Source organism: Eptesicus fuscus, chromosome 15 (assembly GCF_027574615.1).
Source record: "Eptesicus fuscus isolate TK198812 chromosome 15, DD_ASM_mEF_20220401, whole genome shotgun sequence".
NCBI classification, from domain to species: domain Eukaryota; kingdom Metazoa; phylum Chordata; class Mammalia; order Chiroptera; family Vespertilionidae; genus Eptesicus; species Eptesicus fuscus.
The window spans coordinates 69,666,975-69,808,498 of record NC_072487.1 but is presented as its reverse complement, the minus strand read 5'-3'; the positions used below and the strand labels follow the sequence as shown (position 1 = coordinate 69,808,498).

Here is a 141,524-nt window from a genome sequence, read left to right as displayed (position 1 = left end):
TTAATTTGCTTGCAAAAGAAGTAATTTCTGCACTTAGGGTTTACTGTTTGTTATATACATATATTTCTCAATTTCAAATATCATTGACATTATTAATTCCAATTTTCATATTCCCTAAACAATATGCCTTAATCATATTGTTTTTTTTTCATTTATTATTTCAAGAGTTTGAGACTGTTAATGTTCTTCAGTACTATATTTCTTTTTGTTTTACCTTTTCTTTATGTTACTTTATATATTTTATTGCTACTTTATTTAACAGAAATATACCTGCCTGCTACATTTTATTTGTTATAGATTTATTACCACTAATCTGTTGCAATAGGCCCTCCTTGACCTGTTTTATGCTTTCTACTTTCACTTCTAGTTTTTCTAATTTTATAATGCATTTTCTGCTTTCACCTTTAATTCTAGTGTGTGTTTTTTATAGAGCACTTACTGCTTTCTTTTGTTGGCATTTACCTGATATGATTTTACCTATTTATTTTACTTCTATCTTTTTCATGCCCTTTTAAAAATAGCTATATTTCTTTCAGATAGCATGTAGTTTTTTTATACTTAAAAACTCAAGAGTTTGAGTGTCTGTTTTTAATATATATGGAACTTACCCCTATTTATATTTATTATAATACCTAATGTGTTTTTTTACTTCTTTCATCTTAATTATAACTCTTTTCCCCTAAATATTAATGTAACTGAAAAGATATTGATTCCTTCTCATATGAATGGCAACTGGGATGAATAGAGTATTTTTGGGTTACGTATTTTGTCTCTCAGTACTTACTCTATACTAGTGGATGTTCTGTAGTCTTACGCTGTTCATGTTGCAGAAGGTAATTCAGAGGCCACATGATATTTTACTTTTGTGACTGATTCCCCCACCCCCCTGAATGCCTGTATCATTATTTTTCACCCTTGACGTTCAAGGGTTATTCCAGCCAATATCTATGTTTTGGTGTCTTTTAATTAGTTTGCTAGATACATAATATGTACTTTCAGTCTATAGATTTAGCTCTTAGTAATAGGAAACTTTTTGTCCCATATGTTCCACTGGTTTCATCTCTTTTTGGAATGGCAATTATCCATCTATCCCTATGGTTTGTTTTCCATAATTTTCTTTTCTTTTGATTATTTTAGCCTCCTTATTTCCTCTGAGTTTTGTAAGTGCTTTTCAAGTTTATCCTTTGCCTCACTCTGTTTTCTGCATTGACAGTTCTGCTATTTATTGCTTCTGATGCTGGTTTTAATTCTGCACTGGCATTATTTGATTCTTTGCAGTCTTTTAATTCCTTGAGCTTTCTTTTCATTTTACTCTGTTTTAAGAAAATGTATTTTATTGATTTTTAGAAAGAGAGGAAAGGAGAGGGGGGAGAGAGAGAGAAACATTGATGTGAGAGGGAAACATCCCTCTGCTGCCTCCTGCAGATGGAGTTCGCAACCAAGGCATGTGCCCTGACCGAGAATTGAACCAGCAACCTTCTGGTGCATGGGGCAGTGCCCAACCAATTGAGCCACACTGTCCAGGGCGAGTTCACTCTGTTCTTGTTGTCTTGAATTTTGTTGAGCGTGCAAAAGAGAGTGTGTCTAAAATTTATTTCAGCTTCCTAGAGTAAAAACTAGGGTTTCTTTTGTTCCTTTGAATCTTGAGTGCAATGCTTATCTCCTTTTTTAGTAACACATTTTTATTTCATTTGCCCTCCCCCTTTTCCTTCATTTATTACATTTATTTATTTTTAAATATATATGTTTATTCATTTCGAGAGGAAGGGAGAAAGGGAGAGAGATAGAAACATCAGTGATGAGAGAGAATCATTGATCGGTTGCCTCCTGCACACCCCACACTGGGGACTGAGCCTGCAACCCGGGCATGTGCCCTGACCGGGAATCGAACCGTGACTCCTGATTCGTAGGTCGATGCTCAACCACTGAGCTACACCGGCTGGGCTTTTTATTCATTCTAAATGAGGAAAGGTATGTTTTGATATGGTATATACTCTAAAATGATATTGGTAGCTGCTTCCTCAGACCTTGAGTTGAAAGGGGAGGGCGAGAGGTTAGAAGCTTGTATGACAGGTGAGCGATGCCGCAGCCCAGGGTTGAGGGGTGGGGCTGGGGCTGTAGGTTATCTCAGTCCCGGTTCCATCATCTGGTTTAGGGAAGCTGCCCTGGGAAGTGCTGGGCGCCTCTGCCCAGATTCTTCCCCGAGGCGGTCAGGGATGAGTGGGAAAGGCCTACCTGGGAGATGCTTAGCTGCCATGGGATTTCTCTGTAGAAATTCCACAGATGGGGCTCCCTGCCACCCTCCCTCCTCGGCCATGTTTGGTTGGCCTCTTACTGATTCTGTGTCAGAATCTCAAGGAGGGTGACTTCGAGATGGTCCATCGTGATATCCTGGGATTTGTCCCCACCTCCCAACATCTAGCAGAAGTTCCTCGGCGGGTGGTGACTTGGATATGAAATCCTCTCCTAGATTCCAGGATCTCAGAGGTTTTTAATGGCGCTCACTCCTGCCCCTCTTGAAACATAGAACATTTCCAGCTCCCAGAATGTTCCCTCGCATCCTTGGTCCGTTGCCGCCCCCTCCCCCAGGAGCAGCGTCTTTTCGGATTGCCTGCGTGTTAGACTAGTTTCCTTGGTCTAGAACTTTATATACATAGTGCCTCCTATTTTTATGTTCCTGTCGTCTGTCTCTGGAGGAGGGCGTGGGGAGGAGATGAGGAGGTGTTGGTGGTCCCCGTGCCCTCTGCCTCACAGGACTCCCCTCTTCCTCCCTTCCGCAGGTCGGGGGTTCAGTTACCACTGCCTTTGTTTTTTTTATTCTCTCCTGATAGTGTGATAAAGGAGCCCCATGAAAAAGCCCCCATGTTTAAAACTCATTGTTATGCGTGTATTAAAAATTTGAAATATAGAGAACGAGAGGAAGAGAAATCCATCATTGTTATTTCACTGCATAATCATGATTAGCATTGCTCTGTGTTAACTGTGTCTCTTTTCTGTGTCCCTTTTCCTTTGTGTAATTTAACTGTCATCGTAGGGCATACAGCTGTATATCCTGCCTTTTCACTAACATTGAAATGTCATTATTTTTCTAGCCCGCTCTGTGAATGTCACGATGGTTATTTTTTACTGGTTCCATAGTAGCAGTGGTAGGGGTTGTCATTGGTGCCTCCCGCTGTGCTAAGTCTCACGAACGCATTGGACCCTCCCCACATACGTGTGAGGTATACCAGTAAACTGAGGCACGGAGCGGAACAGTGACTGGAGAGGTGAGGCAGCAGGGAAGTGGCAGAGCCGAGGCTAGAACCCGGGCCCCTGTCTCCTAGTATCCTCCTCTCCCCCTGTTTCTGGAGGTTCTTTGTTCTGCCTGGGGAGGGGCGCGGGGTGCGGTCCTGCCTTATCTCTAGTCCTTCCTCAGGGTAGCATCACCCCCCTTTTTTCAAGCTTCTGGCTTTCCTTGCATTCTGATTCTGTCATCTTTCCAACATCCCTCATGTCTCCTCACCTCTCTGGGCCTCCGTTTCTTCATCTTTAAAATGGGCAGCTCCTTTCCGCTCCCTCCTGTCTGGGCTGCTGTGGCTTCAGCCCCTCCCTCGTGGACTTGGCCAGCCCCGCGCTTTGCCAGGGACCGGCAGGGAACTTGTGGCGGAGCCAGCATCTGCTTCCCCATCTGGTCCCAACTTTGTCCTTAATTACCCACTGAATTGGCTCTAACAAAACGCTGACAACTTGAATGAGACATTAGCTGATACATCAGCGCTCGTGCCAGAGCCTCGTGGGCTTTTCCAGGACGTGCCGCACCCAGGCCCGTGTACCCTGGCCGGAGTCCCCATCCACGCTGAGTGGCAGGCCCAGCCAAGGTACGGGGTCCTCATGCGCCTCACAAATGCCGCCTCCTAGTAGCTGAACCCCAGGCTTTCTTGGTGTGTTTGGGGCTGGGTCACAAACCTGGAAGCAAGTTTTGTCCCCTCACCCATCCCACCCGTGGTCCCTAACCCTTTGGGTCATTTGTTCAAGTTTATTCTTTAGGCTGTTTTTGTTTTTGTTTCTTCTCCGCATTTCTGACTCGTCTGGAAGCAGCAGGAGTAAGTGTGCTGCGGGATGAGGAGGTGGGGGGATGAGGAGGTGGGGAGCGGGAACTGGCCTGGGATTTCTTGGCCTCCGGTGCCTCCTGCATGCTGTTTGGGGCCTGTGTTTGCATCCACATGAAGGGGTCCAATGAGGTGTAACACGGGCTTTAAGTCTAACGTCCGCGCTTCGAGAAGAGCAGGCAGAGCGTCCGTTTTCTCCTCGTAAGAAGGTAGGTCGAGTTAGAGGCTACCTCGTGGGTGTGAAGAGCGCCGACCTCAGGGCCAGCCAGTGTGGATTCAAGCCTTGCCTCTGTTACTTCCTCCCTGTGTGACCTTGGCCAGGTTTCCCAACCAGTCTGTGTCTCAGTTTCCTCTTCATAAATTAGAGATGAGAGAACCCCAGGAGCTAATGATAAAGATTAAAGGAGGAAATACATGTAGAGCGCCCAGCACATAATCACTCAAATGTTACCTGTTTTTACACGCCCCCCCCCCCCCGCCCCTTTTAAAGCTCATGTGCAGCAGCAGGTTAAGTTAATTATATCAGTTTAGGGCGCATGATCATTTTTGGCTCATTACAGTCCTCCTTTCATTCAGTCATTTCTTTTTATTCTCAGCTTCCCTCTGGCTCAGCTCCTCCTCATCCCCAAGTCATTCATTCTGTGTATTTACCATGCATCTTTTTGTTCATATGTGTTCTTGCAAAATGTGTGCTGTTGTTTTGTGTGTATGTTTAAAAAAATTCACATCGAGGCTATAGTGTCTAGATTCTGTTTCGCACTCTTGTCCTCAGCTCCACGTTCTTGAGATCCATCACGTTATTTCTAGCTGCAGGGTACAACTCCCACATTTCCCACAGCCGCCTCTCAGGGGTAGACAGCCAGGTCGCCTTCATTTCTCCCCACCCCACGTAAGGCTGCAGTGAGCATCCTTATACATGCGCCCCTGTGAACTTCTGTGAGATGTTTTAGCACGTGGACCCGCGGGTGGAATTTAGGGTCAAAGGAAATAGAGAGGAAGGAAGCAGTAGGAGTGGATGTTTTCATCCGAATTGAGTACTAGTAAATCGTAAATAGTCGTTGGCCAATTAAGAAGTTGACTGTCTATTGGGCTTGTCTTGAATCCTAGCCAAGGACCTCTTTTGTTTTTTTTAAATGTTTGACTTGAAATCACATGAATGCATGTTCTTGGAAAACAGATGACACAGAAGTAAGTAGGATAAAGACTAAAAATAGAAAGGGCCCCTTCCCATTGCTCCCCATCTTCCTAAGCCCCGTTTCCAGTGGGTAAGCACTAGTGATAGTGGAATGTTCATGCCAAGTCATTTCTTGCACATTTACAGGCACAAATGCCATCCATTCCTGTTGTTCTATTGCTTAGCTTTTCTCCCTTTATAAGGTCATTCCACGTTAGCCCCTATAGATCTGTGTCAGTTTCTATCCAGGCTCAGTATTTCGTTTTAAGGATCTACCATAGTTGATATAACTAACTAGTCTCCTTCTAATGGGTATTTTCGGTGTTCCCAATTTTCTGGATATTATCACCAGAGAACCAGCCCTTCTCATGGTGGTGACGAATTCCTTCACCTGTTGTACTTCTTTATTTTGGAAAGAGGTTTTTTTACCAGCTATCAAATTCCAGGTTGACAGTTTTTTTTCCCTTCACTCAGATGCCCATCTTTGAGTTTCTCCTTGCCTAGGTTTTTCTGTGAAGGACTTTCCTTTCTCCTGATGGGACTCTTAAACTAGTTTATCCAGTTTTGAGGATTTCCCTCCTTCACATTTGAACGGCTCCTTCCAGAATAAGGAGGGGTCGCTGTTTGAGCTTGGGAGCCAGTCTGAAGTGTGGGATCCTTAGTGAAGGGGTCAGCATTGTTACATTCCATCTAGCACTTTCTGTGTCTCGAGACATACACTGGAAATGACATGAAGAGAAAGGATAACAGAGTATGTCTACACTTCTTACGAAGGAACGCTGACCCCTAAAGCCAGCAACACAGCAGGCCTGGTCATGAGAACTGGGGGGTACAGCTGTGTCGCAGAGGTGGAGCCTTTGGCTTGGAAAAGCTCAGGGACTCACACGGCGTCATATTTCAATTTGTTCATGAGTCGAGACCCTAAAACTTTGTAAAGTTTTTTTTTTTATTCACTACGAGATTTCAAAAATTGTTTTAAGCTGAAGAACCCTTCCATAAATGGAATCTTAACATGGAAGCTCAGTATATTAGATAAAAATGGTTGTTAAAATTGGAGAGGGAGGTCCGCATTCTGACTTCCGTGGGCTCCTTCCTCCATAAAAATGTTAAAAATTATATCTTACGACTGTATTCGTATACAGACGAGTATAATAATGTTATAGGCCAGACATGTTCTCTGAGTTAGAAGTTCAGCCTCTATACTCTGATTTTAAAAGGAAAGAAAGCATTTTTGTGGGCTCAGGTGACGGGGAAGTCGACTGGGGAGACAGGTTCTTACCTGCCTGGCCGCCCCTTGGGTGACTCCTGAAGCAGGTGGGAGGAATGGAACCCAGTTTAAGACCACGGTGCAGACTCGTCACTGGTACCTTATCGGACCCTGCTTATCAGTCTGCTCCACTGAGGAAGAATCGTAAAATAGCACAACCAGGACGGGATGCCAAGTCATTCTTCTCCTCCTCCCCAAACCCAGGCCTTGTTCTTCAGCCTCTTCAGTATCGAATCTGCCAATGATTACCTGTCCAGTTTCTGCTTGATCCCCTCTCAGGACCTTGCTGCTGTGTTTGAGCTTTCTCTGGTCCAGCTCTGTAGGACTTGGCGGTACCCAGCGAGCCCTGTGTCACTTACCATTTGTCCTCTAAGCCAGGTGACTCCTGTAGTGCCCAAAGCCAGGTGCCTGGGTTTGAGGCACAGCAAGGACCCCAGCAAGGACCTCTGCCTCTCTGAGCGTGCCCTCTTGGGAAGGGAGCAGCTTGGGTATGATGGTCCTCTCTCACACATCGCTGTTGTGTGACGCTTAAAGGGAGACCAGGGTTATTCTGGGATGTAGAGAGCTTGTTGGCTCTTGCTTGGAGGTCTGCGTCCCTGTCCCCCTGGGTCCGGGTGGGGCACCATCACAGGTCTTGACAACAAAGCTTGGGGACGAGAAAGGAGAATGGTCAGGTGGCTCGGAATGACCGCTGCACTCCTTGTCCCCCACTCTGCTGCTGATGGACTTTGCCTGAGATTTAGGGAAATGTGGCCATTGCAGAACCTAGTGGGCAGCCATCCAGTGCCCTCCTGGTGCTGTGTCCTGCCCACGCGGGCTGGGGAGCGGGGACCCAGGTGTTGGGGTGCTCTCCTCCCTGGGGCTTGCTGGAATGAGCCGTAGCAGAGTGGGAGTGGTCCTTCCCTTCCCTCTCCTATCCAGCCTCTCCCAGGCCCCTGGTGCTCGGAAGAGGGATGCTCCCATCCCATACCCTGCCTCTCCCCCCACCCCCGTACTCATGGCCCAGCCTACCTTTGTTTCCCCGCTTCCCCATGCCGCCCTGGACTCCGTGGTACTGGATGGCTCTCCTAGACGCAATCAGGATTTCCCACCTGCACACTTGGTGCACGTTGTCCCTGCTGCTGGGGCAGTTGGTGCGATGGCTTCCCAGCCCACCCAAAGAGTGGGGTGCAGGGTGAGCCCCCATCCTGGCCTCTTACCCAGCTTCTAACCCATGCCTGGTGTTTGCTCACCTGGTTCCTGATCTCCACGTTGTAACGCCTGATTCCTGGGCGTCCACTTACCATGCGGCTGGGGTGAACTTGCTGCCGAGTGCCAGCGTCAAGGGCTTAGAAGTTCCTGGAAACAGTGATTCATGCCTGGCTTAATGAGTGCGTCTGCCAGCCAGGTGTGTGCAGGAAAAGCGTGAGCATGCGGGGTGCCGTACCGGACACCTTCATGGCACTGGGGGAATTTTCCTGGCTCCGGGGTCTGTCTCTTTGGGGTTGTTTTGTTTCTCACCGTTATGTTTTTTACTTAAATAACTCATCCAAAGAAATGCCAAGGAAGAAGTCAGTTTCATAGCGTGGTTTGTCTGAAACCACTTCCCTCCCTCCACCCATCTCTCCCTCCCTTCACACCTACTGTGCGCAGGGCCAGCGAGGGAGAGAGAAGCTCAGATGCTGAGTGAATTCCAAGTGAGTGTAGAACTTTCTGCTTTCTCAGGGGTATCTCCTCACAGAATCTTTATACAAAACAAAGTTTGTTTTACTTCATTATGAAAAGTAGCACGTGCTCTTTATAGAAAAAGTTGGAAAACACAGAAAAGTCTGAGGAAGAAAGAAAATCACCTATACCTTTGACGTTTTGATTGTTTTGCTTCTAATTATTATATTTTTAAGCAATAGGTGCAATATACAATTTTTCTCTCTCTTTTTTTTAAAGCGCTCACTGTTCTACAATGAGTGTTTCCCAGTTTTATGGTAAACCCTGTGGTTTGGGCTGTCTGGTGTTCCATGCAGTGGCTGTAGCCTAGTTTACCCAATACTGCCCTGCTTGGGGGAAGTTTGGCTACTTCTGGTTCCTCCTATTACACATCACGCTGTGAAGACGCTCTTGTAAGCGCCCTGGCCGGTGTGGCTCAGTTGGTTGAACATTGTCTCCTGCATTGAAAGGGGGTGGGTTTGATTCCTGGTCAGGGCTCATACCCATGATTTGGGTTCCATCTCTGGCCCAGGTTCGTGCGGGCGGCGATTGATGTTTCTCTCTCACATCGATGTTTCTCTCTCTCTCTCTTCTCTCTCTCCCTCTCTCTCTAAAGTCAAATAAAACAAATAAAAAGAATATCTTGTAAGTGAATTGGTTTTCATATTTTGGATTATTTCCCGGACTTCTCATCTAGAAGGAATGTCAATAATCACCCAGACCAGACCCGCTCTTCTCTCACTTCAGTGCGTGTGCCACCCGGAGGGCTTGTGCACACGGCTCCCTGGGCCTCTTCCCGGAGGTTCTGATTCCGTGGGTGCGGGGAGTGCTTCAGAGTCTGCGCCCTCCCAGGCTCCCAGGTGCTGATGCTGCAGGTCCGGGCACCACCCTTTCAGTGGCATCAGCCAGCCTCTCCTTTGAGGCGGTGCGGATGGGACAGTGGGGGGTAGATAGGTGGCCATGTCCCAGTCCCGGCCAATAGATGGCTCCCACGCTGGGGCACTGACTCCGCGCTGGGGTTCAGGTGGGGCCAGAGGAAGAGCCAGCTCAGGAGAGAAACTGGTGACCACCTGATGAATTGTCTTACGTGGGAGTGAGTGGCAGCCTTTCTGGGACGCAGGGGGTTAGACAGGCGGCTGGCACAGCCTCCCCGGAGCCAAAGGGAACTCAAGAGTAAGTCGTGACTGCTAATTAATTCAATTAAACTCCTTTATCAGCTCCGCTGGTGTCAGTAAATTGTTAAAGTCTATTAAAAAATCAGTGGAACGTGATGAGGGTTGGGGACATCGCACCACCTTCCTAGAGCTCTCCCCCCCCCCCCCCTCCGTGGTGGGTGCACGAAGGGAGGGGTGTCGGAGGCCCCGTCTGCTGCCCCCACCGACCTGCGGCGTGTGCTGAGGCAGAGCCCACCTCCCTTGGGCCTCGGTTTCCCCATCTGGGCAGGCTCTTGAGCACCCACCCCTTCGGCACCAGAGTTGTTAGGATTTCCCAGTCCCTTCTGGTCAGAGGCAGCTGTCGCTGCAGATGCGCTGCCCAGGCCCTGCTCTCCCTTCGCGTCAGGTTCACCTGGTCAGTTTCCAGGGGTGGGTGTAAGGGTACTGACCCAAAGGGGAGGTGCAGGCCCCGGGAGAGGGGAGTGAGCAGGGTGGGCTGCGCCCACCGCCCATGCTGTTCACCGAGTAGCTGTGCCGAGTTAAGGGGGCTGCGCAGCTTCTCATTCAGCACCTCCTCCAAGCTGGGAGTGAGGATGCGAGGGGTGAGGATGCGAGGGGTGAGGATACGAGGGGTGAGGATACCAGGCTCCCAGGGCCAACACAGCGTACCCACGAGTACGTGGTAGAGTTGAAATTTAAATCAAGGTCGCCATACCTCAAAGTCCCCGTGGCTCAATGCTTTCTTCCAAGAATGTATTTTTTTTTAAAAAAAAATTCTTTTTCTTTTTTAAATGGTTGACACTATTACAGATGTCCCTCATCCCCCTGCCCGCCCCTGCCTTTACCTTCCTCCCCCAGCCCCTTCCCCCCATGCCCCCTGCCCTGGCTGTTACCACATTGTTGTCTGTGTCCGTGGACTATGCATGTATGTTCTTTGGCTGATACACCTGCAGATGTACCTAAAGCTGCACCTCCCAGGCGGACCCTACCACGGGTAGCATTGCCGTCACGGCAAAGGAAACCCCGTAAGTGTTCATTTCCTCAGGCCCGCATCCAGGCCGGGGAACCTGAAAGAGGGCTGACATCCCCGTCCTTGGAGGAATGGAAGCACTATTGGCGGATGGCTTAGAGAGGCCTCTCAGAACCAGGCTCCTGCACGGGGGGGCCTGGCGGCTGGTTTCTCCTTTCTGAGCAGTTTGTGCTAAGAGCAGGCCGGGGGTTTGGGAATCGCTCCCTGGTGCTCGGACACAGATTATTCGCTTGTCTTCTGTCAGATCCTATCTTGCTCAGCCAAACAGTAGGCCAGGCAGTGCCGGTGTTGAGGGAGGGTGGCTCCCCCTGGGTTCAGGGGGAGCTCGGTCACTCGCTGATCAGCTGTGGATCTTAAGCAAGCCCATGCCTCTCCCAGTTCTAGAACTGTCCGCAGTATGCTCCATGGGTGGTCCTTAGGGAGAGAAGGAGAAGGGGAGGATGAGTTTAGAGCCAGATTAACCTGTGAATGGAGCACACTCTGCCATTGGACCTTTAAAGGCTCTGAAAAAGGCCTGCAGTAAAGAGAGGGGATTAACTTTGTCTACTCAGCTTCTCCCAACCCAGCCACTCATTCCCCCTCCAAGCACACTTTTTGTTTAGTGACCTGCTGGCTGAGGTGAGTAGACTTAAATACTTAACTATTGCCCTAGGACAGTGGTCGGCAAACTCATGAGTCAACAGAGCCAAATATCAACAGTACAATGATTGACATTTCTTTTGAGAGCCAACTTTTTTAAACTTCTTCTAACGCCACTTCTTCAAAATAGACTCGCCCAGGCCGTGCTATTTTGTGGAAGAGCCACACTCAAGGGGCCAAAGAGCCGCATGTGGCTCGCGAGCCGCAGTTTGCCGACCACGGCCCTAGGAGAGAGCTGCTTTTTTAGGTGGTTCTCTGGTTCTTTTTGTCCTGAGAACACCCATTCAGTAAATTGGGTAAACCAAGCGCTTAAGGTGATGTCTAAATCCCCTAAGCTGAGTTTTCTTAAACGAGAGTCCATGTTTGTTGTAGGACCCAGAGCCCTCCAGTTACCAGGCCCTCCAGGTCTGGAACATACTCTCCTCGGGGTTCCCTCTGTGAGCATGTACCCTTGGAACATGCCGTTGGTGGGGGTCTGGAAGTTGCCTAAACGTGCACTACAAAACCCCAATAATTCGGAGCTGCCGGTGTAAGAATTTGTGAACTGCAGCTGACCTTTTCAAAAGAAGGGTTGCCAAGGAAAATGCTAGTGTAAACAAGATTTCTTCGGGGGAAGAGCTGGAAGGTGTGTAAGGACTCAGTCTATTTTTAAGCCTTCGGAGAGCTCTCCTCGGAATATCAACACTGTGCTAATTATAAAAACACCTTTTCTCTTCAAACGTGTGGTGTAAACAAGACGGGGGGGCCGGGTGGAGGAGGGGAGAGTGTTTGCACAGAGGTTAGGCCAGAGATGAAACTCTGGCCGCATGCGCTGCCTTGGTTGCCTTGTCGGTAAAAATTCAGATTTCCCACTCGTTTTGACAACCTGGACGCCTGGGCCGTGGCGGACACGTGCTCCCGCTGGCAACAGTCCGCAGGAACGGGTGAGATCGCTCTCCTTGTCTTCCCAGCTCTGGACCCCAGCCTGGTTTCCTTGTGGGAGTTACCTGCCCAGCCCCTGACCTGGGCATTCACACCCCTGCCTTTCTGAGAATAATGTCCCCCGTGTTGAAGAGCGCAACATACAATTGCTCATTTCTTCTCCATGAGCCACGGAGGACTGTCTCTGCCTTCTTCAGCAAACCTTTCAAAGATGAACAGTCTCAACAACAGCGAACCAGTATTTATTGAGCACCTACTGTGCACCAGGCTTCTGTGCCAGAAGCTGGAATTGGTGTTGAGAAAAACCGCCTCCCTGCCTTCCCGGAGCTTGCTACCCACCCACCACCATGGCCGTCGTGGAGTGCGTTGGAGGGTGCTTTTCAGCCACCGGCCACCTGGTGCCCAGAGCTTCTGTCCTGCCTGTCCCGTGCCGGACGGGGACTCTGAAACTTCGGGCATGGCCCTTGCTCTTGACCTGTTGTTGTCAGAGAGGCCAGACGAAGGGTGAGGTGGACTCCTGAGAAGTCAGGCCGTTGGCTCCTTTATAGCTTTGGGGATGCTGAGGTGTGGTGGGGGGAGAGAGGGAGCTTGGGGGGTCAGGGACACCTACCTGCTGGAGGAGTTGTGTGACCTGTGGGGTGATGACTATTGAGATAGGCAGAGGGAAAAGGCTCTCATGAGAGGTAGGAAGATGATAATTGGGGGAGGCTTTATAGGCAAATGGTATTTCAGAATGCTTAAACATATCTTCTGAGGGAGGGTGGAAATAGCAGCTGGTCTACTCGAACAGCGGATTTGGGGAGTGGTGGGATGGGAGGGGTGTGGGGGTGAGGAGGAGGACGAGAAAGAGAGAGGTAGGTGGGTAGATGGACAGAGGAGCAGACATAGACTAGGTGCCCTTGTGGAGGACCCTAAAACAAGGTGGGGACTTTTGCTAACCAAGGACATGAGTACGAACAGGCCGTGTGCCACGTGAGGGCACAGTCTGTGTCTGTCTTTCCATCACCGTCCTCGGTTCCCAGCCGAGGTCTGACACAGTAGCTACATATTAAGTCCTTGTTGAGTGAGTGAATGGAGGTACTTAGTTGGTATTTATCACATTTATCTTGAGGGCAATAATATGAGGAGTATTATTATTCCCCTTTACCGATGAAGATGGGCTGTTCGTGTGTGTGTGTGTGTGTGTGTGTGTGTGTGTGTGTGTGTGTGGTGGCAGCGGCGGCTTTGGGAGGGAAGCATGGGGATACCAGAAAGCCTTTTTTTGTGACAGCACCGTGAAATATTGATCAATTTGGTTGCGTTGTATGACCCAGGGACAATTTTACTAGCAGGAAATACGACCATGTTATATGGCTGTAATAAAAAATCCCAGGTGGAGCCAGGCCCAGGAAACCGAGCCGCTGACCACGTGGGCAGGACTGGTCCGTTCCACCTCTTTCTGCTGGAGTTAGTTTGATGTGTATTCCTTCGTGGTTCTAACGAGGAGCTCAGGTGCAGGTAGGATGTAACAGGTCCCAGCCAAAATCTGTAGGAGAAAAGCTTAGTAGTGAATTCAGTTTGTTGCACTCTTGCAGTTAGGAAATGTGGATAGGAAGTGTATAGTACAGTCTGAAAACAGTCCCCTGGGAAAGTTTTTTAAAACTTAATTTATTGATGAGAGAGAGAGAGAGAGAGAGAGAGACAGACAGACAGACAGACATGGATTTGTTGTCCTACTTATTTATGCATTCATTGGTTGATTCTTGTATGTGTCCTGACCGGGGATCAAACCCATAACCTTGGGGTATTGGGACGGTGCTCTAACTAACTGAGCTATTTGGTGATGTGAACTTTGAACTTGGTTAAGGTGATATCTGTCAAGTTCTCTGTAAAGCTACTCTCTTACCCTTCATATTAGTAAGTATTTTGTGGGAGATACTTTGTGACTATGCCGGTACCTTACCTCCTCATACTTTTTGTCCACTCATTTTGCCTGCCACAGTTATTACTGTGGAATCTTCAAATAGGGGTCTCCTATGGCCATCATTCCTTCTACATGTATTAATTCGAATTCTACTGTAGGACGAGTTCTGCTTCCCCTTCCATTTATTTATTTATTCACCTGTTTGTATCGGTGTAGACTCCTGGGTTTAGGTGTAAACTTATATCCGTTTAGACTTCTTTTATGGATTACAGTGCCTTCCTATCATTATTTTGTTGCTTTAGTTACTCCAGATTTGGCCAGTGGCCGCCCCTTCGTGAAGCCTCCTCTGTCCTTTGGACAGGTCTGGCCATCTTGGGTCAATTTCTTACGCTCTCCACGTTATCCCAGGCTCACCTGGTGCTGGCCCTGCCCCGGCTCAGGAACCACCACCCCTCACTCCACGAAGGAGGACAAGTGTTCTTGTCTGTGTCCCTCACTGTGTTGTATCCCTAGCGCCCATGGTAAGGTCACAGCAAGTAATTTCTGGATGAATGGGTGAGTGAAGGAATCCTAGAGAGGGAGCTTGAGTAGGCCAGGTGAGCCCGCTCCTGGTGAGCCTGAATTCTCGAGTTGGAAGGGGAGGGTCTTTTCTCTCTCTCTTTCCCTTGTGCCTTAGGGTAGGGGCTTACCAGTCTCATTTTGTCCCTTTCGGCCTATGCCCAGTGCTGCGGGGTCTGAAAGGCAGCCCAGGGCATCCCCGAGCTTGGAGAGCAGAAAGAGCCAAGAGCATGGAGAGCAGCCCAGAGGAGCAGGCTGGCTGGAGAGCTAGCTGTGGCCGGCAGCGCCCACACCTCCTCACTGATGATGACTCGGTTGAACACCAGCCACAGCGGGCAAGATGCTCCAGGGGTTGATGGCACGGGTCCCGGGGCCCCCCTTTCTGTGTCTGTAGCTGGGGGCTGCCGAGAGCCACCTCCAGCCTCCTGAGATGCGCAGGCCTCCCTTGAATATTTTATGAGTTTTTCTTTATAAAAGATTAAAACTCAGTCACATTAGCTCTGGGAAAGCCTGTGATAATCAGATTTTTATTTATGAGTTGAACTGTGTGTGTGTGTGCGTGCCCCCGAAGAGGAAAACTGGCTGCCAGGCTTTCTTGTCATCCATTCGGGCAGACTTTTGTGCCAGGAGCAAACTTGGCACGTGGTAGCCTTTTCGTCGTCGTCAAGAGAGGCCGGGCTGGCTCCTGGCCACTGTTGCCCGTATCCTCTGAGAATGGCGCTGGCCCCTTCGCAAGGTAGACCGTTCTCCAGGGAGACGTAAGGATTGATGCAGAATTCAGGTTTGCAGAGCCCCTGACGAGGCTGCATTTTGGTCCCGTGAAGCGGGCCAGGCAAGGATGGTTGTCCCGGTTTGCAGACGGGGAAACTGAGACCCACAGAAAGGGAAGCGACTGCCTCTCCACAGTGCTGCGGAGTCTGGAAGTCATGAACATTTTAAAAAAATCACAGTGCCTGGGTGGAGCTGCAGGGGACACCTGAACACTGCTGCCAACCCCTCCTGGCTCTGGGGGCAGGGGGGCAAGGGGGGCAGCAGCCTAGGTTTAATGCATTTGAGGGAGATGTGGGAGGAGCAGAAGGAATAATTGTGGTTGTTTGCAGCAGGCCACGTGGGAGGGAAAGGGCACTGTGAGCTGGCCTGGAACCTGTATTTATTGAGCACTTCCTGTGTGATACTTCCTGGGACAAGGGCAGAGGTTGGACAGCCAGCCTTCTGTGGTCTTTGGTTAGGGGTGCTGGGGGCCTGTTTGCTCAGCCTGGGGGTATATGCCCCAGCTTAGCACTCAGCGTGTCTGCTTCCCTCCAGGGTAAGGTGGTCCAGAGCGGGAAGGGGGGTCGTTCTAGCATTCTGTTCGATCATTTACTCATCCACCCGCGAAGTATTCATTGAGTGCCTTGCGTATGCCAGGCACTGTTCTAGGCACTGCGGGGAGCTAGACAGCAGGACCCCTGCCCTGTGGCGTTCAAGATAATGAAACGGGCGATAAGATACAGGGTGGGGCAAAAGGAGGTTTACAGTTGTTCCTGTGGAAAATAATACAATAGTTAATAAATAATAATAATACAAGAATACACTCTGTTCCCATACTCAGAATTGTAAACGTACTTTTGCCCCGCCCTGTATGTAGGTAAGTGCTCTAATGGTGGCAATCCAGGAGGCACCCTTGTTCGTGCAGTATGTGTATTTCATCCTCAGGACAACTCGGGGAAGGAGGTGCTGTCACCATCTCCATTTAACTGGTGAGGAAATGGAAGCTCAGAAGTTACTCTGCTCATAGGTGGCAGAGCCAGGGTGGAGCCCGTGAGCCTGACTCCACAGCAAGGGTGGGCACTGCCCAGTGTTTAAGTCAGTCCATGGCAGAGCTGGGCCGAAGCCCCCCCTGCACCCCAGCCTCCCCCGTCTTCCTGTGATCTGTCTGAGTGAGTAAGGATGCTGAGGACCTGCGGCCACGGTCCCTTCCCATCTGGACGGGGCAGGTGCCTGGCACCTGGTTGGAGTTGGGGAGCAGGTGGAGCCCTGGCTGGGCATCACTGCCTCTGCAGCTCTGGGTCCAGAATGAAGATTTTCTGCTGGAAGAGCTCCCAGGTACCCCTCGGTCCTCCTCCCTCAGGCCTTTTTACCCCGGGTTTCTGACAGGCCTGGCTCAACTAGTTGCCATGGAGATGCAGAAGTTACCTCCATGGTCTCATTGAGAATTTTGCCTCAAGAGAGGCCAAGAGGCTGTGTGTGTGTGTGTGTGTGTGTGTGTGTGTGTGTGTGTGTGTGTGGTGTGTTTGGGGCAGGGCAGGGGTCTCTGCAGGGTGCAGCTCATTCCAGGGGCAGTTCTCATAGTGCTGGGAGAGCTACTATAAGAAGGTAGTATAGTATATTTTGATTTTTCACTTATTTTCAGAGTCTCAATCTGCTAGCCCAGTGGTCGGCAAACTCATCTGTCAACAGAGCCAAATATCAACAGTACAACGATTGAAATTTCTTTTGAGAGCCAAATTTTTTAAACTTAAAACTTCTTCTAACGCCACTTCTTCAAAATAGACTCGCCCAGGCCGTGGCATTTTGTGGAAGAGCCACACTCAAGGGGCCAAAGAGCCGCATGTGGCTTGCGAGCCGCCGTTTGCTGACCACAGTACTAGCCTGTAAAATGGGGATAAGTGAGCTCACATCATAGGATGGTCATTGGCGGTTCATATGCAATAATGGTCATGACGTGCCAACCACGGCGCCTTGCACATGGGAAGAGCCACACAATGACAGTTTGAAGTGGTCTTAATGGGATTTATGAGCGGAGGTGTCTGCAGGGTGCCACGTGGCTAGCTGTAGCTTTGCCCTGTGTGTGCATCCCACCTGGCTGAGGGCGTGGCCTTGAGCTGGGCAGACTGCTTCTCAGGCGGAAGGCAGTGTGCGGCCGGCGGAGTTGTGGTCATTGTTAGGAGTTGTGTGGTGGGTTTCCCTTGCTAGCATGCACACTCCACGGGGCAGAGACGGTGGCTCTCCCTTGGTGGTCCTGGCTCAGAACCTGGCCATTTTTTAAAGTTGGCCATTTTTAAAAGTTACGTGAACACAAAGCTTCATTTATCATGAAGCGTTAGCATCTGTCAGACCCAGGTTGGAGTCCCGAGTACTGTTTCTTCCACTTGATAGCTGGGTGAGTGTAGGTAAATTACTTCTCTATCTCCTCATCTGTCAAGGGTTATGCTCCTAGATCCCGCACTGAGGCCAGAGATCCAGAGAATGAATGGCTCTTGCCTTCATATACCTCGTGAGGCTGAGGGTATTCCTGTGTCCATCCAGTCCATTAAAGGCTCCTTCCTGGTTATAGCAACTGAGAATCCAATCTCTCTCTCTCTCTCTCTCTCTCTCTCTCTCTCTCTCTCTCTCTCTCTCTCTCTCTCTCTCAATAAATAAAAATTAAAGCAACAAAAAGCCACCTGCTTCTGAAGGAGAAATCCCAGAGGCGCAGGGGTCAGGAGCCACAGAGCTCAGAACTGACAGAGATGGGAATGTGCTGTGACCTCCCCGGAGGAGAAGAGAAGGAAGTGGCGCATGGCTGGAAGGCAGGGTGAGGACAGGACTCTCTGAATTTCACACCATCCTGAAAAGTTTCCCACAAATCCAATCCCTTTCTTGGGCTGCTCCCTGCATAAAAGATTTTTATGACAAAGCCTTTTACAAAGCAAAAAGTGAATCATCTCGTCTGATGTTTCCTTTGTATAAAGCTGGCCTTTCTTATGTTGTGATTTCTTGCCATTTTTTTTTTTTTTTTGGCTTCTATTATTATTTTTATGATCCAATGTAATCCATGTTCCCTATTGAACAGTTAGGAAGTTCAGATGAGCAGAAAAGAAATACAAAAATCCAAACAGCCCCTCACCTTCCCGCCCAGAGGTAATCCCTCTGGGTGTTGATATTTGATGTACACACTCAATAGACGTGTGTCATGTACATAACTCAAAGGCTTACTCATTTGGGAAGTGTTCACTGAGGGTCTGCCACACGCACAGTGCTAGGGAGAAGTCAGGGCCCAACAAATAGGAGGCCGTTTATGCAAACCAAAGGAAGGAGACAAAGGGGAGTGGACCTGGGACTGAGGAAAGGCCTAGCTATGAGGTGACCAGTTGCCATGGGCTCTGAGAGTTTTGACCCGACTCGGGAGTGGTTGGGCATGAAACAGGCTGAATGGGGCAGAGGGAAGGGAAGTTGGCAGCTGCCAGGAGAGCTGACGTACACTTCTCAAAGAAAGTGGCGGTGGTTGGTCTGTGTGCTGGGGAACGAGGGCATGTCTGAGAAGGTGGGCTTTTTTGTTGTTTTTTGCATGTCAGTGTCCAGTTCTAGCACCATTTGTTGAAAAGACTATCCTTTCTCTATTGAATTTTTTCAAAGATCATTTGAAATTATCTGTGTGGGTCTTCTGTGAGCGCTCTGTTTCAGTCCCATTGATTGATTTGTCTCCTCTTTCCCCAACACCACAGTCTTTTAAAAAATATATTTTTACTGATTTCAGAGAGGAACAAAGAGGGAGAGAGAGAGAGAGTCATCAATCGGCTGGCTGCCTCCTGCACACCCCACGCTGGGGTTGGAGTCTACAACCCAGGCATATGCCCTGACCAGGAATTGACCCGTGACCTCCTGGTTCACAGGTCGCCACTCAATCACTGAGCCACCCCGGCTGGGCCCCAACACCACAGTCCTGATTATGGTAGCTTTGTAGTAAATCTCAAAGTTGGCAGGTAGTGTAAGTTTTCTGATTTTGTTCTTCAGTATTGTGCTGGCTACTCTAATCCTTTTGTTTTTTTCATATATACTTTAGCATTAGCTCATTAATATCCAAAAGAACGTGCTGGGGTTTTTATTAGGGTTGTGTTGATTCCATAGATCAGGTTGGCAAGAATTGACATCTTAACAATATTTTGTTTTCCTTCCATGAATATGAGATATCTCTTCATTTATTTAGATCTTTAATTTCTTTCATCAGAGTTTTATAGTTTTCTTCATAGATCCTTCTAAATATGTTGGATTTATCCTCAGTAATTCTTGGTCTTGTTGATGTTAATGTAACTGGTATTGTGTTTTAAATTTCAAATTTCAGTTATTGTTGCTCTATGAAAGCAGTTGACTTTTTTATATTATTGATGTTTTTTAGAGAGAGAGGAAGAGGGAGGGAGAGAGAAAGAGAAACATCAGTTTGAGAGCGAAACATGGATTAGCTCCCACTGTGGGAGCCTGCAACCTGGGCACGTGCCCTGACCAGAATGGAACTGGCACCTTTCAATACAAGGGATGGCGCCCAATCAACTGAGCCACACTGACCAGGGCGACTTTTTTTTTTTTTTTTTAATTAATCTTGTATCTTGCCATCTTCCTATAATTATTATTAGGTCCAGTTTTTTAAAAATTGATTCTTTGGGATTTTGTACATAGACAAACATTATCTGTGAATAAGGGCAATTTTATTTCTTCCTTCCCAATCTACATACCTTTTATTTCCTTGTCTTGTCTTACTGTGTTAGCTAGGATTTCTAGTATGATTGAATAGGAGTGGTGAGGCGGGGACATCCTTGCCTTGTTCCTGATCTTAGGAGACACACATCTGGTTTCTCACCATTAAGTGTGATGGTAGCTGTAGGTTTTTTTTGGTACATATTGCACATGCTCGTTATCAAAGTTGAGAACGTTCCCCTCTATTCTAAGATTTTAAAAAATCATGAATGGGTGTTGGATCTTGTCAAATGCATATCTATTGATATGATAATGTGATTTTTCTTCTTACGAATTGATTTTTAAATGTTGAGCCAGCCTTGCATACCTGGAGTAAGTCACATTCAGTCATGGTGTACACTTCTTTTTATACATTGCTGGATTCAGTTTGCTAATATATTGTTGATGACGTATGCATCAGTGTTCAGGAGCGATACTGGCTTGTGGTTTCCTTTTCTTTTAATGTGCTTATCTGGTTTTGGTATTAGAGTGATGCTGGGCTCATCTAACAAGTTAGGAAGTGTCCCCTCTGCTTCTTTTTCCTGGAAGAAATTATAGCGAATTGGTGTCATTTAAATGCTTGTTAGAATTAAGTGCTGAAGCCATCTGAGCCTGGTGCTTTCTTTTGAAAGGTTATTAATTATTAATTTGGTATATATATATATATATATATATATTTTTTTTTTTTCTTCTTGAATATTGGGAAATACTTTTTCAACCAGTTCTTCTTTTGACGTCACTAAATATATGCATATTTAGATGATTTCTTTCTCCTTGTGTGAATTCTGGTAGATTGTATCTATGAAGGAATTGGCCTGTTCCATCTAAGTTACCAAATTTGTGGACAAAGAGTTGTTCATAATACTCCTTTATTATCCTTTTAATGTCTATGGGATCAGTAGTACGGGCCGTTTTTTCACTTCTGATATTAGTAATTATTTGTGTTTTCTGTCTTTTTTTGTCTTGGTTAGCCTGACTAGAGGTTTATTAAATTTTATTGATCTTTTCAAATAATCAGTCTTTGGTTTCATTAATCTTCTCTACCGATTTCCAGTTTGTAATTTCATTGATTTCTGCTTTAATTTCTATTCTTTCTTTTCTGCTGATTGCTTTAAGTTTATATTGCTCTTCTTTCTCTAGTTTCCTAAGGTGGATGAATAAATTATTGATTTTAGGTCTTTTCTTCTGTGTACTCAATGCTATAAATTCCTTCTAAGCACTGTATTTGCTATTTTTTATAATTGTATTTTTGTTTTCATTTAGTTCGTAATATTTTTAAATTTCTCAGGAGACTTAAGCTTTATTATGTGTTATTTAGAAGTGTGTTGTTTAATCTCCAAATATTTTGGAATTTTCTAGCAACTATTTTGAAGTTTAACCAGTTTTCTGCTATTTATTTCTAGTTGAATCCATGTTATCTAAGAGCATATTTTATGTAGATATCTCTCTCTCTCTCTCTCTCTTTCTTTCTTTCTTTCTTTCTTTCTTTCTTTTTAAAGCTTGTTAAGGTGTGTTATGGCCTAGAATGTGATCTCTCTTGGTGAATATTCCACGTTGAGCTTGAGAAGAATGTGTGTTCTGCTGTTTGATGAAGTAGTTTATGAAGGTCAATTAGATCCAGTTGATTGATGGTGCTGTTCTGTTTAACTATATCCTCACTGATTTTCTGCTTGCTGGATCTGTCAGTTATTGGTAAAGGATATTGATAGTGGGTTTGTCCATTTTTTTCTTGCAGTCCTATCAGTTTTTGCCTCACATATTTTGATGCTTTGTTAGGTGCATGCACAATAAAGATTATTAGTTTTGGAGAATTGATCCCTTTGCCATTCTGTAATGCCCGTCTCTATCCCTGACAATTTATCTTGCTCTGATTTCTGCTTTGTCTGAAATTAATGTAGCTTCTCTAGATTTCTCTTTTTAAAAAAATTTATTACATTTATTGGGGTGTCATTGTTTAATTAGATTGAATCTAATTAGTATTAGCATGGTATATCTTTCTCCATATGTTTACTTTAAATCCAAGTATACATGCCTTTATATTTTAAGTGGAGTTTCAATACAATATATAGTTGGATCTTTTTTTTTTAAATCCACTCTGAAGGTCTCTCTTTTAATTGGTGTATTTAGAACATTCACATTTAACATGATTATTGATATAGTTGTATTAATATCTACCATATTTAGAACTTTTTAACTTGTTGTCCTTGTTCCTGGTTTTTTTTATCTTCCATTTTTTCCCCTTCTTTGGTTTTAATTGATAATTTTATATGATTTTCTTTCCCCCCTTTATAGCATGTCAATTCTTTAAAAGAAATTTTTTGATGCTTGCCCTAGACATAATATTAACTTTTACAATTAACATTCCCAGTGGCTCCCTCCCATTCTTCTAGCATTACTGTCATTCATTTCACTTTTTTATAAGCAATAATCATCTAGTATATTGTTATTATTTTGATCAAACTGTTATGTATTAGGTGAATTAATAGTAAGAAAAGGAAGACATTTCATTTTACTTTTATTTATTGCTTCTCTAACACTATTCCTTTCTTTGTGTATATCGAATTTCTGACCTATCTTATTTTTCTTCTCTCTGAAGAAATTAACTTTCTTGCAAGGCAGGTCTACTGGTGACAGATTCCCTCAATTTTGTCTTAATTTTTTCACTTTTTAAGGATAATTTTACTGGATACAGATTTTTCTAGGTTGGTGGGTTTTTTGTTTCAACACTAAGTATTTCACTCCACTGTCTTGCTTGAATGGTGTTTGGAGAGAAATCTGATACAGTTCTTACCCTTGTTTCTCTATAGGTAAACTGTGTTGTTGGTTTTTTTTCTTCTTCTTCTTCTTCAGGATTTCCTCTTTATCTTTTATTTTTCTGCAGTTCAAATATGATTTGCCTTGGTGTAGATTTTTTTTTTTAACATTTATTCAGCTCTGAGCTTCCTGGATCTGTGGTTTGGTGCTGTCATTAATTTTGGAAAATTTTCAGTCATTATTACTTCAAGTGTTTCTTCTCTTCCCCTTTTCTACTCCTTTTGATAATCCCATTGCATATATGTTACATTTTTTGTAATTGTCCTTCAGTTCTTAGATGTTCAATTGTATTTTTTTACATTTTTTTCTCTTTGTCAGTTTTGGAAATTTCTCTTTGTAGCATTTCCTTTTGATTCTTTGTTAGAGTTTTCACCTCTGCATTCTCTTCTGTTCTTGCATGTTGCCCACCTTTTCCATTAGAACCCTTAGCAAATTAATTATAGTTATTTTAAATCCCTGGATTGATAATTTCTATTTCTGTGTCATATCTGAGTCTGGCTCTGATGCCTGTTGTATCTTTTCAGATACAACAGGTGTTTGTTTTTGTTGTGTGTGTGTGTGTGTGTGTGTGTGTGTGTGTGTTTTAACCTTTGCACCTGCCTTGTGATTTTTTTGTTGAAAGCCAGACATGATATATCTAGTAATAGGAACTGATGTAATCAGCATTTTAGTGTGATGTTGAAAGCTGAGTAAAAGATAAACAGGCCTCTCCTGCGAGGTTTGTGTTTATCTGGCTAGGAGTTAGGCTGTGTTAACAGTTTGCTGTAGTTGTAGGTGAGACTGAAGTTTTCTCTGGTCTTTTTGTTTTTGTCTTCCCTATTATCTTTGGGTTTCCCTAGAGACTCCTTAAGGAGGAGTATGAGCCTCGCAGGCCTTTCAGCTTTAATCCACTGTTATTATTCAGGAGCCCTAATGATGTGTAAGTAAGGTGTGGGAGGAAAAGCATTTTAGAATCTTACCATTAGTTTTCAGTCTTTAGTGGGCCTCTTACCCCTGAGCTGTGACCTTAACAAATGCTTCTCAGATTTTTCTTACCCACCGTAGGTGAGACAGAAAGGCCAGAGGGGACTAGAGTTGGGTATTTCCTCTCTCTCCCCCCCGCCCTCCCCCGTTGCCCCCATCAGTTAGGCCCTGGTAAAACTCACTCTGGTTAGACTCTGGTAAGTCGTTTATTTTGAGGGTAGGCCTTTGTTGGATAGAACAGAACACTCTGGGTATATTTCAGCATTGCTCCCTTTCCCCTCCCCCAGTTGGAACCACAAGGAGATTTCTCTTCCACCTTAACCCTGAGGAACTGGTGAGGCTCTTAGAGGAAAAACTCATGAAAGGGTTGGACCCTTTCCATATGCGAGGCAAATGCAGAGGAACATAGCCTGCTGGGGACTAGCAGTTTTTCTCTCTTAAGGTAGTCCATGCTCAGTTTCCTAATGTTCCTACCAGTTACTGGCTACAGTGGCTGCTTCAGCCATGGTGAGTGTTGACTCTTTTTATTTGCTTGTCTCCAGTGGTTTGCCCTGAGAAAAGTTGATCTGAGAAAAGTTGTTGATTTTCAGTTTGTTCAGCTTTTTTCTTTATTGTGAAGTATGGGAGTGATGATTTCTAAGCCCTTTCCATGTCAAAGAGGGAATCAGAAGTTCAGATCATCTCATTTTTCTGTCCCTTTGGTTATTGCAATTTGGGTAGTTTCTGTTGACCTGTCTTCCAACTCAGTGATTCTTTCTTCAGCTGTGTCTAGTCTGTTGAAGAGCCCATCAAAGGCATTCTTTACTTTTGTTGCTAAGTGTTTGCTATATAGCATTTTCTTTATTTTCTTAGAGTTTTCATCTCTCTGCTTATGATACCCATCTGTTCTTGCGGGTTATGTAATTTTTCCATTAGAGCCCTTCCATTAATATGTGTATGATTAACGTATTAATCCTCTGAGACTGGGTCTCCAGGATGTATTAATCATAGGCATATTAAATTGTATTCCAAAATCTGTGTCACAGCTGAGTCTGGTTCCTATGCTTGCTTTGTCCTTCTAGACTGTTTCCCACCCCTGCTTTTTAGCATGCCTTGGAATTTTTTGTTAAAAGCCAGACCTGATGTGTTTAGTCATAGGAACTGAGATCATGAGGATGTTAGCATGAAGCTTTATGTTTATGTGGCTGTGTTATTGTTATTGGGCTGTTTTTAATGTTTGCTGCAGCTGTTGGTTTCAGAGACTTCAGTTCCCCCTTTTCCTGTTGTCTTTGGGTGTCCCTAAGAACTCCTTCTTAAATAGAATCTGTGTTTTGCAGCTCTCAGTTGTAATTCACTGTTGTTGTTCTCTATTTATTTTTAAAATTTAAATTCTTTATTGTTTAAAGTATTACATAAGTCTCCTTTCCTCCCCATTGACCTCTCCCCGGCCGCCCCCACCCCCAGCACATGCCCTCACCCCCTCACGCCTGTTTGTGTCCATTGGTTATGCTCATATGCATGCATACAAGTCCTTTGGTTGATCTCTTACCCCTCACACCCCCCCTCCCCCTGCTTCCCTCATAGGTTGGACAGTCTGTTCAATGCTTCTATTACTCTGGTTCTATTTTTGTTCATTGGTTTATGTTGTTCATTATATTCCACAAATGAGTGAGATCCTGTGATATTTATCTTTCTCTGACTGGCTTATTTCGCTTAGCATAATGCTCTCCAGTTCCATCCATGCTGTTGCAAATGGTAAGAATTCCCTCTTTTTTTACAGCAGCATAGTATTCCATTGTGTCAGTCTACCACAGTTTTCTAATCCACTCATCTGCTGATGGGCACTTAAGGCTGTTTCCAAATCTTAGCGATGGTGAATTGTGCTGCTGTGAACATAGGGGTGCATATATCCTTTCTGATTGGTGTTTCTAGTTTCTTGGGATATATCCCTAGAAGTGGGATTACTGGATCAAATGGGAGTTCCATTTTTAATTTTTGGGGGAAACGCCATACTGTTCTCCACAGTGGCTGCACCAGTCTGCATTCCCACCAGCAGTGCACGAGGGTTCCTTTTTCTCCGCATCCTCGCCAGCACTTGTCGTTCGTTGATTTGTTGATGATAGCCATTCTGACAGGTGTGAGATGGTACCTCGTTGTTGTTTTGATTTGCATCTCTCGGGTGATTAGTGACTTTGAGCATGTTTTCATATGTCTCTAGTCTTTTTTTTTTAAGTACTGGTAAGATATTAGGGAGAGGAAGTGCTCCGTATCTTATGATTCAACCTCAGGCTTTTTTAGTGGGCCTGAGCACCTGGACTGTTACCTTGATACGTGTTTCCGAGCCTCTTCTTTTTGTCCCTTTCTGTGAGACAGGAAGGCTAGAGGGGCTGGCGTGGTCCAATTGCCCTTCTCCCAGGGCAGACAAGTCTGTGATGAAGCAGCTTCTCCTGAGGACAGGCTGTGTTCTGTTCTCAAAATTTCAAATGGTTACTCTCCGCCCCATCTTTCCCACTGAAGCACGAATCTGTCGAGGCTCCTGGGGTGAAAACCTTCAAGGTGTGGTGGCTCCTGTACGACTGGGTCTCCAGGATGTTTAACTCTCAAGCCAGTCCACACGCAGCTTCTGGCAATTAAGCAATTGCAACTTGAGTGTTCCTCCTGGTCACTAGCTCCACCTTCTGCTCTAGTTCCCAGTATTTGCCTCCCTCTCCAATTTGTCAGAGTGGTGGTTTGCTCTGTGACCCCAATTCTCAAATCAAAGGAAAGTTGTTGATTTTCAGTTTGTCCAGCTTGGTTCTCGTTATGAGGACAGACGTGGTGACTTCCATGGGTTTTCCGTATGAGAGCCGAAACTGTACGTCTTCCCCTGCTGGGTTTCCATGTTCTCTTATTTCATGATCGCGCTGGAGGGCTTGGTGCTCTTAAATTTGCCCAGAGACAGGAACACAGCCAGGGCCTGCGCAGGTCATAATTTCTGCTGTCTTTCCCTTTCTCTCTTAGCTGTGCTTGGCCTGGCCAGACAGATTACAGTAAAGTAGCCATTTTTCACATGTGGCTATTGAGTTCCTGAAATGTGGCTAGTCCAAATGAAGACATATTATAGGTAAAATACACACCCCGGGCTGCTGGGAGGGGAAAGAATGGTGGAAATGAGAAGACTTGTTGGGAGGCTTAGAGGTAGGCCAGGTGAGAGGTGATGCTGGTAGGGTGATGGAGAGATGGGGTGGCGGGGTCAGATGTGGGATGGGTCCCGATGGCGTAGCCAGTGGGACTTACCAGTGGGTTGGATGTGGAGTGTGAGGGAAAGTGGATGGCTCGAGGCTAACTCCAGCTTACATGTATGACATGTTTTTGGAGCGTGGGTGATGGGTTAGCGCCCTTGCCAGATGGGGTGAGACGCGGGAGGAGCAGGGACTGAGGGGTGGGGGTGGGAAATGGGAGCCTTTAGACATGTGAAGTTGACGATGCCTCTGAGATGAGCGGTGGTCAGGGCTGAATATTAAATTGGTAAATCATCAGCATCAGATGGCGTTTAACTCTATGGGGCTTGGCTTAGGACACCCATGAATTGTAGGTACAGAGGAGTCCCAAAGCTGAGCTCCTGGAACTGGAGGAGAAACCAGCCCAGGCCCCGAGGGAATGGTCCGGGAGGTGGGAGGGAAACCAGGAGGTGAGGGTTTCTCACAACCAAGAAAAGAGAGTTTCAGGAAGGAGGGCGAGATCCACCGTGTCAGCCAAAATGGGCACTGAGGAATGTCCTTGGGTTTGGCAGCGGGAGGGTCAGTTCACTGGTGACGACGTGGAGAGTGATTTCATTGGTGTGCTGGGGGCGGGGTTGGCCTTGAATGGAGGAGAATTAAAAGAACGGGAGGGAGGAGGTGGAGCCAGGGAGGAGAGATGTGTGTGGATGAGTTTTGCTCTAAATGGGGGAGAGTTATGGGGAGGGGCACATGGGTCCAGGTGCTGGTATTCTGGCCTGCTCTGTGCTGTGGGAAGGATCTAGTGGAGAAGGGAAACCAATGCTGCAGGAGACAGGAGGGGAAGTTGCCGGAGCAGCGATCTTACTTTGAGGAGAGGGATGGGACCCAGTGCCCAAGTGAGGGATTGGCCTGCGTGGGAGGAGTGCATTGGGGCCAGTGCATCCGGCAGGAAGAGAGACTCCTCAGTACAGAGGGAGTCGCTCGGGGTGGAAAGATGAGTCCTTTTCTTCCGATTGCTTTTATTTTCTCAGGAAAGTGGCTGTCCGCGGAGAGCGGGCTGTGTGAGGTTTGAAGAGGAAGGGGAAAGTCTCAGATACTCGTGCAGGGACGTGAATCCAGGATGCAAGTGGCTGGGCTGTTCTAAGGGCCCGCGCGAGGTTTGTGGTCGTGAACTCAAAGCAGACAGTCCGTGTGGTTGTGTGTGTTTCTCCCAGCACAGGGTGGACTAGGGGTTGACTTGGGGTTTTGCCAGGGAGTAAAATATTACGTCGAGGGGGTTTATCCTGATGGGCCTGGTCTTCGCTGGGGAAGGGTAACAGTGAGGGAGGTGGAGGGGAGATGGGTTGGAGGTCCCCCTGGGGTGCAGTCGGTGGAAGGGTCTAGGGGTCTGAGACGGGTGCTGAGACAGATCGCCGGTGTGGTGGTTTCATGGGCGAGGACAAGGTGTGACTGCGGGAGTGGGTCGGTGAGCCGGTGGAGCGGAGGTGAATGGAAGGCCACTGGGAGAAAGATGAAAGAACCGAGGGGCCAGAGTCCCAGGAGCGGTGCGCGTTGTTGAAACCGCAGAGCGAGGAGAGTGGAGGGAAAGAGCGAGGGAAAGACTGGGGGCCACGCTCTGTAGCATACGTTGCCTGTGGGTGACACCACTCTGAGGCCTGGTGGCCTGGGCCGTGTGCTTCCGCATTGCTGCCATTTCAAAGGAGGCTGGAGGCGAGATGCTCTGGAGGGGCCGAGCAGTGAGGAGGATGCCCGCAGACGGAGCCAGCCCACCCAGCCCGGTCTCGGCCCTGCTCCCAGCGTGGTTCAGTTGGTCAGGTGACGCTTACTCGCCTGGAAAGTGAGGATAAAAACTGCACCAGCCTCATCCATCGACGGCAAGGACTGAAATACGTGGAGCGAGCATCAGCCTGACGCTTGGTGCTTGGTAAGCACCCAGAGGCCGGTAGGTCTTGTCACCAAAGCAGAACCGTCCCCAACGAGGAGGACTTGTTTCCAGAGAGGGATTTGCAGATGTGCTCCCCAAAGTGGGATGGCTGGAACGAGAACGCAGCCTCCCCAGGGCCCTTGGAAGAGGACTCACCCTTTTGGGCACGTGGATTCTGGCCTGTTGGTTAAGCTTCGGTCTTTGGGTGCCATAGGAGGAAACAGGCAATGTTAATAAGCTGGATTCAGCTAATTCCCGAGCTGTGTGTGGCTCCGGCAGGCGTGAGGCGCCAGGGAGACCCTGGGTGTGAGGTGTGCTTGGCCTTGGTCTGAATGTGGGGGGGCTGGGGCCGCTAGGCTGTCCCGTTTGTACAGCCCTTAATGCTTGGTGAGCTCTTTGGCTAGAGCAACTCCATGAAGGAGCTGTGCTGGGGTAAAGAGGAGAACGGGGCTCCGGAAGGTGGTCACGCTCAGGAGCCCCGCCTGGCCCTCCCCAGGTGCAGGCCTGAGCCGCCTGGCACTCGGCGCCTGGTGTTATGAATGGCCACCCTGGGAGGCTTCAGGGGTCAGGAGAGGAGCGGGCGGCCTGGCCGGAGCCCCCGCTTGGTGGGAAGTGCTGCTCCGTGGCCCAGGCCCGGGGTGGGGAGACTCGCCTTGGCCCCCCTGATGTGTCCAGCTGGTGCCCCTCCCTGTGGGAGCAGGTGGACCTTTCCTCCCAGGTGACACCGTGGCCAATCGCAGCAGGTTCACTGAGGGGAGCACCTCACCAAGGTGAAGTGTGGCCTTTTAGGAGCCACAGTGGGAGCCGCCCGGCCAGGGGCAGGTCCAGGAGAGGACGGGCCGATGCCCTCCGGCCAGCTCCCCACAAGGTGCATTGGGATGAGAGTTCCTCACAGGGACATGCGCTCTCTGGCCCTGGAAACACCCAGCGCGGTGCCCTGAGCGTGCCTTTGTCACTTCACCCCAGGGGAGGAGCCCTGTCCCAGGACTGGAGTTGGGAACCTTGAATTTCAGTCTCCCACTTGTCGGCTGCCAGACCTTTGTATACACAAGTTCTTTTTGGGCTTTGGTGTTGTTTCTGAAATAGAGGGAGGCGTGGGCGCCTCTGTGAAGCTCCCTTAACCCCCTTCCTTGTCCCCTGTCCCCAGTCTGCCCTCATTGGTTTCATCCCTAATTGTGGCTGGATATTCCGTTGTCTGGACTGCAAGCTCTTTGAGGATGGGGTGAAGTCCCTCTGGTTCCACGCTGTGTCCCCAGGACCTGGCACATAGTAGCTGCTCAGGTGTTAGCTGCATGGATCATAGCAGCTCTGAGCACTGTCACTCGAGGCTCAGCAGAAGCAGATTGGGGCTGGCCGGTGTTGCTCAGTGGTTGAGCATTGACCTTATGAACCAGGAGGTCACAGTTTGATTCCCGGTCAGGGCACGTTTCCAGGTTTCGGGCTCGATCCCCAGTGGGGGCGTGCAGGAGGCAGCTGATCAATGATTCTCATCATTGATATTTCCATCTCTCTCTCTCTCTGAAAGCAATATACGTGTGTGTGTGTGTGTGTGTGTGTGTGTGTGTGTGTGTGTGTGTGTGTGAATGAAGCAGATTGGGCCTGTTCTTCCTCACACCCCAGGGGAGGGGCTGGTTGGCTTGAAACCGCAGGCTGGAATTCTTTCTCCTCCTCCAGCAGAAGCCTCTCACACAGAACCTGGCACATTGAACGCTCAGTAGAAAAGCTGCTGGTGCTGCTTAGTGGTCAGGGCTGACCAGGCTCCTGAATCTGAGCCTCTGGTAGCTCTGCTCAAAAATAGGAGTAGAAAAAGTTACCTCGTGATGGCGGTGTGTTAAATAAAATAAGTGAAGTGCCTACTACAGTGGCAGTAAAATTCGGTAATTAAAAAAATGTGTAGTAACTATTTGTTGGAAGAGTGAATGGGAATCTTCTAGAACCTTCTAGAATCTGGTTGCTCCTGGATTTATTTTCTTCAGTTTGGTATAAGCAGGAATTGCAAAGAGCTGGGGCCCTTTGGGCAGGAGCAGCATGCAAGGATGAGAATGGGTGCAGAATTTGGAGTCTGGGTGGGAGGTGTCTTAGGCTTGTGACCAAAGTTTCTCTCTGAACCTCACCTATGTTCTGGGAATAATAGAACATGCATCTTTGGGTTGTTTAAAAGGATTAATTGAAATAAGATGTGTATAAATGGGTAGAACAGAACCTGGCATATTGGTATTATTTTTTGTTTTACTTGTTTTCTGAAGAGTCTCAGAAATACCTCTTCCAATATTAAAAAAAAAAAAAATCTCCTCTATTTATTCAGTGATTTTTAAAAAAATTTTTTTAGTGTTTTTCTCTCCTGTTTAGTTATCGAATCCATCTGGCATTTATTTTTATGTATTTTTCCAGGTGTCTCACTCTTATCTATTTATACATTTTATTTATTTGTTTTCGCCACATCTGATTGAATTTAATAAAACTTTACAGAGAGAGTTGAAATCCCCTTCCCCAGTCTCAATTCCCTTCCTCTCCAGAGGTAACAGCAATCTAGAATTTGGTGTTTCTAATTCCCAGACACGTTTCATAATAATTCTTCATATGGAGGAAACCACAACTTTCCCAAAGGGATCTCGCAACTTACATTTTTCCTTTTAAAAACTTACTTTGTCATAATTTTAGGCTTAAAGAAAAGCTGTAAGACTAGTATAGATAATTCCTATATCATTTTCACCCAAATTTCCCAAATGTTAACATTTCTCACATTTGCTCTCCCTCACTGTCTTCCTCTCCTCTCCTCCCCTCCCCTTCTCCCTCTCCCCCCAGCTCTCTCTATAAAATTCTTTTTCTCAAGCATTGAGACAAAATTGTAGGCAAGATACCCTTTCACCCTTAAACACTTCAGGATGTATTTATGAAAAAACAAGGGCGTTTACTTATATAACCACAGTTCAGTGATCGAAATTAGGAAAGTAACACGGATGGAGTACTGTTTGCAAATCTGCAGACCTTATTCCATTTTCGCCATCTGTTCTAATAATTCCTTTATAGGGAAAGAAAAGAACCTGGTTCACAAGCTGTATTCAGTTGTCCCTTTCGTCTCTTTACATCAGTTCTTCAGTCTTTCTTTTGTCTTTTATGACCTTGCCTTTTTTTTCTCTCTCTCTTCAGTATGGGCTGGTTATTTTGTAGAATGTCCTTCAATTTGGGTCTGTCTAATGTTTCCCTATTATTAGATTCCGGTTAAGCAGGGATGCTGCTTACCCAGATGTGATGCTGTGGCCTTCTCCGTGTGTCCTATCAGGAGGCATTATTGTTGCATGAATGCTCTATCCTTTTCCCATAGATTTGAAATGACACATTTGCAATTTTCTAAATTCTCAAAATACATGGTCTGCCTCTTTTAAATTGATCAGTTTACCTAATTCTGTGCCTCCCTTCTTTTTTTTTTTTTCCCAACTGGTTTAATTGCCATACCTTCAGTCTACAGTAGGTTTGGTTCTTGGTGTTGTTATAACTTGTGTTACTCCATGGGAATGGTATTTTTCCTTCCATTCTATTTTTTAATTGATGATTGTTGATGTATAGGAAAGCCACTGACTTGTGGATATTTTTCTGTATCTGGTTACTGAACTCCAATCTAATAGTTTTTCAGTTGATTCTCTTGGATTTTTTAAACTGTAGACAATTACATCTGCAAATAATGGCAGGTTTGTCTTATCCTTTCCAATATTTATATTCTTTTTTTTTTTCCTAGTCCTTTTACATTGGCTAGGATCTCCAGAATAATTTTGAATACTATGGTAGTGATATTGGATTCTTGGTTATTCCTCACTTTTATTGGAGTAACTCTGGGATTATATTAAGTGTTTGAGGGGGTTCTAGAGAGATACTCTTTTTTTTTTTTTGGAAAGATACTCTTTATGTGGAGGCTTTAAAAAATTCCTAGTGAATTATATTGATCTTCTTTTTAAGTCTCAGTCTATCCTAGGTGACCTAGGTTGAAGTTTAGTTTTTTGAGGTGTATTACTTTTGCAATTCAGTGGCATATCTTATTTGCTAACATTTATGTAGGACGTTGGGATCTGTATTTATATAAGATTTATCTATAATTCTCTCCCTTTTATTATTCTTGCCCAGGTTTAATAGGAATATGCTGGCTTTTTGTAGCAGGAATTGGGCTGCTCACCTCCCCTCAACAATTTAGAAACAGATTTTATCTATGAGGTTTTGGTAGAAATTGCCAATAAAATTATTTGAACATTGCCAATAATTTTATAATTCAAATTTCTTCCTCTGATTATTGGTGTATTCAGGCTTTTTATTTCTTCCTGAGTCAGTTTTGGGTAACTTTTATTATCTAGAAACTGATCTATTTTGTATACATTTAAAAAATATAAATATAAAATTTGAAATATGTAGTCTTCTTTTCTTCTTCCCCCATCCTTCCTTCTGATTCTTTAGTTATAGTCACCCTCTCATTTCTCAATATTTTAAATTTTATTTTTTTTGGGGGGGGGGCAGGGAGCTATTTTATTGGTAATTTCAAAGAACTTGATGCCCTTGCTTTTATTATTCAAATTTTTGTTTTCTATTTCTTTAATGTCTGATTAATTTTACTTGTTTTCTGCTTTCTTTTGGTTTATTTTTTCTTCACTTCTTTACATGACTGCTTTGGAAGTATCTCATGATTTTTGCTGTGTATTACTCTCATTGTTTGTGTGCTCTCATTGTCCATTTTAAAAGTCTGCAGTTTATCTTAATTTCTTTTAAAAAACTTCTCTAACCTTTGGGTTACATTTCTACATGCTTAAATTTTTTATGGTTCTCTTTTTTGTTTAATTTTTAGTGTTATTGCTTTGTTGTCACAGAATATGTATGGCCTGTGTCATTTCTAATTTAAAAAAAATATTGAAATTTTCTTGTTGGCTTATCACATGATCAGTTTGTAATTGTTCTTGGGGTTTTTGAAAAAAAAAGTTCATTATTTTATAAGTACATTTAAAATAAAGACTTCACTAGGAGTAGCAGATATAATGTACCCTTTGTCCATCTTTCCTCATTGATAATATCTAACATCATTATAATACCTTCTTTTGTAGCCTTTCTGGGTCTTTTGGTTTAGCTGCTGACCTACCTACACCCTTCTCTTCCTCCTCCCTCGTTTGTGATACCATGTGTTTGTTTGTTTTTTTTACATTTTTTTAATTAAAATTTTTTTCCAATTACAGTTTACATTTAATATTATGTTATATTAGATTCAGGTGTACAGCATAGTGGTTAGACAATCATATACTTTACAGTGTTCCCCCTGATATTTCCAGTACCAAACTGCCACCATACATAGTTATTAGAATATTATTGACTATATTTCCTATGGATACCATGTTTTTAAATGGGGGGATTTATATGGCATTCATCTTTATTGTGATTACTTGTCTAAGTTTCAGTTTCCTTGTGCCATCTTATTTTGTTGTTTTTTGTTTTCCATGATGTTTTCTCTTGCTTATTGTTGGACTGCTAAAGTTTTCTTTAGTTTCCCCTTTTCCTTTTTTCTTCTTACCCCTGCTGCCTTACCTCCCTCCCCCTCCCCCCATTGGTTTGGAATTCATAATCCTATTTCTCATTTCTCATTCATGGTTAGATTTTTAACAAACATTTAAACTTGGACAAGAATAAGTTACCCTCTAATTACCCTTACCCACCCACGCAAATATTTAACTTTTGAATTCACTTAAAATGTTCTTATCCTTCATAATCAGTTCTTGGTTCATATGATATGGAATTTTATTCCCGGCGTTCAAAAAAATCTGCATTATATTTTTGGGAATTATGTAGCAGCTGCTTTGAGGCTATATTTTCAGTCACAGTTTAGAGTTAACGTTGCTGTGTGGGTTTTCTTTCTCTTCCTTTTAAGATTCTGTCAGCTGTCTTCTTTCTCAGATTCATTTTCCTTAATGTTTTTCAGAAAGGGTGCTGGGGTGGCCCCAGAATCTCCATATCTGAAGAGGTCATTATTTTTCCTCATACTTGAGTGCTGGGTTGGTTTGTGATTGAATTCTAGGTTCAAAGTCCTTTTTCTCAGATCCTTGTAGCTACTACTATCATACTCTTGCCTTCTGGCCCTTGATCTTGCAGATAAGTCTGATGCTAGACTAAGTCTTATTTCAGTATTGGTGTGTGGGTTTTTGTTTTGTTTTTACCTCTAAGAATCACTTAGGATTCTTCTTTGTTCTTGGAGTTGGGAAATTTTATCAGGATGTGTATGGGTGTCTGGTTTCATTTCTCTTCCTCAGTTAGCAATGGGGGTTTTTGCTCTGAAAACTCCAGCCTTTATTTCTGTTCCGTGCTCTGGAGAGATGGGTTAATATTGGGTCAATATCGGGACTTCCGGGTAGAGAGACATTGAGGTCCCAGCAACCAGATTGCTTGCTGTGCAAGTGCCGCTGGACAGCTGGTCAACCCTCTCTAAGCCTCACATTTCCCTTCTGGAAAAGGCAGATGAGAACAGCTCCTACCACATAGGGTTGTTGGGAAATGAAATAGGACCCACTAGCAAAGTATTTAGGGTTAGGGTTAGACATGGGCTAAGTCGTCAATAGTGGGAGCTTTCTATAATTCCTTAGAGATTCAGAAATGGAGGAAGGAATGGGTGTTTGAGCTGGACGTTAGGATGGACAAGGTAGGACCTGCTCTGAGCCTTAATCTCCTTTCTCAAAATGATGGAACTTGATAACATTCATTAGTATAGTTTTCCTTTTTTTTTTTTAAATTTCACCCAGAGGAGTGGCTTGATGGGAGATAATTTCTCACTTCTGAATCTTAAGTCTGGACTCTTCTCCCCTAGTCTCCTTTCTCTCCCCCATCCCTTCAGTCTCTTTCTCTCTCTCCACCTCTGTCTCTTCTCTCTCTTTTTCCCCATTGTATTTGGTCCTTCTGGTTAATGTGATTTTGTCAAAGGCAGGATCCAGGGTTCAAACAGAACTTTATTTTGCCGAAGGGAAAGGACTGCAGACTTGTCTACCTGAGCCTGGTTGGACGGAATACATGGAAAGCTAGACATCCTTGTGCATGATCTGCGTCTGCCATGCCCTTTGGTGTCTCCTCTGTATCTGTGGCCACTTCCCTGGGCTGCACACTGACCTCTGCGTCCCCAGGCCTTGCCTCCAGCAGGTGCTCAGGAAATGCTTATGGAGCAGGTGATGAATCAGGGCTCCATGTTTCCTGCAGGGAGAGATGATTGCTTCTCACTCGGCTGGGCAGGTCCCCTTGCACTTGTTGTTTTATAAAAGATTTTATTTGTGTTGAATGACAGTCAGTTCTTTCAGGAAAACTAGAAGAACTGGTTTAGGGCCATTATGAAACTTCATTTTAATAGCAACAAGACAGGGCTCTGGCAACTTCAAAAAGGGCAATCAAGATTTTCTTGTTTGCTCAACAGAAAAAGCGATTTAGGATGGTTACATGGGTTCAAAGTCACTCCAAACTCCATATAATTTTCAACTTCTAATGATTTTTTTTTTTAGGCTCTCGGGTAATTGGTGAAAGTGTAATTTATGTAGAGGGGTGTTCTAGGTTGGTTTCGCTAAGTTGATGACTACCCCAAGAGCATCTTGAAACATCACCAGAAGAAATCCCGCTGGGGAGGAGACAAGGGTGGGGCGTGATTTCCAGCATGTTCTCTCTCCTCTTGGCATGGCTCACCAAGCAAACGTTCTTGAGCCTCTCTTCTGCCTGGCAATGATGAGACGGGAGAGGAAAGCGGGATGTGATCCTTGCCCTGAAATGGCTCCGCGTCTGGTGGAGGAAGCAGGAGGGGAATGAATGATCACGGTAGAGTGGGGTAAGTGCAGACTGCAGACAACCCCGGAGAGCTGGGGGGAGAGGGTGGGATGAGGAAGAGCTAGCGGGGAGGAAAGAGGGAAGGGGGTTCTGGGCAAAGGTTACCACAGATCACAGAGGTTCCAAAACGTGGGATATGCTTAGCAGCTTGAGGATAGTGAGAGGGCAGGGCACAGACCCACACGTGATAGGGATGGGGAGCACCCCTCTTCCGGCTCAGGGAAGCCATTCTTACTCAGCTGCAGCTGATCGTGGCCATGCCAGCACATAGGCACAGTGTGGCCAGATTTGATTTTTTAAAAAGAGAAGCTTTAAATCTGGAGTATTGTGTAAATATTTCTAAATTTCAAGGTAGGGCAACTAATTGTAAAATAATGTGACTCTTACTCCTTCCCTCCCCCAACCATTCCAGGCTACTAGTTTGGAAATCTATTTAGGGGATGGGGACGAAATGAGGATGAAGAGGGCCTCGCTCCCCACCCCCCACCCTCCCAACCTGGCTTGACTGTGTCCCTCCCATTGCCAATGTCAGGAGAGAGAGTTAGTTTGGCCTTGAATTTTCAAATGGAGTCCAGGTAACTCTGGAGAAGATCTTCACTGTGACTTAGGGAGTGGGAGTCCCGAGGGTCTTAGGTTTTTAGATTTTTTCTCCTTGTAACTTTTTTTTTTCTTTTTTTACTAAATCTGGATGGGGAATGTGATGGTGGTGGTTGGGGCTGGTTTGCCTCTTAGAACCTCCAGCCTTCTCCGCTCCTGCCCTGCACAGTTCTGATTCCCTGTGAGATTTCTACCCTTTCCACTCTCCTGGAAGACAGGGTGAGGGCCAGATTCATACACTCTGGGGCCTAAGCTAGCACCATGGCCATGAATGCTCATAAATAAATACTCTATTTAAAATTTTTTTGTTTTTAAAAACATAATGCAGAGATGGTCGATAGACGTGTAATGCACGCCATATATATATATATATATATATATACACACACACATATATATGTGTATATATATAATACACCATATATATTATACACCATATATATAGTATATATATATGTATTTATATGTATTTATATATATATAAATATATATATATACTATATATATAAAAAAAAACTTTAAATTTTCTAGTAGCCACAATGAAAAAGGACAAAGAAATGAGTGAAATGAATGTTAGTAATACATTTAACTTAATTTGACATGTAATCTATATCAAAATTCTTAAGCAGTTAGACGTCTTTTATGTCATATGAAATCTTTGAAATTGGTGTGTGTTTCCCACCGATAGCACATCTCTCTCTGGACTACCACATTTCAAGTGCTCAGTCCCCATGTGGCCACTGGCAGATGTGTTGGGCAGTAATGGCTGTAACAGGTGCACAGGGTGATATCCCACAGATAAAAAAGAGTACGTACAGTATAGCCCCCCTTATCTGCAGGTTTGCTTTCTGTGGTTCCAGTTAATCATGGTCAAACATGGTTCAGAAATATTAAATCGAAACTTCCAGAAATAACCAATTCATAAGTTTTTAATTGTGCACTGTTCTGAGTGCTGTGATGAAATCGCAGGCCATCCCGCTCCGTCCCTCCTGGGATATGAATCATCCCTTTGTCCCGTGTATCCATGCTCTATGTACAATACAGTAAGATATTTCGAGAGAGAGACCACAGTCATATAATCCTAATTACAGCATATTGTTATAACTGTTCTATTTTACTATGACTTATTGTTAATCTCTTACTGTGTCTAATAGAGAAGTTAAACTTTATTATAGGTAGGTCTGTATAGGAAAAACATAGTATATCTCCGGTTCGGTATTACCTGTGGTTTTCCGGCATCCACTGGGGGTCTTCGAATGTATCCCCCGTGGGTGAGTGGGGACTGTGGTATTCAGGCCGGCCGAAAGCCCATTATTGAAAAGGATCATGCTTCTTGACTGCGTGAGCCTTGGCCAGCTCTCCCTTCTCGGGACGGAATTCCGCCGGCGCTGTCACCTGTCCAGCCCCATCTCACACCCTCCCTCCCCCTGCCCCACCAGGCTGACCTTCCCTTCCTTCCTCAGACATGCCACGCACCTGGACTCCAGCCTCTGAGCGCCCATGCGTGCTGTTCCCATGGCCCCCTCCTCCACCCCTTCCCTTTGCCTGGCTTATGCCACGCCATTTCTCAGGTGAAATATTAATTTTTCAGGGAGGTCTTTCCTGATCCCCCTGCTGCCCACTGTAGACTGGGTTACTTTTCTGTTTGATGCTGGTGGGGAGGAGTCCCTCTCTCCTCAGCACCTACCACAATTGCAGTGATGTGGTTATCAGTGAGATAAGCAGCTAGTGGCTGGCGTTTCTCTGTCCCAGGAGAGGGTGTGCTTCAGGAATCCAAGGGCCGTGAATGCTTTGCTTGCTTGTTTTAGCCACAGTGGCTTGTATAGCGGCTGCAGAAAATAGATGATCAATAAAGAGGAGATGAATGAGGCAGGGCTGAGAGTCCATCTTGTAGAGTAACTGGGACCCCGACCCCCGAGGACTCAGACCCCTGACTGTGAGGCCAGAGGGCCAGCCCCCCAGTCCGTGCTGGATCTCCTGCTTTCTCTTCACCAGAGCCGGCCTCTCCCTGTTTCTCTCCTGACTGGCTTTCGGTTGCCTGTAAATTATATTTTTGGTGGCTGTTAATAAAAATATAGGGCTGAGGGAAAGAAAAAAAAAAAAAAGACTTCTCCTAATAGAATTTTATTAAATGGCACTAGTTTAAAAATGTCTCGTAAAAAGTTAATTAATTTGGGATTTGGGGATGAAAGGCGTGATATAAATGTCAGTTATTATTATTACAATTTCAGCCTCACGCTCACGCTCTTGATCCAGCCCCTGATCTGGAGTCCCTGCGACACCCGGGGACTGGCAGCTCTGCTGAAATGCCAGAGGCAAATTTGAGCTTTGGGGCTCCATCAGGGACAGAGGGGGGACTTGGCCAGGGTACGCTGTCCTGCCTTTTCATCCAGGATAATGCAAGACCTTGAGAGCTAGTGCCACCGACTTGGGGCGAAGCTGCTCCGAGCAGGATGGGCTCGGGCCCTCTGGGGGGCTCCCGGCCGAAGCAGTGGGGAACGGGAAGGTCACGTGCCTGCTCCGAGCCCGGTCACGGAATCCGGGGATGGACGCGCTGTCAGGGCGCTGAGAGGTTTAACAGAGGCAGAAACTGAATTTGAAGAGGGGCTGTGGCTTGCCTAACCCAAGGTCACATAGCAGGTTAATTAAATTTATGGAGAAAAAGGCAATGAAAGCCATTAGTGAAGTAGGGGAAACCGTCCAAAAAAAAAAAAAAAAGATTCAGGCAATTTATAGGTGACAAGTCTAGAAACTGGTTTCCAGGGAAAGAGAGTCCTGGGACTTCCTGTGAGTTCACAGAGACAGACAGCCCTTCCGCACCTTCAAGACAGCCCACCTTCATTTCCCTGACTGCAGACCTGACCCGGAGTGTGTTAGTAATTACTTCCGAGAGGCGGGGGGCAAGCTGGGATGTTAGCCATCCCCACAGCCCTTTACGTCTCTCTACCGATGATGGGCCAAGGAGTAAGGGCCTGTGCGTGTCCGGGTCCTCCTTTCATAAGTGGGGTATGAACATACCCCCTGCCGGGGTGTGATGGGGTCCAGGTGGGTGGAAGAGTGCGTGCTTACGTGCCGTGGAAGTGGCAGTGTGCAGGCTGGGGGTCTCGTGCTCTTGGACCGATCCGTACCCACTGAGCTGAAAGAGAGACCAGCATCTGGTTGTCAGGGCAACCTCACCGGACACCTGCTCCCACTACAGGACTCCTGGCCAGGCTGCGTATGTCCAACGATCGGACCCACCTGCTTCTTCCCGGCAGCCCCTTCCTTCTTGGATGGCTCTGGGCAGGCCTGCCTCCTCCTGGCTGTCCGTGGCTCTAGAATCCTGGTTCTGTTCTGAGGATTCATCGATGGTGTCTCTCTCTCCCCTCCCAAGTGGAGGACGCCTGATGTTTCCCACGCCGCGTTTCACTCGTGTAGTGTAGGTAGAGTGCCTGGTTCAGGGGGAGGCGGGGGGGAGGGGGCTTGGGAGGGATTGTACAATGAAGGGAGGGACCAAGCCTAGACCCATTTGTCCTGAAAAGGGATCTTTCCAGGGGCCTGTTGGTTGGGAGCGTCCAGGGAACTTGTGAATCAGATGGAGCTGGATTTGAACCTGGGCTCCTCCCCTCGCACAGACATTTCATCTCAGTAATTGTTTCCTCATCTGGACAGCTGAGATGTGGAATGCCTGCCCCACCGCATTATGGTAAGGATTGAAACAGGTGATGCGTGTGAAATCCTTCATACACCGCTGCACACGTAGCGGATGCTCAGATGGTGCATCTGACACTGAAGGGATTTCCGTGGGACACCGTCTCGACGGTCCCAGGTAGCAGGTTCTTTGAAGTGTCCCTTTAAATCCCCAGAGTCTAGCACTGGGCTTGGCACATGGACTCTGTCGAGAAACTTCCAACTCCCACAGCCACATGCCGCCTCTGAGTACTAAGCGACTGTTGAACTGAGCCGAACTGAATTGGGAGCTCTGGCCTGCGTTCCCAAGCTCAGGGTCAGGCCCTCAGGAGACCCTGTTTGGAGCGAGGCCTGCCTTGCCTCCCTGGCTGCTGTCTGCAGCTGGAACAGCCCTGATGTGGATGGAGGCTTTTGAGCAAGTCCGAGGTCTCCCAGCCATTCAGAATGCGCAAGCAGCCGATAATTCTCTTGACTGGAAAACAAGCGCCGTAGCTCTATTTTTATGTTTCATTATACATCAAACTGTTGTCCTGGCCGGATGGCTCAGTTGGTTGGAGCATCGTCCCGTGCACCCAAAGGTTGCGGGTTCGATTCCCGGTCAGGGCACATACCTAGGTTGTGGGTTCGATCCTAGTCAGGCCACGTATGGAAGGCAACTGATCAATGTTTCTCACATTGATGTCTGCTTCTCTCTCTCTCTCTCTCTCTCGCCCTCTCTCCCTTCCTCTAAAATCAATAACGTATCCTCGGGTGAGGATTTAAAATAAATAAATAAATAAATAAAACTGTTACTCTCTTAGCCCCATGCCCACTCTCCCTCAAGGAACCCACAGCTGCCTCAGACTTTGGAAGGCCTTTTAATGCAGTCCCTATAAGAAATGCCTGAGAGAAGGGTGAGTCCGGGACGTTTTGGGGGTGTCACCGTCTCGTTGCTCTTGACAGAGAGCGTCAGAATGGCAGCCTGTCTCCCCTCGGTCGGGGGCGGGGGGGGGGGCAGAGCTGGCAGATGGCAGGGAAGGCGATGCTATTGGCCGCGCCAGGAACAGAGCAGCCGCCCCCGCCCCGCATCTTTATTGGATTTCAGTGAGTCTTCCTGCCCTGGGTCATCGGCGGCGCAGCCTCATAAATGGCGCGCTGGAATTTCGCTCCCTTTGTGCTGAGGGCCTCGAGCACACTCCATCGCCGTTGTCGACCTTGAGTGGAGAAAATGCAGAAAGGCCGGCGGAACTCCTTTCTCCCAGGCAGCCCTGAGATCTGGAACATGGCAGTGCTGGGGAGAGGCACGAGCTCGTCAGAAGGCAGGTGGGGGAGGGAAGTGGAGAGGCCGCCTTCGCAAGCTCCATGGCCCCTGTGTGGCTGTCTTTGCCTGGAAACCCCGATCCTCGCACTTTGCTGTGGACTGTTTCAGGGCCTTAAAGCGTATTGCAGGCAGCTTTGCGGTGGTCAGATCCGAAGAGGGATCCCAGGAGGCATGTGGCTGTGGGAACTGGAAGGTTCTAGAAGGAACTTGGAGACCCTCTCTTCTGACCCTGAAGCCAAGGTGTTTCAGAACAAAAGTTGCTGGATTAAAAGGACACGCGCCATTTTATCAGGCCCTCGTGGTAGATGCCAGTTAAGTGCTCGCTCTGGGCCCTGCATCCGTCCGCATAATTCTGAGTGCCCGCTGCGTGCCAGCGTGTGCCTCGGAGCCAGCTGTGCTGGGCTGAGCCGGTGGGAGGCCCTGACGCCGTGGCAGTTCCAGGTGCAGAGACTTCAGAGGGCAGTGTCCTCCCACAGGTGAGGTGTGTACACAGGGCCAGATCTTTCTGGTGAAGTTGTCTCTGCACTTTCCCCCCTGCCCCCCAAGAAGGGACACTAAGGGACGTGGGGCAGGTGATCTCTGCCTATTTCTCAGTCGCAGAGAGGCAGAGATTAGGCTTGAGTGCAGGTTCTCCAGTCCCCGGTGCAGATGTGCTTCTGTCACAAGGGACGATGGCGAGGAGGGCCCTGGAGCAGAGCAGGGCCACCGTGGGGACCACGATCGCCTGTGAGATTGCCTGGCTTTGGACTTGTGCATGGGAGCTTCACATTCCCCACATGGAGGTAGCTTTTGGTGACTGCAAATTGCTACCTGTAATTGGGGGGAAAAGGGTATTAGAAAAGGAGCATTTCCCAGGTACGAGGGCTGGGTCTGCAGGATGGAAGCCCCATAGCTCAAGGGGTCAGTGGCTGGGAGGCGAAAGGGTCCTCTGATGTGAAGAGAACATTTCTCTCCCTCGCTGTCCCTGCAGCCCCCTTACACCCCTTTCCTCTCTGAGGTCTGGGGACAGGAATTGTTTGTACAGTCGCTCAAAGGCATTGACTTCCTCATCCCGATTCCTCGGTGTCCCCACCACGAGATCATCCAGCTTGTTGCTCTGTTGTCAAGGTGCTCACTATCTCTCCATTGCCCTCCTGCCCTGGAGGAGAAGGTTCCTCTTCGTCCTGAGCTCAGAGCTGCCTCTCTCTAATGCCTGTCGCCAGGGCTCCCCCTGCACAGGACCAGAGCGAAGGGGCAAGTCTAGCCACGCTCGTAGTCCCCGACTAGGAAAATACTGCCTGCTGAAGTGTAAGTGTGTCACTGCCAATAATAGTGCAAGGGCTCCAATCCGAGGGCCTCTCCAGGATCTTCTCCTGATTAATTAGGTCAGCGTCTCCGAAATCAATTTCCAGTGACATCCCGCCGCCTGGTAGGCCGTCCCCGCCAGCCGGGCGAGGGAGTTGGCGGGGATGCGATTCCCTGGCCTCTGGTGCAGGTCAGGCCTCGTCTCCACCTGGGAAGAAAGTCCCATTACACATCTCTTCTGTGATTATCCTGACTTTTTATTTTATATGCCCTCCCCCTCAAATCTCCCATTAAACCCCTGTAGATCCCACTTCAAACAGGCAATTAGACTAACAACGTAATTATATCCCTCAATGCTAATTGTAACTGGTTTAGGGGAAAAACAAAGAGAAAGAGGCATCGAAAACTCTGGAAACGAAAAGCAGCTATTACAATTTCCAGGTATTTCTTGTCCCCGTGCCTCTCCTGAGAGCCCTGGTTGCCGGTGTCTGGTGTCTGGCCCAGCTCACCCTTAGGACAACCTCGGGCCTGTGTCCACTGTCCTGAGCATGTGCTGTGGCACCCCTGTTCCTGCCCGTCTGTGGTTTTCTGTCCCTCGCTCTCATTTCTCTGACTCTTTCTCAACCACTTTTATCCTCTGAGAAAAGAATGAGCAGGCGAGGAGGTTGAAGGAAACTACATTTCTTCCATCTCTTGTCAATGCTCCATCACCTCCCATGGCCATGGGCTGCTGGCTCATGTGATTCTCCCTCGCGGAGGCTGAGGAAGTCTGGGCAGAGCTGGACCTGGTCCCAGGGTTTGAGCCTGTTGTGTGACAAGGATGCCACAGGAAGACATCTCCTGGTACCCCACCCATCCTGAGCAGCTCTGGTCCCTGCCTTGGGGCTGCCCATGGCCAGGGAGGGTGGCAGGCAGGTAGGTAGTTGAGCAGTGGACCATTGGGAAGAGTCTATATCAGAGGAGACGCAGCTCTGCCCTGGTTGGCAAGGGAGAGATGAGAGGTGGAGTAGGGCAGAGTGGGGATACTGAGAAGTTTCCTGGTGGTAGTGATGTCTAGGATGGGACTTGACGGAAGGAGGGGGAGGAGAGTTAGCCAGGAGCAGGTGCAGGAAGCCTGGTGTGGCCGGAGCATTAGGCGTGAGGATTGTGCTGTGGCCGCTGGGAAGGAATGTGGATGTTACCTTGGCAGGGGAAGGGGACCTCTGTGAAGGTTTTAAACGGGGGAATGACAGGGTCAGACTTTGATCTTAGAAAGACCAGAGAGGCTGCAGGTGGGGGCTGTTGGATTGGAGGACTTTGAACGGAGGCTGGAAGGCCTGATAGGGGGCTTTTGAAGGAAGCAGGGGTGGTTTTTCATGAGTGCTGACGGTCAGCCTCTGGACCTGCCGTGGTGGGGCTGGACTGGCTGTGTGACCCTGAGGGGGTCACTTCTCTGAGCCTCCCTTTCCTTGCCAACTAAAGCGAGGGTAGGCATGTTACCTTTCCATGCTGGGGAGGGGGGCATATCAGAAAGATTCAAGTCTATAAGGTCTGCTCCAGGCCCGACATAGAGTAGACATCAGAGCGGTACTTTTGAATAGGGAGTGTGTACCAGAATGCACTTCCCAAATACACCTGCCTCTCCTCTGTGGACGCCAGCATTTCCAGAGGAGGGGGGCTCAGGGACTCACACTGTGTTGGTGGGCTCCTCTTGGGAACCCTAGCAGGGTCGGTGGCTTTTCAGTGGTGTCTTCTCCCTTCTTTGGTGTCAAGCCCCAAACCTTGGCCTCATGCCTCAGTGCAAGTGCGGCGTTTTCTTTTTCTCAGAAATGGGGTTTCCCAGCCTGACCATGGAATGTGCTGGCGATGGTGCCCTTGGGTAAGTGTCCCTCGGACGTCCGCACCGTCTTTGGGTAAAGGTTCTCAAGTTCCCATGGCACCTGGCGTGGGCCGTGCGGGGCCAGGTATCCTGTCCCTGGATTTGCCATCAGTTATGCAGATGGGACGATTTCATTAAAATTTCCATTAACTGTTTTTTTTTTTTCTTTTTCGTTTTTTTTAAAGCCAGTGAGCAATTTATAGATTCATTAACTTTTTACTACACTTGTGAAGCCAGGAAGAGGGGAATAAAGGAAATGAAATATTTGGTCCGCAACATTTCACTGAAAGATGGTGGCCTTTAAATACGGAGGATGACGAGCTGGGCCATTAGGGCTGATCTGAAGAAGTGTTAGGAAAGTCTGGGATCTTCCAGAAGGATCCAGAACCGGAATATCCTGGCAAAGAACATCATCCTTTCCATCCCCTGCTCTCCCATCCCTGCCCCAGTCATAGCCGATCCATCCTTTTGCTTGGAGCCACTGATTATTCTTTCGCCAGATGGCTGCCATCCTTTGATGACACAACTCCCCTGGGAGCTCACCGCCTCTGGGCAAACTCGGTACCTCTGAGCACACTTCCTTATCGAGTAGTGCAATCTGACTCCTTATAGCGCTCATTTCCTTTCCTTTTGGGGCGGGCGGTTAGGTATGGCATGATAGTTGGTATGGCACATGGGCTTGGGGCCAGACAAGCTTGGGTGCTAATACTAGCCCTGTTCCTTACTAGCTGTGTGATTTTGGGCAAGTAAAGTGGGCCTCACTGAGCCTCAGTTACTTTACCTATAAAATTACAATGTATTAGGAACTCTGGGAAGGCCCAGAGAATTGGCAGCCATGTTCTTCACTGCACAGTTAGTTGGGAGGATAAAATGAGATGGTTTACTAAAGATGCCCAACCGACGTCCACATTCCAGACCGTGCCCTGCGGTTGGACCGCTCCTCTCCGAGCATTCTCACTCGGATCTGTTTCCCCGCAACAGCAAGTCGCTTTGCCTGTCAGGACCTCAGTTTCCCCAGTCGTAAAGTAGATGAGTAATTCATAGTTAATGAGGATGTTGGATGAGTTCAGACACATTGGGTGAGCCGTGTAGAGTCCCCGGCCCATAATAGTATCTCAGTACACTCAAGCAGTCTATAATTATTGTGGTCTGTTGTACTAAAAAGGCAACAGGCTTAAAGATTACCTCCCTCAAGAGCCTCTTAGAAAATCTATAAGTGCTTGAAGGTGGTCTCAAGTTCATCTTGCTCAGCTCCCAGGTGGAGCTTGAATGCCCTGGGTGCTGAACTTCCCAGTGGATGGTGTACCTGGGTCCAGCCACCATGTCTCCTCAAGTGGCTGCCTTCTCGGGGACAGACTGTAAATACAGGTCTTCAACCTGGAGAAGGATGCCATCCAGGAAGTCACCTTATCCCGAAACCTGCCGTTACAGATGTGCAGTGTGTCAACTAGGGTGAGTTTTCCCTCAAAAGTAGTCATGATAGAAAGCTAAGCAGGAAGGAGGGAAAAAAAAGTCATGTACTTTTGAGCCACCCAGGGCAAGTGCTTTTGGGGATACGATATATGTGCATGTATCGTTTGTTTATATGAAGTTATATGTATCTCCAGTTTTGGTTCTGATCTTGTCATTTCACTTTAGCACTTGGGCATTTTTTATTTAGCTCCCCACCATTCGTGAGCATCCATTCTAATGGCTTTCCCAGTCTATATTTGTTTCCCCAGTTTTTATGATAAATAATGCAGTGGACATCTTTGTGCATGAGTCCTTTTTCTTCTTTGAGGCGATATTCATAGACTTTGTTCCTCAAAGTGGATTACTAGGCCAGAGGATATGCGGGTTGGTAAGTCAGTTGTGATAGTGCCAACTTAACATTAGAGAAAGGTGGCAGTGGATGTGACAGCTGAGGGGACACAGTGCTTTGGAGATTCTTGTGGAAGAACTCCGTTTGGGAGAGTTGACAGGGTCGAATGCTGCCCTCTCATCCTCTGTCTTAGCTGGGTTGGTAGTTGCTGACTTGTTTTGTTTGCACTAAACACTTTGGGTCAAGCAATGAGCTGGTGGCTGGGGTATTGACTCTTTTTTAAAAATATATTTTATTGATTTTTTTTACAGAGAGGAAGGGGAGAGGGATAGAGAGTTAGAAACATCGATGAGAGAGAAACATCAATCAGCTGCCTCCTGCACACCCCCCACTGGGGATGTGCCCGCAACCAAGGTACATGCCCTTGACTGGAATCAAACCTGGGACCCTTCAGTCCGCAGGCCGATGCTCTATCCACTGAGCCAAACCGGTTAGGACTGGGGTATTGACTTTTATGTGCCTAAAACACATAGTGCCCATGATCGCAGAGCCTCACACTGGGCCTGACAAGGCAGCAAGAAGGCTAACACTCGTGAAAGGAACTTGAAGGTTGTGTTTGAACACGTGACCTTGAACGTGTTACCTCTACTCTGAGCCTTTATTTTCCCTCTGCACAACAGGCTTTCTGGCTCAAAAGACAAGGAGAAAGTACTGTATTTTGTGCACTCAGGTGTTGTCCATGAAGTCAATCAGGAAGGGAGATTCTGGCGTAGTTTTGAATAGAGTGTTGATGGTTGCCTGGTACAGGGGAGGTCAGTGCTTTGGATAGACTTCTGAGAATGATATAATATCTTCAACTGTCTCTTCTTAACCGTTAAGTCATTTGACTTTCTTCAGTTTTAATTAAATGTGGGCATTTTCCGTATTCTGCTGCTTTGGCCATGAGGTATGCTAGCTGTTGAGGTTGTGGTGAGTTGACGTTTTGAAATGAGTTTTACAGCAATGAAGAAATTACGATGGTAGCAAGGAGGACGGTGGTAGCCATCACTTACGTAGCACTTAGTCTGTGCCAGGCACTCTTCTAAGAGCCTTACAGTTATTAACTCTCTTTATCACTTAATGATTTCATTAAATCAATTCATTTCATGAAAGAGAAGCAAGACGTGGGAGACTGGAGCCAGAAGAGGGAAGGAACTCGGTGTTTGTCTTGGAAGAAGAACTGGGTTTGATTCTCACCCCTGCCAGTACCTAGTGGTTTTGGGCAAAGTCACCGAACCTCCACTCCCTTCTCTCTGAAATGGAAATCACGACTCCCACCTTGTAAAGAATTAAATGCAGTAATGGATGTAAAAATCTCATCAATTACCCTGGCCCGTGTTTCTAAGTGGTCAGAGCATCGGCCTGCACACTGTGAAGAGTTATGAGTTCGATTCCTGGTCAAGGGCACGTACCTGGCTTGTGGCTTCACTCCCCATCCCTAGTTGGGGCACTTGCAGGAGGCAATCAATTGATGTCTTTCTCACATTGATATCTCTCTCTCTCTCTCTCTGTCTCTCTCTCTCTCTCTCTCTCTCTCTCTTTCTGAAAAGCAATGGAAAAATATCCTCAGGTGAGGATTAACAGCAATAAAAAAAGAAAACTCGTCAATCACTAAACAAATCTGGGGCATGGATAGAAGGTGTTATTGCTACCTCGCCCCACACTCAGCTCTGGGAACCTGGGTCATCTTCCCCTTTAAGGATGCTGTGTAGATGCTTTCTATGTGCTGGACCATGTGGTGGGCACTGGGGAATCCAGAGGCATGGCCCCTCCCAGGGAAGATGTATGGTCCAGCTGGGAAGACAGGTCATAAAAAGATGACTGAGTGTACCAGCTGGTTGATCAATACCATTTGAATGGCCCAGGCAATAAGTGCTTTAAGAAAACAGGGGAGGGAGGTCGGCAGTGTGGCTTGGGGGAGGGGGACTGGTGCTTTCAGGGAAGGGGAAGGGCAGAATGTAGTGTGAAACCAAGGCTTCCATCACAGCCAGGACAAAGACGTTTACAGGATGGGACATGAATGCTCTTGTCTTTTATGATGTGGTTCATAAAACAGCGCCATAAAGTTCCCGCGTGAATCTGGAGTAGTAGCCCTGAAGGTGGGAAGCCCTGAGGTGCTAGGGGTGTTCTCCCCTCAGCCAGCCCAGCTGGCATCAGACTTTGGTACCACAGAGCCTCCACTCCTGGTCCTGATGCACACAGCGTTCTAGATCTGCTTAGGAGATGGTTCTAGAGTGGCCATTGATTGCTTGTGTCTTCCGAGGAACAGCTTAGGGACAACCAGCCTTCCACATTGTGAATTTCCCGTCAATAGCAGATCTCAGCCAAGATCCGAAGTAAAAATATGCGGGCAGGCCACCCAAACATCCCATGTGTTGGGAGACTGGGACTGGTTGGCCAGGCTTCTGTTTCTCAGACTTTCAGGGCCCGCTTCGTGGAGCTGTGATTCTACTGGGGAGTGAGGGAGAAGACACAGTTCGAGGGAAGGTAGTCCTTCCCTGTGAGGAGGTTACAGTCCATATGGGGAAACTGGACTCAGGTGGACCCCTTTGGTGACCTGTGCGGGACACAGCCATCAAGTGGTTGCAAATCTCCAGGAGTTTCCTGATCGGAGCTGATCACCGGTGGGTTTGACCTCACTCAGCTCCATCCCTGCTTTCCTTTTCTGTGCTCTGTATGACAGGGAACTGCATTTCCCAGGTACCCTTGCTCTCTGGACTTTGAATAGTTTAGCAAGAAGGATGCCAGCAGGTGGGAAGAAGGGGCAAGCCCAGGGTATTTCTCCCTCCTCATTGTCTGCCTCTCATCGTTTCCTGTGTAGCTCCAGCCCGTCTGTGATCCATTCCCATCGGGAAGCCTTTGCTGAACAGCCCCAACTTCTGGTAACACCACCTCCTCCCTTTCTCTCCCCAGGCCTAGAGGTGGTAGCAGCAGCTTCCTCATATGGGAATCCTTGGTTGCCTTCCTGTCCTCTGTGTGACTTCTCAGCCCATTCATCACCCGTGTGCTCAAATCCCTATATTAAATCCCCTCCCGCCCCCCGGTTTGAAAGACCTAGAGTGGCTTCTATTTTTCTGGTCCAGATCGTGTAGGACATACCACCCAGATCAGGCCCCTTAGGACATTTGGCTGTGCCCACTCTGAGTAATCCCATGGAAGGCATTGTAAGATCGTGGCTGCCCTAATAAATTCAGGCTACCAGATTCTCCCCACCCCCCTGCAAAGAAAACAGAATTGTGAAAGAATTTCAGAATTGTCTGGCTGTCTGGATTTCTCAGCAGGTGCCCATTGGGATGTGTGGAATTACAATCTTTCTTTTCTTCATGGTTCTCTCATTTTGTAGGAAAATGGGTGACTCCTTCCTTTCCAACTGCGAGAAGAACTATTTTGATGTTTAAAAAACTCATGCAGTCATCCTCCCCCCACCCCCCACCCCCATTTGCCTGGGCTGTTGATCTTGTGATATATTTATAGAGATTGTGGTTGGCTGACCAGGAGTTATTTTGCAATAGGAATTTGTAAGATTTCTACTTTGAGCATGTGTGGCAGACTTTTCTTTAAAAAAAAAAAAAGAAAGAAAGAAAAATTCTTTCTTAGAACATTACTGTGTCCTTCTGTAATAATCTGTCTTTCAAACCAAAGTAAGCCTTGTGTTTTACACGTAGTTTTCTTCTGCGTGCATTTCGTTGTCTCTGGTCTTCTCTCTTCTTTGAGATCTCTTTACGCTGAATTTTAAAAGGCCACAGCTCCTCCTTCATGTAGGGATGTTTTTACAAATGAGAATGTAAATCATTAGAAAAACAGTGCTGTGGGGGTCAGGAGCCCTCAGTTTCTCTCTCTATAAAAGGATGGTGTTGGACTAGATTTGAGGGGGCAAGCATGCTACCATCCCCAGCTTTACCATGCTCACTGCAGACATCAATAATCAATCACCGCACTCTTCCCTAGCTGAGCTCTGATGTGGCCTCAGAATCCTTGTCCGCACTTTGTCCCAGGCAGCCACGACTGCTTGATCAGAATTAGCACTGAAAATGAAACCTGTTTGCCATGCTTGGACTGGATGATTTCCTAGACCCCATTCACCACCATGGTTCTCTAAGTATTGGCAGGACAATTCCTTTATGTTTCAAACCAGTTGACCTTTATTAAGCCCCTGCTGTATGCTGTGGAGTCACAGAGGAGCTGTCTATTAAAAGCTGGCCGTGCCCATAGAATTTGCAGTTTGGTTAGGAACAAGGCTGCAGAGAGTGGTGGTGTCCCCAGGTGTGCTCAGGCATGCCCTGGGGCCTCCAGGAGGTTGTCCCTGTGCTCCAGGAAGGCACTTGGGATCCAGCTGGTCAGAGAGGACGGCAGTCTAGTCAGGGGAAGAGCATAAGCAAAGACAGACACAACAGCATCAACAAGTTTCTGAACTTGGGGAGTCCTCAGAGCCCATCCATCTGGTCAACATTCTCCAGTTAATGGCTTAATTTTAATAAATGATATAGCTAAAGTTTAATAAATTTTATATAGCATTTACTATGTGCCAGGCATTATTTTGAGAGCTTTACATCTGTTAACTAATGTAGTCCCAAGTAACTGTGTGAGATGAGTACCATTATTATCCCCACTTGACAGATGAGGAAACTGTCAGAGGGTGAAGTGACTTTACCGAGTGTCACATGTCTCCTGAGTTGTGGAGTCAGGACTTGAGCCCAGGCCACTCTAGGTTCTGTGCTGGGAACTGTGCCAAGTAAGTCTTCCGGGAAGGACCCGAATATCTTGGGGACTTTCTATAGTGTATTAATTTTGGTCACCGCCATCAATGTAATCATGACATCCTTCAGATCTGTGGCTCATGTAGTGCCGTTGGCACTAGCTGAGAATGTTAGAGACTCCCAACCTAATTTATCCACCCAGCTGCTGTTTTCGGAGGGGTTTTTACCCTCTATTTTACATCAGAGGAAACTGAGGCTGAGAGAGGTGATGTGACTGGAGCCAGGTCACCCAGCTCCTAGTGGCCCAGACCACTAGGCCCAGGTCTGCCTGACTCCACGTGTTCCAGTTGGGAGGCCAGCAGCCTCATTGGATGGAAGGGCAGAGGGAAGGTCAAAGGGAGCCTCTGACAGGAGTCAGAGGAGGGGGTCTCAGGGCTGCCCGGACATCCCTGAGGCATCACCGTGGCCATGTCACAGGAGCCCTTGACTTTGCCCCTTGAAGAGGTTTGAGGACCCACGTTTTCTTCTTACTGCCTTACTTAACAATACCTAAGGGGTGATTTTTAAAAACCCTGTCCCCCAATTCTGAGTTCACTAATTTGGATCTTATAAGCCCCCTGTAAACCTATTTATAATAGATTTTTTCCCTCGTGAAGCAAAAAAGTTTTCCTTTTTTTTTTTTCTTTACATCTCCCCTCGCCACCCCCCGCCCCCCCACTTCCTGCTGATCTGAGGCGAATATTTATCACGTATTTAATGAGTAATCTGAGTCCTGGCCTAGTGAGGCTGCACCAGGACATGGTTTATGGCTGATCTGGTTTTAACTCGCTCCAGGCGGTTTTCCCTGGAGTTTTCTGTAAAATCATAAACCTGGAGAGAGAATTTTTGTGGAATTCAGTCACATGACTTTCTCTTTTGTAAATTGAGAGATTAACTGTGTGACTGAAGAACTGAGAAATTTTTCGTTTTGTTTTTTTTTTAAAGAAAACAAACAGCGGCATTTATGCAGAGGAGCGTGTCCACCCTTAAAGACGGGGAATGTCAGTCGCCAAGGTCACCTGCCGGGCCTTTCAGGCAGCCTGGCATAGGGTTTGAGAACATGGACTTGGAATCGAGCATCTGAGCCTCTCCCCAGCTGGTCCCTGCCAGCCTCTAGCTCCTGTCTCCACAGCGGGGCTGGGGACAGTCCCTCCCACTCAGTGTGGTTGATGTGGTGCGTGCAGGGCCCCAGCCCAGGCCTGGCAGACAGGGGGTGCTCAGGTGATGCTGGACGCCCCGGGATTGCTGGTATTACCCCCGTCGGAGGCCTTTTATGCTGGATTGATATAGCCCAAGCTGACACTGGATGTAAAAGCCCTGAAATAAGCATGCAACTGACTAACTCAGTCCTCGTGACAGGCTCTGAGATGGGCACTTAGCATCATTCCCATTTCACAGAGGAGAGGGCTGAGGCAGTGAGAGGTCCCGTTACTCGCTGAAATCCCACCAGCAAGTGTCCAGGCCTGTGCCCCACCGGACTCCCAGGACCACCACCCCTGCGCTTGGTGTCCTCCTGCACGGTTTGGTCTTGCAGCCTGAAGGCTTTTTGACTGCTGGTCCTGGGGAGGGAGAGCCTCAGCTGACCCTGGACTCTGACCCCTAACTAGTCTTATTGCCTCTTCGTCTTGCCCCTTCCAGCAACCCATTTGCGGACAGAATTCTGATTACGTTTCTCCCCTGCCCGAAGCCCTTCCTGGTGGGTGAAGGGTAGAAGAAAATTCCTTGTAGTTTCTCTGCAACTCTTCTATCAATGTAAAATTATCTCAGGATAAGAAGTTCAAAAACACACACAACACGAAACAAAAATACCCCAAACCTTTGCTGAGCCCGGCCACAGGAATAACGTCACAGTTTTTGATGCAAGGGTAGAACGCTGTGATCCAACCCGGCTGGGCGTTTAGAACTTACACACATTAAACAACCAGGAACTATCTCAGAACCTTGGGATCCAGATGTGGACGGTGGGCTCCAGCTGCAGTGGCATCCGGCTTCCGGCATCCGGCAGGCCCCTGGGAATGAGAACAAGGCCCGTGGTCTGGGTGGTGAGTTCCTCACAGCAGCCCAGCGGAGGCTACTGCCCCTCCTCTCCGAGGCCAGGACTCCCTCTCCTTCTAAGGTTTGTGAGTCAGGCCCCAGGCGGGGAGGTGGGTCCATCTTTTACTTCCATCCCTCCCAGGTGCCCAGGTCTGTGCTCGGAGGAGACCAGGCCCTCCACACACCACAGCTGCAGCAGTTTATTGTTTAAACCTGCCATTTATTGAGCAACTACTGTGTGCCAGCTCCATCCTGGGTGCTCTGCACACTCTATCACCGGTGATCTTTGTCATTCCTTATAGCTCTCATTCCTGGAGTTTTCTCTTCTCCACTGCCATCCCTGACCATCATTATCTCTTTCCTGGAAGGTGACAGTGGCCTTCATGTTGGGCTCCCTGCCTCCATACTGCAGCCAGCAGTGGCCTTCAGAGGTACACGTGCCTTCTGGGGTGGCCAATGAGCCTGGGAATAAAGAGAGGCTCCCTGGCCTGGTTTACAGGCGCTCATTAATTACTAGCGGTTGGTGGTGACGACAAAGACAAGGCTGATGGTGATAGTGTCAGTATTAGGGTCCTGCTTCAGTCTGCATGGCTGCCCACCGAGAGAGGAGAAGGACCTGCCTAGACCCGGAAGCTTAAGTGAAATACACAAGGCCTGTTGTGCTGGTTCCATTTCTAGGAAACCTGATTTATTTCTTGACACTTGACCTCAGACAGCAAGGGCTTGGGAAGAGGCAGAAGGGCAGTGTAGCCAAGAGGAATGAAGACGTTGGTCATTTCCCGGGGGTTCTCCCTGTAGTTGGAACCTTGGCCAGTCGATGATGGCATCTCCGGGGCCTCTCTTAGCCTCTGGCCTCTGTCCTGGAGTCGAGCTGGCCTGGCATCTCCGTCCCTAGTGTCAGTGGGCTGGTCCCCTCCTCTGGAGGTGAAGGCCCTCAGAGAAGTCTGCAGCCCTGTGGGGTTCAGTGCCCGAGGCTACCCAGCTGGCAAGGTGGCACCCTTCTCCTTGCTCCCTGGCACCCAGCTGGTGTTAGCTCCATTTGTGTTTAGGTTTTACGTTTCCCTCATTGAGCAAGGCTCCGTGTGCCCTGTTCTAGCATCCATCCCTCGCGAAGCCCTTCCCGAATCTGCAGTTTCACGGGGTCCTGTTGTCAGAGATGCTCATGGCATCCAGACTTTTCAGAGTGCACATCTCAGTGGGAAACTATAAATCGATAGCATGTGCTGTAATGAAGTAATCACTGCCTGTCTCGCTCACGATTCTTGTTGCTGTTGTGTCCCCGGTAACTACCCTGGTGGCCAGCACATTGTAGGCACCTAGTAGTTAGTATCTGGGCGAATGACTCAGGAACCATGTCTGATTCATCTCACTGTCCATCTCCCAAGGCCTTGCTCAGAATCACACATCTATTATGGACTATATCAATATCTATTGAAAAATGGCATCACTGATCTGAGTTCCAGTTTTTTTTTTGTTTTTTTTTTAACTGAGAGCCTTCTCTGGCAGCTTCTACCACCCCTCAAGCTTGGAACCCAGGGCTGGCAGTGTCTCTGAGTAACTGTGTTCTCTTGGGAAAGCAAATATACAAAATTAAAAGCCAACTACCACATGCTAGAAACATATTGCTGAATGTGATCTAAGAAGCAAGGTCTAATTTGGGATTTCATACTATGTTTAGTTTCCTGGGAATAGAATCCTCTTTCTAACTTGCAAAGCTATTGTTCAGGGTTGGCGCAGTCACCCTGAAGAGGTGTTTCAGGAGCACCTGGTGAGTAGGGCGGGCGCTGCTGGTGCTGGATTTGGGGCCCCGCGGTAGATAGGAGAGCAGTTCATCTTCATTGTTTGGGGCCAGGTGTGATTTCTTGGTCCTAGAGAATGAAGGTGTGTAGAACACATGTGAACCCTGGCCGTGACATTGATCCACTATGTGACCTTGGACAAGTCACTTGGCCCCTCTCGGTACTTGATTGGTTCTTGGTCAGAGGGGGATCGTTAAACTGCAGTGTCTCCTTCTTGGGGTTGTCTGTGTAACCATCTAGAAAGTGCTGGCCGTGCTGGTGATTAATATTTTTATGCACCAGAGAGATGCAATTCCATTTTTCTTGGTGCTAAGACACAGGATTTTTGGAATCTTCCTCGACTCTCTCTCATTCGTCACATCCAGTTCATCAGCAAGTCCTGTTGGTTCTACTTTCTACTATATCCAGAACCCAACCCTTCCTCACCCGCTCACTGCCACTCCCCAGGTCCCAGCCATCCTCATTTTTTACCTGGGCTGCTGCAGTAACCTCCTCATCGGCCTCCACCCTTGCCCATAGTCTGTTCTCAACACAGCAGCCGGAATGATCTTTTAAAAACGAAAGTCAAATTGTGTCACTTTGCCAAAACCTTCCAGTGGCTTTGCAGAGTAAACACCCAAGCCCTTCGGTGGCCTACAGGCCCTGGGCTGACCTCCCGTTCCTCTTCTCCTCCCGTCCTCACTCACTCCCGCCCTTGAGTCTCCGCACTGGCCATTCCCTTTCCCAGACACCACATGGCCACCTTCTCCCATTGTCTGTCTACTCTGATCACTTTACTTAAAGCTGCCACCCCCTACTCCTCCCCTCGTTTCCAACCTTCTGATTATTCCCTGTCTTTCTCTGTTTTCCTTTCCGATTACCCCCGTCTTTCTCTGTTTTCCTTCTATACTACTGATTACCTTCTAGCATACATATTTTTTACCAACTTCTTGTACGTAATGTTACTGTCTCCCCCATTAGAATGTAAAGGCCATGGGAGCAGGGATGTATCCCAATGCCTAGAACGATGTCTGGCGCATAGAAGGAGCTCAGTAAGTGCTTGTCGGATGAGCACTGAGTCCCGTGCCTCAGTGGGAGGGAGAGGAAGTTCAAGTGAAATTTGAGGATCCACCGGATGTTGGAAAGGAAAGAGAGAGGTAGATGCGGCTTGCGTTGTCTGGGACACACCCGTCCTCCTGTCCTCTGGCAGGTGCTTCTCACAGGTGTGCCGCCTCCTGCAGGCCTCCAGGTCAAGGGCACTTGGTTTCACTCCTGAGGCTGAGCACCTTCCTTCCTGCAGGGTCCGTTGGACCAGTTGGCCATGTAAAACAGAATGTATCGAACTAGCATGCATATATATGCATGAAGCACACACACGTGCTGTGGAGTACCATGCGTTTGATATTTGTGAGTGTAACATCCACGCAAGTTAGTAAGAAAGGAGGCAAGACTCCAGGGGCGCCATTCACTCTTCCCTCCCGAGGGTGGAGGCAGCCCCTGAAGCAGTGAGCCTGGGGGATTCGGCCTGGTCCACCCAAAGCTGAGCACCGTGCTCGACACATAGTAGGCTTTCAAGGAAATACCTGTTGATCGAATAAAGGAGGGGTTGATTGCTTCAGGTCAATTGCTCTATTTCATCCAAGTACAATTGCCAATGCAGTTCATCCTTCATCTAAGCAACCTCATGATCTGTGTTTCCTGAGAAATAATAACGGATTTGACCCTGTTTGCTGTGTGCTAGGCCCTGAGCTGGGTGCTGGAGACATGGCCACGTGAGAGATGTTGGCTTTGTCCAGGAGGAGGGCACCATCTGGGGGCAGGCAGGCGCTGCAGGAACCGTGGTCCTAGTCCGGTTGAGTTGGCGAGAGGCACTGGTGGTGGTGTGTTAGGAGGGTTGGCCAACGGGGAACAGGATAGATCCTCCAACGGGGAACAGGATAGATCCAATCTGGTGCGGGAGCGGGGAGTCATCGCCCTCTCCAGAGAGGAAGCAGGTTTGGAGTTTCAGTGGGGGAGGGGAAAGGCAAGATCCTAATTAGACCCCATGGAAATGTGCTGTGCCAGGCCCTGGGCTTGGCCGGCCGAGGTGCCATGTTGGAGATGCCCCCTTCCAGCGTGGGGGCCCCCTCCATCCCCTCTGAGCTTGGGGAACCGTGAGCCCCCACATGGGCTGTGGCACCCCAGCCTCCCTGAACCTCTGGCTCAGCTCTCTTTTCCAAGAAAGGCATTTCATTCTTTGAGATCAGGCAGCCAGGGCCCAAGGAGCTGTTTTCCTCCATTGTGCAAGCATGACAAATCATTAATTTTTGATTGATTTGCTTAGAATTATGGGCGCCCCAGCATTCTTTCCGCCGCTGAACAGCTGTATAACAAATGAATATATCAGTGTGCACAAAAGATTGGAGATCTAAGAGAAGCCATTATATTGGCCACCCTCCCCCACTCTCACCCCTTCCGGGGCAGTGAAGGGAGGAAATTTTTACCAGAAATTCCTCAAGTGGCTTAAAGGGGGGGAAAAAAAGCCTTTTTATAATTGAATTAAATCTTTATCTCTTCATCTTGTGCAGCAGATTTCCAAATACACACCAGGTCCCCACGTGCTTGGGTTTCATCCATCCAGGAGGAATCTTTAATAATGAAATTTCAACTCGTGAATTAAAACCAAAAAGGAAAAAAAAAAAAAAAGCAAATTCTGCCCCTCCTATTTGCTTTTTTTTTTTTTTTTTTTTTGGTCGCTGCTATTCCTTTAAGATTTTGGAACCGTACCAGTGCACTAAATGTGACCTCCATAACTTTTAAATTAAGAATTTATGCTGGCTTGAAATTTATGAAATATTTCAGCATGAAAGAAAGCCTTTTTCCCTCAGGAAAATTGAGCAATAAATCACAGCACTGTGGATTTACTGCCCCAGAGCCAGCGAGAGATAGGATTTTTTTTTTTTTTTTGCTTCATTCTGAAAAAAAAAAAAAAAAATGTAATCATATAAGACAGCTTAGCTGCTATCCTCCCACTCTCTAGAATTTTTAATTTCAGCTGTTTCTGCTTGGATTTATTTCCAATATTCCTGCTCGGCTTTTCAATTTCCTCAGTTATTAAATTTTAATTCAGTGCATTAGCATTTAAATTAAAAAAGGGTTTATTTTATCGAAATCGTTGGCCAGCCCCCTTCCCGTAGCACACGAATTGCCTGTTTCTGCCATTTGCACAAAATGTGAAATGCAGCTAATGTATTACAACTTACATTTGCACAAATTTAGAAATAAAATTTCTGGGTTTGGAATAATATTTTCTTTCCAAGGAAATCCTTAATAAGAGAATGGAAAAGAACAACTTAACATTCATTTGGGGAGGGAAGAGGAGGGTTGAATGAAACCAAAAATAGCCTTGCTCAGGTTCTAGGGAGAAGCCGGTGTATAAGGAATGGATGGGGCTAGGAAATGGGGACAGGTACCCTAATGGGGAGCTGGGGGGTCTGGGTACCTCTACCCCCACCTCTGTGAGAGTGAGCAGGAGGGTCTCTCATGGCCCACTGTCCCCAGCACATTTCATTGGCCATCGAGGGGTTTGGTTAAGGTTGGGTCAACTCCACATAGAATGACTGAGATGGAAGTCGAGGGCGGAGATGATCTGATTTAGCTCTCCTGCTCCTGCTCCCATTCTTGCCTCTGGGCAAGCTCAGGTCCAGGGACAGGAAAGCTTGCCCAAGGTTCAAAGCGAGACCCAGAGCCTGGGCCGGAAGCTGCATATCCTCTAGGAGCACATGGCCCAGGAGCAGTGGCGACAGCAGTAGAGTTTCCATTACGTAAGCGGTGGAAACACATGCCTGGCCTGCGCTTCGTACTCTGTCTGCACCGCCGTGCTCAGTGGTGGGGGGTTAGGTGGAAGCTCCTGAGATGCTGACTTGCAGCATGGGATTCAGATCAGGCCTGAGACAGGCCGGGGAGACCCCTGATGCTGTCCAGGCCGGCTCTGCAGCTGAGCCCTGCTACGTACTTTTACCTGCGCTACTCTGTGTACGTTACCTGGGTTTAAGTCTCATGCCAGCCCCAGGATGGAGGTCCTGGGATTACTCCTCACTTTGCAGATGAGGAGACTTGCCTAGGAGCGTTCAGCTAGAAAATGGCAGACCCAGGACTCGAACGCAGATGCCTGAGGCTAAACCCTGTCCTCTTAAACTTCAATTCACATTGAGACCAAGTCAGATTGCACTGAGTTTGCGGTTCAGGTTGGGTCCCCTGAATTTGCTGGTATTAGGATCTTTGGGCCTAGGAAAATGGCAGTGTCCGCGGTGCAACGGATTCGAACAGTAGGGGTCGCTATGACGTATTGATTGGTGAGGACACACAGCAAGCTGGCCTGGCATCTTAGGGAGCGCTGCAACGGAGAGTTGGCGCCTTTAGCACTGCGGGCTTGGACCGGGGCTAGGAGGGCCCGAGAGGCCGTCCTTGTCATTACGGTGGGTCTAGACGCGGGCCGCGTGCTGTGATTGACAGCTGCTGTGATATTGACAGGTGCTGTTTTCGACAGCTCTGGCTTGTGCCCGTTGCCCATCAGCTCTGCTCCTGCCAAGGTAGCCCTCCTCCTCCATCGGTTTGTTTTCCCTTGTGCCACCACCTTAGTCTCTGCAAAGGGATTTGTTTAGACAACGATTTGAACATCTTTATCCGCACTTTGTCTTTATTTTATAAAAATGGGTGGAAAACGAAAACGAGTGTTGGCTAGCAGTGATACAAAGCTCCAGTATCATAAGCATCATAAAAGGGCAAGGTAGCTGGGGATAATCAGGTGTGCAAAAAAAACACACCAGACTCTTCTCTCGTACCCCAGCCACGTGTTCCCTGTATTTGAACTCGTCAACTCCGCGTGGAATTGTGAAGGAAAGGGACAACATTAAAAATATGTATGAAATGCTAGAAATCGATGGCCAGAGTTGAGGCTGGAAGGCGAGAGGCCATTTGGGGCTGTACGGTTTGTTTAGGCTCTCTGGGGCAGAATTCCCACCCCCTGCCACTTCCGCCTCTTACGATGTGGACGTGAAAACAGTGTCTTCCCGCTCGCTTTCCCGACAAGTTCTGAGGAATGCAGTGTCGGAGAGGGGCTGTAATGGATCCTGTTCTTCTGTTCCCAGTGAAACGATATGCAAACCATTTTCTGCTTTGTTTCTTCTGCTGAAATAATACACCGGCATCCCATTAATTTCTCCGGCCCAGGCCTCGTGCTTCCGCCTCCCCTTGTGTCCTTCACCTCTCTACTTCCCTCCGGTGGACAGTCGGGGTGGTGTAGGCTCACCCCATTTCTCCATTAGCTCTCCCGGCTGTTGGGGGACAATAAAATATTACAGAGCTGAGAAGGTAGGCGCTGGAGTCACCCAGACCTGGGCGTGCAGCCCTGGGGTATTGGATACATGGCTTGAGGACCCTCTGTGCCTAACCTGTGAAGTGGGAATATTGTGTATGTGTGTTGGGGGACCCATTGAGAGGATTCAATAAGCGGCATTTAATGTCATACACTAGCACCTGCTGGGAAGTTCTCCAGGGGGAGCCAGTCTGGATGCCCACAGGGGCCAGGCTGGGGGGCTGTGTATGAGGCAAGAGGGAGAGGTGGAGACTGGAGAACAAGATATGTCAGCTGTAGCTGACTATGGCCGTGTGGGGACTGTGTTGCTGGATTAACTGGTTTTTAAAGAGAAGCTGAAATGTGGCCTTTGTGTGTGGGGGGGTGGGGGGGGGATGAAATGCCTTTATTTTTATATATTCACACTTTGGATTGAAGTCCGCCATCTGGTTTTGCCAGTTTGCAACTTCCCATGAGCACTCATCATAGGTAGCTGCTGCTGTGTTTGTTTTGGGTCATCAAGCCTTCATCCACAACGCTGAAATTCGAAAAGTTTGGAAACAAGAAAGATTTTCCGTAACCTGTGAAGTGGCAGGACTTGACCTAAGGGAGAAGCGGCTAGTTGCCCTCTTCATTTAGCCCAGGGGGGCTCCCTGGGTCAGTTTCACGGTAGAAACATCCATGCGCTTGGGTACTGGGGCCTCCCCAGACCCCGCCAGGGTTGTTTCCAAATACAGAGCACACGTGGCAACATGACCTTTCTAAGATCGGGAGGATTCCGGATCTGGGAACAGATGGGTGCCAGCATTTTGAACCTACATCATGTTAAATGTTTGCACCAAGCTAGGGGCTGCTGCTTCAACCAGGGGTGGTGGAGAGTCTGGGCCTTCCCCCATGTCTGTGGCCTCCGCCTCGAGGTCCCCCCAGCACTGGCCTGGGAGTCAGCGTCCCCAGGTCTGTGTCCCTCAGTCCTCATGAGACTTCAGGCAGCTTCCTCCTCCCCCAGGGCCTCAGTCTCTCCCTCTGAACCAGGATTTTATGATTTCTGAAAACTTAATTTGGTCAGCCTTACTTCCCCACCCCACCCCCGCCCCCCAATAAAGAGATTAGGAACCAGCACTCTCTTGCCTCCCCCAGCTCAGAGGGTTGGGGGACAGAATATTTTAACATAAATGAGTTTCTCCCCCTCCAGTTGGTAGGAATAAATCTGCGGCTACTGTTTTATTGGAAATCCCAGCTGAAAATAAAAATGGTGCAATTCAATCTCAGAGTTAGCTGGTTACTTACTTTTCACCGAGTCCCCAGGGTTCCGTGGTTGCTGGGTTTGTGTTGGCAATGGGTGCTCTGCTGGATTTAAAGGGCCAAGCCAATTTGGGGTTGGGGGTGTGCTGACTCCCTCTCACCACTGGGGGCAGAGTTTTCCAGCCTGAAGGAATGGAGCCCGGGACAGGGCCAGCTCACCCCTGTGTCCGCAGGCTGTGCTGAGCAGCAGCCTGGTGGGGCCCGGCAGAGGGTAGAATTCTGTGTCTCCCCCCTTGGCTAATGCTGGTGTTTGGGTTTCTTTTGCAGGCTGACGGAGCCAGTGCGGCTGGACGGAAAAGCACGGCGAGCAGGTAGGTCCACCCTCACCTCACCACGCCTCCCTCACAACGAGCAGCCACCTGACAGGTGTGCCTCTTCCACCTGAAAGGATGGGTGGTCCAGGCCCGTCCCCTTGGCTGAGAAGTATCCGCACTTCCCTGGAGGATGTACTGCTGTGGGCAGCACTTTCCAGACCTCCTGGTGTCCTCTGTGGGCACCTGTGACTGGAACCAAGGGTGACTCAATCCTAAACTGGCCTCTGGCTGCTCAAGTTGGGGAGGAAAGGTCCTGCTCAGGGTCACGTGATGAGTGAGTGGCTGTGTCGAGGCCTTGAACCTGCCAAAGCTGGGTGCACTCTCTACTCAGAAGTAGTGAGCTCAAGTGAGGTTCGAGCAAGGCTATCCCACCGTCCTCCCTCATTCATTGAGCACCTGCTAGGTTAGGCCCAGTGCTGTGTGCTACGGGCTCAGATGTATTTGATGCTAATTTATTCATCCAACGGGTATTTGAGTGTCTGCTGCGTGGCAGGGACTTTTCAAAGTGCTGGGTCCACAGCAGTGAACAGACAGGCAAGGCTCCATCCATCTCTCATGATTCTCACGCAGAAGTGGTCTTTGCCTTCATGCATGAATCTCCCACACCAGCATATCTGCCTGTTGTCAGGGTACAGCAGGCGGGTTTCCCCATAGTCCTAGTGGCTGCCTGGAGCTCTGTATTGAGCCTGAGCAGCCCGTGGCTGCAGGGGGAGGGAGAAGAGTGCTGAGATAGATTAGAGATGCCTGCCCAGTCAGGGGAGCGGGTAGGTGGCATGTGTGCCATCTCTTTGCTCTCTGTGACTAGCCTAGGCTTGAATATACTCAGTCATCGAGCCCCGTATTATTACCACGATGCCAGAATATACCCCAGGAAGGACCAATCCCAACCTCAGGGTCATGTGTAATTTGAAGAAATTTCTAATGATAATGACTACCATTGAGTCAGCACTTACATGTCAGCTCCCGACTACGTGACTCACATATATTAACTTACTATTAATTCATGTAATCTTTGTAACCACCCTAAGTGGGAGGTGCTCTTATTCCCACTTTACAGATGAGGAAACTGAGGCACAGAGACGTGTTTGGGGTTCAGGCTGCCCAGTTGGACGTGAGTAGTTCTGCCAGGATGCTCACCCAGGTCTGACTTCTCCAATGCGTATGCTTAACCATTGTGCCCTCTCACTTCTTGGTATGAAGTGATCGGTTAATAGGTGTTAGCGCAGACTGTTAGGGGCCAACGGCTCTGCCATAGGCCGGGGGCTTGTCAAGAAGGCAGGGACTCCAAAGGAGCTAACAAGTGAGTTTATATTGATTCTGTCAGTAAAGCTAGTAGTGCATCTTTGAAAGACCAAAGCAGTCATGTTATACAGTGACCCAGCGTTCAATCTGAGAAGTGACTTCTGCCTTAAACATCAAGAGAAGGCCTTAGCTGATGCTGGTGAACTTGACCCTGGCCTGGGTTAGATTGGCCAAGTGGGGTTTAGACTTGTAGGCACTTTGTGGAGCATTAGATACACCCCCCCCTTAGTCCCTGTTTCAGATGGGGAAACAAAGCCCCAAGGTTCCCTGGGGTCAGAGGTAGGCTCGATGGAATGACCTTGAAGGACCTGTGACCCTCTGACATGGGCTTCCACTGAGCTCCCAGCCGTGCCACAGCACGCTCTCTTACACACCACGGTCTGCTTTCGTCCCAGCACCTTCCTTTTGGCCCAGAACACCCAATTTCATTACTTCTCGAGAGGGCCTCTGGCTAAACCCCAAAACCAACAGCATGGGCTGCTCAGGAATCAGTGTGAAATTGAGGGGGACAAGGAGAGATGGTGTTTCTGATCCTAAGAGACAACCGAATGTGGTTTGGTTTATTTCCCTGTAACCCAACCTGGGTCGATTTTACAAGACCAGTGATCCCAGCACTTGAGGTTAATGCTGACCTGGTGTGCAGGTTACAAGTCACAGAGCACAGCTCAGCCAAACCTCACTTATTCTCAGGGCATGGGGGCTGTGGGGCCTTGGCTGTGGAAAATACTAAAGGAAATGTGGTTTTTAGAATCGAGTAAATGAAGCTACGGGCTTGCTGTAGTGAAGAATTATTGCCTTTTGTTGTCAGTTGAAGGTTTTCAGGCGTGGAAGGACTCTGTAGATAACCTACTCCAGCGCTCTCATTTGGAGATAAGGAAACCAGGGATGGAAGAGGTTAAGGGACTCATTTGTTCGTTGCCTAACCAAGTGATCAGGATTGAGTAGATAGGGAGATTGTTGGGGTGGGGGGGAGATGGAAAACCACTCTCAGTCATTCATTCCACAAATACTTACTGAGCACCTGCTAAGTGCCAGAGTCTGACCTATGACCTAGTGCTGGATGTATAGTAGTGAACACAGCAGACAGCAACCCTGGCCTTATGGAGTTGATGTTCTAGTGGAAGCGGGGGAGACATAATAAATGCATAAAGCATGTGGTATGTCAGGTGGTACAAAGTGCTATGGGGGAAAGCAGGGAGGGGGATTAGTGAACCAGAGGGAGTATTGCATCCCCAGGAAGGTGGCATTTGAACAAGGATCTGAAGGAGATGAGGGACTGAGCCAAGCAATCCTGAGAGAAGCACATTCCAGGTAGAGAGAATAGTAGGTGCAGGAATAGCAGGTGCAAGGCCCTGGGGCAGGAATTTGTATATCATATTGGAGCAACAGCAAGGAGGCTGATGTGGCTCTTTAGGGCCTTGGAGGTGGGGAACCACTGGGGGTTTTGGACAGAAGAGTGGCATGAATTTGGTCCTAAAAGCATCATTCTGGCTGCCAGGAGGAGAGTAAATGGCAGGAGACAAGATGTAGTAAGAAGTGTTGCTAATGTTCAGGACCTTGGAAGGTAGGCTTGGAAGTGGGTTTCTAAAAGGTTGTTTCAGTCAGGCCTAAGGAATGCAGTTTTGCAAAGCTGGGTCGTGTGAGTCCTGCATCCAAAGTGCACAGCCTCCCGCTGGGGCTTGGGAGGGTGTGGAACAGCCGTAAACCCCTGTGGCTCCCACTTCCATGCCTGGTCTGCCAGGCATCCAACTTCCTTGTCCTCTCTCCAGTCCCGCTAAGGGCCAGGCAGCTTAGCTCAGTGTTGAAGAGCCCAGACCGCCTGGGTTCAGATCCTGGCACTGCCCACCTCCTGGGTATGTGACCTTGGGCTAGTTACCTGTCTTCAGTTTCCCTGTCGCTAAAATGGGGATTCTATTAGTACCTCTCTGATAGTGCTGTCATTGATAATAATGTTAATAATAATTTAATGTTATTATTATTAAGTGTAATAATGAGATATATACCTTAGCACAATGTCTGGCCCATGGTAGATGTTCAGTAAATGCTTGTTTTATCACCACATCTCCACCATGCTAGATTCCATTCCTAGGAAAAGGTAACAGTGGGTTGGCCATTGATTTCTTGTACAGCCTAGACATTGGAGAGGGGGCAGGAGCGGGGGGTGTGTGGGTGGGGATGGAGCTTGTATTTGCTGAGGGCCTACCATGATCCAGCTACTGTGTTATGCAGTTTATACATAGCTCATTCGATCCTCCCCGAGGCCCTCTGAGGCAGTGATTGGCATCCCTCTTCCTTGGAGGGAATTGAGAAATAGACTTGTCCAACGTTACCCAAATAGTCAAATGGCTTTGGGCGAGGCTGAGTCTTGTCCTTTTTAGCCAAGATTTTCCACTGGTGGACCATTTAATTTGATAACCGCATGGGTGTGTGGCTGCATCATTATTTTTTGAATAACATAGTCTTGTTTTCAGCATTTTGGATTTCAGCAGTAAAATAAAAGTAGCCCTAAACTAACGTCATCTGCACAGAATTTCACAGTAACAGTGGGCCTAATGCTCATCAGTGACCAGTGTGGTGTTAACAGAATGAATCACTTGAGGACTCGGGGTGTATTTTAGGCGGCGTCTTTCCAACTTGACGTTAGGTGTATACGCCTGTTAATGGAGCTTATTTAATTTCCAGAAATGTGTATTCTGGAAATCTTTGGGCAAACTTTGGGCAAAGTTGGACCACAAAAATCGTAAAAATCGCAGGCTGACTTGGAACATTAAATTCCAAAGTGTGACAAGGAGAGGGAGCTGTTGCTTCTTTGGTGGGGAGAGTTCACTGTGCTTTATCGGGGACTGTTAAACCAAGACTCTGTAAACAGGGCAGATTCTGAAAATTCAGAGACACCCTTAGGTTTGCTCTGTGGAGACAGCCACAAAATGCAACTCGCTTATGCCCATCAAAATCCGGGACTCCTTTCTGCCAAATGGCACTGTGGCTCTCGAACTTGGGGTGGTCCTGCAGAGTGAAGTGACGGGCCTCGAGGGAACCTCGGCTCGGTCCCCCCGCTCCCCCCCCAGCTCGGATCTCCCACGTGGGCTCTTTGAGCGAGTTAAGAAACTTCCTGTGAAGCTGTGACTATCGGTTCAGAGCGCCTGGACGTCCTGCCTTGTCCTGAAGAAGCGCAGGCTTGGGAATGGCAACTGGGATGATCCGACCTGTCCACTTCTTGAGGTCCTTAACGACAAAGGCCCTTGATCTGAGAGAGCAACTCAGAAAATTTCCAGAACCTCATCGTCTGTCTGGCTCCGCCAACGGAGGAGAAACATCCTCACCCGTGGCTTCAGCTTCCTCCAGGTCCCACCCAACACAGGATGGTTAAGAAAGCCAGTGAGTGTCAAGTCCACCTTGATCACCCCCGCCTTCCCCTCCTGGGAGGGGAGGGTCTTGGCTCTCCTCTTCATCGCTGCTCCTTTTGTTTCGATCAGGCCTAAAAACCTCTCCTACACTCATTTATGAATACTCCATCCATGGCCTAAGAGCTCCTCTTTTTCATAGTGTCACCAAACTTTTCATATTTTGTCTGGCAAGTGCTTGGTAAGGAAGGGAGGGGGGAAAAAAACCACCATTTATTGACCCCCATGCTAGGCATCTCTGTGCTTTAATCTTCTACACAACCCTTAGTGGTTAGTGTTCACATCCCCGGCTTACACATGAGGAGAGGGCGGGGTGGGCAGGTTAGGGAGCTTCTAGTTATCATCCCGGTACCTTGGGAAGACCTGGACTATGTAGTTAGGAGTCTCATTGGTGTGTCAGGGGAGTGGGGTGCCTCTGGGCAGTGAGGAACCAGGCTGGGTCCTCCCGCTAGAGTGTGTGGACAGAGCTGCTGTGCATTACAAACCTCAGTATGTCATCAGCTGGCCTCTAGGACTGGCGGGTGGAGCGTGGAGGGGAGAGGCCAGATATCATGCCAGGGCGGGGTGTGTGGGCACTGCCATTGGAGAGATGGCAGCTGGACAGCTCTGGGCATCACTTGCTCGTGTGGGCAGCATGCTGGAGAGGAAGTGGTCCTGTTGGGTAGGACCTTTCATTCCAAGGAGAAAGTGGCCAGAGGAGTTGTACGAGGAAGGGATGGGAGCTAACTCACAGCCTCGGCAGGAAAGATCGTTGGTGGAGAGGGAGTGTATGTACATCATCCGGCGTGAGGACCCGCTTGGGGACTGCCTCACTCTTCACTGACTGAGTTACCTGCCCTCTGGGGTCTGCTTCGGACCCATGGGAGCCCCCAGAAGATGCAGAACCGTGGGCATGGGCCCCCCCTATGACCTGTGAGTGAGTGGGTCCCACCTGGGCAAGAATTCTTGAGTCTGCAGGGTCCTTGCTAACATTTCAGTGACCCGGGCCAGCCTCCCAGGTACCAGGGCACCCGTGAAAGAAACCTCCAGCTTTACCCAGTGTTGCTCAGGACTCCTGCTTTTCTCTATGTTAGGCTTAAATTAACCAGGGAGTTAACGCTTCATATTTAAATCCTCAGGCTGTCTTTCCGAGCTGCAGTGTCGCCCAGCGTTGTGGCTGACTGACACCACCATGGAGACAATTAAGTGCCTAAGACTGATCTCAAGCTAATGGTATATTTATGCGTTGTAGGTTGTTTTGAATTTCTAGACTGTTAAGAGTTGTTAAATAGGTTAATAGTTTTAATCTATTAATCTCAGCTCTTCTACTTGACTATTTATTAAAGTATATCAGTGATACGTGACAGAAATGGAGGTGCAGATAATTCTGAGGGTTATTAAGGCCTGTGTGGTGGCGTGAAGATTTGAAACACGGGAAGAATAGTAAGTACAGATCAGGCCTCATTACCGGGGTCCGTGAAAACGGGGGTTTTGCTGTAGGTTCCCTCTTTCTGTCCTTCCAGGATAGTGGACGGACATTGCGCCCTTTCTCCCCATTCTGATTTCCGTCCTTGTGGCTAAAGACAGGAGCCTCTTTTTAGCCAAAGGACATGTGTGGGCACAGCGGCCATTTTCAAACACGTCAAGGAGCGTTGGAGGTCAGCAGTGAACACAGCGCCAAGTACTTCCTTCTGTGGCAGAGATGATCCCCTGAATTTCAGCTCCCAGCACGTGCCCCGTTCTGTCAGGATACTGACGGTGCCGTAGGGGCCTCGGGAATAGATTCCCCATCTCTGGGAGCGTCTGGTCATTTGTTAATTTATTAGTTCATTCATTCAACAAGTTGTTGAGAAGAGAAAACAGAAATCCTCCAGATGATCAAAAGCCCAAGAGCTGGAGTTGGGCAGACCTGGTTGAATAGCGCGTTTGTCACTAGAAGGCTGTGCGATCAGGAAAAGTCACTCTGCTTCTCTGATCCTAGGTTTTCTTACCTGAAAACAAAACGGCCTACCCTGTGAGGCGTTGTGGAGTGAGGCGCCCTGCCTGGGCACCGTAGCCACGCAGTACGCCTCAGCTGCCCTGTTCTTGTTTGCGTCCTTTGCGTCATCATCGCCACCATCACCAGCAGCACCTCTCACCCTGCGTGCTGGTGTATTTATGTCGGGCTTTTTCTGTTTGTTTGTACCATTCAGCGGACGTTAACGGACATCCGCCAGGGGCCAGGCACCGGGATACAAGAAGCAGGGGGGTGGGGCCCTTGCCTCTGGCAGTCTCTCAGAACCAGGCGGAATTAGTGGGCACACTGGGGGCACGAGCCTGTTAGAAGCAGAGGGGCATTCCCGGAACCCCTGGTGTGAGACGGCAGGGCCCCCCCCCCCCCCCCCCCCCCGAGACCTCAGCACCCCACCCCGTGCCCTGAGGACCCAGGTCTGCCAATGGATGATAGAACAGCTCCCCTGCACCCTCAGGAATTGGTGTCACTGTGCAGTATCAGATCCTCACGTGGTACAGTTCATACGTACCTGTGTCATGTGTCAGTAATATCTCAATGAAGCCGGAGGGGGAAAAGCTGGTGTCAGCGTGCTTCCAGGCTACTGGCATTCCAGGAAGGAGGAAGAGTGTGCTGCACTTGCGGGCATTTCCCTTGGGAAGGAAATAAGTAAGACTTTGACACTTCACGAATAAGCATCACTCTTTCCGTTGGCTCCTGGGGAACGTCTCCGACCCATGTCCCACGAGGGAAGGTGGATGGACATGGCTGCCTGCAGTTGTGAGCAGTTAAACCATTGGCATTTGGCAGGCGATGTTGGAGGGAGACACCCCGGAGGCCGCACTGGCGTTGACCTTTCCCGGGCACGTGCCTTGGGTCCTTAAATGAACAGGGTGCTTCCTGATCACTTCCCGCAGGCCAGGCACTGCTGTGGGTGCTGAAATGTGACCATGAATGACAAGACAGAGTCCCGCCCTCTTCTAGCTCATGTTCTCGTTGGGGTGACAGACAGCGAAGAGGGTGAGCGGTAACAAGTGTGTTAGGTAAACCCAGGGCAAATACTGAGCAGAACACATCGGGCGAGGAAGGGGATTGGAGCGTCGGAGGCCTTGCATCGGGCAGCCTGCACATCTCCACCGGCGCTGGGATGCTTGAGTCAAAGACCTGAAGGAATGGAGAGCTCTAGCCATGGAGGCACCTGGGGCGGGGGAGGGCGGAGAACATTCCAGACAGAGGAAAGAGCAGGTGCAGAGCGAGGCAGGAGCGTGCCTGTGTGCTCAGGGGACAGTGGACAGCACAGCACGGAGCCACATGGAGACGGTGTGGCCAGTGAGGAGGCACGAGGGGGCGGGGACGTTAGCAGACGAGGTCAGCGGGCACGGGGGGCACGTCACAGAGCCCTGAGGGTCAGGTGAGGGCGGTGGCTGTTGCGCTGGGTGAGAGGCAGAACCGTGAGTGGATTTTGAGCCGAAGGGAGACGCGACCTGGCTTATTTTCACAGGCTCGCTCTGGCTGCTGTGTTGGAACATCGATTTGGAAGCGTCAGGCCGGGGCAGGAGCAGGGAGATTGGCTCTGAGGTTATTACAACAAGACAGGAGGAAGGAAGGCGGCTTGGACGAGAGTGGTGGCCGTGGAGGGTAAGGAGTGCTCAGGTTCGGGACATATTTTGCAGGTGGAGTTGATAGGATTTGCTGGTAAATTCAAGGCAAGGATAATTCCAAGGTCTGGGCCTGAGGAGCTGGAGGGATGGAGTTGTTAGTGAAGGGAATGGGGAAGGTTACAGCTGTTGGCTGGGGGTGTCTTAGACTCGGGTCAGTGGGGAGAGCACGGGGGTAGGAGTCAGAGGAACTGCTTGTCGCCTGGGGGGAGGGCCGAGGCAGCGGCTCAGTTTGGACCTGTTCCGTGTGGGTGCCGGTTAGGCAGTTGGTGATGCAGGTGTGGAGGTCAGGGGGCAGGTGCAAGCTGGAGAGACAGTTTGTGATTCATCCTCACATAGTTAATATTTAAAAGCATGAATCTGGATGAAGTGCCTTAGGGAGTGAGTGTGGATAAAAATAGAAGAGGCTCTCGAATGGATCCTGGGGCATGTTGAGGTGTAACAGTGGGTTGGTGAAGAGGAATCAGCAGAAGGCACAGGAGCGGGCAGAAGGTCAGAGGCCCACCAGCAAGCACAGAGCCACGAGAGGAAAGGGTTGGACGGAGGAGAGTGGGGGCTCTCGTTAAAGGACGGGTTCAGGGAGGAGTGAGAAGGGACCACTGGATTGAGGAGCATGGCAGTCCCAGGAGGTCTTGGGAAGAACAGACTGGGGGAGGCAACAACCTACCTCATTGGCCTGCAAGCATTGCCAAGGAGGGGGTCCACCGACATCTACAAATAGATAATCACTTGCACTCAGATCCTTGGGAGGTGGGCCGGTGGGTAGAGTTGGAGCACTTGGCCAGGGGTCAGCCCCCGCAGCAGGGTACACACAGCCCCCGAAGTCGTGGTTGGATGTGCGCGTTCATTCACTGAACACCCCACGCAGCCGTGCGTTCATGGAGAGAGTGCTTAAGCACAGCTTGAGACCAGTTAACCCTCATTCCTAATGACTGGAGTCTTTAATGAAGTTGTATTCTAGAGGGAGTTAACCGAGTCATTATTTACACGCTGTGATTAGAGATTCCCCCCTCTACATTGTTACAGGTGGTTAAAGTAGCAGTAGCCTTTGGAGGGAGTGGGGCGTCCTCAGGCTGAGTCTCGGGGTTCGATGGATGCACTGCTCCCCATCCCGTGCAAGGAGACAGGCGCACCTGCTGCATAGAGGTCCAACCCACTCCGTGTGTGCAGATGAGAAAACTGAGTCCAGCGGGCATTGGCATTTTTGGTGGAGTGATGTGGACGTCGTACCCAGTAACAAAGTTGTCTGACTCCTGGGCACCTGGCATCACCTGGGACTCTTCCTCCAACGTGGCCAGAAATGACAATTGTCCTCGGGCCTCAAATCTACTGATTTGTTATTTGGTTGCACTGTCTCTGGCTGCAGAGTTTCGTGGGACCGGTTCCCATCTTGGAGCTGGAAGAATGGTTTCCAGAACAAACGCATCGCTGGAAGTTGTGTGGCCTCAGGCATGCCGTTCGCTCCCTGTGTGGATGGGGTCCCTGCTGTGCACCAGGCCTGTGCACACAGGGCATGTGGATGTGAAGGGGGCTGTTCTGTGCTGCGGCTTCTCCCTCTGGGCCACAGGGCTCTTGTGAGCGCCGGATGGGATGGGGTGGGTCTAAGCACTTGGAGGACCATCTGGGAGCACCCAGAGGAAGAGAGTTGCTCTGAAACCGCCCCAGGCAGGCTCTCTGGGTACATTGGACTGGCCAGATGCAGTCACAGGGACGAGGAAGAACGAAGCAAAAGGAAACTGAGGGTAGTGGAGGGCAGTGGTTTACAGACTTAACCACTTGGCGCTGTCCCTTCAAATTTAGTCGGATGTAGTGCATCGGTTTCCCGCTGTCACAAATTACCACCAACGGGGTGGCTTAAAACAGCAAAAGTTTGTTCTCTCACAGTTCTGGAGGCCCAAGGTCCAAAACCAAGGTGTTGGCAGGGTCACGGGTCTCCGGGCTCTGGGGAGAATCTTCTCTATGCCTCTTCCAGCCTCTGGTGGCTGCAGCATTCCTTGACTTCCAGCTGCATCCCTCCCACCCCTCCCCGTGGCCATGCTGCCGCCGCCCCTTCTCTGTGTCTTATCATCTCTGTGTCTGCCCACGCTCCTGTGTGTCCCTTTAAGGCAGGGTGGGGAACCTTCCTTCCGCCAAGGGCCATTTGGATGTGTATAACATCACCCGAGGGCCATACAGAATTATCAACTTAAAAATTAGCCTGTGCCCGGACGGCGTGGCTCGGTGGTTGAGCATCGACCTAGGAACCAGTAGGTCACGGTTCGACTCCCGATCAGAGCACATGCCCGGGTTGTAGGTTCGATCCCCAGTGTGGGGGTGTGCAGGAGGCAGCCGATCAATGGTTCTCTCCCATCGTTGATGTTTCTATCTCTCTCCCTCTCCCTTCCTCTCTGAAATCAATAAAAATATATTTAAAAAAAAAATAACCTGCTATAGTTGGTCAGACATTTAATTAACTCACCCCTAATGGGTTGGCAGGGCCAGACCAAATGATTTCACGGGCCTTCTGTGGCCAGCGGGCGGGATGCTCCCCACCCCTGCTGTAAGGATTTCTCATTGCCTTAGGGCCCACCCAGATAACCCAGAATGATCTCATCTCAAAATCTTTAATTATTTCCATCTACAAAGAACCTTTTTTCTAAATAAAGTCTCATTCATAGGTTCTAGGGATTAGGATGTGGGCATATATTTGGGGGGGGGGGCAGGGGCACCATTTACCCCTCTACAGGGAGAAAGAAGCCCAAATACGTATACGTTAGACCAGTGATGGCGAACCTCTGACATGCGTGTCAGTGCCATTTCTGATGACATGGATGAAACATTTATGTTATTTAAACTATAAATATCGCGAAATAATATTTTTTCCTCAAAGGGACACACTACCCAAGTTATGCTCAGTTTTTTGGCGAAGTTTGAAACCCCAAGCTCAAAAGGTTGCCCATCACTGCTAGACCAAGCTATGCATATCAGAGAGAGCGGTGTGTGTGTGTGTGTGGGTGTGTGTGTGTCTTGGAACCCTGTTTAATACCACCCTCCTCATTCAGACCTCATGAGTGCTTTGGGGGCCACTGCTAAGGAACCCCTAGGCCTTTAAGGAACACACTTTGAGAACCATCACCTTAGTGAAAGGCGAGGGCTCTTAGGGAATTCCTTGGGCAAGAACCCGCTTGGTCTGGCTCCTCTCCCAGCATTCTGGCATGAGGCGTAGCCAGCGACCACAGACGCTCTGTACTTGCTGAGAAATGGCCTCTCGGCGCCCGGCTTTAGATTTTATGTTGAAGTGTGACTCGGGCTAAATATAAAATTCATAGCATATCTTGAGCAACTATTTTGTAGTTATCTATATATAAATCTGTTTTACAGAGACACAAATAGAATAGATTGTGGAGTGTCAGCGTGCAGATAGATTCCGAGTGCTTTTCACTAATATACCTAATGATTCGTGCTGAGAATATCCAAGGGCTCCACTGTACATTTAAATGGATATAATTAAAATAATGAGCTCTATTTTAAAAAATGATAGATGAAAAAAAAAATTTTTTTTTGCAGAAGTTAGAAGGAGCTGCGCCACTAATTCAAAGTGATGTAAGTACTCCTGCGATTCCATTGTTATTAGGACGCCTAATTAAATGCAAAGCAGCCGAGAAAAGCAACATTTGTGCTTGTAAATCTAAAGCATGAAGCCGTGTCCTCCGCGCAGCAAGGCCTCAGGGGTGTCACATGTAAGGGAGCGTATGTTGTGTGCCATGGTGCCTGTGGGTGAGAGGATGGCTTCCGTGGCTCCCAGTGTCAAGAGCAAGAGTCGCCTGTGCAGGGATCGCCTGTGCGAGGCGGATGGGATGCTCAGAGAGAGGCTCTAACTGCATCCCCAGTGAGCAGGGCAGGCTCCCGGAGGTGGGGATGTCATCCTCATAATGACAGCTGCCACCCATGGAAACCTGCTCTCTGCCAGCTCCCTGGCTCATCTGCCCCCGTCCTGGCAAGGATTATGGTCCCCCTTTAGTAGAGAAGGAAACTGAGGCTCAGAGAAGGGAATCTTTTGCCCGAGGTCACAGGGTGTATGGATGCCCAGCCTTTCTGACTCCCAACAGCTCCTCCCTCTCAGCAGGACGTCATGATGCTAGTGAGGTCCTGGAGAGCAGAAAGGGACACTGAGTCCGTTCAGATGGCACGATCAAGTGCTCACAGGACTCGGGCTGAGCTTCCAAACACGGCCAGTGAAGGAAGGGCTGAGGTAAGGGGGCCCTGCCCTGCCTTGCCCATGACCTCCGCTGTGGGGAACACGGGCAGGTTGGACACCCGCTCCAGCGGGCCTCTTGGCTGGTCTTGGGAAGCAGAGCTCGGGGAGGCCAGGGTTGGGACCAGCGAGGGCCAAGCCAAGGAGAGTCCTCAGCTGCCTGCCCAGCATCCCCACCCACCCCTGGACCTGTGGGCTGTGTTCTTGCTGGATTGGCGTTGAGGGTCAGACAGACCCTGGCTTCCAGCCTCGGAGAGGGCAGGATTGGCTGACCATGCGCCTCTCTGCATCACAGCGCTGAGGGGTGGGTGCTGTGTTTACCCATTGTATGGATGTGAAGACTGAGGCTTGGGGCTGGGGATGAGTGTGTGTGAAGTGACTCATGCAGAAACCCACTGCTTGGGAGGGGCAGTGCTGAAATTTGGCCCCCGGATGATCCGACTTCAAACCCTGGTGCTCTTTCCATCCCAGGTCATCCCATCCCATCCTGCCAGGCCTTGAGCCAGCCTCTGCTCCAGTGCCTCAGGGCCAGGGAGCCCCACACCCCAAGCGTGCCCCTCATTTGGCTGGCAGGAATATTCTCCCTCCCTAAAGCCATAGCTGTCCCTTGTAACTTCTCAGACCTGTTGGTCCTGGTTATGCTCCTGGGACTCCCTGAACTCAAAGGCTTTTGGGGGGGGGAGGGGAATAGGCATGATGCCCTCCCAAGGGGGGCTCTGGACCTTAGCAGAGGGGCTAAGATATCTGGGGAGGCAGCAGCAGCCAGAAAGCCAGGAGCCTCCGTCTTCCTGCACACTCGCTAGCACCTTGGTCCTGACTCTGTTCGGATGCTGAAGGGCAAGAATGGTGACATGGGGGCTGCCCCGGAGCAGGTGGGCAGGCTTCCCCCTGACAGTTTCTCTCCCAGTCTAAGGATGTTGCAGCTAAGAGCCAGGATGCCTGCATCAGTTCTTGGTTCCACTTCTTTGTACCCATGTGACTTTGGACAAGTTATTTCACCTTGTGCCTCAGTTTCCTCATCTGTAAAATGGAGATAATGCCAGGACTTAACCTCACAGGCTGTTCCTGAGGGTAAGAGGAGTCCATGTGTTAGAGCAGTGCCTGGTACATAGGACAGTTTATTGAAGTGTTTCTTAAATAAATAAAGGAAATGAACACAGAGGATTGAATCATCCGGTTTTACGTTTCCCACCGAGGAGAGAAGGGCATGAAGTCAGACAGTGTCTGGCTGTGATGTACCAAGCACACTAGGAGGCCTCACTGGGCCCACCGGGTGCCGAAGATGTTCTAACAGTTTGCCATTAATAATAGTAATGGCGAAAGAAACTAGAAACACCAGTCAGAAAGGATATATGCACCCCTATGTTCATAGCAGCACAATTCACCATAGCTAAGATTTGGAAACAGCCTAGGTGCCCGTCAGCAGATGACTGGATCAGAAAACTGTGGTACATCTACACAATGGAATACTATGCTGCCATAAAAAAGAAGGAATTCTCATCATTTGCAGCAACCTGGATGGAATTGGAGGACATTATGCTAAGTGAAATAAGCCAGTCAATGAAAGAAAAATACCACATGATCTCACTCATTTATGGATAATAAAGAACATTATAAACTGATGAACAAAAAGATAGATACAGAGACAGTAAAGCATCAAACAGACTTTCAAATTACAGGGGGAAGGTTAGGGAGAGGTGGGGGAGATAAGAAATCAAACGAAGGACTTGTATGCATGCATATAAGCATAAACAATGGACGCCAAACTCTGGGGGGGTGAGGGCATGTATGGATGTGGGGTGGGGGGGGCAATGGTAAGATATGTACACATATAATACCTCAATAATAAAAAAAAAATAATAGTAATGGCGGCCGTGTCTTGAGAACGGGCGAAGGCAGGCACTGTGCTCGTGTTTTTCTAGCCTTGGTGGATTGAGACCCACGTGAGAAGCGTGTTGGCTCCATTTTGCAGATGGGAGAACTGAAGCTCAGAGGTCCGGTAGCTGGCTCAGGTCACACCAGCAATGACTGACTCCATAGCCCTTGCCAGTGGCTGGTGTCCCCTTTGCCTGCCTTTTCATTCCTAGCCGGTTCGTCTGAGTCCTGGCCTCCTGTATTAGTCAACTCAGGCCGCCATTACCAAGTACCATAGACGGGACACTTTCTCCCAGTTCTGGAGGCTGGAAGTCTGAGATCGGGGGCCAGCAAGGTTGGGTGCTGGTGAGGACCCTCTTCCTAGCTGGCACACAGCCACCTTCTCTCTGTGTCCTCACACAGTGGGGACAGAGTCAGAGAAAGAGGGATCCCTCTGTCTCTCTCCTTCTGAGGCCACAGTCCTGTCAGATTGGGGCCCCACCCTTATGACCTTATTTAACCTTAATTACCTTGTCAAGACCCTCTCTCCAGATACAGTCACGTTGGGGATTAGGACTTCACCATATGACTTGGGGGTTGAGGAACACAATTTAGTCTATAGCACCTCCAGTGGCCTTTCTTTGCCCCCTTGTTAGTTTGGGGGTCTCCTGGTTGGCCTCTCTCTCTCTCTCTCTCTCTCTCTCTCTCTCTCTCTCTCTCTCTCTCTCGGCTCACTTTCTTCACCCTGGACAGAGCTGGGAGCTGGGAGGGACAGCGGATGTGATAAAACCCATGCTGTTGTGATCGGTGAAGCTGGAACCCAGGGAGGAGAAGGGTCTTGTCCAAAGTCACACAGCAAGTCCACTGTGGGTCCTGGGTCAGAACCTGGGTCCCTGCTTCCCCGTTCGTGTGCCAGTGGGTCTTGCCCGAGCGGGCCTGGCGTCTGGGCCTGGAAGATCGCCCTGCAGACGCTTCCCTGGAGCAGTGGAGAAGGCTGGGCGCGGCCAGGGCAGCAGCCCTGGGCCTGGACTATGACTTGATTTCCCCGTTCGTGCACATCTCAGCTTCCCCACCTCAGAAACAGGAGCAGTGGTGACAGGCTCCTGCCAGAAGCATGAGCGAGTCCTTAGGATAACGCCGTGCAGGAGCGAATCGCAGGGACCGGGCTTCATGCCTTGACCTGCCACCCATCTTGTGTGTGGCCCTGGGCCAGTCCCAGCTCTGCTCTAGGCCTCAGTACCGAGCTCTCACCTGGAGGATGGTTTCTGGTACTTGAAGAGCCACTTAGAGGCCAGCGTGTTGGGCGCCAAGTGTTGGCTCCAGGACATCTCCCCCGAGGGAGCCTCTCTGGCTTCTCGTCCCCCCATCTGTGACACTGGAGAGGGGAGAGCTTGGATGAGGTCTCCAGGCCTCCTGCCAAGGAGCGAAGAGAACAGCACCAGACACTTCGCACATCGAACCGCGTACACGCTTGCTGCTGCCTGTGGCGGAAGGGGGATTGGCAGCGCCAGCGTCAGGGGTGGGGCGCGTGTTAGAAACGTAGAATCTCAGGCCAAACCCCGACCTGCTGACCCAGAATCTGCGTTTTGCCAAGATTCTCAGCTGATTTATGTGCAGCTTGAGAAGTTTATTTCCATCAGCCAGAGCCAGTTTCAGGGGTTCCCGGGCACAGGTTCCCCATCTGTAAAATGGGTGGTGGGGGAGCCAGGCTAGCCCAGTATTTTCAAACTGTGTTCCTGGGAGCCCCAGGGTTCCCCGGAGGACCCTCAGGGGCAGCCATGGCCACGTGCTTCAAGGAGAGGTTCATGGGACAGGTGGGCCTGTAGCTAAAGATGGTGCCACCCCCCTGGGCCTGGGGGTGGGCCTGGGGTCCACACTGAACAGCCTCTCTTCTTTCCCAGGGAGCGCTTGAAGCGCAGCCAGAAGAGCGCCAAGGTGGAGGGGCCGGAGCCCGTGCCGGCCGAGGCCTCGCTGAGTGCCGAGCAGGGGACGATGACGGAGGTGAAGGTGAAGACAGAGGTGCCCGACGACTACATCCAGGAGGTGATCTGGCAGGGCGAGGCCAAGGAGGAGAGCAAGGCGGCCAGCAAGGATGGGACCGGCGACGTGCCCGCCGAGATCTGCGTGGTGATCGGCGGCGTCCGCAACCAGCAGACCCTCGGTGAGTGCTTGCCCTGAGGGGGTTGGGGCCGGGCCCAGAGTCCTGGGCAGAGAAGGCCCCAGATCTCTGCCCCTCCTGGCTGAGAGCCTGTGGTGGCTGCCCTCTGCCCTCAGAGAAAGAACTGGTCTCCTTAGACTTATCTTTGCCAGCTCAGCTCTAGTCGAGAGCTCTCCTCTTTCCACCTGACGTGACAAAACACCACGCATCCTTTGAGACTTTAAGTCAAATGCCTGGAACATTCTGCAGAGGGGTGAGTCCCTCATGCGTGGGGCTCCCATACCCCAGGGGCGTCTAGCGCAGCCTGCATTGTCCTGTGTCCCAAATGCCTGTGGGTATTTCCACCTCCTCTGCTGGACTGGAGACTCCCCGGGCAGCTTCCAGTGCAGGTCCTGCTCAGAGCAGATGCTCAGTCAGGATCGGATGGGGGACGGACTGGTACCTTCTTCCCCTGCCTCTTCTGGTCTGGGCCAGGCTCGGAGGAGCTCTGTGGAAACAAGCTTCTTCGACATCCTCCCTCCCCTCACTTCCCAGCAGGAGCCAGGGGATACCCCTCGGGCTGCGTGCATTCCTGCCAGGTTCTGCGAGGCCCGGCAGATATGTTTATTTAGCACAAGGAGGGATGAGCCAGGCAGACAGGTGGCGGGGACCGAGTCCAGCTGGAGCGCCCACACCCGACGTGCAGAGGGGGCTCGCTCCTCAGCTGCTGCCGACTGTAATGGGTGGGGAGACGGGCTCCGTGTGGCCAGCTCTCTGGGCATACCGCATGCCAGAAATGAGAATTTTCATGTGAATTCCTTTGGCTTTAAATGTTGGCAACTAAATGCTCCAGACAAAACATGTCTGTGGGTCAGAGTCATTCCATGGGCCAGAGGTTTGCAAACCTACGTCTGTGAGATAAAGTCCACATGCCCCGGCCTGGCATCGCGGCCTCCTCGCCTGGTCTGTTTCGGAGTGCCTTCCTACTCGCTTCCCCCGTTCAGTGTGTTCTTAGAAGTTCTTAAGAAGTTTTGCCGTCTCCCTCTCCTCTGCGGGTCCTTCCTGGTCCAGCTCTAACTCATTCCTCACTTCTAGCCTCCGTTCAAGGTGGGGAACTTCCCCTGTGTCCGTTTCCCTAGGTTTGGCTCACGTCCTGTTGCCTTGTCTTTCCAACCTTGGGAATGAGCCTCGAGCTCCCTATTCGACCTGTTCCTTTGTTGGCTGCGGCCACCGTCAGCCCCACCTGGGTCCCTGTGGCATCCCGCTAGCAACCCTGCCTCTGTGTCTCCCTGCCTTCACCTGCTCTCCTTTCTGGCTGCCAGGGGCCTTGGCCAAAGCAGGACACTGAGCATGTCACGCCGTGATTCTAAAACTTGGGCTTCCCCAGAATGTGTCTAGGGGATAGCACCAAGAATCTCCATAACCTGAGCCTTGGAGCCTCATTTCTTATTTCTGATCTCCCCGGACCTTTCACTCCAGCGCAGTCTGTTCTGCAGCAGTTCCTGCCCTTTCCCCTTGCTGTTCCCTCTCCTTGGAATGCCTTGGCCCATTTCCTCATGCCCCAATCCAGCCCATCCTTCAAGGCCAACTACATTGCCGCCTCCTCCCAGAAGCCTTCCTTGATCTCTTCTGGTCAGAAGTGCCCCTGTCTCTCACTGGAGCACTTCTCATTAGAGGTGCCTGATCCATGCTCGTCTGCCACGAGGTGAGGAGCTCTTGGGAGTGGAGCTCCAGGACCTGCCCCTAATGCTCTCCGAGCCAAGCCCTAGCTTCTGGGAAACAGGGTTGACGTTGGTGCTGAAACTGTCAGGATGGGGCTAGGTGATGCCTCAGAAATGAAGATCCCAAAAGTTAAAAAAAAAGCAATCTTGGTAGCTAGAACCCACAGGGCTTTATTTCTCAGTCACACAACATGTCCATTGTGGGTCAGCTCTAGGGGCTCCACTCTGCTCTGGACCGTGGCTGAAAGCAGCCATGGTAGGGCATGCTGCCACCCTGCGTCAAAGGGAAAGAAAACGCGCAAGGGACTCACACTGGCAGTTAACCTGCTGCAACCCGCAGTGAGAAGTGCTAGTTCCACGCAGTCACGGGCCAGAACTAGTGACGTGGCCTGCCCAACCTCGGGGAGGCCGGGAAATGCCATTGTCGCATGTGTCAGAAGGAGGATGAGCCCGAGATACTCGGTGAAGAGCATGAGGGACTTCGCCCAGTGCCACGTGAGAGAAGACTCTTTTCAGGGGCCTGTGTCTGGCCTCCATCCATCAGTATTCATTCCCCAAGGCTGAGGGCTGTTAGCCACCAGATGTGTTAGTTCACCAAGGAGAGGACATGTCCTTGTTCACATGGGGTGGGGGTGGGGGTCGGGGGGTGTTTTAAGACTCATTGGACCCAGTAGCTCTTTAGGCCCTTCACCAGGAGCTGCCCAGAAGGGTAGTTGGATTTGAACCTTGGGGTGGAGCTGGAAGTCTGGATTCAGCAGGGAAAGCCTGGAGCAGCCATGCTGGGGACATATGGGGAGCCCTCCCTGGGCCAGCTGCCTGCACAGTGAGCGGCCTCAGGGCCTTGGCCTCATGCCAGTCACCAAGCTGGTTTCCCTTGGCCTCGCTGTGCCTTAGTGTCCTCTTCTGTTAAATGAGGCATGCTCCCTGTCCTGGCTGCTGCAGGGGTGTGGGAATCACAGGAGGAAGCGGAAGGGAACACTGTTGTGCCGCGAGAACGAACTCGTCTCCTCGGATTGGGAGTGAATCCAGGCTCTGTGGCTCAATAGCTGTTCTACCTTGGGCAAGTTACTTGACCTCTCTGTGCCTCAGGTTTCACTATTGCAGATTCATTGGGCTATTTGAGGATTCAGTAAAAATGATCTATGTAAAGCGCTCAGCGTTGTACTTAGTAAATGGTTAGCTATTGTTAGTACTGGTATTCATAGTAGAAAGTACCTCTTCAAGGGGAAGGGGTAGTAATATTTCTGCGTTTGTCCAAGTGTAAGAGATAAGCCAGTGTGACAGAGAGAAAAGAAATGGAGAAGAAACTTGGGGATGAAATATCAGAAGACGGGGGTTTCTAATGGGGCCTCAAGTTTTCTCATCTGAAAATTAACTGATCCAGTCCCTCCCGCTCCTTCCAGTACCGCCTCCCTAGAATTCAGGAACTTTGAGTATCTTGTGAAGTTGCCTGCTTTTGGCACACACTTGTGAAAAGGTGTAAAAGCCAATGACAAGTTAGAAAGGGAACCACCTTTTTAATGGAGCCCCTACCAAACAGGCCCAGGGCGCCCCCTGCTGGTCGTGGCCGCTCCTCTCGCATCCATCCAGCCCGACCTTCCTGGAGGGTGTAGTTTCTGCCAAGGGTCAGGCTCAGAGGAATGTGGCTTGGCCTCAGCACCAGGAAAGAAAAGCATCGGCAGAACACAGACACACACAAAAGTCAGTGTTAGAATTGAACCTTTTGAACTCATCTAATCACAGGATGGCAAGTAAATTTTACCTTGTGGGCCAAGTCCAAGTCATTGCAGCTGGCTCGTTGGAGTCTGTGTTGAAGCTTCTAAAGGGTGGCAGGATTGATTGTTGATGTCTGCCATGGCTGTGGACGTGGGCGGTGGGGCTACCCATGCCATGGATGTGATCCCCTTGTCCCCTTCATTTTATAGAAGGGCAAACGAAGGCCTGCGGAAAGAAAGAGAGCCGCCCTGAGGCCCACAGCAGGTCCGTGACTTTCCTTCCACTTTGTGGAGGCCCTGCTCCACCTCACAGCACCCCCGCCCACTCACTTCTGGAAGGGAAGGACTCCCCGGGGTCTCGCCTGGGGTGGAGTGCTGGGTAGAGCCATCCCTTTAAATGAGCCTGTGCCACGAGGCCAGGCGTCGAGGAGCTAACATGTTCCCAAGGCAGTCGGCAGGGGAGAGCCGGGCTCTGGGGGGCCAAGGGCCTCCTGAGGGCCATGCTCGGGGCTCGGAGCCGGGCTCTGTTGCTGAATAGAATAGCAGGCCTGTTTGGTCACCCGTCCTGTGTGCCATGAGAGAACCTCCCATTTGCCTTCTCTCGGAGCTCCATCCCCCTTGTCCCCCCCCCACACCCATGTCCTCACTGGCCCTTCAACCACCATCAGACAGACAGTGCTCCCAATGACACAGATACTATCCGAGGCACTTCCCATGGATGAGCCCAGGTCACGGACACGTGGGTGGCATTTGGCAGCTTCTCAGGCTGGGAGAGTCAGAAAGGGCGTCAGTGCCCGGGAGGCTGGCTGGCTGCCAAGCCTGTAGCGGTTGCTGCTGCCTCCCTGCTGCCACCCTTGTGCTGAGAAGGGCGTCCCTCCCTCTTAGAAAGCACGTCACTGCCACTGGTATGGGGCTTAGGGGCAAGACCTTGAGCTTCCTTATTGAGCGAGAAGAGCAGGGATAATACTGACGGTGACAACTTCGTTGGATAAAACCGGAAGTGAGCTGACAGCTGCCTGTTCCCTCCTGACGAGCCACAGGCAGGAGTCTGCACAGCAGCCCCGAGGAATGGCAGGACCACACGGGAGGTTTCGGGAGCTCCTCTGTGAGGAGTGCTGATAAACAAGGGGCGACCACGCTACTCCCCAGTTCCACATCCATGGCGTCGCTAGTTGACCGCTGCATACTGTCCCAGCGAGGCACCTCAGAACCCTTGCTAACACAGCGTACCAAGAAGTCACGGCCGGTCCGCCAGAATTGAAAAATCTGAAGTAGAAAACCGCTTGCCATCCTTGTCTTCGATGGTGAGGACAAAGCAAGCTGGGTTTGCAGCGATCGGGACCTCCAGCCCGTGGAACATTTTCTGGCTCAGAGAGAGAGGCATGCCCAGGTCCCATCGTGGTGGTCAGAATGTCTGCCAAGCAGTGGGTGCTCTTCTCTGTGCTGTGAGGCTCTTGGTCCTTCACCCAGAGAGGTCACATGGGAAGGAGCCCAGGGAGAGCCCCAGGTGCCTGGAGACCTGGTGGGTGGTCCAGGGCTTCCCTGGTGCAGGTGACCAGCTGGACTCTTCCTCAGCGGAGGGGTGTGGGGTGTGGGCCAACAGATTATTCCCAGAGAGTTAACTAACTCAGTGTAGGGAGGAGCCTCATGGCAGAGCTAAGGGCTGTTTGTTTGGGGAGGGGGGCTGTGGGCTGGGGAGATGATAGAATCTCTAAGTATTTTGGTGGAAGGGGATGGAGCGGACACATTCCAAGCAGCCCCAGCCAATAGGAGGTAGTTACCAGGAGGTGATTTCAACTCAGTAAAAGGAAGGACTTTGTGATTATGGGAACCATAACCGGATATAGACCTGCGAGGGAGGGAGTTCCCTGGAGGTGGGTCAGCAGACAGGGTCACTGTAGGGGTGCAAGAGGGGGAGTCAGGGATCACCTGGGAAAATGGCTCCTGCGAGGATGTTTCGAGGCAGCGAGCAGCGAGCTGTGAGCACCAAGGAGTGGAGGGCTGCCTGGGGGAAGAGGGGCAGGAGGAGGAGGAGGCGGAGGAAGAGGAGGAGGAGGGACTGGATCAGTTAATTTTCAGATGAGAAAACTTGAGGCCCCACCTATGGAAGGAGCAGCATAAGAGTAGACAGCCATTCAGACAAGGCCACGTGGGTTCGGTCTGTGACAAACCCAGCAGCCAAGGTGCCAGGGCCTGCTTCAGAGTGCCAGCTGATAGTTCGTTTCCTGTTTCAATAGGCCGTTGGCAGGGCTTGGTGCCTGAGCTTGCCAGAACCAACACTCAGCTCTTTGCTGAGCCACCCAGAAAGGAGGGGTTTGGCCACCCTCCCAGGTGCATCTTGTCTCTGCTGAAGACTCTTCGTTGGGATGTCCAAGGTGGGGAGGGGATCCCAGTTGGAGGGTCCCCATTGGAAAAGGCCCTAAGGCTCTAAGCCAAGAGACTCAGTGTCTGCCCGGCTATGGGGCCTTGGACAGACCCCTCAACCTCTCTGAGCCATCCTGTCTTGGTTGATCAGTGACTATAACAGAATCTGCCGGTAGGTTCACTGGGACAGAGTGAAGTAATAGGCATGAAAGTGTTTTTTAAGGGGCCAGGGGAGCATTTGAGATCTTGCTTCTCGGCATGTCACCAGGTAGCTCAAATAAACTCAAATAATCTCTTATTAAAAAAAGTGGGGGGGGGGGGCAGAAATGCAAAACAGATACCAGTGGGATTAGCCGAAGCCTCAGACACATCTGGGGTTACCTCTGGAATGATAAGACTCTGAAGGACCTATGGCTTCACACTTTTTTTGTTCAGTATCTCCTACAAGACTTTTGAGAAACGATATTCTCTTTCACATTTTTGTGTTGACATCTAACATTTTAATCCAACGTTTACGTAATCACAAAGGGTATAATTCCTGGCATATCGTGTAAAAATGTGGCATTTGAAATAGAATTGTGAACCACTCTTTTAAATGTAGCCAAGATAACCCAAACCCCACTGCTACCCGTATCTGCCGTCATCCATTTACGAAACCTATGAACAGGCCCATCTTTAACAGTCAGAAATTTTACATCTTTCCTTTTTTCTCCTTGAACTCATATTTCCAGTCCACTTCCCCCACAGGATTTTACCCTAATGTAATATATTTTTTATGCTTGAGAGTCTTTTATTGATCACTGTTTCACACTCATCTCCCACAACAAGATGTATGTAAATTGAAATTGAAATTTCTAAAAAATACGTTGGGATCATAAAGCTCTATATTTTAAAACATTTTCCCCCCCCTCAGATCGAGTTGTTATCAGCATACAATTTGCCAAAAACAAATTTAGAGCGATCGTAAATGTGCAAGTAAAATGTTATCGAAAACACACCTTTTCATAAAACGGATGGGCTTTCTGTTTCAATTGGTTCATGTTTCTGTGAATTAATATTTCTTGTATGTTGAATGAGACAGGATTCAGCATTAACTTCATTCCCCTGTTTCGGTTTTCATAAGTGCGAGTGCTTAGAAAGCTTGGTCACATAAATCAGGAGGCAGGGAGGGGTGGCGGTTTGTATTAGCAGCGTCACTTAGTTCTTTAACTCCAAGGTGTCTGTCCAAAATGACATTTGGGCGTCTCGTCAGACATTATTTTTAATGGTCTCTCCACTGACAACTCCATTAGATCTTCAGTTTTGTTGAGAGCTCAGACTTGGAAAGCCCTGGAATGACAAGAGGAATTGTTCCCCGTCACTAGACCCGCTTCCTAAGTCCGACACCCGATGTTTCAGATCTCGCCTTTGCGGGGAGCCCTGGGATGACAGCCGCCCGTGGAGGGCACACATGGTGGGGTTGGGTGGGTGGCAGAGTTGTCATGTCACCCAGCTGGTGTGGCTCGGTGCTTGAGCATCGACCTGTGGTGCTCGTGGTTCAATTCCCGGTCAGGTCAGGGTACATGCCCGGGTTGCAGGCTCCATCCCAAGTGAGGGGTGTGCATGAGTCAGCCGATGGATGATTCTCTCTCATCATTGATGTTTCTATCTGTCCCTTCTTCTCTGAAATTAATAAAAACATATTTTTTAAAAAAAGAGTTGTCTTGCCCGTAATGTGGGAGAAGGTGAAGGTGAGGGGAGAGGAGAGGAGGGGGCCCCCTGCCTGCTGCCACTGCTCTGTCGTGTTGCACTTGGAAGTGTTTTAAACGGCCTGGGCTCCCATATCCTCAGGGGATTTGCACTCTACTCGGAAGACCCTGGTTCAGAGGACATTTGTTCAGAGGCCAAGCCCCAGGGACCCTCCGGAAACCCACACGCCCACGACTTACCTCTCCAGGCCCGCCCTGGGCCAGCTCCTGTTTCATTCTAGAACCCAGCAGCCGGCTCCTCCTCGGCATTTGATGTGCAAGCAGCGGCCGCCGTGATGCTCTAAGCTAAATACAGGCCTGCCCGTTGTGAGGGGCCATGCTCTCTGCCCCCACTCGTGTTTTTCTTTCCTCCTTCCCCTCTCTGGAGTTCTGCCTGCTGCATTTTGTGTGCCCCGAGACGTGTCTGAGCTTCTCTAGAGCTGGCTGGGTGCAAATGATGGCGCTGAGGGTTGCTCCCCACGTTCTCGTCCTCAGGAGACCTCTGCCTGGGGATCACCACTTCTCCTTCCATGGCCTCGGGATGTCCCTGCTGGGCCCTGCTGCCTCTTCGCTTACCGGGGACAAGACGGCCAGTGGACGAGCCCTGCCCCTTGAGCAGAGCTAGCAGTCCCCGGAGGCATCCCCGCAGGCACTGGGGCCTCCTGGCTGCCTGTATTGGGTGCTGGCTGAGCGGGCCCCTTCTTGCCTGTTTTCCAGGGTCCTATGAGTGTGGAATCTGTGGCAAGAAGTACAAGTATTACAACTGTTTCCAGACCCACGTACGCGCACACCGAGGTGAGTGGTGTGCCCCTAGGCAGAGTCAGGGGACTCCCTGTTCTCTGCCTGGTTTTCCACCTGGGCCCCTCCTGGGTGACTACAGAGGCCCTGCGAGCCCCAGGCTTCTCGCTCTTTCTGCAGTAGGAGGGAGACCCCAGGAGGAGAGGGGGAGCTTCCTTTACTTGGGGTGGGGGGGGGGGGCAGCAGGACATGCCACCAGACTTCTGACACCAGTGCCTGCTGCCTGCTCCTCACAGGCCTGATTTCTCCCAGAATGCTTCAGTGCTGCTCGGTGTCATCTCGCGTGCTCCCCACTACGGCCCTGGAGTGGGGGCGGGGTGGCCCTCTCCATTCTCAAGATGAGGACAACGAAGCTGAGGGGACAGGGGACTGATGCCTGACACTCCCTGAGCCTGGCAGACAGGGAGGGAAGGCTGGGTCAGGGCCTTGACCAGTGGGCGGGGAAGAACTGAGAGACTCAGTTCCTTGCATTCTGCATTGGAGAGGGTGCCCCGGGGCATGTTGTAGTGTGTTCACCAGCCCTGCCATTGGTCCGGTGTACTCACCTCCTTCTCATTCATTCCCTCCCCCTCCCCTGCCCTCTGCCTTTTCTCTTACAGACACTGAAGCCACCTCAGGGGAGGGAGCCTCCCAAGGCAGTGAGTATATTTTCCCTCCTTGTGGGCTTCTGGGACGGGGGTGAGAGACCCAGGGGTGGAAGGAGATGCTCTTATCCCCCCCAAACCCCCATTACCAGGAGGTCCCATGTGGCTTCTGGGAAACACATTTTTCATGGTCCAGGCTTTGGGGCCAGTGGGTCCTTAGGATGTTGGATGTACCTCCGAACAGCCTTTCACCAGAGTGTGTTCCCAGACATAATCGGGGTTCTGTCAGGAAAGGGCTCTCTGGCCACACAGCCCGGGGAAACCTTGAGCCTTGCGAAGAGGAACACGTTCTTGCTGTAGACTTCCCAGGGCCCTTCGCTGGCAGGGGCGCCCAGGCACTTCCAGGGGGGCCCAGCGGGTGCAGTTGCCTCTGTTCTGTGGCTCCCACTCATGGGCCTGGGGCTCCATGGCCGATGTTTGGGAGCCCCTGCTTCAGAGAGTTACCTCATGAGCACCCGTGGGCACCAGTCACTGGGGTGCGGTGTCCCAAGCCCGGGCTGTGCAGGGCCTTGACCTCTGGGGACAGTGTTCTGCTTTGCTGCTCACAGGCTCTGCTTGCCCGCCCTCCACCTCTAAACCCACGGGCCTGGTGACAGCAGCCAGAAGGCTGTGGGCTGGGATGCAACCGTCCCTACCCAGCAGCCCTGAGCCTCGGAGCCCAGCGGCTTCACCCCAGGTGTATCCGCAGCAGAAATGTGTGCGCATGTCCACCCTGAGATGGGAACTGGGGTGCTCTTCGCAGCTCCAAACTGGAGACCTCCCGAGTGAGCGCCCAGTAGGTCGAAGGGATAAAGGAGTCACGGTGTTCCCGAGAAGGACTGCCGCACAGCATTGCGAAGCGGAGATACAGACTTACACACAGCAGCGTGCCTTACCCGCGGACAGTATTCGCAAAGGAAGCCGGGACAAGAGTCCCTCCTTAGGTCTGCGTACAGGAAGTGCAAAAAACTGGGGGCGCGAGTTCATGCTGGAAGAATCAGCGTCCTGGCCACCTTTAGGACGGGCTTCTGGGGTGACATTTGAGCTGGGCGCTGGTCACACAGGTGTTTTGGGTTTATGGAAACTGAACAAGCTGCGCACTTAGGATTTGTACCCCACTTTTTGTAGGGGACCATGTAGTAAACATTTTAGACTTTGCAGGCCACCAGACGCCCCTGTCACTACTGCTCATCCCTGCGTGCAGCTCAGATAGGATCTCCCGTTCTTTCTATGTATTTGTTAGACCACCATCAAAAGCTTCTTAAAATATAAACACCCCCCCAAGAAAAATCCAAAACAGGTGCCTGGGGCTAAAGCGCTGGGTCCTAAGAACACGCCCCCTGAGGCACTTCCCCATCGAGCTCTCTTTGATTCTCTTTGATTCTTACCCGTCATAGGCAGGCAGGCCTGAGGCTACTCTTACTTTTATTGGAGAAGAATCAGAGGCTCAGGTTGGCCAGCACCTGCCAGAGGGCCCAGGGCTGGGAGGAGGTGAAGGCCTGGCCCTCCTCCCCAGCCCCACCTCGCCCCAGCCTGGCCCCCCGGCTCCTTCTCCCACAATAGCTCCCTTCCCCTCCGGCTCCCATGGTCTGCCTGTGGTCAGCCACCCATTTAAAGAACTCCCCCGGTTATCTGTCCTCCCTCGGCTATTCCGGGCCCCTGGCCTCGCCAGCAGCCCCTCAATGATATGTTGTGTTCCGTCTGGCTTCCACTGTTGCCGGGCCCGCAAGTTGTTAAGGACTCTGTAGCCGGAGCTGTTTTTAGGCCTTCCCTCACTTTTCCTTTCCTCCCCATGGCCAGTGTGCTTTATTTTATTTCCAGTGCTGCACCCCTACCCTGACCCAGGCCAGCCGTGTCTGCTCAGAAAGTCTGGCTTCCTCACACGCCAGCCTCGTCACGGGAGCCCGGCCATGGAGTCGGGCAGAATAGCAAGCCCAGCCTTCCCGTCCTGCAGATGAGGCTCCTGAGTCCCAGAGAGAAGTCATACCGCTTGTTGGGGGTGGAGGTGGGCGTAGAGACGGGGTTCCACGCCTTTAGTCCGGGCACCTTTCATTTGTTGGTTAGAAAAATGGTACAGTCACACAGAGAGGCCTCTACCCACTTACCCATCTCTCAACGAAGAAAATAAAAGGTTAACTCCACATCCAGTTCCCTTGCACACTCACTCTGTGGCTGTTAGCAGGACGGGTCCTTCCCAGGCTCTTGGACTGAGGGCCTCAGTAGCCCACCGGCTGCTCACCCGAGGCCGCCCCTGGTCTCTGCGGGGCAGCTCACAGCACGTCTGCTAACGAGAGCGAGATGGTGTGCGCCGGACATGTGTGGGTCGTGTCCTCTGGCTGCTCTCAGGGTGGTTCCGTCACTTCACCGCGTTCTCTTCATTAGAAGCAAGCCGCTGGGTCCTGCCCAGGCTCCAGGGGAAGGAAACACACAGGACAGGAACACCAGGAGGCCAGGGTCATTGGGAGCCATCTCTGAAGCTGCCTTCCACGGGCCCGCTTAGCTGTGGGGCTTGGGGCGGGTCCCTCTGAGCCTCCGTTTCCCTGTGAGGACGTAGTAACCCTCAGATGCAAGGACTAGTGGATACGGAGGGAGGTGGAGCCAGTTGTGACCCGGCCCTTAGGAGCTCAGCTCACAGGAGGTGGGATTGGGGGTTGGTCTGAAAGTCACCTCGGGGCTTCCCGGTCTCCCTGTGTAGGGGACCCCTGACACCCCAGCACTGGTTCTCTGTGGAGTCACCAGTTGGGGCCAGTCTGAGCTTGTCCTTTCTTTGGTTCCTGAGGCGGATGAGCTGGCCCCCAAAACTCCACCCCCCGTGACTGAAGCCCTGGTGACCACGTGTTGTCTTTCCATCCCTCACAGACAATTTCAGGTACACGTGCGACATCTGCGGCAAGAAGTACAAGTACTACAGCTGCTTCCAGGAGCACCGAGACCTGCACGCGGTGGACGGTGAGCCAGGCCCCTCCCTCCTGGGGAGTGAGTCCCATAGAGAGACCCCCGACTCAGGGCCCCGTCTCTGGCCCCTCCCCTCCCTCCGCCTACCCAGAGGAAGGTCATGCAGCAGCCAGACCATGAGGGACGTGCCCAACCCCTGAGGATCCTGGGGAGAAAAGGTCCCCATCACACTCCCTATATACTTCTGAGTAGGGGAACCCACATGAAATTGCCAGCTTTGTAGATCAAAAGCTGTCGGATACCCACAGTTTTATATCAATTTATTATACGATTTCATATTGAGTATTCTCATGCTCTGGTGAAATTAAACCAGTTTTTAAAAATGAATGATGGTATTTGAGTGTCTTAGATTAGAGAGTTAGGAATTAGATCAATAAATTTAGGTAACTTGTTTTTGGAAACGGAAGAATCCTAGAAATAGGGTCTTGGGTCTGGGAGGATCTTGGGGGCTCCCTCTGGAGCCGCACACCCCCAGCCCATCTCCAGCTGCGACAGCCCGGCTTCCCACCGACTGGCTCATCCTTCTTCCCGCCTCCTTTTTCCTCTCCTCCCGGTCTCTCTCTCGTTTTCTCCTGCCCGGGCCCTCAAATGGGTGCTAGGCCCTGCCGTGGGAGGGAGAGGCGTGGAGACACAGCTGGGATGTCCTGGTTGGGATGCACCCTCCTGTGGCCGCTGGGCCTGCACACTGGCCAGGGCCGCGCCCCCAGGCCAAAAGGGCAAGTGCACCTGGACGGGGCGGGCAGAGGCAGCTGTGGGTGGGGACTAACGGGGCTCCTGTTTGCTTTTTTCCTCCTGCGGCTGCTGCCTCCTGCCCCGGCGCAGTGTTTAGTGTGGAAGGGGCCCCCGAGAATCGGGCAGGTAAGTACCTGGTGGCTGGCCACCTCCCTGGTCCCTGCTAGGCTCCCGCGGCCTGGTGACCAGGGCACTAAGGGCCGTGTGTTCTCCCGCAGACCCCTTCGACCAAGGCGTCGTGGCCGCTGAAGAGGTGAAGGAGGAACCCCCGGAACCATTCCAGAAAATCGGGCCAAGTATGCGGGCCGCTCCTTGGGGCGGGGGCAGGGGCGGGGGCTGGGTGGGGAGACAGGCTGGGGCTGGCTGAGGGTGGCATGGTGGGTTCCGCTGCTGGGAGAAGGTGGCATTGCTCATCCGGCAGTAACGCCTGGCTAGCGAGCCACTGGCCTCCTTGCACCTCACTTTGCCCACCTGTCAAATGGGCCAGTCAGTGTTGAGATTTGGCTTTTGAGAAGCAGGACAGCACAGGGTCAAGGTCAGAGCAGGGAAGGCAGCACCTGGTTGGTGCCCTGGCAGTCTGTTAGCCGTCCTGAGCCTCGGCTCCTCACCTGTGGCATGAGGGTGACATTTCCCCACAGGTTTGTTGGGGGATTAAATGAGATCCTGGCCATCAATCACCTGTTAATTAGCACAGTGCCTGGTACATAATAGGTGCTCGGAAAACAACTTGTTATTGTCACCTGAAGGGGTTTATCAGCCAGTGGAGCTGTCCAGGGGAGCCATTTGCAGACAATCTGTCCTTGTCCTAGAAACCCCCGCGGACAGGAGCCACGCACACGTGAGCTGCCGGTTTTCGGCACAGCTGTATTGAGTGTTGTGGGGACGCAGCCGTGAGCAAGACAGATGGGGCCCTCCCTGTGGGGAATACGGGAGGGAGCCCGCAGGTCGGTAAGGAATGGTTACAGCATACCTAGAAGCACGGGCGGCTGGGGGTGCCAGGGGTGCCTGACCAGCCTTGGGGATCCGTGAGGCTTCTGAGTGGGGACCAGGGTGGGGATGAGCCCCTGCATCCCCCTCGAAGGCAGGAGAGCAGCACTTTTCTGGGAATTGAAAGGCCAGTTGATTGTGAATTCAGGTTGTGAATTCAGGTCTTGGAGAGGCTCGCATACCGGACACAGTTATTTAGACCTAAAGACCTAATCCTGAGGGGAGTGAGCTGAGCCGGGAAAGTGTACTAAATGGGGAAGGGACTTAATTCAACCTGCATTTTAGGAAGACCATTTTGGCTGCGTGGAGAATGGACTGGTGGTGGTGGGAGGGTCTCACAAGTGAGACTGGGTCCAGCCCTTCAAAAATGTACATTTACTTCCTGTGCCTGTCTTACTACCGGCACGGAAGACCTTCCTGGACGCTGCCTCATCGCGCTAAGGACAAAGGCAGCCTGCGAAAATACACACACAGACATAGAATGAAAGGGTGTGGAAATCTGAGGGAAGGGAATCGAGGGAACTACCACGGTGAAGCCGCTTGGTCCCAGGCCCTCTGGAGGCATTGCTGGGCCCCTGGATGCCTTTTCTTCCTCCTTCCTCATAGGGGATAATTGCCTGCTTGATTTTTGCTCTTCAACTCTCAGGAAACTGCAGATGTGATAATATCTGTAACGTGGTTAGCACTGTGCTTGTCATATGCATAGTAAACATTCAGTAAACAGTGACATTAAAATAATCTTGAAGATAAAATGATGAAAATCTCAACACAAACACTGCCAGAAGGTAGATTGTGGGAGATCCAGATGTGATGCAGACCTGTTCCAGGACAGATACAGGACAGGGAGTCGCAGCATAGCACTACCCTTCCATGTCTGTCTAGCATTATAATTATGAAAATTGGCTTTGGAATCCAGCAGGCCCCGGTTTGAATGCTGGCATCACCAGTTTACTAGCTGCGTACCCGCTCTGAGTCTCCTTTGACTCCTCTGTAAATTGGGACAAGAACGGCGATCTGTTCTGCAGGATGCATGGGTCAGGTGTCCAGCCAGCACCTGGCTCATATTCAGGGTGTCACACGTGAGCAGTGCTGCCAAGGGGTAGTTGAGAGTGAGAGCTTAAGAGCCATCCCAAGTATGAATCCCAGCTCTACACCTAATCACCCTGGGACATCCTGCAAATACTGTAATCTCGCTAATCCACCATTTCCTTAATTCTGAAATGCAGTGAGGACAATGAAACTCCCCTCTCAGGATTGTCATGGAGATTAGCTCAGATTATACTTATAAAGGGATTAGTCCTTGACACTTACGTGGAAGCATTAAATAAGTGGTCCCTATTACCCAGAAGGTGCAGAACAAGATGAAACTTGTTCTATGCATCGGTGACTAAGCCTTACAGCAACCCATGCTAGGACCTGGGAGGAATGATCACAGATGATGCAGAGGGAGTACCGAATTGCATTGAGAAAATTGAACTGGGTTTGTCGTGTCTATCCCTCTCCCCGCCCCCACACCCCCTGCCCCGCTGCTCCCAGCTTGGCACTATGGAAGGTTGCTAGAATAGTGTGATGCTGTCCCTGGTTACCACTCAGGAGCTGCCTTGTGAATTAAGACTGCTGCTGCTTGGGCTCCTGACACTTCTTACAAGCAGGCCAATGCCACAGAACCCTAAAACGGATGAGGCGTAGATTAAGAGGAGCCAGGAGCAGCATGGCACGCTGTGAAGGGGCTAGTTGCCACAAGTAGCGGTTGTAGGTCGGGGGAGAGGAAGAAACCTGGCAGCAGTGCATGCTGGGAAGTATACCTTCCCCATCCACATGAGCTGAGCAAATTAGAGAGTTAGGTCCTTGAGGAGGAAGCCAAAGCCATGGCAGAGCAGAGGCGTCCTGCTAGGTGAGGGAGCTGGTCTCGGGGGTCCTGTGTGTCAGCTTGCTCTCCAGCTCCAGATCTGAGAATTTTTACCATGGTCATGGTCTACCACGATAATGAGAAGATTCAGAGCAGTTCATTAGTGCCAGCGGAAACAGAGTAAGTCTGGATTTGACTTTAGGTTATTTGATTTTTATATGTGGATAAGGGAGACTAACTTGGAAAATAAACAAACAAACAAATAAATAAAACCATGGGGAGCTGTGAAATTCCACATCACAAGAAAAAGATCATTTAGGAGACTCATGGGGAAGAGCATACCTCCGAAAATGATCTACTGCAAAATCTAGATGAAAAATTCGTCTGGCAGCCACAGTTGATTATAAGAAAAATATGCCCTGTCTTGGGCTACTTGGGCTGCGTGAACAATGCGTAGCTTAAACCACAGAAATTTATTTTCTCACAGTTCTACCGGCTGGTAGACCGAGATCAGAGTGCCAGTATGGTAGGGTTCTGTTGAGGTGACTTTTGGCCAAATACCATCACATTGGGAGGTAGGGTGTGAGCATCTGGATTTGTGGAAGACACAATGCAGTTCATAGCATGAACCCTGTGAAAAAGGAGCCCGGAGTTGTATGGTGAAAAAGCAGCAGGATAAGATGAAAGGGCAGAGAGAGAAGTGAGGTGAGGAAGGATTGCAGAGAAGCTGAAAATATAAGAACAGAACTAAGACTTCCATTGCAGGTAGTAAAGAGCAGAGTCAGTCTATGGAAATGGAATTAATGATGTGAAGGACAGATTTGAACAGATGAGATAATAAGAGGGAAACATGATAAGTATGGAGAATGGGGAACCAGTTCCAGATCATTGATGATATTGTACCAGTGGGTATACTTCCCAGCATGCACTGCTGCCAGGTTTCTTCTATTATATCTTTACAATACTGTAAAGATATAATAGAAGAAAAATTTGCTCAGCTGAAGGAAGGCCTGTGTATGTAGGTTTAAGGGCTTGTCTTATGTCAGGTAGAGTCAGTATAAAGAGATCCCTAACTAAATATATCTTAGTGAATTGTCAAAATTATACATATAAAAAGAAAAATTATACGGCCATCTAAATATTTTTTTAAAAAGCAAGTTATATACAAATGGATCCAAAATGGACATGTCTCAGTCTTTTCTGCAATACTAAATGCCAAAAATAATGAAATCGTTTTGAAGGGAAAAAGTTATAATCTAAGAATTTTATATCTAGACAAATTGTGATTTATGTGTAAAGGAAAAAGCCAGATCTCAAAAACATACTATAACTTCTATGTCCCCATCTTCAAGAAGTTACTTGAAGTTATTCTCTAAGGAGTAGAACACACTTAAGGGCTTCAATATGAGGAAATAATTCGCAGTATTGAATACTACCAATAAAGCCAGATAAACTAGAAGTAAGCTTAAAATGTTGCGCTTGGCTACATGGCTCAGTGGTTGAATGTCAACCTATGAACCAGGAGGTTATGGTTCAATTCCCAGTCAGGGCACATGCCCGGGTTGCGGGCTCTATCCCCAGTGTGGGGTGTGCAGGAGGCAACCAATCAATGATTCTCTCTCATCACTGATGTTTCTCTATCTCTCTCCCTCTCCCTTCCTCTTTGAAATGAATTAAAATATAAATATATATATTACACACACACACATACACACACATACATACACACATATATATATATATGTATATTTAGTTGCAATTCTGATTGTAAAAATTAATGCAAAAGACAAGGATTATCCTAAAATATTAAAAATTAGTTTAAAAACACAAGAAGGCAGGAATAGTGAGGGATACAGTAAAGGTCAGTTAAACCAGTCCTACTCCTAGTATGGTCCCCCCGAGCAGCAGCATCTCCTACAAACAGAAATTCGTAAGTCCCACGCCAGGCCTGTGGAATCCGAACCTCTGGGTGGGGCCCGGCGATCTGTGTTGTAACAATCTCTCTAGATGATTCTTATACATGTTCAAGTTTGAGGAGCACTGAGTTAAACTCCCTTCTCAATGGCAGTAGACATGAAAATATCATTTCCTGCTTGATTATAACATTTAGAGAAATATATCTTATACACTGTCTAAAACAATGGAGAATGTTGGGAAATAATTGAATATTGGAGGATAATGGAAATGCAAAGAAAAGAGTCCATGCATCAAACAACTGAAATTTTGTTGGATGAAGTTGAACAAACCAGAAGGGTGGAGCAAAGGAAAAAAAAGATAATCATAAAACAAGTGAAACCAAGTCAGATATAGCCATCAAAGCAAATGGCATGATCTCCTTTATTAAAAGACAAAGGTTCTCAGGTTGATTTAAAATAATCCAATTATGAATGCCTTATTAGAGACATGCCTAGTTAATTCATTAGCTTTTCTCTTTCTCAGGAAACTCTTTGCTGCTTCCTTAACTACATTGGTTTCCTGAGTAGAATTTCCATAGCACTGTGAATGTCTCCTTTAAGAGCACCCACTGCCATGGTTGCAGTTACAAATTTGCATGATCATTTGATTTTTCTGTCTCCTTTTCCAGACTGTAAGCTCCTTGAAGGCGGGAACCATGACTTTTTGCTCAACATTTTTGTTGCCGGCATTTGGCACAGTATCTGTTTAGTGAATGAAAGCACAGGGAAATTCAGGGAGATGTCTCTAGGCACATGCAAGCATGTAGAAAGGAGAACCTGATGAAGTAATTACCAAGAATTAATAACATTAATGCCAGGCAAACTAATAAAATGTGGTTCTTAAACGTTCCCGAGCATTAGAGTTTTCTAAGGGGTCTATTAAAACACGGGTTGCTGGATTCCCATCCCTAGAATTCTTCTTTCAGTCCATCTTGGTTAAGTCCTGAGAATTTGCAACAGATTCTCAGGTGGTGCTGCTGCTGCTGCTGGCCCAGGGACCTCACTTTGAGAAGGACTGCGCTACAAAACAGGGCAGTCGTAACAGAGGGCACCGTTCGCAGTGAAGGTTTGGATCCCTGAGCCTTTGGGCATCAAACAACATTATTCTAAACGAGAGGCTCAGTGCACGAAATTTGTGCACGGGGGGTGGGTCCCTCAGCCTGACCTGCACCCTCTCCAATCTGGGAGCCCTCTCCAATCTGGGAGCCCTGATGGCTTAGGCCCACTCCCTGTGGTTCTCTGCTCTCTGCAGGGCCTACCCGCTCCGCGCCCACTGCCCAGAGGCTCTCCACGGCTGGGGTGGGACGCTTCATGCGTGCGTGCGTGCTGCCCAGAGGCCCTCCACGGCCGGGGTAGAATGCTTACCTCATCGCCGTGGCAACGAAGCAAGCATTCTGCCAGGCCGCTCATGCTGCCCACTCTCAGCAGCCGTCCCCCCAGGACTGGGGGACTCCGGCGGGGCTGAGAGGACTGTGCACTGCCATCTTGTGGCTATGGGCGCCTCCATCTTTGTGACAGAGTGATAGTTAATTTGCATATTACCCTTTTATTAGATAGGCTACACAAAATAAATGTAGAAATACCATGAAATGGGAGGATTTCTTACAGTGAGTCTTTGGCAGAGCAGGTAGACAAATAAGATTACATAGGGATACAGGTGACCTAACAACTTTGAATCCTGCAAATAGCAAATAGATCTTTTCCAGTGTTCATGACTCAGTTACAAAAAATCATTTAACTACAAGCAAATTTTAAAGTTTCTATATTGAGACAGAAATCCCACAAACAGAGTAAGAAGCCAATTTGAGCAAAAATACTTGTAACTAATATAAAGAATAAAATGTTGGTATTCTAATCTACGGAGTCTTAGCGTTTTAAAAAAGGTAAGTATCCCTATAGAAACATTGGCGGTAAACACAGAAAAGTCATGAAAGAAAAATTGCAATTAAACATGAAAAACAGTAAATTTCCTTGTGACTCAAAGAGGTGGGAAAGAAAATCAGCAGTGCATTATGGTTTCCCCTGTCAGTCACAGCTTAAGAAGATAATAGTATCTAATGCTTGCTACCATGTGTGTAAACAGTCATCTTCCCATCTTTCTGATTGAGATACCAATTGGCCCAACCTTTTGATAGGTAGTTGGTGCTTTGGTTATCAAAAGCCTTAAAAAATGCATACCCTTCATTTATCCCGTGGAAATAATGTGCAGAGATTATGCACACTAATCTTTTATTTTGCAATGATGTGCAAAAATAATGAGCACATGTGCAAAAATTTCTACAAGGATGTGGATCATAGCATTACTTATATATATATATATAGGAAAATTTTGGGAGACATTCTGAATGTCCCCTGATGTAGGAGACCAGCGCAGCAAATTCTAAAGTCCAGTGGGAACCATGCAGCCAATAAGTGCAGGAGAGATCGAAGTTTATTGATTAAGCAAGATGTCCACAAAGTATTGTCGATCGAATGCACCAGGTTACAAAGAGGATATAGATCGGGGCCACCCATTCAAGGCCCGCAGCAGCCAGACAGATGATGTCGGTGTAAGGGGAGTGAGGGGCGGGGTCCTGGGCAAGGTGCAAGGTGCACGTTCTACCCGAGGGGTAGCTGCTACTCTTTGTTTTGGGGATTACAGATGATTGAAATTACTCTTATTTTTTTTAAAAAAAATTTTGTATTTATCAATATTTTATAATTTTCCCCCAGTGAACAATATTACATCAGAAATTTTTAAGAAGAAAGAAGTTAGGCAGACCCAAAAGAGAGGTAAAAATAAAGTCTGGTGGGACCTGAGAGGAAGAAGTGACCTCTTCTGCTGGGGGGCATGGGGTGCTTGGGGGCAGGGAAAGGTCCTGGAGATGAGGGGACCCCAGTGTGGCCATTGCAAAAGGGGCTGGTAGAGAGATTGGCACTGGAGGTCAGCTTGGGTCAGCACACATTTCCAGAGCACCGGGGCCTGAGGGTGGAGCGATGAGGGAGAACAGTGTGTGCCAGGTACTGTTCTAAGCACTTGACATAGAAATTTAATCCTCACAGCAATCCTATAAGGTGGTCCTATTATTACCCCCGTTTTACAGATAGGAAAACTGAGGCACAGAGAGGTTAAGAGATTTGCCCAAGGTCACACAGCTCCAAATGGCAGAGCTGGGATTTGAACGTAGATAGTAGTTGACTCAAGCAGGCTCCCAATTCTAGTCTGTTGTCCCCGAATGAGGGGGAGTTTGGGGGGAGGGAGCGCGCTGCTGCTTCTGGATGGGAACCAGGCGCCTGTTCCCACACTTTTATCTCCCTTCTTGGACAGAAACCGGCAATTACACCTGTGAATTCTGCGGAAAGCAGTACAAGTACTACACGCCCTACCAGGAGCACGTGGCCTTACACGCCCCCATCAGTGAGTACCTTCTGTTGTTGGGGGAGGGGTGGGCCAAGCTGTAGTGCCAGGCTCTGGGGTGTTACTAGGGGAGGGTGAAACTAAAGGTGAACTTGATCTGGGCCAGTCTCTAGGTGTCCAGGTGTGACCTGGGGCCACCTTACTTGAATAGCTGGGAAAGCCCCTCCGTTAAGCCAGGAAAGCCCGCGTCTTCCAACAGGGGATTCGGAGGGTGGGCACCATTCATCCAAGTCCTTCAGTGGCTCTGTCCCCATCTCCTCTAAGCACCTCCAAATCATGTTCCTGAATCCTCAGCCCCAAAGCCAGCACCACGTGGTGCAGCCGCAGTCTGAACCCATGCAGAGCCTAACCCGGGCAAGAGATGGCCACCTGGACAGGACAGCTCCTGTTTGTCCTTGGTGCGAAGCTGGAATGCGAAGCCAGCACTCAGAGCCCTGGGTGTTGATCCCCGGGCATTCGTAGGCTTGCATGTGACCTGGGGCAGGCCCCTCCTGTGTCTGGCCTCCAATCTTTCCGTCCAGAAGGGAAATGGTTCTCAGGGCTGTTCCCACAGGGACATAGCAGCCTTCCATTCTCCTGATGCAGCCGATTCCCCAGTGCCACTTCTGGATGTTGGAGCGGGCTGCATCACCCTCCCATCCCCAGTATATGAGCTGGAGGCCTTCAGTCCTCAACCAAAATCCAGATGGAGGCGGGGCTTAACCAGCTTTCCAGGGCAGGATGTTTAGGAGCGGAGGGTCCCCCGATTTTGTTTCTTAGGACAGAGCTGTGCGGATCCCACTCCACAATCTCTAGACGGGGAGTCATAGGTCCAGAGACAGGGAGAGGTTAGGCAAGGTCAGCAGGGGTTTAAGCTGCCTAAGGCCTGGGAGGCCCATGACCCTTTTAAAGACCCGAAAATAGCAGCACAGGCACGTGGCCCCCCAAAGGCATTCAGGTGGGCAGGAAGGTGTCCAGAACTTAGAGGACAGTGAAGGCAGCTTCCTCCGGAAGTCCTCCCTGCTGGGCAGAGCAGCAGAGGTGGAGGGTCTCCCATGGGCGAGAGCTCCCATCCTGAGATCCATAACTGGGTGAGGATTCTTGTTCTACTCAGCCTCTGACCTGTGCCTGTTACTTAGCTTCTTGGGCTCAGGTTTCCCTTCTGTGGAAGCTCTTGAGGTCTTTCCAGCCCAGAGGTCTGAATTGTAGGCATCTCCAAACCGTCAGGCAGGTAGACCAGGTGGCCCAACTAGAGGAACCCGTCCTGCCAGTGAGGCTAGGGATGTATCGGCCATCCATTTCCCACCACATGTTCTGGTCCTGGTTGGAGGGGGCGGATACAGTTTCCGCTTGGTGGGCACGACCCATCCATTTGACTAGTGGTGCTGGTGCTGAGTCATCAGCCCTGTGGCTGGGCTTGAACTCCATGGCCTGGGCCCTCTGAGGATCCCTCTTTCCATGGGCCGGACTGGCAGCCGTGTGTGGACATCTGTCCTGCTGCCTGGTTCCTGGAGAGGATGCTACCCAGAATGCACTTAGACGTTAGTTGCAAGGCCAGCCTGCAACCACGGTTTCAGCCTTTGGAGAGCACCTTCACTGCTGCTTCTGTTCTCCCAAATTTCCGGAATAAGTTGAATACCGTCCTGGGGTTAACAAGGGGTGGAGCTTGGCTTTGAACCTTGGAAAGCGATGATGAACATATCTGTCACTCCCAAAAGTTTCCTTGTGCCCTTTTAGAATTCCTTGATCACCACTTCCCCATTCACAGGCAAGCACTGATCTGCTTCCTATCACTGTAGATTACTCTGCATTTTCCAGAATATTGCATATATGGAATCTTACTCTTTTATTGTCTGTATAGGGCTGTCTGGCTTCTTTCACTGACCATAATTGTTTGAAGATTCTTCGTGTTTGCATGTATCCGTACTTCATTTCTTTTCATTGATGGGTAGTCGTTTTCTGTTGTCTAGATACAGTAAGTTCTCACTTTAAGTCGTCAGTAGGTTCTGTAATTTTAAGTGAAGTGATGTATGACAAAACCAGTTTTACCATGGTCTAATTGACAAAAGAGTTAAGTTCCTATAGCATATCATCAATGTTATAATGAAATGGCATTGAACAAAATTACATTATTTGAGGACCTACTGTATAGATACCACAATTTTTTTTATTCACTTATGGATGGACACATGGGTTGTTCCAGTTTAGAGCTAATATAAATAAAGCTGCTGTGAACATTTCTGTACACGTCTTTGTATGGACAAATGCCCTCATTTCTCTTGGGTAAATATCTGGGAGTGGAATGGCTGGATCATATAGTAGGTGTAGGTTTAACTTTTAAGAAACAGCCAAATTATTTTTCAAAGCGATTATGCCATTTTACATTCCAGCCAGCAGTGTACTTTTCTTTTCACGTAATGTTCTTGTCTAATTTGGGTATCAGAGTAATACTGGCCTTACTGAATGAGTTGGAAAGAGTATTTCCTGCATGGCGTGTCAGTTAGGTTACAGTGATTGATAATATTGTTTAAATCTCTACACCTTTCCAGGCTTTTAAAAAACATATGCTTGTTCTACCAAATACTGAGAGAGGAGAGTTAAAATCTACAACTTTCATTCTAGATATGCTGTTTCTCCCTTTAGTTCTGTCAGGTTTTGATGCACACATTTTGAAACTTGTTCTTAGGTGCACACACTTGGGATCCTTATGTCATGATGAATTGACCCTTTTAAAATTGTTCAATGCCCTTCTTTATATCTGGTAATACCCATTGTCTGAAATCTACTTTATCTGATATTAATATAGCCACTCCAGCTTTCTTAGGATTAGTGTTTGCATGGTATATCCCTTTTCATCCTTTGCTTTTTACTTATGTGTGTATTTATACTTTAAGTGCATACATATACTAGTATTTGGTTCTCACTGCTTTATCCAGCCTGACAATCCCTGCCTTTTAAATGAAGTGTTTAACCCATTTATATTTAATACATTATTTTGATATGGTTAGATGTAAGTTTTTTATCTTGTATTTCTATTTGTTTCATTTCTTCTTATTATTCATTTTTTTTTGTCTTGCCTTCTTTAATATTAATCAAGAATTTTAAAAATTTCCTCTGTTAGCTTTCCACCTATACTACTTTTCCATTAGTGGTTACTTTGTGGTTTAGAATATATATCGTTAACGTATTATAATCTACTATGACTTTATGTCATAACACATTATACGTTATATGAGAACCTTATCACAGTATACTTCCATTTACTACCCTCCTGTCCTTTGTGCTATTCTTACATCATATAAGTGTTAACATATATATCATACATAGTCTAAATAAGTTACAAACCCAACAATTACTTTTTGCTTTAAACAGTCAACCCTTTGTTAAAGTAATTAAGAAATGAGAGAAAATGCCTTTTATATTTATTACATATTTACCATTTTCTGTACTTTTTCTTTATATAAATCTGAATTTCTTCTATTTTCCTTTTCCTTTATTCCCTGAAGAACTTCCTTGAACATTTCTTACATTGTAGGTCTGTTGGTGAAAGATTTTCTTAACTGAAGATGTTTTTATTTCACCCTTTGAAGGACATCTCTGGATATGAAATTCTGGGTTGAGAAATTTTTTTAGCACTTTAAAAAATGTCATTATTTTATCTTCTTATGTTGTGTCTTATGAGAAGTCAAAGGTCATTCTGGTTGTTATTCTATACTTAATGCATCTTTTTTCCTGTGGATTATTTTAAATATTTCTCTATAATACTGGCTTTAATAATTTGATTATGGATGTATAGTATTCTTTGGCTTTATCTTCTTTGGGGTTTATTGAGCTTTGTGGATCAGTGGGTTTATATTTTTCATCAAGGAAAATTTTCAGTCAGTATTTTCATAAATTCTTTTCTTCCCGAATTTCTCTTTTGCCTCCTATTGAGACTTTATTTACATGTATGTTACTTTTTTTTTATGATGTTTACAGATCAGTTGAAGCTGTGGTCAATGTTTCAGCCTTGTTTTCCCTCTGTGTTTCTATTTGGATTGTATTAAGTGCCCTGTTCTCACGTTTGCTGATCTTTTCTTCTACAGTGTCTTACATTTTTTCCATTGGAAATACCCATTAAGTGAATTTTCCATTTTAGCTATCATATTTTTTTATCTCTGTAATTTCCGCTTGGTTCTGTTTGACATCATTTCTTTCTTCATTATGTTCATGTTATCCTTTAAATCTTGGGAGCATATTTATAATAGCTGCTTTAAGGTCCTTGTCTGCAGATTCTGTGGTTGCTGTCATTTTTGTATGTTTCTGTTGACTGTTCTTTTTTTTCCTGTTGAGTATTATTCACCTTTTCCTGCTCTACCTGATGGCATCCTTTTTTATTCTGTGCTGCCTGTTGTGGATGCAGTGTTGTTGTGTGTCTGGATTTTGCTATCTTCCTTTGAAAAATGTCTAATTCTGATCTGGTAGGCAGTTAATAAAGATTAGCTTGATGCTTCCGAGGCTCGATTGTAAGCTGTGTTGGGGTGGGTCTGGAGCACAGTAGCCTCTCCCTATCCGCGGTTTCCCTTTCCATGGTTTTAGTCAACTGTGGTGTAAAAATGTTAAATGGAAAGTTCCAGAAATGAACAATTTGTACATTTTAAGTTGCACACTGTTCTGAGTAACAGGATGAAATCTCACGCCATCCTGCTCCGTCCCTCTTGGAACAGGAGAGATCCCTTTGTCTGCCTTCTCCAGGCTGTGTAACTACCCTCCCCTTGGAAGCTGTCTCAGTTATCAGATCGGTTGTCACAGTACACAGGGCTTGTGTTCCAAATAAGCCTGATTTTAATAAAGGCCCCAACGCCATGTACATAACCTCTATTACAGTCGGTTGTTATAACTGTTCTGTTTTCTTACCAGTCCTTGTTGTTAATCTCTTAGTATGCCTAATTTAAAAATTAAAATTTGTCACAAATATTTATGCCTAGCAAAAACAAACAGTACCTCTAGGATTCAGTACTATCGGTGGTTTCGGGCATTCATTGGAGGTCTTGGAATGTATCGCTCCTGGATAAGAATTAGCGTAATCCCGCGTCTCAGCTGAATGCCCAAGGTATTCAGCAAGGTCTCCTCTCTGGCAAATGGGAGCTCAAACATCCTCTAACCTCGCACACCCCTGACCCCTCACTCACTCGCAGCCTCAGTCGCTGTCGGCTGCCAGGCTTTGCAGGGGGTCCCTCTGCGCATTTCAGGGGCTCTTTCTTTCTCCCTTCTTTGTCATTCTGCCCTTCCAACTCCAGCCATCTTGGAAGCCCTGATCTCTGACCGCCGTCTCCTCAGTTCAGGGTGACTGGGGTGCTTGCTTTGGGCGTCTCCTCTGCGTTATGGTCCAGAAGGCCTCCCCAGGCAGAGAGCGGGAGTGGTCACGGGGCTCATGGGCGGTCTTCTTCCATGATTCACAGGAGCCCGGCACCTGCTTCTGTTCAAGGTCTGAACACTGTTGTGTCACGTGTTTAGTCCAGCTTTCCATTGAACCTGGAGGAGGGCTAGTCCCACACCAGCGGCTCCATCGTGGCCAGAGGTGTCAGGTCTCCGGTTCTCTTCCTCAGACTAACATCCACAAGGAGGGTTTCCCAGATTAGACCCTGTTGATCCCGGCTCCCGCTCATTTCCACCTCCAGCCGTTGATCCCACGATGCCCATTTGCTGCAGATTCATTTCCACTCCCCTCTCCTTCAGGGAGTCCCCCCGCCCCCCACCCCTGTGCCCCGGTCTCTTCTCCTTCTCAGTTGCATGGTTACTTTTTTAAAATCCATATATTCTCTGAGTATTTTGCTCCAGTTAAATTTTCAACTTCATAGGAAGGAGAGATCGCGGTGTTCTCTTATTTTTAAATATCTTTTATGTGTAAATATCTCCTATGTTTCTTAGAAGAGCCATCAGCCAGTCTGTCTAAAACTCTTCCTTTCTCTGCGAAAGCCCAGGTAGGAATTCCAGGTTGACAGCATTTCACGTGAGAAGGTCAACAGATGGTGTTAAACTATCGGATGAAATGAGTTAGGAGCCTGGGAAATGTATCGTGGCTCGATCCCAAGCTGCTCTGTGACCCGGGAGTGGTGCCTGTCCCTCTCTGAGCCTCTGCATCCCTGTCTGCCTGCACCCTTGGGGCCAGTGGAGGGGAACATGTGAGATAGGCTTGCCTCGAGGAGAAGCTGGGGAAGGTTCTAGACTCCCAGATTTTTCTCAGGCTCCAGGTAGGAGCGAGCGTCTTTGCTTTCTGTGGACTGAGAAGGGGTGTCCACCCTCGAGCATGGGGGGCTGGGGTGGGGGCTGTGGCTCGAGAGGCCACTCACTCGGCCAGCTCCGAGGGCTCTTGGGGACTGAGAGCGTGACCCTCTCAGGTACCGCCCCCGGGTGGGAGCCACCGGACGATCCAGACACGGGCTCTGAGTGTTCACATCCAGAGGTCTCCCCGTCTCCACGCTTCGTGGCCGCGAAGACCCAGACGAACCAGTCGGGGAAAAAAGCTTCGGCCTCCGTGGTCCGATGCTCCACCCTCTTACACCGCACTCCTCCAGCCACCCAAACCCAGACGTTCCGCACTCCAAATTCAGGATCTCCAGCAAACAAGGCAACCTCAGGTACCAACAGCCTGTGTCACCCCACACTTCCTCCATTCCCCCTCCCCCACCTGCCACAGCTGTGCCCGGGTCATTGTTCCCTTGCAAGAGCAAGAGTGGGGGTCCCCTAGTTCTGTGGGACGCATCCGGGTCCTAGCTCTGCCTCTGACTGGCCCTGAGACCTTGGTGAGCCTCCTAACTCACCTCTCTGAGTCTAACTTTTCTTATCCTAAAATCAGAGGGTTGTACAAGATAGTTTGCAAACTTTCCTCTTTTTAAACAAGAGAATATTTCCCCCCAAGACATGACCTAAAGGTGTTTTTAAAAACTGTTTTAAATTCATTGCCGACGTTTGAACGTGAGGAGGTTTTATGTGAAACCTGATTTCCAGCTGACATTGACAAGTCCGCTCCGGCAGGTCCGGGCCCACTTTCCTGCAGTGCAACAATTGGCTTGGGCTGAGCCACAGCTGCCTCCTTTCACAGAGCATGCGCTCTCCGGTTTTCCACAGTCCCCACCACTCCCTCCTGCCCACCCAACACAATCGCCATGTGGCAGGTGCCATTGCTCATTGTGGTCACACTGTTTGTCTGTCTGACATCCAGCCCAGGTCATCCATTTATGTCACCTGCCTGGACCCCTTGGCATGAGTGTGCATCCCCCCATCTTTCAGAACACCCAGTCTAAGAACTCATTTCTTGAAGCGGAGTGGCTGACCTGCCTGAAGCTCTGTTCTCTTGGCCTCCCTCTACTCGTGAAATTGCTCCGGGGGCCATGGCCCAGCAGGAAGCCAATGGATGCCAGCGCCAGTGTTTTCTCAGTCCATGCAGAGAGGGGCTCAGACCCCAGAAGGGTGAACAGCAGTATTTCTCCCAGGAAAACTGAGAAGATGCATTGTGTGCTGAGCGCCAGTTACCAGGAACCCTGATTCATGCCCAGCTGGAACGAGCCTTGGGCTGCCTGCCTGTGGGCATGGGGTAGAGTGATGTAGGGTAGAATGATGTAGAGTAGAGTGATGTAGGGTAAGTGATGTAGGGTAGAATGATGTAGGGTAGAGTGATGTAGGGTAGAGTGATGTAGGGTAGAGTGATGTAGGGTAGAGTGATGTAGGGTAGAGTGATGATGTGGTCCTTCGGGGATCATGGACCTTTCAGTTGCTTTGAAGAGGCCCCCAGCCATCCATTAAATACACAAGCGATCAGACGGAGTTCAGTGACCCAGTAGGCTGGACTGGCGGTTGACTAGTTGTGTTTGCCATTATTCTCTGGTTTGTGGGCTACTGTGGGGCAAGGATGTGTTCGTAGGAAGTGTTTGAAGATAGGCTGATTATGTTTGGATGTCCCAAAGGAGAGTGAGTACTTAATCAATCTTGCACCTCGTGGATTTTAAGGTACTGTGTTGAGAAAAGCCGACAGCCGTTGTGTTTTTCTAGCAGTAGGCTGGTCCGCGTGGGCTCATTGGTGGTAGATGTTGGCTCCACTGAATCATGGGGTCACGAGTTTCAAATGTTTGCTTTTTATTCTTGACCTATGGCTGGGAGTCTCTGCGTCTGTAGTTCCTGCAGGGAGCTGCCTGGAAGGGGCTGTTTGGTCTGTGGCAGCGATGGGACTTGCTTCTAGCTGCCTCTCTGTGACCTGGGAGACGGGGGGGGGGGTGGGGGCCGAGCAGGTGGGCAGAGCGGAGGACACCAGGTTGCTGGCAGGAACCTGCACGGCAGAGCGGGGAGTGGCCGCCGCCTTCACCGTGTTGGGACAGGCAGCGCTTCCCGGGCGGAGGTGCGGGCCTGTGCCTGGGACCTCACCCACCGTACAGCCCACCGGCTTGTGGCCAGAGGTGCCCGTGGCAGGGAGAGCTGACCCGGATTTGCGTTATGAACCGAGTACTGGGAAACGAACTATGACCTCAGTTGTCCTAAGCTCTGCCGATGAATTGGTGAGGCTGCGTGAAAATCCTCCGCAGAGGGGTCGCCAGCCCCCGGCCCGCACGAGGATTAGGATGCAGAAAGGAATCGCTTGTAAGAAAGGAAGCGTCTGCCTGTGCGAGAATGAAGTCTCATTCTGCCGTCTTAGAGGATTAGCAGCGTGTTCGGCCCGGGAACTTGACAGCCTCACTTTCCTGTGTGTGTGTGTGTGTGTGTGTGTGTGTGTGTGTGTTTTCACCTGTAAAATGGAAGTGACGGTGTGGACCTCATAGAGCTATTGGGAGAATGAAGAGAGACCCTGGGTGTAAGGCATCTAAATCAGTGCCTGGCACATGGTAGGTGCTCAGTAAATGAGAGCCCCCCCTTCCCCCTCGGCAAAGAATTGAGGGCCTTTCTTTGCCCATTTAGAGATGACTTCTTGAAGGGGGCGGATAGGTGGCTCTCAGCGCAGGCATCCTATAGATGCGTTTTGAAGAGAGGTTGTCCTTGTGATGTGGTGGACGGCCTCTGCGGAAAGGAGACGTTGTTGGGGTCAGGGAGCGGGGCATTGAGCAGGACCTGCAGGAGCCGCCTCTGGCTTCCTTCCCCGTCGCCCGGTGATCGTCCGGAACCCCGGCCCCCACAGCCTGAGCAAGAGCCCCTCTGGCCCGGGGTGGACTGGGTGACAGTGGCATTTCCCAAAGTGAGTTCCTGAAACCACCATTTTTTTGAGGAATAGTAAGGAATCTATCTGATCATTAAAAAAATAGGCGCCCTCGCTGGTTTGGCTCAGCGGATAGAGCGTCGGCCTGTGGACTGAAGGGTCCTGGGTTCGATTCCGATCAAGGACACATGCCCGGGTTGCTGTCTCGATCCCCAGTGGGGGGCATGCAGGAGGCAACTGATCAATGATCTCTCTCATCATTGATGTTTCTATCTCTCTCTCCCTGCCTCTCTGAAATCAATAAAAAAAAATATATTTTTTTTTAAGAAAAAAATAGGCTTCAGTGGCCAAATCCATTTGGAAAGGCTGGATTAAATGAAGCCAGATGGGCCTCTTCTTGGTGACCTTCTCGGAGCCTTTCACACCCTGGTGCAAGTTGCTTCTCCTTAAGAAAGGGGCTGGCTCGGCTGTTCCACCCAGTGACTGGTTCCCGGAAATCTTTGTCTCCTGGAGCATCCAGCACCCATTGTGCCCAGAGCTGCTTGGAAAAGCCGAGTCCCCTCCCAGCCTGGATGTCCCGTTTCAGTACCTTCTGCAGGTCGGGGAGAGGAGGGCTCTGAATTGGTATTTCCCCCTTGGATGCTATCTCTGCCTCTGGGGTCACAGGCAGTGCCTGGGAGAAGGGGAGCCACTACGAAAAGTGCCGCCCGTAAGCGGAGACGCCCAAGACATCATCAGGAGCTGGTCCTTCCCCCGAGTGAACTCTGACCTGACCTCACCAGGTCTTTGGCCTCCTGGGGTGTGGGCTGCCCCCGCTCTGCCTGGCACACCTTCTCTCCAAGGCGCCTCCTGGCCACGCAGGGACCACTGGGCACGTGGCGCTGCCTGGCCCGCCCGCTCTGCCAGAACTGCCTTCCGGAGACAGCCTGCCCTCCTCCCTGCTCCGTTGTGGGGCCTGAAACGGGGGAATCTGGCATAGGGACTAGTGGGGGGCAGATCCACATTACTCAGTGTCACACATGTGGCTCCTCAGGGGCCAAGATGGGAGACCCAGGCCCATTTGCCATCTGCTCCCTCGGCTGGATTTCATCTGCGTGCTCCTGGACAGGTCACCCACACATGCCCCTAGGCCTGGACCCCCACCCCCTCTGGGCACTGTCCGGAGGGTCTCCTGGGGCCCTGACAAGGTATCAGGTAACTCAGGTGAGCTTGAGGAGCTGGGGGTTCTGGTTTGGGATCCTGGAGCTCCTCATTGTGCTGATCCCCCCAACATAAAGCCCTGGGCCCTCCTCAGCCCAGGTACCCCAGCCTCTGAGCCGCCTCTGGCATGCCCCCCTTTGCACCTAGTGCTGATCAGTCACCGGCGTTTTCTCTCGCTCTCTCCTGTCCTCACCAGCAGAAAGCGCTTTCAGTCGGAGGGTAGAGAGCAAAGCACAAAACCACTTTGAAGAGACGAACAGCAGTTCCCAAAACTCCAGCGGTGAGTGTGCCCTGTGGCAGGTGCCCTGTGCTGAGGTTGCCGGCTCCGTCTGCTCCCCGCTGTGGGCTGGGGTCTCCGTGATGCATGCTGGTGGTGTTGGGAGGGGGCTGAGAACTAGGAGGCCAGGGCTGGGCAGAAACCCAGGGGCCTCCTTCTGGGCCTCGGGGGCATCTCGGGGGACTGTGGCCCTTCCTGTCTCTTCCCCACGGAGAGAGGAACTCCTCCCTCCCCATAGCCTGCAGCATCTACTCGCATGGCCCCAGAGAGTTGGGCCTAAAAGAGCCATTTCTACGTTTTTAGGGAAAACATCGTAGCCATTTTCTTTCCAGCAGAGGCTCCACTTTGGACCAGGAACCCATCCAACGGTTCCCTTCCAGCCCCTGCCAGCCCAAGGTTTGCCTGAGGTTCCTGGTAGTGTTTTGGCGCCCCCTGGTGGCTGCCTCCGCCAAGACCCTGGCAGAACAGAGAGGGCCTTAGAACAGAGCTGCCCAAGGCCCCTCTCCCCAGATAGACCCGGGTCAGCCTGGCGGGGCCGTGGGGCGGAGGGCGGCGGGGGGACAGGGTGTCACCAGCGGCCTCTGTCCGAGAAAGGCATAGCCAGGCGGTCTGCACAGCGACAGCCAGGCCAGGAAGGAGAAAGAGTTCTGACTCTGGTTATCTTAAAGCAAGGCACCCCCTCTCTCGCACAGTTCAAGTTCCATTCACCATACTCGGTTTCCACTTGTGCCCAGCGTATCCCGGGCACTGCTTGTGTATAGACAGATGCTGGACACAGCCTGGCCGTCCATCAGGGGCTCTATGGAACAGTTGGGAACACAGATTTGAATGTGGAGGCTTCTGCGTAGGAGTCTGAGCTCCAGCTCTGTGTCCAGCCAAGGTTCGAACCTCAGCTCCGCCCCCTGTGAGCTGGCGGCTGGGCCGGGACTCTCAGTTCTCCTCCGCTGTAAAGTGGGAATAGCACAGACGTCCCTGCGTGGTGAGCACTCAGCAGGTGTCCTGCAGAGATTACGTACCCACTCATGTAATCTCTTTGAGTAAACCAAGTTATTCCCCGAGTGCCCTGAGCAAGGGAGTGAGGTGCGCTGGGGTGGCCCTGAGGATGCTGACAGGATCCCTTAACTGAGAGAACGTGTCAGCTTTTCCAAGCTGCTTCAACCCTTTTGAAAAAACGTAATCCGGCAGCATCTCCAAGAGGTGGGCTTAAAAGTGGTGGAGTTTTGCCCAAGGCCACACAGGACTAAGCATCAGGACCGGAGCCCTGACCTCCCGGGAGTCTCTGCTCGGAGCCAGCCAGGCTGCACCCCCTGCCTCTCCTTCCACCAGAGCCGGTACTCAGAACTGGGAACTGGCTGTGTGAAGGGCAGACACCGTTTACTGAGCGCTTACTATGTGCCTGGCATGTGTTCAGAGCTGTGTGTGTCTTTCCTGTCTTCATGTGTGCCCCAGCCCCAGGAGGAGAGCTATCTTTCGTTTTGGAGTGAGAAAATGGAGGCTCAGGAGAAGGGGGTGGTTGCCCCAGGTCCCCAGCTTGTAAGTGGTGGAGCCAGGACCCCAGCCTAGTCCCCCACCCGCACCACTCTGCCCCCTCCTGTGTCTGAGGCTCCAGCAGGCAGAGCACCTCCCAAGCACAGCCCTCCCGCTCGGGGCTAAGACCAAGAAGCAGCCTCCTGGCCTGAAGCCGAGTGTGGACATGGCTCATTTTGCTCTGGGGGCTCACCTGTGGAGAGTTGAGTGTGTCCTAGAGGGGTGGCCCTGACGGCTACGGCCCTGCCCAGTGTCCCAGCCCCACCCCTGGAATCTGAGCCTGGCTCTGTGCTCCCCTCGTCTGAGGGCCCCATCTGGCTCACCACTTGTTAACACTGGAAATAATGACAGTCATCTGAGAGCACCAGGCCCGGAGGAGACGTAGCTAAACTGTTTCTCTTTTGCAGAAACGGCAAGTCCCCTGATTTCCAATACTTTCCCTCTCCTACAGAGTAAGTGGTGGTCCCATGGGGGGGCTGGAGAGGGCGAGGCAGGGCAGGGAACGAACTGAGTGGCCGCAGCTCGCGGGGCCTCCCCAGAGCATCTGACCTTGGGCCGCCCTCCCAGGCAGGCAGGGCAGCTGGCAGAGCAGGAGGAGTGCCCAGCCCAGGCGGGTGGAGGAGTTGGGATGGGGGATGAGGCAGACCCCCACCCCCCCGACAGTGGCAGCCTCAGACACCCCCCCCCCCAGCCCTACGGGAACACAGACCTCCCCATTCCTGCCCCGTGTCAGCCATCCTCCTCCGCTCTTTCTCCTTTTCTCCTTTGTACCCCTTCTTCCTCCCTCGTCTCTTGGGCATTGACTGGAGTATTGGGAACAGAGAGGAAAGACACAGGCCCACTTGTCCCGTTCCAATGTGCTGTCATTCTCCCTTCGGTCCCGCCCTCCACCTCTTCTCTGCCCTTGGCGCGTCTTATCCCACTTCTTGCTTTCCTGTGGCTTTCTCCACTTCTCACCCTGTTCCTTTTCTTCTTCCTCTCCCTTTCCTCTGTGTCCATGGCCTTGTTTGGGGGTTCATTCATACATTAACTCATTCGTTTGCTCAGCAAACCGTGACGCCTGTGTGCTTCTGCAGGCAGGCAGATGGGCTGTGGGACCAGGAAGACACGGCCTCTGCCTGAGAGCTCCTGGTCCCTCCTCCAGCCCATCCCCAGTGCCCAGAACAGTGCCTGGCACACAGTAAGCACTCAGTAAATGGCTGCCTGACCCATCAGAGGCTCTCTGAGGCCGCACGACTTCCTCTCCCCATCGATCCTTCCTGCCCCCAGCCTCCCCCTCTCCCGTTAGTGCCAGGGGCAGATCAGGCTGGGCCCAGAGCCCCCGTGTGTGTTGGGGGTTCCCAGTTCCAAGTCTGCCCACAGCCCAGCAGGAAGGCGCCCAGGGTCCTTCTGCCCCTAAAACGCTGCTTCGTTCCTCCCCGCAGAACCCTACACGTGTGGCGCCTGTGGGATCCAGTTCCAGTTCTACAACAACCTGCTGGAGCACATGCAGTCCCACGCGGGTGAGTGACCCACAGCCCACCGGGGCGCCGCAGCACCCTCCCTGCCACCCCCTCCCCCACCCCGACCTAGGGCAGCCACTCTTTCCCAGGAAAGGGTCACAGGACATGGGACCTGCCTTGAAGATCCCCGGTCCATCAGTTATAACACAGGGAGGAGTTGGGGGGACAGCGGGCTCGGGAGAGCACAGAGAGTGGGCACGGGGCCGAAGAAGGCTTCTGGAAGGTTGTGGCTCCCGTGTTGAGCCTAAAGGCCAAATAGGAACTGACCAGGGAGCGATGTGAAGGTGGACGTTGAGTGTGGCTCGAGGTCAGGGTGAGCAGAGGCCAGAGATGGGCCCCGGGAAGGCCTTGAATGCCAGCTCGGGGCATTTAGACTTGACCTTAATGGGGAATAGTGACAGCAGTTGGAAGGCTGCTCAGGGACCACTGCCTGAAACTCCCACAACCCACTCCCTCCCTCCTCTGAAGCCCCAACCCTCCCCCTGCTCTGCCAGCCTCTGGAAGCTGAGGCTGATTAGGGAAGAGTCTGGAGCCCCGCTAGGCCATCCCTCAGGCAGTTGGGCAGAGGCCATTAAAATGCAAATGAAGGCTGCACCTCCCGGTGGCCCCACCTCCTCCAAGCACCTCCACTTTTTTCCGAGAAGAGCTTTGGGCTGCTTTGTTCTGGTCCAGTGCTGGCAGAGAATGCGGGAGGCAATCCAGTGCAAAGCCAGGCTGAATCCCAGCCAGGCTGCGTCGGGATTAAAGGATTGACTCCATAGAGAGAAATTAAACGTCATGATCTGCGCAGTTCACAGCGCTGCTGATAAGGGGGATCAGCCTCGAGTAACACCAATCTCATTAAGAGGCTGCCGAACGGCACAGGGTAATTCCCGCTAATAAACTTCCCTTCTGTGCCGGCGGGAACCCTGTCTTGCTTTGTAATAGGTCAGGAGCCAGTTTTGGCGGTGATAATACTAAAGACGGCTAACATGTAGTGAGCCGATTAGTGTGTGTCAGGTGGTTATTTCGTTCGATCTGAGCAAGCCTGTTAGCTAGCTGACATTATCCCATTGTACAGATGAGGAAACCGAGGCTCAGAGAACAGAATCACTGGTCCAAACAGCTGCTAACATGATTTGAGCTCTTCCTTGGTGCCAGGACTTATTCTAAGAGTTTCACACATATTAGCTCCCTTAACCTCAGAACATCCCTCTGAGTTAAGTTGTCTATATTAGCTCCACTTGACAGATAAGGAAATGGAGGCACGAAGTGGCTTAGTAACTTACTAATAGATACACTGAAAAGTCCAAGGCTATGCAGTCACCACGTTAGCCCCATGCTCTTCCTCCTTCCTGCATTGGTCCCTCCCTGGGAGACAGCCTTTATTCCAGCTTTGCACCCAGCTCTTTGTAGACCAGACGTGAGTGTGTGTGTGTGTGTGTGTGTGTGTGTGTGTGTGTACCTGTGTACATAGGGTTAGCCACACAGAGTAAATGTTAAGTCCAGCTCAAGCTACAAATCAAGCCTTTTTACAGAGCATTTACAGTACCTCACCCATGCAATAGCAGCATCTGAGATATGGAGGGGATCTTTTATTTATTTATTTATTCAACCAATATCAGACAGTGTTATCTAATGCTAGGCTGAGTAATTTTGATTCCAAGTCCTGCAGACGGTCAGAATGAGGGAATGACCCTGCAGCTTGTCCAGCCCCAGCGTTTTGGAGGGAGGAGGGGAAACTGAGGCCCAGAAACGACGAACTCGTGGTCACACCCACAGCCCTGGCAGAGCTGGGTTCAGACCCAGGGCTTTCAGATCCCTGTGCTCCAGTGGAGAAAGTCCAGCAGGAAGGCTGCTGGTTCCCATGTTAAAATCTGCGCTCCCCCTTTTTAAATGTAAGATCTATTCATTAAAAGAAATTGGGGAAATGCAGAGGAATTGGGAAATGAAGAACAGGCCACCATCTCAGAGTTCACCCCTGTTACTCTTTTAATGGGTTTCTCTTCAGTCCTTTTAAACTCGGATTCATTGAGATGTAATTTGCAGAAATGAAGGTCACCAGTTTTCAGAGTACAGTTTGATGGGTTAACTAACCATCAACCCAGAACGCCCCCTCCTGCCTCCATGCAGCCAGGCCCTCCCTGCACCCCAGCCCTGGAAACCACTATTCAGATTTTCTGTTTTTTTGAGTCATTTTGGGTAGTTTATGTCTTTCTAAGAATATGTCTCTTTCATTCAGGTTATCTCATTTGTTGGGCTACTACCGTTTGTAGTATTTCTTTATAATCCTTTTTATTTCCATCAAATTTCTCTGATGCCCTTTACCAAATAGATGTTTCCTTCTCTTCCTAGTTTGCTCAGAGTTTGTGTCGTGGGTGGCTGTTGAGTTTTGTCACATTTTAATGTGCCTTTATATCTGTGGGGATGATTTTTCTATTTTTTTTTTCCACTTAGTATAGGGCATTACACTGATTGGTTTTCGATTATTAACCTCAACTTGGATTTCTGGGATAAACTCCTTAGTCATGATATGCTGTTCTTTCTATATATTACTGTATCTAGCTTGCTAGTATTTTGTTAAGGACTTTTTGCGTATATGTTTGCGAGGGAAATTGGCTGTCGTTTCTTTTCTTGGAATGTTTTTGTCTAGTTTTGGATCAGGATAATGCCAGCCTCATAAACTAAATTTCTAATAAATATACTGAAAAGTAAAAAAAAAAAAAACAACCCACCACACTTTGAAGACATGAGAGTATGAGATGCTTTAGGTCACTTGGGGTGTAACTGGAACCCCTCCCCCATTTCAGAGCTAGAATTCTGGGGTTGTGCGGGGAGGGCCTGGCTGCACTGGCCCTCCCAGCCAGACCCGGGTGCTGTGATCCCCATCTGCTCAGCACTTACTCCGCGCTGGGCACTGTGCTCCGCCCTTTCCCTGCGTTATCTCTTGTTAGTCCTCCCAGCAGTTGTGTCACATCTGTGTGATTATCTTCATTTTTCCAAACGGTGACAATGAGGCTTCGCAATCATATGCTAGCTGTGTCAGGAGGAGCCAGGATTGGGCTCCGGGCCGCAGTCCCAGAGGGCGTGCTTGCCCTCACCCGCCACGCTCTAGTTCTCGTCTGTTAGCCCACAGGCCTCAGATACTTTAGGGCCGTGGTCGGCAAACGGTGGCTCGCGAGCCACATGCGGCTCTTTGGCCCCTTGAGTGTGGTTCTTCCACAAAATACCACGGCCTGGGAGAGTCTATTTTGAAGAAGTGGCGTTAGAAGAAGTTTAAGTTTAAAAAATGTGGCTCTCAAAAGAAATTTCAGTCGTTGTCCTGTTGATCTTGGGCTCTGTGGACGAATGAGCTTGCCGACCACTGCTGTAGGGTAACACACTGTCCCCTTGGTGCCCACAGCGGACAACGAGAACAACATCACCTCTAACCAGTCCCGGTCGCCACCTGCTGTTGTGGAAGAGAAGTGGAAACCCCAGGCCCAGAGGAACAGTGCCAACAACAGTAGGTCTCTTCCAGGCCGGAGCCGGGGGGACTCAGGGAGGCCTGCCCCACGCACCTCCAGCCCCCGCTCTGCTTGCTCCCTTCTGCCCGCATCCCCACCACCGGTGCCTCCCAGGGCGACGGAAGGCCATGCATACGTTTCCAAAGCACTTTCACTCCTAAGACCTCATAGGATCGGCAAAAGGGGGCCCGGGGAGAGGAGGTGATCTGTTTGTGATCAGAGAGTCCAAATTAGTGACAGGATCGGAACTGGAATCCACTCTCACAATTTCTGTTGGTTTCTCTTTCCTGACATTTTGGCTTCCTGTATTTTATTCGCTGGAGATGCCTTTGTTAGCAGCCATTGCTATACCGAGGAAGAGGTTAGACTCGTTGGCTTCAAAAGTCTGGGTGACCGGCCCATGCAGCAGGAATGTTGCCCACATACCACTCTGTTCTATTCCCACGCCCATGGCAGGCATTACTAATCAATCAATCTCAGAATGCTATTCTCATGAAACTCATGTAATTTGTGTGCAAGACGAAATCCGTTCATCATTCCTCATACTAGATGCGGGGAGTATTGGTCTGCTGCTGGATCCAGGAGCCTCAGATGCCCGGGTTAATCAGGTCTCTCCTTGTGTCCCCTGCCAGCCGCGGCCAGTGGTTTAACCTCCAACAGCCTCATCCCTGAGAAGGAGCGGCAGAACATCGCAGAGCGGCTGCTGCGGGTCATGTGCGCCGACCTGGGAGCGCTGAGCGTGGTGAGTGGGAAGGAGTTCCTGAAACTGGCCCAGACGCTGGTGGACAGCGGCGCCCGCTACGGGGCTTTCTCCGTCACCGAGATCCTGGGCAACTTCAACACGCTGGCGCTGAAGCACCTGCCGCGCATGTATAACCAGGTGAAGGTGAAGGTGACGTGTGCCTTGGGCAGCAACGCCTGCCTGGGCATCGGCGTCACCTGTCACTCGCAGAGCGTGGGCCCCGACTCCTGCTACATCCTCACTGCCTACCAGGCCGAGGGCAACCACATCAAGAGCTACGTGCTGGGCGTGAAGGGCGCGGACATCCGCGACAGCGGCGACCTGGTGCACCACTGGGTGCAGAACGTGCTGTCAGAGTTCGTGATGTCGGAGATCAGGACAGTGTACGTGACGGACTGCCGGGTGAGCGCGTCCGCCTTCTCCAAGGCCGGCATGTGCCTCCGCTGCTCAGCCTGTGCCTTGAACTCGGTGGTGCAGAGCGTGCTGAGCAAGCGGACGCTGCAGGCCCGCAGCATGCACGAGGTCATCGAGCTGCTCAACGTGTGCGAGGACCTGGCGGGCTCCACCGGCCTCGCCAAGGAGACCTTCGGGTCGCTGGAGGAGACCTCGCCGCCGCCCTGCTGGAACTCGGTCACGGACTCGCTGCTGCTGGTGCACGAGCGCTACGAGCAGATCTGCGAGTTCTACAGCCGGGCCAAGAAGATGAACCTCATCCAGAGCCTCAACAAGCACCTGCTCAGCAACCTGGCGGCCATCCTGACGCCGGTGAAGCAGGCGGTCATCGAGCTGAGCAACGAGAGCCAGCCCACCCTGCAGCTGGTGCTGCCCACCTACGTCCGGCTGGAGAAGCTGTTCACGGCCAAGGCCAACGACGCGGGCACGGTCAGCAAGCTGTGCCACCTCTTCCTGGAAGCCCTCAAGGAGAACTTCAAGGTGCACCCGGCGCATAAGGTGGCCATGATCCTGGACCCGCAGCAGAAGCTGCGGCCTGTCCCGCCGTATCAGCACGAGGAGATCATCGGCAAGGTGTGTGAGCTCATCAACGAGGTCAAGGAGTCCTGGGCGGAGGAGGCCGACTTCGAGCCGGCCGCCAAGAAGCCGCGCTCCGCCGCCGGCGAGAACCCCGCCGCTCAGGAAGACGATCGGCTGGGCAAGAACGAGGTGTACGATTACCTGCAGGAGCCCCTCTTCCAGGCCACCCCCGATCTCTTCCAGTACTGGTCGTGCGTTACCCAGAAGCACACGAAACTCGCCAAGCTGGCCTTCTGGCTCCTCGCGGTGCCGGCCGTGGGGGCCAGGAGCGGGTGTGTAAATATGTGTGAACAGGCGCTTCTCATCAAAAGGAGGCGACTGCTCAGCCCAGAAGATATGAACAAACTCATGTTTCTGAAATCCAACATGCTTTAAGACTTCCGCTTCCGAACAGAAGGGAAGCAAAAGAGAACGGTAGGAAAAGAATACACAACACTGTCGCAAACAAAGGAAAGGAATTTTAAGTTCTAAACACTGTGGACCTCATTCTCAATGCCCCCCTGGAAACTTAAGTGCTTTTTTCAGTGTGTGTGTGTGTGCACGTGTGTGCGCCCGAGCACGCGTGCCGTGGGTGCGGGCGCGAGGCCCTTTTGCTCATCTGCGTGGCCACGGTAGCTTCGCGCACACGTGCACACACATACTACCCTGGTGCATGCCCACGCCTGCTCGTGGGCGCGTGTGCATGAAACTGGGCGTGTCGGGAAAGCCGAGCGTGTGGGAAAGGGAAGACGCTCACCTCGTTTCCTCGGCAAGGGGCTTTGAAGACTTCGTTTTCAGGTGTGCAGGTTGGTAGGACGCTGATGTTGCAAAGTGTTCAGGCAGCTGAGATCTGAAGTGACTTGACGCTCTCTGTCCTCAGCCCATGGTCCCCCTTTTCCCTTCGTGCCCCTCCCCCCAGCCCTCCTCACCCTAATGCGCCCCGCCCCGCCCTCCCTGGCTGCCCTGCGATGGATTCTCCAAACGGCATCAGATGGACAGTTTCTGCACTGGACTTTGTTCTCGTTCACCTTCAGGGCATTGAGCAGCTGCCTTCCAGGCCCTCCCGGGGGTCCCGGGGCAGCCGCCTTAGAAACACACCTATCTATCTCCCCAAATCAGGAAAGGAGACTTTAAGAATAGAGAGCTGACTTTTGGCTTTTTAATATAAGAAGAAAAAAAAAAAAAGACATATTTCAGAGAAGTATAGATACTATCTCCACTCCTTAATTCTCTTCCTAACATTTTAGCCGTTTTTACCTTTTTGTTTTGTTTTTTTCAAGTTTGATTTAGGCTCTGCTAGGAGGCACTGAATGTCTATAACTTATGTTTTGAAGGTTGCGTGTTTTTTTTTTTTAATTGCCTTTTTTGTTCCTCAAGTCACACTGTAAACTAGCTCATCTCAGTGGTATATTCGCTCTCCTAAGGTTCTCATTAGCCTTCCCTGTACAGTCCCGCGTCTGTGCATTTGAACGGCCAAGACCACGCACTTGTCTGTGCTGTGTGGAGACCAGGAGTGGGGTTGGAGTCGCAGGTGCCCCGGGGGGTGGGGTTCGGTGGAAGCCATAGGGACGCCTGTGGCTAAGGACTGCTCCTGAATGTACGCGAAGGCCCGCCCTCCTGGCTCGCCGTGTCCGGTACTGCGAATGTCCGACGTATATACCCAGAGTGCATTACACTACTCGCCACATCACTGACCCTCTCAGCTCAGCAGGGACTCCTGAGCTGATCCACGTTCGTTCACGTCCGTCACACCTCAGACCCACCGCCTCCCCACCCCTCCCCAGGACCCCAGGGGTTCCGGTGGGTCCGTTGCCCACAGCCCTGGGGTCCCCGCACTCGAGCCTCAGCCCTCCTTCCAGTACAGTAGTTGAGCAGGTGCCTTGTGGGCCAAACGGTTGATGTATGGAGGGTGGGATGGCATTAGGCCACACTGAACTTGATGCTGTGAAAGATGTCTGTAGGCTTTTCTCTCCACGGAGCAGTTCCGTTTTCTACACACTCAGTCCAAAACGCCGAGGGGGGCCCCTCCCCTTCCCCCCATAAGAGGTGGTTCCGTCAGGATCAGCGATCAGCCCCGGCCCACCTCTCTGTGAATGAAGTGCTGGTGGTCTCCCATCCTCCGGTGCCCCTGGCTGTGGCGTAGAGATGGCGACACCCAGGGCTTCAGGCTGAGGACGGCCACGTGGCTTCCGCAAAGGCACATTCTACCGTCTCAGGGGCTAGGGCCACGCCACCCCTTCCTCCTAAGAAAGCATTACTCAACTGCCAGATACCTCGACTACAGAAAGCACTGTACCCTGCCCTCGCCCAGTCCGGGGGCAGAGTGGGGGGGTGGGCAGGTGACGCTGGTATAGAAACACTGTCCCCGGGGGCCTCGCCTGCTCACTTTGCCTCATGAGACCTGCCCCTCCGCGTCTTGGATGTACTGAAATGTATGGGAGTGGGCCGTGGGCACGTTCTCTCCAGCAAGCCATGGCCTCAGCCACCGCCTGCCACGTCCTCGCCCGGAGAAGGGCTAGGTGTTTCCGCACAACGTCTCCAGCTGGGCTCACGCCATCCGAAGAGCCTCCGTTCGCACTGGCCGGTCACCTGAGGTCACTTCCCAGAGTGTCTCGGCAGACGTCGGACCTCCGGGGCCTTCCAGAAGGTGGCTGCAGGGGTGCTGAGGAGTGACCGGTACCTCCAGCTCCAGGTTCCTCCGGCTCTGCTCTGCTCTGCTGCCGGGGAAGGGGCCACACCGGGAGGGTCAGAGCTGCTCCCTGTGTGTGGCCGGTGGAAACGGCCTTGCGGCCCATCCCCCCTCTGCGTGGAGCGGAGCTGTGTGCTGGTGTTGCCCCGCGTTGGGGCCAGTTCGTTAGGAAATAGGCATTTCGTGTTCTTGTAAAGCCATCAGAGACCAAGTCCAGATGTGCATTTAGCGCCTTGGGACCACGGGATGTCAGCCCTCCAGAGTGAAATCCGAGTCTCACCCAATTCTAGGTACCGAGTCACGTGTCGTCACCTGTTCTTCAGTTCCTCCGTCGTTTAGTCCCTAGGACAGGCGCTGAAAGCTGTCTCCAGGGGCTGCCTCGGCCACCTGTGGGGACGAGGTGGCAGGTAGCCATCTCTCTCTCGCAACCTCCGGTTCCCCAGAAGCTGGTGTCGCCGACAGCAAAGACGGTACCCGGGTGCCCCTCCGTCAGCTTCCTCACGCAGGCAGTTCCCATAGCGCAGCTCCTGCTGCCACCAACCGCTTGACAACCCAAAGATCTCACAGGTCCAGCCACTGGCCCCCGATTTATAGCAATACCCACCTTGTTCAGATTCTAGCTCAGCCAAAGGATGGAGGTGGGCTCTTCCGCGTGATCTCCGGGCACTGGCCCTGGCACTGACCCACGGAAGGGTCTTGTCTCCTGCTTCCTACTCCTCCGACAGCCGCGGGACCTCCCAGCACAGGCCCGCGGCGGCTGGCAGACCCGGGACCGTTCCTGCCACGTTCGGGGCAGCTCCAGGGGTTCGCCTGCTGACTTGGACACGACTCGTCTCAAGCCATGTGATTCCCGGGACGGAACGGGTCTTTGCTTTGGCGTACGCGGACCGAAGAGGAGACTGCGGGGGGTCGGCCCCCTCCTCCGAGGCCAGCTGGCTTCCCCACCCAAGCCCAAGCCAAGGGCCGTGCTCGTGGGTGGTCCTCAGATTTGGAGTAGCCGGGGGGGTCTCGACTCCACCAAGAGCAGCGGTGCCATCCCAGTCGTCGTGAGTGGGTGCTCCTGTCCCAGCAACGTCCTCCCTCCCCTGCGCGCCTCGGTCAGCCAGCCAGGCCTCCCCCGGGTGGTCGTGAGGAACCAGGACACACAAGGGAGGGGCCACCTGCTGCGTCTGCCTCCAGCCCACCCGGCAGCCTCGTGCTCGGCCTTCAGAGCGGCTCTCGGCTGGGAACGGCCGGATGGCACACGGAGGAGTGTGGGTCTCCATCCGGGATTCTAGGAAGGACGGTTGACACCAGGTCCGTAGGCTGCCAGGAGTTCTCGCCTTCGGTCTGCGCCTGTCCTTTGCTCTCAAGAAACACGGGAGGGAAGCTGCAGGGCACGGGTTCCCCTGTGAAGCCGGGCTTCTGTCTCGGGGAGTCCCCGTGCTTGTGGGAGGCTGCCTGCCTCCTCCTGGACCTGGGCGGGGCTCCCTGGAGAGTGAGTGGGCCCCTGGACGGATGTCAAGGATACAGCGCCTGCTCTCCGGGCTCCACAGGGTCACAGGGAAGGTTGGAAATGGAGCTGGGACGCGGATGGAGAAGGAGGTCCCGTGAGACATGGCCCAGAGGGGACAGTACCTGGATATCGTCATCGTGATGGACGTGCGCGCAGAGACGGGAGGAGGAAGTGCACAGGGCACGTGGGCGGGCTCCTGCCCCCTTGAGCTGGACGGAGTTCATGGCCATGCCCTGGCCTTGGGGACAGGCCAACGCCTGCGTCCCTGGGATGTACCTGCAGGAGGGCTCCCAACAGGCTGCTGCTTTAGATGGAACCAAGCGTTCGCCAAGGAAGGCTCAGGCTGTCCCCTGGAGACAGGAGATGAGGGCTCCTGCCTCGGCCCTGCCTGCCCCGGCCCAGCCCCCTGTATCCACCTGGGCCAGTGGGAGAATTGGGATGGGGCTGCGCCTCTCTTCACTGTGGCTAATGTTTGCTAGGCCAGTTATGGTGAACCAATGATACAGTGTTGTCCCTCTCCTGTTTCCCTCCTGGCTCCCCGCTCAGGATTTTCTGGAGGCTTTGATTGTTTCTCTTTGGCTCTCATGTGGGTTTGAGGATCGTCGTCAGTAGAGGCCTGCCTTTCCCCGAAGGGCCCTGTGCTTTCCTTGCGAAAAGGCACCTGCTCCCGCGTGGAGGAGGGTGAAGATCCTGTTGGTCTACTCATGCCCCCACCGCCGCCGCCCCCACCACGGTGTCGCTTTAAAGATTCAACTCCTGTTCCGAGGAGGAGCTGCTGGGTTTGCAGTTGGGCGTCGGCATTTGGACCCAGGAGGGTCCTACCCACCCACTGGGCACCTTGACTCTTCAAACCAAAGTTCCTTACAGGGGCACAGCCCAGCCTTGACGGCAACCTCAGGGGCCTGGGGTCCCTGTGGCGCTTCCTGACGTCCAGGTTGGCAGCGACCTTGGGGTCTGAGACCAGCTGGAAGGAGGGGCTCCTCCCACAACCCAGGTGCCAGCCAGTCCCTGCCAGGGGACCCCCTCCCGCCCAGCCAGGGCGGCTGGGTTCCCGAGCAGTGAGCAAGCTCGTGGACTGGCCTGGGGCGGGGGCTCACCATCCGAGAGACAGAGGGGCCTGCGGGACGGAAGGCTCAGACCCACCGGGCAACGTGTCCAGGGCCGCTCAGATCCCAAGCATCAGGAAATCATTTTGTACAACCGCCCGGAGCAGAGATATTTTTTAAAAAGTATAAATTATTTTCCGTTCTCTTCTGATCCTGCCTTTTTGTCCTTCCCCCCCCCCCACAACTTCCCGTCGGTGATTCTTTCACATCAGGTAAATCTTGAGAGAGCCTTGGTGCCCCTCCCTCCCAGGCCCCACTCCGTAACCACGTGCGTGCACCCCCATCCTTTCTCAGTAGTGAAGACGTTCTAGGCAATACCATAGGCACATCTGACTGTGTGTCTCTCTCTTTCTCTCTCCGAGTGCAAGAAACTCAAGTCATCTTAAAAAAAAAAAAATACAAAAAAAAACCTACAAAAAAAAACAAACACAAAAAAATATCTTTTTTAGGCCAGAGTTTTCTACAGGTATTAATGAATATTTTTCTTAATCCTTATAAGTTTTATGTGTTTAATATTTCTTAATACCGGTAGCATTAATTTATACTTTTGTAGCAACACAATATTTTTATAAACAGCCAGCGCTTGGCTCAAGTCTCCACGAGGGGTTTACGCAGGGCCATCTTGGGACCCTGTGTACCATGTACTGTATTTAAAAAAAAAAAAAAAAGTTACCTAGTGTCACCCTTGCTGTGTTAATTAACAAGAGACGTTGTTTGCGGTCTCCTGTGTCGGTGTGGATCTCACAGCCTGTGGGTCCTGACCGCTCTGCAGGGGGTCACATTGCATGGGGGTTGAGTTGACGGTTCTTTGTGTGATGTGTGAGCCCCCCCGAGACCAAACTTGTGGGTTTATTTAAGGGTTTTCTGTTTGTCCTTCGGGTTTTTCGTTTGACTTTGTTTGGGTTCCTGGTACCGTTTCTCCATTGACAGCCAAATCAATTTCGTGATGTTTCACTCTTTTACTGACGTCCAATGGAGGAAAGGAACAGAAAAAGGAAGGATTTTTACAAAGTAATAAAATTTAAAACTGAGCTGTTTAAATGTTGCTGTTTTTGACGGTCTGTTCTTGTCCAAAAGTGGGACATTCCCAGGGAGAAGAGGAAGATTCCACTTGGTTCCTTAAATCGCCAAAAGCCCCCCCACCCCCTGCCCGGAATTCAGAATCCCTCGACCCCATGGATTCTTGCAACATTATTTCCCAGTTGGTCGATGCCAAGGCAAAAGACATCCTTTTAATGGTTAGAGAGGATCAGTTGCTTAAATGATTCCATGTCGGTGTTGTATTTATGGTTTTGCAATAAAACGACCTTTAGGAAGATGGCGGTGTGTGGTGGCATTTCTTGGGTTTGGGGTTGGGCTTGTCACCCAGTTAGGTGAGTCGAGATGGGTCAGAGGCAGGGCACCTGGGGGTCACAGCTGGAGTCCATCCCAAGGTCAGCGCTGCTAACTCACCTGAGCTCATTGCTTACCTCCTGCACCAGCCCCGGCTCAGCCAGTGTTTGATAAATGATGGAGGGGCATGGCCAAGGGGGGACGTGGTCCCTACAGGCCTGGCTTATGGACGTGGTCCTGTGGAAGGAAGGATGGCTTTCATCTGAGTCCCACAGACACAGTGCCTGAGGGGCAGGTCCAAGTTCGCCTGGCCCAGCGGTCGTTCCTGTGCCTCTTGTGAGCCTGTGGCCTTGGCCTCCCCGGTGATGTGTGTGGCGTTACGTGTCGTGTGTGGCGTTTTGTTTTCTGGGCAAGAGTGTCCGGGACTTTGCCAAATTCCTGATGGCACCTGTGATGCCAAATTCCTGATGGCATCTGCGAGCGCCCTCCACGGTGAACTGCTGGGTGGACTTGCCCCACCGCAGGCCTCGCCCAGAGCCTCACACGACAGTCACGGGCACGGCAATGCTCCCATTGAATGGAGCCCAGCCGAAGGCAGGAGGGACAAAGATGCCTTTGGAAGATGCGCTGTGGCCTGAGTGGGCGGAAGGGTGATGGCCCTTCAAGCAGGAACACCTGTGCAAAGGTGACATCGCCGTCTCGCTGTCAAGGTAGGCGGATGCCGGACACCCAGCGCCTCTCTATCCCTGCCTTCAGCCAGAGGCGGGTGCTGTTGAAGAGAGCGTGCTACTAGGGTCAGCTGAACACGTGCCATCGAATCGCACATACAACAGCTCCTGTGGGCTCCGGCTGGGCCGGCCTCCTGGGGCATCAGCCCACCCTGCGAACCATCCTGTGGGGGTTTCCTGCTGTTGCTGGTGTGGACAGCCCTGGGCCGGCGGCTGCCATGTAACCGAGGAGTTTCTGTGTGGTCTAGAACAAGGCAGGAGTCCTACTGCAGCTGACAATCCTCCCCACGCCTTGGGGCATTGCCATCAAGACCAGGGCCTGGCTCAGAGCCTTCCTGCAGCTGAAGGGCCAGCCTCTGGATGTGCAAGTTTCAAAAAGAGTAAGTTTAAAAACAGCCACGTCTATTTTGTATCAGAAAGGAGGGGCTGCTTGAGAATCCAGTGAGTCCCCAGGGCAGCCACTTTGCCAACAAGGATTCTGGGGCCTCCGGAGATGAGCCTCATGGACTCCGCACTCGGGGGTCACAGGTGTGCTTTAGCCCCGCTGCACCCCTGAGGGATGGAGTCAGGATCCAGGGGAATTTTTTGCTGGGAAGGCTTTGGCAAATGTCATGGAGGCAGGTGCCTCGGGCCTGGGCAGGGCTGGTGAACCTCAGGAGGCCCTGTCTCTCGGGGCTGCTCAAGTCAGCTCACCCCCCCTACCCCCTACCCCCCCCCCTCCCAGCCAGCAGGGTGCAGGCCCTGGGCTGCCGGGACTTCCTTTTCTAAAGACTTGAGAAGCCCGGATGTGTGTATGGAAGCTCAGGTTTTAAATGGCGCATTCAGAGCTGTAAAAAGCACCTTCTGAGACACACCCCCCATCCACCAGCAGGCCTGCCTGTGCACCTGTGGCTGGCGCCCTCTGGTTTAAACATTTGTTCTTCAGGTCACTCTTCAGAGTGGCGCCTTCAGCCGCCACAGGTGGCTCTGCTGTGCACGGCATGTGTCGGGGGAGCAAGGAACGGACACGGTGTGATGACATTTGGTGGTCGCTTCCCCCTGAACCCACTGCCCAGACCCCACCCACTTGTGCCCAGCGAGCCCTGGCCGTGACCACAGATGTGTCCCTCAGGACAGCCCTCTCCCAAGCGCTAGACTTTGGAGGAGACGGCGGGAGGGGGGCGCTGGGTGGTCTGACCAAGAGGGTGGCAAAGATTGCTACACCTAAATCCTTGCTCTGGGTTCATCCCCTCGACAAGAGATGTGGAATTCCCTTCTTCTTGATGCGTCTCTTAAGCACGTGGGCTAATGGCCTGAGAAGCAGCCTTGGCCGAAGTAGCCCCGGCCCTTAGCAGGCTCACCCCAGGGAGAAGCGGCCCTGCCTAGGCTTCTGCTGCCCTGGAAGCTTCCACCTCAGGACACGAAGCCGGGCTCCCCTCAGCAGCAGCCGCATCCCGCCGGGCTCTGGGTGGAGGGAGCTAGCAAGCAGAGAGCGTCATACCCCGGATGTTTGTATATTCAGTGCGTCTCATCTGGAGGCTCCTGGAGTCCTGCTCTTGGGCCAGTTTGGTGCCTGAGTCACTTGGGTGGCCTACGCAGGGAGGAGAAGCCGGCCGGACCGAGGGCTGCTGGTCCTGGCCCAGGGCCCTGCTGGTCGTCATGGACAGAATGTGAAGGTCAGTGAACAATCTCCTGGGGCAGAGGGCTGGGGAAGGGGTCCCAGGAGATGGGAACTCGAGGGCCTGGTGGGGAAACCGCCCAAGGCTTTTCAGCTCCCGGCAGCTGGTGCTGGGGACGTGGCTGTGGCCAAAGTAAAAGAGGGGGTTCCCTGCGGTGAAGAACGGGAATTATTTCAGGCACTGACCCCCCTGGGCTCATAGGGCACATTATTCTGACCCTGGGTCGCTGGTGACCCGTCAAACCTCCCCCAGAACCAAGTACCCAGAGCCGCCCCCTCCTCTAGCGTTATGAAAACAAAACAATCCTCTTTTATACTATTGTCAAGCAAAGGGAACTGGTTCTCTGTGTCCTAATGTGCATAGCCCATTTCACGCAGGGAAGATGGTTCAGTTACCTTTCCTCCACACACGTTTCCCACTTCCGGGGCGGGCTGGGCCACTCCCGCCCGCCAGCTTTGTCTCCCCCTCCTGCCCCCATCCCGTTACACTAGGATGACAATGAACAGTCAGGACACGGAACTTCAGGAGTCCATGCTTTGGCTTTTATTTGAACCCAGGTCCCTCGGCCCGGCCTGCCTGGTGTGGGGCCCTGGGCCAGGCTCTGGCCCGCAGCCTCCCCGCCATCCTCTGGCCTTGGACCGCTGGCCTTGGACCCGTCAGTTGGAGAATCGTAGCAGCTCCTCGTCTCCTGTGGACACAGAGGCTCAGGGAGTAGGTGTGGGGCTCAGGGCTGGGAAGGTTGGGAGGCGGGGGGGGGGCCTCATGAAGGGGAAAAGGCAGCTTGGGCCGAGCTGGGGCCTGAGGCCAGAAACCCGCTTGCTGAGTGGCTAGATGTCCCCACGGTGCATTCCACAGGATGATCTGACTTCCTACCTCTTCTGGCTTACTTTAGGTGCCATGTCCCAGCGGGGAGATAAGGCACTGTAATCTTAAATGGCTGCTGTTCCCGCAATGCTGTTACAGGCATACCTCGGAGATATTGCGGGTTGGGTTCCAGACCCGCGCAGCAAAGCCACTACCACAATGAAGTGAGTGGTAATATCTGTGGAGCGCAATAAAGCGAGGTGGACCTGCCCTGTCCTCTTCATAGCATCACCATCATTATTAGTAACAGGTGCCGTTAGCTGAGCGCTACCCGTGCCAGGCACTGGGAAGTCTGGGAAATAAGTGCTTTGTCCCATTTTACAAGAGAAAACTGAGGCCCAAACTGGCCAGCCCGAATGTGGCAGCACCAGAATCAGCCCAGTTCTGCCAGGATCCTCAGACTGCGCTGCACACCCTCTGCCTACCCTAGTATACCCGGTACCCCGGGTACCCCATCCAAGCTGGGCTGAGGCCTAGGGCTTGGCCCCACATGAAAGATGGGAAGCTGAGGCCCCGGGAGTGGGTGGGCTGGTCACCTGGTACAGAGTCCAGAACTCAGCTCTCCAGGCCCCCACCTACAGGGCTCTCCCACCTGGACCCCAAGAGCCCCTTGGCCCAGCCTGGCCCCCCACAGGGCCTCCTACCGTCGCCAGGGACGCCGCAGTACTCCTTGCACTCCTTCTCGGAGTAGAACTTGTTGCCGTTGCCCTGGCAGCCCCCGTATTGGAAGAGGACGCACTTCCCCTGGACGGCATCGAATGCCCAGAGCCGGACGAAGGCTCGGCAGGGGCCGGGGACTATGGGGAGATTGCAGGCCGCTGTGGAGGGGGGGGGGGGGGGCACAGCATTAGTAATCCTTCCGATTGGCTAAGGTGAGGCACAGGACCTGAACCAGGGGACCTTGCTCATCTAGAACACCTAGTCCCATCCTTCTAGACTGGGAAGCTGGCGCCTATGAGAAGAAATAACTTGCCTACGTTCACCCATCTGCAAATGGCACTTCCTACGACTTCAGGAAACTCGCCCTGGATTTCCACCCCGGGAACGCCCTCTCGTAGCCACCGGTTCAATTGGCAGGTGGCCCACCGGGAGGACGGCGTTGCGAGCTGCAGCGTGCACAGCGGCCAAGGGCCCGGACTCACCCACGGTTCTGCAGGTCTGCAGACACTCCTTCTCCGAGACAAAGTTGTTGCTGTTGCCTAGGCAGCCGCCATATTGGAAAGGCTCACAGGCCATGGACGAGCCGTTATAGAAATACCTCCTGACCATCCCTAGGCAAGGACCCTCTTCGTAGCCCAGTTGGCAGGCATCTGGGGAGGGGCGGAACGGCAGCGCTTACTGAGTGCTAGTGTGCAGGCTGGACCCTTCCCATGCGTCTCTCAATTAGTCTTCACCTCTGCACCCCGAGGAAGGATTACCAGCTAATTTTAGAGATGACATTGATGCTGAGAGGTAAAGCGACTTGCCCAGGGTCACACAGAGCTGAGGTTCAAAATCATGTCTATTGGACTCCAACATCAATGCTCATTTCACTCCAGAAGACGGGGAGTTTCCAGCGACCCACAGACCCACCGTCCCATGTTGGTCCTGTCTGCCCAAAGCCTCTGTCATAGTAGTAGTTGATAACACACTCACCAGCACGCATGCCACACAGCCTGACCTCTTCACCGAGCCCCGCCCCCATGCCTTGATGGAGCAAAACCCTACCTGGATACCTGGACACAGCATGCATTCACCCCTGCATCCTCGGAGCTACTCCAGCCTCTTCGCTGACCCTCCCTTTTGGGTCCATCACTTTCTTCCCCGACTGCCTCCCCCACTTGACCAGAAGTTCCCAAAAGACCTGGGTGCTTTTTCTCTGTGACTCCAGTGCCCAGCACACAGTCTGGGGTGGAGCAGGTTCCGTGTTTGCAGAGGGAGTTGTTGGTAAGTACTGTCAACTACACGAAGCCTCCCTCCATCCTTCCCCACCTGGCCCCCAGCCTGGTGGCCAGCTCCGCAGGTGGCTATGCTGTGGCACAGATGAGGAAACCACGGCTGGGAGGCCACCCCGGGAGACAGGGCGAGCACTGGCTTCTTACCATGGAGCGGAGCCCATGCTTTGTCTCCTCTCTCCCCTCACACCCCCTGCACAGGGCAGAGGACTTGATTTGCCTTTCCTAGGCCTAACCCTGGACTCTAGTAGGAAAAAGAGGGATTTTATGGTCATGAGGGCAACCCCCAGGGTGAGTCATCCATGGGTCCTTCCTTTCTGGAGTATGACAGAAGAGGGTGGCAAGGTGCGTGATCATTACCTTCTTTCTTCATTAAACCAGTTACCAGTTGCCCAGCCCCCGAGCCTTCCTGTTCCTGGGGCAGCACAGCCCGCCGGGCTCTCTGGGGAGACAAAGAGAAGAAGCTGTTGCAGGGACCTTGTCACTATTGCTCTCCTGTACCCCTAGAGTACATCCACCATTTGCTCTGGGAATCAGGCTGTAGACAGAAGCACAGATACTGGACTGGCTAATGACCTGTTTCCCAGAAAACTTCAACCTGAATTCCAGAATGGGCATCACGGGACAGATTTCCGGATTGAAATGAAAAATTAGAACCTCGTGGTATAACAATACCTCACATCCAACCTCCAGTTGAAGTGCCAGAAGACTATACTTATGGGAAAGGAATCTACCCCACAGTTGGTAGTGCTCCCATGTGAGAAGCTTGAAGGCACTGGGTAAAGAAGACGTGCTACATATACACGACGGAATACTACTCAGCCGTAAGAAAGGATGAAGTAGCGCCATTTGCAACAACCTGGATGGACCTTGAGAACATTATGCTGGGTGAAATAAGTCAGAAAAGGTTAAGACCCATATGATTTCACTCACATGTGGGACATAAAACTGAAACTCGTGAACACAGACCGCAGTGTGGTGATGACCAGAGGGAAGGGATTGGGGGGAGCAGGGGGTCCTAATATATGGTGACAGGAGAAGATTTGACTTTGGGTGGTGGGCACACAGTGCAATATACAGATCTTGTAACATAGAAACCCACACCTGAAACCTGTATGTTCATGTTGACCAGTCACCCCAATAAATTGAATAAAAACAAAACAAAACACAATGCATTTATAAGTTGTATGTTGGTTGTAATACATAGCATTTTTCTAATCGTCATCATGTATTGTTTAAGAAATAAGGATAGAGCGTCGGCCTGCGGACTCAAGGGTCCCAGGTTCGATTCCGATCAAGGGCATGTACCTTGGTTGCGGGCACATCCCCAGGACGGGGTGTGCAGGAGGCAGCTGATGTTTCTCTCTCATGGATGTTTCTAACACTCTCTCCCTTCCTCTCTGTAAAAAATCAATAAAATATATTTTTTTAAAAAAGAAAGAATAAGTACTAGGAATAGAGGCTCAACAAGAGACAATGAACCAGCCCCCATACAATTTAGACACTTAGGGGAGAGAGAGAGCATGAAAAAATGTAATACGCATTAAAGTAAACTCATCTTAATGTGAAATTAAAATTACATTTTTAATGCTATAGTTTTATGCATCAAAACTTTCCTATGAAGAGTTTCATCTTATTTTAAAGCAGCTTTGTATTTATTGATACAGAGTTTGACTCACCTTTGAGTAACATTAAAGTCTCTAAACCGTCACAAAGATCAGAGAGACTCTCTAAATACTAGTACATATATATATCCCCCAAGTGCTGCTAATTAGGAAGAAGCTCTCTATGAACGAACAATTTACAAAGTTCATCTGCATCATGTTCCTAAAAATTAGACATTCAATAATATTGAATGTTAAAACAATAGAACTGAAATTTGTCATTTAAAAAAAATACAACTTTGCCAGAAGAGGATGGAATGTTCATGTCCGATAGCTGTAATCCAGATTTTTAGAAAGCTTGTCACAACATTCTACATGTCATACTTTTGAAAACAATGGTCTGGTGCCATCGAAATCCCGAGGTGAAATGGTCTGAGTGGAAGTTGAAACACAATCACTACTTTTCTTGAAATCAGGGAATCTCAAGATTCCACAGTCTCAGCACACCCCAAGGAGCTGAAGCCTTGCCCTCGTCCTTTTTGGGGTAGCATTTGCTAGAGGGGGGATGTAACGGGAGCAAAAAGAGTTAAAAGCCTTACTTGTCCTCCTACAGGCTCATTGAGGCCATTGAAGGTGCCAGTGCCAATGGCCATGGGAAACTGTGAGTAGAAAGCACATATTAGAATTACTTGTTGCATTAGACCAGTTTGCATCAACCAACATTGCATAATACCAAGGATAGAATGTCAGTCCATGCTTGATGTTAATCCCTTAAAGGAACAACAAAGAAATAACTAATTCCTGAATTGAATCGTGGGCATAGGCAAGTTTTATTCTTAAAAGCAATGAAGAATTAAGGGGTAAATGCCAGCCTGGAGATCAATAATCAGGATCCTCCAGTAGCAGGAAAAGGTCTGGAAGGCTTGGATTTGATGGGGTCATTAACAAGGGAAATTTGGAAAATGTAGAAAGTCATTAACTAGGAAAATGAAATCAATCCAAGTGGCCCTGTTCAGTATCTACAATTGTTCAGCACTGATCTTGGCACTGGGGGGAGATTACAGAGATATGCGAGAAGACACCATCTCCATCTCACTGGGCAGACAAGTCTGTACACATGGAACCATAAGCCAAGGAAAAGCAACAGCATAAGAACAACTAATTGCTAAAAAATAATAATAATAATAACACCGGCCCCTAAACGACTGGGAATTATGGCGACAGCAATGATCTGGACAACGTAAAGAAAAAGGGGACCGGGGGTGGAACATTTGTCCTTCAAATCATAGAGACCACAGACATCCTCTAAAAGTGCTTTCTCCTAACCTTGATGTTGCTTGGAGCCTTCTTTAAGAAATGAGTCTCTTGTGGTAAAGAAATACCTACTTGGAGTTCAAGGAGTCCACTTCATTTTTTAAAAAAAAATCATATAAAACTACAGTGAAAGCTTTTAAAATTAGAAGTAGCATCTGCAATATAATCCCAGTTCATAAGAGTATACCTAAACCCGTGCCTCTGTCGACCCAATCTTCCTGCCACGTGGCCTCCCCACACGCGTGCACGTCACGATTCCTGGAATGATGTGAATGCCGGCAGTTTCCGGGTGGTGGAATTTTAAAAGGACTCGAATTTTGTTAATACTTTTCTGCATTGTTTTAATTCTTTATATATGTTAGTTTTTATCAAATCAGTGGTAATTTTTCTTTAAAGTGTAGAAGCAAACAATATGTTAACTGTTAATTCTATGCAGGAGTAAGGACATTGTCCTTTTTTTGCTTTCTTGTAGTTTTTCAATTTTCAAGAATATGCTTCTAAGGAAACATTATATATATGTATACACACATATATAGATTTATACACACACCAGCAGAATAAAATAGGCTATATAGTTTTCAAATAATCAGAGAAAAAATTATGGATAAAGCTCAGTCAATATGGCAAAAAGCAGGCGAATAGAACAGAGGCGTAAGGAAGCCCCAAAGATCAAAAGGCAGCCGAGACGTTCTACCCGATGGTTTGAGAAGCTGCTTGCTCTCAGGTTTGCTCTTTTTTTTTTTTTTTTAAGATAAAGTAATTTTATTTTCATTTATTGAGTATTGTTATTTCATTATTAAATACTTCACTGGTTTTAGGCAGCATGCTAAGACCTTCTGTAACCTGTCATTGAATTCTAGCTCCTGGAAGGCAACTAACTACCCCATTTCATACGTGAGAAAAGTGCGGTCCAGGTGGTGCCGCAAGAAGCCTAAATGGCAGAACCAAGACTGAGCCCAGGTGGGACTGACCTCAAAACCCCTGACCCTCACTGCCTTCCCCCAACCCCTCTCAATGCCCCCGCCTCAACTACCACCACCACCCCTACAGCAGGACCTAAGCAAGGGCAGCAAAAATCAAGCGGGGGGTTGGGGGGAGGGGGATAGATAGGGGAAAGAGTACTCACTGGGGGTGAAGTGGGATCTGGTTCCTGCTCCCCAGGGACACACTCTCCTAGGTCAGAGGACAGGAGACGGAGGTGAGTAAGAGGACCACACTTGGGGGCACCCTAAACCAGAGAGGGCTTTGCTGCTTTCAGGGTGCTGGCTGCGTGCCAGGTGGGCATCGCACTGGGAACTGTCTCGTGCAATAGCCCACTTCATGAATGGCTCCCCCCAATGGCTTACTGAAGGTCATTCATGAGAAAAGCTACAGGCTGGTGGCTGCACCATCTTCACCATCGGCGTCCTCTCCACCCCACCACCACCCTGTCCTCTGCTCCATCACAGGGCAGCAATGGCTAACATTGGTTGAGCGCTTACTAGACCCCAGGCACAGTGCTCTTGTATTTAATGGCTTTATCTCATTGACTCCTCACAGCAACTTGTATGGGAGACACTGTTATCCCCATTTTACAGATGAGGAAAATGAGGCTCTGGAAGACCGACCAGCCAGAAGCCAGCCGCACAGCTCAGTTGGAACCTAGGTGCTCTAACTCTGGAGGCCATGCCTCAACCCTACCACTCTATTACCTCTAAGAGGTACCGGTGGAGTCTGGCTCTCACCTCACTTGGACACGTCACAGCAGAGTGAACAATGAACTGGCTCTAGTCCAGGCTCTGCCAAGTACATGCTCTGTGACTTGGAGCAAATCTAGGGGCCCCAGCTGCCTTCTCTGTATCGAAGACTGTTGCTCCGCTTATCTCAGAGGGTTACAAGGCAGACCCAGGGGCTAGGAAGATGTTCTCTGGGGGCCATGAAGGATGAGGAGGAGACAGAAGTGTGAGGTGGGGTGGGGGTGCCACTTACCTCTGTCGGCCAGGGTGAAGATAGAGTCCTCGGGGATGCCCACACCCAGGGCGACCTCCCTGAACTCCTGCAGCAGGCTCTCCCGGAGCTGTGGCTCCCGCCCTGCAAGTGGGAAGCAGAGAAGACGCCTAGAACCGCAGGGCCTGGGCTGGCAGGACCTGCGAGGATTTTGCCCAGGCATTTTCATTTAGGGGAAGGTTGAAAACTATTGGTCCAGTTTGACCTCTTCAATACATGATGGAAAGGTCAGCTTCAGAAAAGGAAGAGGGTCCCACTAACCCCCCACTCAGGTCTCCCCACTCCCACACAGGGTTCTTCCACGGGTTCCTTAAGGGCCCGGAGGCTCTGGGGTTCTCCGGTCTGGAATGTTAGAGGTCAAAAGAAGAGAATTCTGCCTTAAACGGGAGACTGAGTTCTACCTCCTCCAGGCAAAGCAAATGCTCCCACATGTCCTGTAACTGAAATTTATCAGAAGGAAAAAGCAAAACCCCCCGTTCCTTCCCACGCCACTGTCCCTAAACCACGGGTCCCCTCCCACCCCCACTCCAATGAGCTTAGCTGGTTGCAGGCCTTTACCGTAGAGCTTGGCGGTAATTGTGGTTCCATGGCGGCGGCTGAATTTCTTGCTCAGAATAATGGCATACTCATCATAGTTGGTGTGGACCACATAGGACTCGATGGTGATGTGCCATTCTGCATGGGAGATGCAGGAAGACCAAGGGCTCAGTGGTCAGAAGACTCCTCTGGCCCGAGGTCCTTCACCTGGTCACCCACACATCACCTATTCAGCCATCCTGTCTACCCATCCCTTCCATATTCTTGTTTATCTATTCATCCATCTCCTCCGCAGAGTTATCATTAATTCATCTACCATCACTTCATCCATCCATCCATCCTCTCATGGATCCATTTTCCTTCATCCCTTCCTCCTTCCTTCCTTCTTTCCTTTCTTTCTTCTTCCCTCCATTCCTGAAATCATCAATTTATCTATTCGATGAATAATTAATTCATTTGTTTATTCTCTCACTCCAACCATCCATCTACCCAAACATTCATATATTCAACCTCGAGCACAATTAGTTAACACACAGAGCATATTCAATAAACATTTGCTGGATAAATGAATAAACTCATGTCCAAGGCCCTCTATCACATGGCACCATGCACTCTGTACATGGTAGATGCTTGGCAAACCTTTATCAGCTGATTGCAGATGCCTAACATGAGGACTGATGAAATCTTGATATTATCTTCACTTTCACACCGTCACTCTAATTCTGGGTGTGCATGTGTGAGAGAGTGATAGAGAAACAGAAGGAGGGAGGGAAAGAGAGAGGAGGAGGAGGAGGAGGGGGAGGGGGAGGGGGAAGGGGAGGGGAGGAGGAGGAAGAGCAGGAGGGGGAGGGGGAAGGGAAGGAGGAGGAAGCATTTGGAAGGAGGGAAAGAGAGAGGAGGAGGAGGAGGAGGGGGAGGGGGAGGGGGAAGGGGAGGGGAGGAGGAGGAAGCATTTGGAAGAAGACTAGATGACATCTCGGAAAAATAGGAGGAAAGGTTAGAGGGGAAGACAAGGAAAGAGAGCTGAAGGCGTCAAGGTATAGTTCGGCGAAGGAGAGAGCTGTGGTGTGTCCTCTGACTCAACCTACTGGCTTTGTGATAGAGGAACTTTCCGTCAGTGTCTGTTTTCTCGTAGGTCCCGGAGAGCTCCTCACAGACGCCTCTCCTGGAAGTGAACAAACCAAAGGCGAGGTAAATGCTGGTCGAGGCCATGCTCCCACACCCCCTTCTCCTTCCTGTTCTTCCCAAATCTCTCTCTCTCTCTTTTTAATCGGAAAGTAACATTTTCAATTACCGTTTTTAACCCTTACATCAGCTCTGGGGGACACCTCATCCATTTCACATGTGAGGGGATAGAGGGACAGAGAAAAAAGGGACTAATCCATGCCATCTCTTAGCAAAGCGAGTACTCAAAATCAGCTTCCTTAACCAAATCTGCACATGGTGTCGATTCACTGGGAAGTCCGAGTGGTGAAGTAATTAATGCCTTCGTTTATTACTCTGTGTCTCTCTGGCCCCAGTTCCCTTACTTGTGAAATGGGGGTAATGATAGTGTCTACCTCCTATCGTGGCTGAGAGGATCAAATGAGGTTTTATACGTAAAGAGCTTAGCGTAAGCACTACGCACATCTTAGCTGTTATTGTTACGAGTATTACTTATCGAGCAGCATCAGTGTGCCAGGCACTGTGCTACATGCTGGGGATGCAGAGGAGGGCAAGACAGGCCTGTCCCCATGTGAAGCTTACAATGGAGTGGGACAGGGGGCAGGCCAGAGGCCGATGCAGCCAAGTGTGCCGCGTTCAGGAAGCATGAGGTGCTCCAAGAACACAAAGGGAGGCATGTCACCTGAACCTGCAGGGGTCAGGGCGGGCTTCCTGGAGGAAGTGACATAGAACCTGAGTCCTGAAGGATCCACAGGAATTAGCCCAGGGAGGTAGGGAGGGGTTTTCCCAGTAGAAGGAATATATGGTGCAAAGGCCGAGAGGTGGGAGAGGATGAAGGATTCCAGGAACTGAAAGCAGTCCACTTGGGTGGGTCCCAGAGTACATGGAAGAGAGTGGGGCAGGGGATGGTGAGTGCTGGGGGCCGGAGCGGGGGGCACTGACAAGCCATGTCAAAGGGGTTGAATTTTATTCCTAAGGGCAGTAGGGAGCGATGGAAATGTTTCAGCAGATTTGAGTTTTTTGAAAGGTCTTTTCTGGTTGCTGGGTGAAGAATTCATTGAATGGAAGGTTCGAGATTAGAGGTGGGGAGGAAAGCAGAGAGGCTGTTGTAGACAAGCAGGAGAGAAAAGGGGTGGCTTGGACCAAGGTTAGTGACAGGGAAGAGGGGAGAAGTGAACAGATTGGAGAGATTTCAGAAGAGGATGGAAGGGGCTTGATGATGGGCTGACTGAGAGCAGGGAGAAGGGTCCAGGCCAGCCCTCTCCCACCCAGCTCCAGGCTGGGACCCTGGCGGGTGGAAGTGCCTTTACTGAGCTAAGGGATACCCAAGCGCGAGAGCAGACTGAAGAACTGGCATAGCGTTGGAGGCACTGCCCGCGAGGTGCAGAGGGGACGGTTAGAAAGGACGCCCTGTTGGTGGAGCAAAGCAGAGCGATCCGCAGCTCCGAGGCCAGGGCCTGGCTGGAAGGAGAGGCCTGCCGCTTTCCAGGGCGTGGTGGTGAGCGAAGCCAGGGTGGGGTGGGCCCTGGACCCCCTCCCCTCCCACGCCATCCCCAAGCTCACCGCCAACGCGTGCTGGTCGTGCTGATCTGCCTCTCCGTCGCTCCCTCTCTCAGCATCAGCGTGCTCATGGTCATCCTGTCCTTGAACCTCACCAGCCAGGGGCAGGTGGAGCCCATGGCCACGTGGAACCATTTCCCGTAGAACTAGGAGGCAGCCACAGGGCTCAGGGTTTAGATTTGCCTCTGACCTTGAGGAAGACTTGGCAGCTGTCTGCTCCCCTCCCTCCTCTGAATGACTCCATTTTTTGTGACAACATCTTATCGCTAATTGGAGGCCACACAGCTTCAAGGGCGGATGGAGCCCTAATGGTGGAACTCAGGCACCATGGCAAGCTTGAGGGTCCCCCTGCCCGCAGAAGGCCTTACTCTGCTGAGAGCTGCGGGCTGTGCTCTTCATTTGGATGGAGTCCACATCCTCGTGCCCTGAGGTCATCATCAACCACTGCTCTCCAAGGGCGGGTCAGGGGTCAGGGCCCTCCTCCTCATCAACCACTGCTCTCCAAGGGCAGGTCAGGGGTCAGGGCCCTCCTCATTATCACTCTCCAAAGGCCCGGCACTCACCACCCCTGAGCACTGCATGTTGGAAGTATCACCTGTCCTTGAGCTGATGTGGGACAGGCCTAAGGTCCCCTTTTCCTGACTGTGCGTCAGGGAGTTAGAGAACCCTCCATCCCTGCAGAGGGCGCCGAGCCTGCGACCCTTCGCCATCCCAGACCCCTCCACCCACGGCCCTTCCTCCTCCCTGAGAGTAACATCCACAGGACGCACAGGTAGGACAGTATGAGAGCCCCTTATGCCCGTGTGGAGGCCTGGGTAGACAAGGTCCTGTTCCGGGTCACCCAGTGACTGGGACACAGCTGGGCCAGGAAAAAGTCCCAGGGCTCCCCACACACAGCACCCTGTCCAGGCCTCGTATTCCCATCAGCCCCCATCTCTGTCCTGCTTCTCTTTTCCCATAACCCCACATGCCCGCCTTGTGCCACCCCAGGCATGTGAGGGCAGGGGACCCGGGACAGGCTAACAGGTGCTGTGGGATGCAGTGAGTGGTTAAAGGGTGAGGGCTGGGCATTGTGGGGGGCTGCAGGGGTAGCAGTCAGCATAAATCCTTCTCCGGACGGGTTCGAAGGTGAGGGCATTGGACTTGGGATGTCAGACGAGTCCCATAGAATGGCAGGTGCATGGAGTTGTCGCTTTAACAAACCCCAGACAGTCTGAGCAGGAAAAGCCTTTAGGGACCCACCCCTGAGTTCCAGATGCGGGGAGCGAGACCCCGAGGCAGGCAAGACGTACCCCCAGCTGCTCACCGCCGTCACCCCAGAGGCCAGCCTTACCCTAGACACGTCGAAGTTCTCTTGCACTTGGATGTTGTCCGGCAGTGTGGGCACAGGGTCGGCACTCACCGCCAGGCAGGCGGTCAGCAGCAGGGCCCCGAGACTCCACATGGCGCTGGCTCCTCTCCCGAGGGGGTCACTCACAGGCTCAGTGGGAACAGCGGAGCTCCCTGAGCGAGGCGGCTGCAAACTGAGGCTGGGGAAGGGACCTTTGGTTTGTAGGTGACTTTGGTGTTTGCCCTGCTCAGCCGGGACCAATCAGGGCCCCAAGGCCGGGGCTGGTCGATCCCTGTAGTGCCCTGGCTGGGGCCAGGAGGTCTGTTTCAGAGGAGGCGTTGACCAAACACAACAGCCCAGGCTGGGTTCAGTCCCAGAAAGGCTCCCCCAGGGACACCCCACCTGTCATGGGGCCTGTGAGGGTGAAGGACCCAGGGAGCCCTGAACTTCCTGCTGGTCATTCCACCTGGACCACCTGTGAGTCAGGAGGATGAGCCTGATTGAGCCCATTTCTCACATGAGAAAACTGAGGCCCAGGGAGGGGAAGTGACTTACCAGAGACCATAGGGAAATCTATGACCTCCTGTCCCCAGGGTTCCTTCTCTCACCACTGCTTTCCCATAGCCCCAGCAAGTTATAGTAGAAACGATGATGATGATGATGATGATGATGATGATGATAGCTTCCATTCCCTGAGCACCTGCTAGGTTCCAGCACTTAACACTGACCAGGAACTGAACTCAATCCCCACAACCACCCCATAAACTAGGTGCAAGTCCCCCTCTTACAGACAGGAAATGTGAGTCTCCCAGAGGTAAATGACTTGCCCAGGGTCTCCCGTCTGGTTAGTGGCGTTGCTGGAGGAGGCAGCATTTGGTGTGGCTGAGAGCATGGGCTCAGGAGCCAGGCTGCCTTCTGTGCAGGCTGGGGTGCGGAGAAGTGGGAGCGGGAGGCCCTGGCTTCCGGTTCTGAGTGACTTTGGAGTGACTTTCCCTCTCTGCAGCCCACTTTCCTCAACGGGAAGATGACAGTCCCCGTTCTGTCTGCCAAGAGGTTGAGGCCATGTGTGTGACAGTCCACTGTCCTACCTGTGTGACGGACTCAGGGTGTGTCTGTCTTTGGAGAAACCAGGCCTAGTATAAAAATGGCAAATGACAAGTAGTCATTAATAATTGAAATAGAGCCCAGCTGTGGTGGCTCAGTGGATTGAGCGCCATCCCATGGACCAAGAGATCCCAGGTTCGATTCCCAATCAGGGCACATGCCCAGGTTGCGGGCTCGATCTCCAGGAGGGGGCATGCAGGAGGCAGCTAATCAAG

At 50.4% G+C, this 141,524-nt stretch overlaps 2 protein-coding genes across 2 annotated transcripts; one reads left to right on the top strand and one right to left on the bottom strand.

Moving 5' to 3' along the window:
* Positions 1 to 59,960: 59,960 nt before the first annotated feature.
* ZNF618 (zinc finger protein 618) lies at positions 59,961 to 119,416 on the top strand. The gene is made up of 16 exons (XM_028130734.2): positions 59,961 to 59,993; positions 62,591 to 62,634; positions 78,960 to 79,219; positions 87,440 to 87,517; positions 88,120 to 88,158; positions 91,003 to 91,092; positions 91,921 to 91,956; positions 92,049 to 92,126; positions 99,334 to 99,393; positions 99,929 to 100,018; positions 106,378 to 106,617; positions 110,557 to 110,640; positions 112,572 to 112,616; positions 113,589 to 113,666; positions 117,049 to 117,150; positions 117,784 to 119,416. Exons 1-16 carry the CDS (start codon positions 59,961 to 59,963, stop codon positions 119,298 to 119,300), a joined length of 2,874 nt encoding a protein of 957 aa, XP_027986535.2. The 3' UTR covers positions 119,301 to 119,416.
* A 9,152-nt stretch (positions 119,417 to 128,568) lies between these two features.
* AMBP (alpha-1-microglobulin/bikunin precursor) lies at positions 128,569 to 140,337 on the bottom strand. The gene is made up of 10 exons (XM_054727473.1): positions 140,209 to 140,337; positions 138,879 to 139,021; positions 137,240 to 137,316; positions 136,173 to 136,289; positions 135,597 to 135,698; positions 134,755 to 134,801; positions 131,071 to 131,152; positions 129,919 to 130,086; positions 129,421 to 129,594; positions 128,569 to 128,600 (listed from the first exon to the last, which is right to left on the bottom strand). The coding sequence occupies exons 1-10, from the start codon at positions 140,317 to 140,319 to the stop codon at positions 128,569 to 128,571; spliced, it is 1,053 nt and encodes a 350-aa protein (XP_054583448.1). The 5' UTR covers positions 140,320 to 140,337.
* Positions 140,338 to 141,524: the final 1,187 nt, after the last annotated feature.

Coding starts and splice junctions, on each gene's coding strand:
- ZNF618 (XM_028130734.2), top strand. CDS start 59,961: ATGGCAGTGTCCGCGGTGCAACGGATTCGAACA. Junction 59,994..62,590: donor CGGTGCAACGGATTCGAACA/GTAGGGGTCGCT, acceptor TTTCTTTTGCAG/GCTGACGGAGCCAGTGCGGC. Junction 88,159..91,002: donor GGAGGGAGCCTCCCAAGGCA/GTGAGTATATTT, acceptor CATCCCTCACAG/ACAATTTCAGGTACACGTGC.
- AMBP (XM_054727473.1), bottom strand. CDS start 140,319: ATGTGGAGTCTCGGGGCCCTGCTGCTGACCGCCTGCCTGGCGGTGAGT. Junction 139,022..140,208: donor AGAACTTCGACGTGTCTAGG/GTAAGGCTGGCC, acceptor GCTGCCTCCTAG/TTCTACGGGAAATGGTTCCA. Junction 136,290..137,239: donor GTTCCTCTATCACAAAGCCA/GTAGGTTGAGTC, acceptor TCTCCCATGCAG/AATGGCACATCACCATCGAG.